This window comes from Elgaria multicarinata, chromosome 1 (assembly GCF_023053635.1).
Source record: "Elgaria multicarinata webbii isolate HBS135686 ecotype San Diego chromosome 1, rElgMul1.1.pri, whole genome shotgun sequence".
NCBI lineage: Eukaryota > Metazoa > Chordata > Lepidosauria > Squamata > Anguidae > Elgaria > Elgaria multicarinata.
Window position 1 is genome coordinate 178,767,289 of NC_086171.1, and position 143,776 is coordinate 178,911,064.

The following is a 143,776-nucleotide window of genomic DNA, read 5'->3' on the forward strand; positions in this document are numbered from 1 at the left end:
AAAATAGTCATTTTTAAAGATAAAGAGATGAAACTTTGCACCATGATAGGATTTAGGTAGAGCTTTAGCCACACCAAATTTGAAACACATCTGTTCATCCATTGATTTTTTAGGAATTTTTTAAAAATTGAGGTTTTAAAATTATTATTTTTAAACCGTCATTTTTAAAGATAAAGAGCTGAAAGTTGGCACCATGATAGCTTTTAGGTAGAGCTTTAGCCATACAAAATTTGAAACAGATCTGTTCATCCATTGATTTTTAGGATTTTTTTTAAAAAAATCATTTTTTTTAAATGTTATTTTTAAAGATAAAGAGATGAAACTTGGCACCTTGATTGCTCTTAACAAGGACTTTAGCTATGCCAAGTTTGAAACAGATCTGCCCATCCATTGAGTTTTAGGTTTTTTAAAAAAAGTTTGAGGTTTTAAAATTATTTTTTTTAAATGACATTTTTAAAGATAAAGGGCTGAAAGTTGGCACCATGATAGCTCTTAAGGAGAGATTTAGCCATGGCAAGTTTGAATCAGATCTGTTCATCCATTTTTTTTAGGATTTTTTTTAAAAGTTCAAAGTTTTAAAATTATTGTGTTTTAAAACTGCTGGAGCCATATCCTTCAAACTCAGGTTGTCAAACCTCGTCTTTGGGGTATTGCATATTGAGCAGTTTCAGCCCTTGGCATTAAGGGAATCTCCAGTCTTTAGGTAAGAAGTCCTGGGCAAGCAGGGCACCTTTCCTGTTGCAGATTTGGTGTGCAGTCGGGTACCTGGAGCTCAGCAGAGGCAAGGCATCCACAAATTAAAATGTGGGAAAGGAAAGGTCAGTCAAAACCACCCACAGGGCAAAACAGAATGGGCCAGAGGCCTTTTTCTCAAATTTCCACATTATGGGCGATGAAGGGTCATCTTTAGAGAAAAATTCTCACGACCAACAGTAGGGTGCCAGTCGAGAGAGAGGCTCTCTTCTTTGTGGATGCCCTGTTGCTGCAAATGTTGGAATCTGGCATATCATTGCTTTGCTTTGCTACCACTTCCCTTCCACTTCACTTTGTACACTTGTGAGCTAGGCTCTGACTGCACTGCTGGGATGCAATGCAGAACATTTGAAATGCATACCAGAGAAAAATAGATAGATTTGTGGCTTTGGCTGGCTGGCATACCTCTTAGAGAGTTAGACTGAAGCCACAACTCAGAGATGGCTGTAGCTGAGCCCTGAGAGGCAGCTGTACCACACAGAGCCTTTTTAAGAGTGTCTCAGAGTCTAGTTTTGGTGCAGGCAGAGGTGGCTGGCGGTGGAGTTTTTTTTTAAAAAAAACAAGTGTCACCGGATGCAACCAAGCCATAAGCTGTTGCCCTACCCCCAGCCACAGGGTACAAGTGCACAGCCTGGCTGGACTGTTGGGAGGCTTTGGCAGAGAGAGGGGTGGGTGGGGGATTATTTGAGGCTGGAAATGTTGGCAGGCTGGCATAAGGCAGAGAGAGGCTGAAGGCAACCCAGATGCACCTGTAGCTTGGCCCTGAGGCTGGCTTGCCACGCAGAGTGTTTTAAGAGTGCATCAAAGTTGTGCAGGAGGAGAGGAGGTGGAGGCGGCTGGTGGCAGAGGTTTTTAAAGTATTGGGCAAAAGGCGGGAAATAATAATAATAATTAATAATAATAATGTAAGAGTCACCAGACATGACCAAGCAATAACCTGCAATAAGCAATATCCCAAGCCACAAGTGTGCAGCCTAGCTGGACCATTGGGAGACTTTTGTGGGGTGGGGAGAGAGAGAGAGGGGTGGGGAGAGATTGTTCGAGGCTGGAGGCTTTGGTTTGTCTGCAATGACTTAGAGTGAGAGACAACAGAGGCTGCACAGACAACCCAGAGACATCTATTGTAACTTAGCCCCATGGTGCTGGCATGAAACGCAGGGCATTAGAAAGAGGGTCTCAGAGTCACGTTTGTGCAGGAAGTAGACAGGAGTTCAAAGTCTGGAGGAGCGAAGTGGTGCTAACACACAACCCTTGAGAATGTAATATATATAAGTGAGAAGTGTGAATGGGCAAAGTAGTGTTCACTGCCACAACACCCACCCTAATGTTAGAGTAGAGAAACTTGTGACAATTATACACAGGCATTTTTTAAAAAATTGGAATTAACAAAAGCCAGCCATCAGGACAGCCAGTAGCAAACCCTGTTAACAACAACAGCAGCTTGCAATGAGTGAAGATACAGTCAGAAAAGATATTTGAGGGAAGGGGAGAATGTATCACACAGAGTATAGCAAAAGCTTCAAAGTACAGTAAAACCTACAAAAGTAGGAGTGAGTGAAGTTAATTTCAGATACATTGAATCTCTCACTTGTTCTTTATTTCAGTGATTTTAACATTAAGATGTTATGTAGAACAGATTTGTCTTAAATGTGTGCTGTAAAATCAGACATGTGACCAAGGCTATGTTCGGGTGGGCACGCCGCCTTGGTGCTGGGGCGTGCCCCTTGGGGGCCAACCATGTTGTCCTTTTTGGTTTCCAAAATATGTTCACCCTAGTTTTAAATGTATGTGTATATTGTATGTTTTTGTGGTTTTTAATTTTTTGTATATTGTTTATAAGTGTCTTAATCTTATGTAAAATGCCCAGAGAGCTTCGGCTATGGGGCGGTATACAAATGCAAATAATAATAATAATAATAATAATAATAATAATAATAATAATTGCAGTCAGTAGGCAAGCCTGCCTGGGAAAAAGAAATCCATAAGCAGGGTGCCACAACTAAGAAGGCCCGCTCTTCAGTTGTCTCCCACTACACATCAGATGGTGTTCAAAGATTAATACATTATTCAGGGACCTAGGCTTATGCCTACAACTCCCAGCACACCTTGGGTGGGAGGGAAGACAAGCAGGCCTCGGCAGCCATCATCTGGAAGTGACTCTCCATCCTGGGCCTGAAAAGAGAGCCTGGGCTGGCTGCCTTGGTTGCTAAGTACCATTGGGAGTGGGAGGGAAGGAGGCTGCAGCTCTGGGCCCATCGTCGACTGCAAAGACCGAGCTAACTATCAGTCAGTCAGTTGGCTGGCTCCCTCACAGCCTATCTACGGGCACCACTTGCACAGTGCAATGTGGACTGGCTTGGCCAGAGTACACTTCCCATTAGACTCAGTGACAGGACTCCCATTGGGCAAGTCGGGCACCACAGCGAAAGGCATGCTAGGAGTTGTGGTTTTCATTTTCTGTGGGGACAAGGAAAATCATGGCAGCGGCTTCATCTTCAGGCCTGAATAGGCCTGATGAAGGGGGCAAGTATAGCCTCCTGGTGGAGCACTTGGTGAGCAAGAAACGCAGTCTGAGATAGGCACAGCCAGCCTTCAACCCAGCTGCTCTTGGAGGCTTCCCTTCTCCCGCCAAGAGCCCCAAGCAGAAGATGGTCATGGAGAGCTGCAGCCCTGGCCTGCGTCGGAGGAGAGGGAGAGAGAGAGAGAGAGAGAGAGAGAGAGTAATTTGTTTAAAAGTTAACTCACATGCCTAGCACTGGACTATTACTTTAAGATGATTACCTCACAGACATATTTTAGCAATGCCGGGTATATCAGCTAGTCTACAATAAAATGACAATTACATTGGGTGTCCTATCTCCATGAAAGAACACAGTCAAATGTAACATATTAACTCATCTAAATTATTAACTTACTTAAATTTCTTAAATTACTAATACTTGAACTACTAGCTAACACAATAAAACATAAAGGAATCCTATCTGTAAATACAACACATAGCAAAACTATGATGAACCTAACAATAACCTCTATAGTCCACTCTGTCCCAAGTGTGTTTTGAAATGAAAAGGAGCAACTGGCAATTCAGATGGAATTCAGAGCATTGTTGTGTAGGCACCATTGTGACCTCAGAGAGTTATACATGTCTTTATTTTAAGAGGATATACCATTTTCCCACTACAACAGCCTGCAATCCAGTTTACCAACATGAAATAAAAATTACAACAGTAGAAGATATCTGATTTTGGCTAGCTTGTTGCTAAGCTCTTGGTTGCCACCAACGCCAAAGCAAGAGCAGCCAGGGGTCTGGGTCTGGAGTGGGTGGGAAGTGTTTGCTCACCAACAGAACTGAGCCGTAGTAGGAAAACATAGGGAGTTTGCACCACACAGGTGCAACCCTACATAGGTATCACTTATTAGTAGGCTTTTCTGCTAACCAATTCATTATGGTCTATTCAAATACATAACATTTGTAAATATTTCAGAAATAATGTCTGTAAGCCACTATGCTCTTCAGCTGCACCATTGGCTGAATTATAAATAAGTATGTGATGTTCACTGTTCCCTTCAAATTTTGTTCTGAATATATATACATGAAATATAACCCAAATCTTACCTGTAAATACGATTTGTAATGAATTAAAGGTAAACACACCTAATTCAAAATCTATCAGCATCCTAAAGGAACAGAATAGGTAAATGTTTGAAAACCAACCAACTTTATAAACCACAATTTTCTCCTATGTCATGAAGAGCAGCACATCTAAACAGCAGCCCCTTGATGACATCAGCTACATCTCAGACAATAGTTGGGCAAGTGCCATTGTGGCTTTATATTGTTATTATGTGTTTATTATGTGTTTATTTTCAGAACATATCTTGTTTTACCATCACAACAGTTCTCTTGGTTTGCACCTGAAAAGTGTAGTTGCTGCCTAGAAAAGTAAGGAATTCTAATGACTATTAAGCAATAACCAAGTTGATTGCTTTTCGAATCCTTTGTTGAATAACTAAGAGTGCAATCCCATGTTTACCAATGAAAAAGAGAGATAGGTTCTAGTGTTGAAAAGTAGAAAAGTTTTAATCTCTTTGTACAGGTGTATTGAATATTTTAAAAATGTTGTTAAAAAAACTTTTTGAATAAATGCGCGATGTTTCGGATATGCCGATCCTTCTTCAGGAGCTGATCAAACAGAATAACATAAAGAATCAAAAAGTCAAAATGGAACAGTCAAAGGACTTCTTTACGTTCACATAGTGTTTTTTTACATAGTGTTTCACATAGTGTTTTTTTCCCTCCTCATTTTGACGTTCAATCCCATGCTTTGACAGAAAAAGTTCTACAATGCCCAGCATGACCCAACTATGGCTAGGAAATGCTGGGGGCCATAGGACTTTTTCTGTCTAAGCATGCATAGGATTGCACTCTAAATGAAATAGAGTAACTATATACTCACAATTATAATATAGCCATGGCTACCACAATAAAATTGATCTTTTCTGATTAGGATTCTCCACGTGCTTTCTGAGCATTTCTTTGGTTTAATATAAAACGAAAATAATATGGTAACAAGAAAGGAAGAGATCTCCTCCCCCACAAAACACTTAGGGATACCATACATTAAAGGAGCCAAAAGAACACAGGAAACTGTATCATGTCAGTTTCTTTTAACCTTTTAAAATGGCGGGTAGTTGATCAGTTCTGTACCCAATAAGACACAGTACAAATGAAATGGCCAGGAAAAGAATTTTTTTTTATTAATGACCAGAATTTTATATACACAGAAGGACTTTCCCTGTATTTTTGCAATGGTATCTCAGATATGGGTTACCACCTCCACCCGTTGAAAGAAAAAGAGTGTCATCACACGGTTACTGTTGCTTCTCCGCCCATGTTTGTCCCTCATTACTTCCTCCTTTGACAGAGGAAGTAAACAACATGCACATGGTTCATTCAGTGGGCCGTTTTGATCGTGCTGCAACTCTTGCACACAGAAGATAGTGGCAATTTCTGTCTTAAAAAATAAGTCGGACTTACTGGGGTGTTGTTTTTGTTGTTGCTGTGTGAAGAAGGCTAGAAGAGGCGGGAGGTGCTCAGGAGGCAGATGACGTTGTGAGAGGGACCCATGAAAATCTGTGAATGCCCAGTAGCGAGCATGCAATAAAACACTCATCTGATGGAGCTCAAAGGCATTGCTTATTAGCCTAGTATACATAAATGCATGCAACAGCCCATCCTCTAATATTGATCCTGATATAAAACATGGCATGTTTGGAAAGCTAACTAGGAGTACTACTGCTTCAATGGATTTGAGCAAATACTTCTTATAAAAATGAGTTACTGGTATAATTAAGATGAATTTCACTTGTGAGTGGATAAGTATATGAACTCTTTTTTATGAATGGTATATCTGATTAATTTTATTATTATTATTGCATTTATATCCCACCTTTTTTCCTCCAAGGAACCCAAGGCGGTATACATAATCCTCCTCCTCCTCTCCCATTTTATCCTCACAACAACCTTGTGAGGTAGGTTGGGCTGAGAGTCTGTGCCTGGCCCAAAGACACCCAGTGGGTTTTCATGGCCGAGTGGGAACTAGAACCCGGATCTCCCGACTCCAGTCCAACACCTTAGCCACTACACCACACTGGCTCTCAGTGATGACATTCCTATATATGTAGTTCATTTTTTTCTTTTTCACAATTAATTTTTTGTTCTGTTTTGTTAAATTCACAATAAAGGGGGGGAAATAAAAAAATAAGATGAATTTTGAAATGCCGCAAATCAGCACTCACTGTTTCAAATTGAATGATGATGTGGGGAAAACAGTAACAATATAAGAAGTGCCCTGATGCTGGATCAGACCAAGAGTCCATTTAGTCCAGCACTCTGTTCACACAGTGACCGACCAGGGACCAACAAAGTGGAACATGATGCAACAGCACCCTCCCACCCATGTTCCCCAGCAACTGGTGCACACAGGCTTATGGCCTCAGATACTGGAGGGAGCTTCACTATCATAATTCCCCCACTTCTTTCTATCTGCTGGGTTAGCTATGGTTCAAATGAAATCTGGGAAAGTTCAGGGATTACTAGGGTCTCTAGTTAATGGGTATTAAGAGTGACCAAGTGAAATAGAAGATATATCTTCTTCACCTTTAATAGTTATTTAGAGGAGGAAATTTCAGCAGGTGTAACTTGCATGCCAAGCTACACCAACTGAAATCCCCTTATTCAAAATTATTAAAGATCAGGTGCCCTATCCTCTTTCTCAGCTGGCCATGTTTTTTGTAACATTGAAATATGAATACAGAACTTGGTATATTTTCCATTGAAAAATTCAGAACTCATTGTTTTTATGCCAAAACTTGGATTATTATTTTTTTAAAAAAATCAAAGCCTTCAAGATTTCCATGCAGTAGGTTCCTCAGCCTCAATTGAACCTGAAAACAAAGACACTAAGAGAAAGTGAGCATGGCGATTTATGAAAATACAGCCGAACTAAAGTTACTATTAATTATTCTTCCCTAAACAGGAAGTGCGAGCAACACCCCGGAAGTTGTTCTCTCGAGTTCCCGGAAGCGCTAACTGACACGCTTGTACAGATAGCAGAAGAGCGCCCTCTTCCCTGAAAGAAAAAGCTGGAAAGACGTTTCCTATTGGAGCCCGGGAATAAACGCGACGGAGAGGTAGCCAATAGCTTTGCCAAAAGCTCCCGAGCCCGGAAGTACGTCAAAAGCTTGGATTTGAGCGTAATCTATGAGGTGTGTGTTGGGGGCTGGGGTTTTTCTATCCTCTCGGAGCTGAGGCGCTCGGAGGTTCCCTTCCCCGCTCCTGAGCTTCCTATGTCGGAAATGGCGCAGGGGGCAGGTCGGAGCGCGGACGGACGGGGCGCAGGGGAGGGGGCGTCTGGAAGTGCCGTCTCGCCCTGGTGAGTAGCGGGGCTCGCTTCGCTCCCGAGGGAGAGACAGCCCAGAGAGTGTCGTGGCCTATCGCAAAGTGGGGGGGGGGGGGTCGGCCGGCCCCTCGCTGTCACCGCCTCGCTCTGGCAGCGGAGGGAAGAAGCGCCTGAGCGCCGGGACACCACAGCGCCCCATAGCGTTGGTTCCTCCCGCGTCGGATCCCTCCAAGGCCCCCTGGCGGCCTCTGGCTCTTCCCGAGGAAAACCACCCTCGGGGTCCCGGTTTTCTGCGCCTCTTATCTCGCTCAGAAAGGTGGCCAAAGGTGTCCTGTGGATCCCATATAAGGTTCAGATCCATGATTTTGTGTCGTGGCTATGCCCATGAGTGGTGGACCCATTGTTTTTCTGGTTCAGTCTGTGCACTGAGTGGTGGAACTGTGTTTTGTGGTTCATTCTGTTGAGAGACAGACAAATCATGTGTTCTTTTCTTAGGTTGTGGTTTGGGAGATTTTCCTTATAAAAATCATGGGGATCCCTGCCTCAAATCCACATTTTTGTGCTTTGGCAGGACCCACAAATGGTGGATCCATGATTTTTCTTATCCAGTCTTTTCCCTATTCTAAAAGGTTGAAATGCCTCTCCTAGTAAGAATTAGGCTCATAAAATGCAGAACACATTGGGCTCATAAAATAATCACAATATATGAAATGATTGTTATTTACATGACATTTTTCTTTTTAAGTATTACAGGTTGTATATACCAAATAGTTCAAACAACAGGGTTGGATGGAAAAAACCTTCTCAAATTGCTTCCGGTTTCTAAACCTTTAGGAAATTTTATGCCCTTTGTTCAACCTCCAGTCATACCTGATCACACAAAAGCAAATGTCTCAATGTCTGCTCATGATAATTTGAAGGATGTCTTCGTTAAAACTCCTGAATTTAAAAGTGCTATTCCTGGAAAATTAATTCTGCCAAAGCAAGTGGAAAAGGTGAATACAACTTCTATGGAAGAAGCAAACCGAACTACATCAAAAGTATCTAGCATTCAGAGTAACTTTCATTCAGGTGATAGATCATTCTTGAAAAAGGATGCTATCTCTGTTTGTTCAGACAAAAGCAATGCAGAATATGTACTTGTGAAAACAAAGAATCTTCCTGTTACTGTGAAGCCTCCAGTACTGCCTTCTGGACATCACCTCCAAATACCAGCTGATGCAGAAGTCAAATCTGTTCCTGCTTCTTTCTTGCCACCAACAATTCAACAGAAGATACTGGCAGCTGCGGCCTCAAGTGCTTCTGGGACATGTGAAGTTACAAACACACCAACTGTTATTTATGTGTCACCAGTAAAAACAGTGAAAACGGCTAGTTCTAGAACATTGCAAAATATATGTCCAGAAGTAGTTGCAGAAGTTTCAAAATCTTCAATACTGACAATGCCAGAAACAGCAGCTGATAGTTCTGCCCAAGATATGGCAACATCTCAAAGTGAGGAGAAGCAGGCAGCTCCTATGAAATGGGTTGTCCAGGAAAACCTACAGCCATCAGCACCTTGCCTTGTTCCGGTAAAGTCATCAAATCATGTGGCATCAAAGATCTTGAAAACCTTGGTTGACATGAAGGATGTAAAAAGCAACCCTGCCAGTATTCTTCCTGCCTGTTCTAACAGTGTGGGTGAAAGCCAAGCAAAAATTACTTCTATAAAAGATAATGCCCTGGTGATGTACAATGGGAAAGTGTATTTACTGACTAAAAAAGAGTCCAGTGTTGTGTCAGCAAACAAGTATGGCAAACAAGCATCACCCAGTGCTGAAACGCACTTCAGAAAACAAACATCACAGTTAATTAGTTCAGCTGCAGATAGTACAATAACCAACCAAGTTGTCAGTTTAGTGTTGTCAAAAAGTAAAGGGTTTGCATCTATTGGAAAAGACACGAAATCCAGTGAGAATATGGGACCTTGCCCACAGTCAGAAGGGAACCTGGGTATAAAAGCTGCAACCACTTTTTTTTCATCCCCACATGGGAATCTGCAAGTGAGCAGTACCAGCCAGCATGAGTCAGTGTCCCGATCAGGAAACATTCCTGTTGGAATGAATGTTGCTCAAAAACCAATTTCAAGAGGAAATGAATACCATAACATACAGAAAAAAATTTCTCCTAAAGCAGCTGCTGCTTTATTACCAGCTATAGTGGATGATGCTTCTAAAGAGGAAGAGCAAAAGGTAACTGGTACAATGTGCTCTAGTATGTGAGCCTTCAGTATGAATCTTTAAGTGTCTTAAATCAGTATTTAGCTAATAAGCACAGTTTTAAAAGCAAAAATAAATTAATAATTTTTGTAAACCGCCAAGAGAGCTTCAGCTATGGGACGGTATATAAATGCAATATATAAATAATTATGATTCCTAATTGGCAACCAAAAGAACTGGATTTATTAGGCCAACTGCCAGAGCAAATAAGGGTACTTAAAACAAAGATAAAACCTTTGTGAAACTGGCTTCATTGTCTCCTGTTTGCCACTGGATAAAACACACACACAAATTAAACTATTATCTGTTTACGTTCCATCATGGATCCCCAACAACAAGGTCACACTTGTTTTTATCCTTGACAGAAAAGGAAATACTTTGTAGGAAATTTTGTATTAATGTTTACAATTTCTGATTATTGCACAAATAGAACTACTGTTGCACCGCTCCCCACCTCCACAAGTGATTTTAATCCTTGTTCCCAGGAGTCAGAGGTCTAGCAGATTCACTAGTGGGCATGTGATATAGAATTGTTTATTATATTATAGTTCTGCTGAAGTAGCATGTTAAACCGAAAGGAGTTGGCGTTGGTTTGCTTTACCTTGCACTTTCATTAAGCTACATAACATTCACATGTATCAGTGGGTTTTAATGCTACTTTTATATTTCTAAAGTCATATTTTAGTATATTTTATTTTTTGCAAGTCACTTTGATTACTGGTTTTAAAAGCTGGATACTGCCTTTGTGTGGCTGGTTCAGGCTGAATACTAAGGCAGTCTATGAGGCAAATGCATCTCAAAGGCCAAAAGGCAGGCAGGGGTCAGAAGCGTAGGCAAAGAGTCTAATACAATCACAGTACAAGAAACAGGGTCATATAAGAAATCCAGGGGTCAGCAGCATAAGGGATCAGTCCAAAGAAGCAAGGTCAAGAAAGCTAGGGTGCAGAGTCCTGGGAGGTGTTGTTGTTCCAGCAATCCTCCCTGCCTAGGACTAAGGCATACACACTTCAATTTCCAGAGCCCCATTAAGGATTCAGCTGCAGCACATTAGACTTCTGGAAAAAGTTCTCCTTGTAAGGAAGGTCCTACTCATGAGGAGTCCTTTCTCACGCGGAGGCTTCCTTTGCAAACGAACACTACTTCATTCAGGGGTTGTTTTGGTTTCCCTCTTGATATGCTGCCACTCTTTGGGATTAGAGAGTAACTTGGCCTCAGTTTCACTAAAAACATTTTAATGTGTGTGAACTATATTATGTTCATATAGGTAATTTCATTCCCTTTAAAAATATTTTATGTTTTTGTTTACCAATTGTTAAAGTGGTAGTAAGCTGACTTGCTTATTTTGAAACAATACACATTAATTTTCACACTGCACTACCTTACAACTTTGTTTCTACTTTCACGCAGGGAGGGGGGTTTGATGACTTACTAGGGTACTAGCTGTAAACATTCTAGGGAATTATACAAATATCTAAAGCTTTGTGCACAGTCTAATTGTGATGTTCTGGCAAAGTTACATGCTGAATGTTTATTATTTCAGGTTGACAAGATCTCATCAGGAATGGCTATTCAGATCAAACATAGGAAAGAGCAAAATGGAAAACAGGATCTTGAGTTGAGAAAAAAATTTGGTCTCTCTAAAGAGGAGAGAGTATATCTGAGGAAAATTCCTTTACCAAATACTTTTGCAAGATCAGGAACAATTCTGTGTTCCAACAGTGTACAAATGACTGACTCTTGCAACTTGCTGCAGGAAGTACCTACTAAACCTGAACCCAGAGAAGAAGAAAGGGTATCTGAAATGTTTATACATATAATTATATATATATATATATATATATATATATATCATTTGTACATTTACATTTAGTTATGTGAATTCTATTGACAATCATCTATATTGTTAAGTGCTAAGAGTGATGGGGCCTCGCAGTGATTGGCTGACCTATTATGACGTCATGAAAAGATTTCCAATATTTTAACTGCAAAGCAAACAGAGGGAGCTGTGTGAACAGTTAACAAAGATGAAGACTACAAAATGAGTGGAAGAGGTTGCTGAAGGCAAGGGAGTGAGCAGAAAGCATATGCTGTGGTATAAAATAGGAACCTGAGAGAACAATAGGTGGAGTAACTAGGGCTAAGGAAAAAGTTTAAAGGAGAGGAAGAGTCAATGAGAAAGGGTATGGTGGGAAACCTTGACAGCACTGAGGACATTTGGGGCATGTCTACACGAAGGGTTTGTCCCAGGGTGGCTTCGCAGTAGCAGCAGGTCATCTACATGACACAGCCGCCCTTGCAAAGCCATCTGGGAACAAACCCTGGAAACTCCACTCCAAAAAAGTCAGGCACTTACCCCAACTTTTTTGGCAGCGGAGCCCATGGTGCCTCCTGATGGGTCGCCATGGGTGGCCATGTGCCTGTAATTGTAAAAAAAAGAAAAGAAAAACCAATGGGTATGGGGGGAAGAGAGAAACGGGGCCATTCCTCCCCCCTTTTAACACTTTTATTACCTTTATCACTGCAGCTGCGTAGATACAGATAATAAAAATAAATGGGGAAAGAACGGGCTGCCAGAGGAAGAAGAGGTGGTTTGCCCCGAGTCCCTGCCCCCTCTCCTCGTATCCTCCCTCTGGCTGCCCATTTTTGTCCCCCCTATTTATTTATTTTTACTTTTAAACACTGAGAAAGTTCGCACTTGTATTCCTTCCCGTGCAGATGTTGGGAAGGAGTGCAAGTGCGGGCACGAGGTGCCTTGAGGTGCCAAAGTGCCGCCGTAAAGACGGGGGCTTGGTGTTCTCCAAAATAGAACTTGAAAATACTGAGTTGGATCTAAGCTATTGGACCTAGGTCCCATTGAAATCAGTTGCCCAAGTTAGACATGGGTTTGAACTCATCTTTGAGTTGGCCTAATCAATGGGATTTGACTATATGAATTCTGGAATTTTCTTTACGTCTGCCTTTGTTTTTTTGAAAGGTTTTGGCCAGCTATAGAGGTTTAATGATCCTAAGGTGAGGACCACACTGGTGGAAAGTTTAGTAATTAGTTCAAAATATGAAATAATTTTCCTAAATAAATATAAATTCAGCTGCTTATAAAACCCTTTAAATAGTTGTATCATTTAATTTTTTTTTAACTATGTAAGTTATTTATAGTCTGCAGTACTGCCTAATGATTTTTTCTTCTTCAGACACAGATACTTGGAGAACAGAGAGAAGAAAATATAAAGAGTGAGACAAAAACACCACCAATGTTAGCAAATACAAAAAGGAGGAAAACTGAAGACAATATAAAACTGAACCCAAATTTGGAATGTACAAACTCTTATTCAGTAATGGATTACCAGAGTAGCCCTTGCAGACAAGTTGTATCACAGCAAGAAAATCCTGCAAGCTTTCTGCAATTCTCTCAGAAGGTGGATTGTGACCCTCGTTCTTGTGTTCAAAGTAATGAAGAGAACAACACTTTGACCCCCACTTCACCTTGCTGTGAAAATGAAACTTTCTTTAGTGAAGATTCTTTCAGAGAGGATATTTTTCCATTCAGCCCCCCGGACTTGGAGGAAACAATAAAAGACGAAAAAATTACAAGACTTAAATTCCTGCTAAGGGAACGAGAGGCAGAACTAGAGGAAATTCGTAAAAAAATGCAGCAGACTTAACATAATCTTTGCTCAGCCTACAATTCTTTTGCAACCCCTTTTGTAATTGTCTAAAAATGTTACCTCTCGATATTTATGTTTAAAACTAACACAAAAATATCTTCTTTTCTGATATTTACATGGTATTAATGGGTTCAAGTATAAAATATGTATCCCAGAAGTATGCAAGTCTGAAATAATATGCAGATGAATAGAGCTTGCAGGAAATGTTTTTTGGTTATTTCATTATGTCTTCTCACTTTTATAGTAATTTTAGTTAATATTTTTGGTGATAATTAAGTCTTCAGAGCCAGTTCCTTTGAATGAAAGGTAAATAGAATTTTTTGATTATAGATTTTCTGAGAAGCACATTGCTTGCTTGATATAGAAGGAAAAGAAATAGCCTAAACTTGATTTAGTAATACTTACTTGGTTAATATTTAACTGTAGTTTGAATTGGGTAACTTTATTTCGAAACTGAAATAAAAATAAATAAATGGTATAACAGTATAGAATTTCTCATAGTGATAATCAGTTTATTATCGGGTTTCCTCAAACCTGCTGAACAATTCATTATTGTTTTAAGTTCTTAATTCCTACTTTTTATCAGAATGTAACAGTAAGTGGAACCTAAAAAGTTGTGGATATTTCCAGGATGCTCCAGTCGTTCCTTGAACTCCACATTCCACCCCTATCCCAATATAGTCAGTAAACATTCTGTGGTCAGAGAGCAGTTCTCATGGGACTGTTTTTTAAAAAAAACACCTCACGGTTTTCCCCCTAAACATTTTTTGTAGTTCTGTAAACTCTGGGAATCTGTTTTGGCTACGTAAAGATCTTTCTACAGGATAGCCTTCTTATAGAAGTACCAAGCGTATTTCTCCTTTCCCTGTAATGAATATTATCAACTAGAAACACTTGTCTCTTCTGTAGAACTGAAAAGCTCCAGTCCTCCTTTTCTCCACCCACTGAATATAGTCAGAATGATCAGGAAATAGGGACTCACAGCAAGACTTAAAATGGAGTGAATCACAAGATAAAATAGTTGCAAACATAACATCCATGTTAAGTTATTTTTTGCAGTTCAGTCGTTTATTTTTAAACCTTCCATCCAGCCTTTTCACAAATAATGGATTCAAGGCAGCTTGGCCTCTGAATGAGGATCATAAAACACAATCGTACAGAAGAAGACTACTTTGGATAAATGGAACTCCACATGCTTCAAGACACTAGGGGGTGATAGAGAATGTCCTGTAGCTTGATAAGTTCTTATTTCCTGCTCCCTCCCTTTCCTCTGCAGCAAGTGCAATGTGGCCTCTCCCTGGAGGAAGCAAGTAACCATATCTCATTTGCTTACTTACACTCATGCACCCAGCTTTAAGGGATGCTTGTAGTTAAACAGTGTTAGAGAGTCTTCTCTGATGATGTATATAAAAACATGAATAAAATAAGTTGATTTGAAGTTCTTTTAAACTGGCTCTAGCCTGTGTTTTTTGCCTCCAATAGTAAATACTGTATTCCTATACTTTCTCTGTATAAGCAAACTCTGCTGTTATTATTATTATTATTATTATTTATTTATTTATATAGCACCATCAGTGTACATGGTGCTGTACAGAGTAAAACAGTAAATAGCAAGACCCTGCCGCATAGGCTTACAATCTAATAAAATCATAGTAAAACAATAAGGAGGGGAAGAGAATGCAAACAGGTACAGGGTAGGGTAAGCAGGCACAGGGTAGGGTAAAACTAACAGTAGAAAGTAACAGTAGAAGTCTGCACAACATCAAGTTTTAAAAGCTTTAGGAAAAAGAAAAGTTTTTAGTTGAGCTTTAAAAGCTGCGGTTGAACTTGTAGTTCTCAAATGTTCTGGAAGAGCGTTCCAGGCGTAAGGGGCAGCAGAAGAGAATGGACGAAGCCGAGCAAGGGATAAGGCAGCACTAGACTTTCCAACATGGATTATGGGCCTAGGAAGCAGTAGTTCCTTCTTTAAATAACTAGAGACTGGATGTGTGTACAGTTTAAAGACTGAAGCCACATACACAGCAAAATGAGATTCAATTTTAACTATGATTGAGAGGCTCTGAGAGGACAGACTAGTGGAAAAGCTGGGCTGACCTCACTCTGGCTGGAAATGTTGGGGTAAGTCCCTGATTTTTCAGCCAGCCATCTTTGCCCTGGGTTGGCTTTGAATCTGTGGCTGCATCATATAATTGGTGCTGTGTGGATTTGGAACCACCCCGGGGCAAAGATGACATCAGGGCAGCCCCCAAGAGGACCTAAGGCCAAAAAAGATTATAATCAGCATAAAAGTCAAGATCCCCGAAACTTTAATGGAACCCAAACAAGAAATCCCAAAGTTACATGGCTGATTGACAGTGGAACATCTTTGCACATGTCTTCTGATGCTAATTGGTTCCATGAACTAAACTGAGATGCAAATGGAAGCATGTGTTTATTTGATGGAAAACGTGTTGTCATAAAAGGTAAAGGAAAGAGCCCTAAGATTCAAGACTAAGAATGTGTGCAATGATATCACTGTAGAGGAAATACTGTTCATTCTGGAACTGAAGACAAATCTGCTGAGTGTATCCATACTGACAAGAAAAGAGTCTGATGCACACTTCAGTAGGAAAGTGTACAATTTCATTTGAAGGTCAATTATATGCCAGCAGCTGCAAGAATGATGGTGTCTTCAAATTACAATGCCAAGAAGAAGAGGCTAATGCCGCCAAGAAATGTACAACAGAGAGCTGCTCCACACTGTGGTACAGATGGCTTGCACATTGTGATGTGAGTGCCATTCTGGAGCTGAAGAGGAAGGACTTAGTAAGAGACACTGATATAAAAGAGTGCATTAATTGTCATCAGAAATGTGTGACATACATAAAAGGGAAGGCGACGAGGCAACCAATTCCCAAGCAAAGTCAGAGACACTCAAACAAGCCTCTTGAGCTGATTCATACAGCCAGCCTTAGCTGGAGGGAACAGATAATTCCTTCCCTTTATAAAGAAGTCTAAACAGTGCATATGCTGAAAGAATATGTTCCAAAATGACTAACAAGTTCAATAGGAAGCCTCAAGCTACCCAAAGCAATAATGGTGGTGGATATAGCCCAACACACACAGGCATATGTGAGAGAGCAGATAATTGAGCATAGACTCACAGTTGCAAACACTCCAGAACAAAAAGAAAGAAACGCTCACTAATGGTGTATACTGCTAGATGCAGAACTTCCTGTCAAACATTGGAAAGAAGTTGCAATGACAGCCATGTACTTATAAAATAGACTGCCAACCACGGCCACTGACAAAACACCTTATCAGTTGTGGTATAAGTGGAAGCCAAGCATAGAGCACCACTGTGTGTTTGAAGCCAGGGCTATACATACATCCCAAAGGAAAAGAGACAGACAGACAGACATCCCAAACAACTCCAGAGCTGAAGAATGCATCATGGTTGGCTATGCTCTAGGAAACAAGGGATACAGAATACTAAACCCAAAGACAGACAAGACAATTGTATGCAGAGTAGTGTACTTCAATGAGCAAGAAAGAAGTTACAAGACCCATGCTGATGACAACCACAAAGGGTTGAAGATGAAGAGTACAGAAGAGTATACCCAGGGATGTAACCATCACCCACTCACATTCAGATTAGGGTATAGGCGGACGTTCTCAAAGAGCCAGCAGATGAATCAGAGGAGCCAGAAGTTGCTGTGGAAGCAAACAATACCCTAAAATGCTTATTGCAATCCAACAAAAGAGTTCCAGCTGAATGCAAGGTTGCCGTCACCTCATGAACCAACATCATAGTAAGAAGTAGAGATGTCCACAGCGGAAGCAAGCAAATGGAAAAGGGTGGCACTAGAAGCACCCAACAAAAACAAAATGTGGACTTGGGGAGATACAGCAATAGAAGGCCAAAAGCTACTCCCAAAAATATGGTGAAGGCTATGATGAGACTTTTGTCCCAGTTGTGAAACATCCTAAAACAAGAGTGCTCCTGGCAGTTTCAAGGAACATGCACATAGAGTACCTTAATGTAAAGACTGCACTTTTGCATGAAAAAATAGTTGAACATGGAACAGTCCCTAGGATTCACAAGTGATAAAAACAAGCATCTCATGTGCAAGCTACAGAGGCTCCTTCACATTGCCTGCTCCCTTATCCTTTTTAATTGAAGATTGAACTGCAAAGCATGTGCTTTATAGCTAAGCTGTGGTCCTTCACCAAAGGGAAAGCATCTCTTTTGTCACAAAACACTTAGGGACACCATACATGGAAGGAGCTGTAAGAAATCAGGAAACTGTATCATGTCAGTTTCTTTTAACCTTTTAAAATGGCAGGTAGTTGATCAGTTCTATACCTAATAAGACACAGTACAAATGAAATGGCTGGGGAGAAAAAAATGAATATATTAATGACCAGAATTTTATATACACAGAAGGAGCATCCTCATATTTTTGCAATGATACATGAGAGTATCTTAGATTACGGCTACCACCTCCACCCTTGGAAAGAAAAAGGCATTGCTTATTAGCTTAGAAAACACAAATGCATTCTACTGCCCATTTTCTAATATTGATCCTGAGATCCAGTTATTGACATAGCAAGAATATACGACCAAGGAAGCAACATTTGGTGATGCCTTTCATCTGGAAGTTATGTGATATGTGGCTTATCAAGCAGTTATATGAAAAATGCTAGATACTCTGATCTGCACTTGGTTTAAGTGGATTCTTTAATGTCAATATAGTAAAAATTATAAATTATAGTGTTAGATTCATGAGTGTATTAGTGGTAAGTTAGAAAACAAATGTATTAGCTACGTTAAAAGCTGAGTTTGTTGCATTTTTTTGTCAGGGACTTTCGCGTTCAAGTGTAGTTACTATATGCAGAAAGTAATTTTAATAAACAACCCCCCCCCCCCAAAAAAAATCTTGACTTGCTTTTCACAAGGCACAGATGTGACGTTATATACCCATCTATTTTATGGTAATACAAGAAAACGCTCATCTGGAAGTAAACATGTTCAGCATCAGGGCTGCAGATGTAAATTTCATTTTATTTCTATAGCTGTACAGTATGGATTGTTGGGACAGGGGTGGGAACTTGTTCCTGTATTCCAAAGCCTGCTTTTTGTTGTGGCTTTCAGACTATTACAACTTATTTTAATTATTATCATTATTTTGGCTGTGTGGATTCTTTGCTCCCACTCATCATCTCAAAGTCACTTTATTCTTTGTGGAATGGGAGAATGCAGGACCAAAGGAGTAGTTTTGTGTGGCTTTTATTCCTGTGTGCCCTTTATTACATACTGACCCTGTTCAGATGGCATGCTAAACCACAGTGGTTAAGCATTTTGAGCTATACATTATGGCTTAGAGTGTCATGTGAACCATGAAAATTGATGGAATGAGCCCCTTACTCATTAATCCAGTGGTGGTGTCTTCTTCCTCCATTGTAGTTGGTGGAATGACTTTTCTTTTTTTTAAAAAAAATCCCTTTGGTTGATTTTTTTTTTAAAAAAATTGCTCTAGAGCCTCAACGTTGTTATGTTTATTGAATATAATATATAGGGTTGCCATCTTGATTTGTTAGCATGCTCAGTAGTGCCTCCTCCCTCTCCCTCCTGCCTCAGCTATATTGGAACATTGAGAGAAAATGGCTGCCTCCTCTAGCAAATACTTACTGTCAGTGTTTTCTCAGAAGTTCATTCCACTGAATGCAATGGTCTTACTCCCTGATAAGTGTGTAGGGGATTGTAGCTTTTTCCACACTCCGTACAAGAAATGGTTTTTCACCTCTGTGAATTCTTTGATGTAAAGTAAGGGTGAACGTACGACAAGCTTTTCCACACTCCACACATTTGTATAGTTTCTCCCCTGTGTGGATTCTTTGATGTCTACTCAAGGTCCCACTATGGCTGAAGGTTTCCCCACATCCCATACATTTATATGGCTTCTTTCCTGCGTGGTCATCCATTACACAAAGCCATGAAATTCAATAAACAAAAAACCTACGGTTTACAAAACAACGTTAAGGCTCTACAGTTTTCAACCAAACTCCCAAAAGCAGGGAAATTGGGAGTTAAGGCTCACAAGGAGGCAGAAAGTGCCAGTGAAATTCTCATTCTCCCAAAGCAAATATAAACCATGAGGACAGGGTGGAGAATAGGATATATAGACGTGACTATGGGGTTGTGGAAAACTGATGACGAACAACTTAGGGCCATCTACTTCTCTTTTTTTGTTTAGAGCAGCCCTTCCCCAACCTGGTGCCCTCCAAAGGTGTTGGACTACAACTCCCATCATTGCAAGTCAGTATGTCCCATGGTCAGGAATGCTGCGACTTGTACTCTCAAACATCTGGAAGGCAGCAGGCTATGATATGTAGAGGTGACTGGGGTTGTGGGAGACTGATTGGGGAATGCTGTTCTAGAGCAAGGGCAGGCAGAATGTAGATCTCCAGATGTTTTGGAGTTCAAATCATAAAAGTCCCTGTCAGCATAGACAGTGATCAGGAATGCTGCAAATGCTGTGACTGCAGAGGATTTTTCTTACGTGTTCAGTAGTGTGAGATCAAAGGCAGAGCTAGCACCTAATAGATTCATGTGTAAGGATTATTTTACTATTGATGAAAATGTTTTTTGTCCTCACCATAACATAGGAGTTGCAGTGCAACTCATCTGGAGAGCACCAGGCTGGAGAAGGTTGGTTTACATTTGGATCCTATACATGTCTTCTCAGAAGTTAATGCCGCTGAGTTTACCAGGGCTTCCTCCTAAATGGTATAGGATTGCAAACTAATCTCCTCTGAAAGGAGTTCAAGACACCCAAACTAATCCTTTTCTGTTCCTCTTTCACTCTGATGAGATGATGTATTGTGGAAAGATTGTGGGGAGTGAACAGTATATTTTGTAAAAACACATTTGGGGGGGGGGGGGGGCACATTGGTTCTTTGAAGGGCAGGGTATTGACCAAAAGCTGAAAGTGCCAGCACTTGCTCTGGTTCTACGTCTGCAACAAATAGTGCCCCTTTTGTTATCAGTCGTGATACTATATGCGAGATCTGTGTGAGAGAAAAATATTGCGCAGCCCCTGTATTTGGTAAGGATATAGAACAGCGTTCCCCATCTTGCTGTCCTTGAATTCCTGACCATGGGACATACTGACTTGCAATGATGGGAGTTGTAGTCCACCTTTGGAGGGCATCAGGTTGGGGAAGGGCTGCTCTAAACAAAAAAAGAGAAGTAGGTGGCCCTAAGTTGTTCGTCATTAGTTTTCCATAACCCCACAGTCACGTCTGCATATCCTATTCTCCATCCTGTCCTCATAGTTTATACCTGCTTTGGGAGAATGAGAATTTCACTGGCACTTTCTGCCTCCTTAAGGAGGATGTGGCGTTAAAGGCTTGTGAGCCTTAACTCCCAATTTCCCTGCTTTTTGGAGTTTGGTTGAAAACTGTAGTGCCTTAACATTGTTTTGTAAACCGTAGGTTTTTTGTTCATTGAATATATGATTAGGCACCTTAAAAAAATCCTTTTCCAAAGCCCTCAAGATTTCCATGCAGTAGGTTCCTCTGGAACCAAAGACACTAAGAGAAAGTGCATTGTAATTTGTCTTAACTAAAATTAGTAATCATTTCGCCCAAACAGGACGTACTAGCGACAACCCGGAAGTTATTCTCTCGAGTTCCAGGAAGTGACAATATACAGGAAGCACAAGAGCGCCCCCTTCACTGAAAGAAGCGAGAAAGCTCTTGTCGGAAGTGGACGGGCGAAGATGCTTCCTATTGGAGCCCAGGGATAAACGCGACGGAGAGGTAGCCAGTAGCTTTACCAAAAGCTCCCTGAGCCCGGAAGTACGTCAAAAGCTTGGATCTGAGCATAATCTATGAGGTGTGTGTTGGGGGCTGGGGTTTTTCTATCCTCTCGGAGCTGAGGCGCTCGGAGGTTCCCTTCCCCGCTCCTGAGCTTCCTATGTCGGAAATGGCGCAGGGGGCAAATCGGAGCGCTGACGGACGGGGCGCAGGGGAGGGGGGGTCTGGAAGTGCCGTCTCGCCCTGGTGAGTAGCGGGGCTCGCTTCCCCCCCGAGGGAGCGACAGCCTAGAGCGTGTCGTGGCCTGACGCAAATGGGGAGGGTCGGCCGGCCCCTCGCTGTCGCCGCCTCGCTCTGGCAGCGGAGGGAGGAAGCGCCTGAGCGCCGGGACCACCACAGCGCCCCATAGCGTTGGTTCCTCCCGCGTCGGATCCCTCGAAGGCCCCCTGGCGGCCTCTGGCTCTTCCCGAGGAAAACCACCCGGGGGGGCCCGGTTTTCTGCGCCTATTTCCCCCTGAGAAAGGTGGCCAACGGGACTGCGAAGTTCCCCGGAGGAACGGAGCAGGAGAGAAAGGCGAGGCCACCATGGATAACGCCTAGGTGGGCGAAGGCTGGTCAGCACGGCGTGGCGAGGGGAGCCCCTTTGAGAGGTGTCTGAGGCAGAAAATCCCAGTAGACCCTAACCCATTCCCCACCTCGTAGTTATAGAAACAGTAATACGTGAAGAGTCATCCATTGTTTGGCTGTTGGTGGTGTCATAAAATCTGACACGTAGCCACCTCGCCCTGACGAAGGGCTAGGCTGGACCTGGGTTGGTCTCTTGCTGGAGTGCCTTGAAGACAATGGGGACCAAAACGGAGCACCTTTTTTTTTTTTTTTAAGTGAGCCCCAAGTACATTTGGAATTCAGTTCTTCCTTAGGGTCACTTTGGAAAATAATTTCAACCTGAAATCTGCACAGTTGCAGCCTTTGAGGAAGAACTTGTTTGGAATGCTTTGAGCTCATAAAATTCCTTTTTCTTGAGCACCTGAGGTATCCTGCCTTCCTACTTCGCTTTTCTGCCTTGAAGATAAACAACAGGCTGAGTGGGGCTCTTCCTTTTGCAGCTTAGAAGAACACACCTTAGCAGGGGTGTGGAATTTGGCCTTCCAGGATCCCCAGATGTGTATCTCCCCCTTTCCCTAGCCTTGCCCACTTTCCTGCAAACTCCAATGATTGATGTTTTCTCGAATTTTGTACAGTTTTCCCTGTTCTAAAAGGTTGAAATGGCTCTCCTAAGGCTTAGTTATTAGCATTAAGAGGTTAGCCCTGTTGAGTGCGGAATGCTGAGAGTCGTAGGATATTTTTCTGTCTAAACAAGCATACGATTGCTCCCTTAAGCTACAGAATGCTGGTAAACTACATTATGCGTGGCCTCCTTTGCCTTCAGCTCCAACCCACCACTGGAATGCAGCCACAGAGAGCTTCTCCAAAATTAAATTTGGCCTTCTGGCTAAAAGAGCTTCCAGTCTCCTGCTTTAGAGCACGTCGTCTTGTGACTTACTTCTGAGTGGGGAGGTGAGAGACACCGCAGTCTTGCTCAACAACAGTATCTAGAAGAGCTGAGCCCCAATCTCAAAGATTTCTGCTCATTCACCTTGAGGATTTGAGGTGATTCTGGAGTCTGACAGGTGGCATCAGAACTACACAAAAAAAGTCTGAAAAGAATAAAAAAACCCAAAGAAAGGCTGTAAACTTTCACAGCATTACCTCAGGGAATAGAGTGGTGATGTTTAATCCTGTCAGCTAATGGGGTGCCTCTTTGGGATTGCAGTTTTCATCTAACTTTAAAGCTAGTGGTGACAAAAGGTGAAGTTCTCAACCTTATTGACAAATTGAAAGCAAATAAATCACCAGGCCCAGATGGTATCCATCCTAGAGTTCTCGAACTCAAATATGAAATTGTGGACCTCCTCACAAAAATATGCAACGTGTCCCTAAACTCAGCCTCTGTACCAGAGGACTAGAAGATGGCCATTGTAACACCAATTTTCAAAAAGGGATCCAGAAGGGGATCCAAGAAATTACAGGCCGGTTAGCTTGACATCTGTTCCAGGTAAATTGGTTGAAAGCATTATTAAAGATAAAATTAGTAGGCATATGGAACAGCATGTCCTGCTGAAGAAGAATCAACACGGCTTCCGCAAAGGCAAGTCTTGTCTCACTAATCTAGAATTCTTTGGGAATGTCAACAGACATGTAGAAAGGGGTGATCTGGTGGACATTGTTCCAAAAGACTTCCAAAAGGCTTTTGATAAAGTCCCCCACCAAAGACTGCTGAACAAACTTAGCAGTCATGGAGTAAGAGCAGAGGTCCTCTTATGGCTAGAGAACAGAAAGCAGAAAGTAGTAATAAATTGTCCTGATGGAGGGAAGTAGTGGGATCCCACAGGGATCGGTATTGGGACCAATTGTTTCCAACTTGTTCATTTATTTTATTTATTTATTTATTTAAGGATTTTTATGCCGCCATTCAGCCAAAAAAGGCTCTCATGGCGGCTTAATTCATAAATATTTGTTTATTTTAATTTTTTTCAATCAACTTTATTTTTTTCTTTGTACATTATACATATTTATATATTTATTTATTTATTTATTTAAGGATTTTTATGCCGCCATTCAGCCAAAAAAGGCTCTCACGGCGGCTTACAAAAGTATTTCTTGACAGTCCCTGCCCACAGGCTTACAATCTAAAAGACATGACACAAAAGGAAAGGGGATTGAGAGGGAGGAGGAGGAGGGGGAAAAGGAAAGCAAATTCAGGCACTACAATCTTAGTTGGAAAGTTCAGCAGTTACAGTTGACAGCAGGAGGGAGGGGGCTCTCAGCTGGAGCTGGACCCAGGCACAGTGGAGAGGTGCCTGGCTGCTGCTTCCTCCCTCACTGGTGGCCTCTGCAGAGACAGTTGGTAGCTGGAGGGAGGGGGCTCTCAGCTGGAGCTGGACCCAGGCACAGTGGTGAGGTGCCTGGCTGCTGCTTCCTCCCTCACTGGTGGCCTCTGCAGAGACAGTTGGTAGCAGGAGGGAGGGGGCTCTCAGCTGGAGCTGGACCCAGGCACAGTGGAGAGGTGCCTGGCTGCTGCTTCCTCCCTCACTGGTGGCCTCTGCAGAGACAGTTGGTAGCAGGAGGGAGGGGGCTCTCAGCTGGAGCTGGTCCCAGGCACGGTGGAGAGGTGCCTGGCTGCTGCTTCCTCCCTCACTGGTGGCCTCTGCAGAGACAGTTGGTAGCAGGAGGGAGGGGGCTCTCAGCTGGAGCTGGTCCCAGGCACGGTGGAGAGGTGCCTGGCTGCTGCTTCCTCCCTCACTGGTGGCCTCTGCAGAGACAGTTGGTAGCAGGAGGGAGGGGGCTCTCAGCTGGAGCTGGTCCCAGGCACGGTGGAGAGGTGCCTGGCTGCTGTTTCCTCCCTCACTGGTGGCCTCTTCATATAACAGTTGGTTTGATATTAATTGTTAGGGGATTGTTCGTATTCATTCCTTTTTTGTATCACTAAGTAAAATAAGTAAAATTATTGAAGGTTGTTAAAACAAAAAGGGATTGTGAAGAGCTCCAAAGGGATCTCTCCAAATTGGGAGAGTGGGCATCCAAATGGTAGATGTGGTTCAATGTAAACAAGTGTAAGGTGATGCATGTTGGGGCAAAAAAAACCAACTTCAAGTATAACCTAATGGGATCTGAGCTGGCGGTGACCGAAGAAGAAAGAGATCTTGGGATTGTGCTCAATGAAAATGCCCACGCAGCGTGCAGCTGCTGTAAAGGAGGCAAACTCCATATTAGGCATTATAAGAAAAGGAATTGAGAATAAAACTGCTAGTATCATACTGCCTTTATACAAATCTATGGTACGACCACACTTAGAATACTGTGTACAGTTCTGATCACCACACCACAAAAGGATATAGAGCTGGAAAAAGGCAGCTAAAATGATTAAAGGGCTGAAGCATCTCCCCCATGAGGGAAGGTTACAACAACTGGAATTGTTTTGCCTGGAAAAAAGGAGGCTAAGGGGAGACATAGAAGTGTACAAAATTATGCATGATATGGAGAATGTGGATAGGGAGACATTTCCCCCCTCTCTTAACATACTAGAACCAGAGGTCATCCCATGAAGCTGATTGGTGGGAGATCCAGGACAAATAAAAGGAAGTACTTCTTCACACAGTGCATAGTTAAATTATGGTACTCACTACCACAACAGGTAGTGATGCCACCAATTTGGATGGCTTTAGAAGGGGGTTGGATAAATTCCTGGAGGCAAAGGCTGTCAATGGTTCCTAGCCCTAATGGTTGTGTGCTATCTCCAGTATTTGAGGCAGTAAGCCTATGTACACCAGTTGCTGGAGAACATGGGTGGGAGGATGCTGTTGCACCATGTCCTGCTTTGTTGTTCCCTGGCCAACAGCTGGTCGGCCACGGTGTGAACAGAGTGCTGGACTAGATGCACCCCTGGTCTGATCCAGCCTGGCACTTCTTATGTTCTTACATTTTTATGAAAAATGTAACAGCTGGAGGGTTAATTGTTCCCTCCCCACCCCTTATAGGTATTGACTGAAACATAGGAGAAACACCACCACCACCCACCTGTAAAGCAAAATAACACAAGTGTTGCCCTTAAAATCAAGATAATTTTTCAGTTGTTAGCTTGGCTATGCTAAGACTCACATATGTTAAATGTATATGAGCCATTCACTTTGCACAGCTGATAATAATAATGTAAAATAATAATATATGAGTGAGAAATTATTTATGAGGCTTTTTTCTTTTTTAAGTGTTACAGGTTATATATACTACATAGTTCAAACAACTGGCCTGGATAGAAGAAACAGTCTGAAATCGCTTCCGGTTTCTAAACCTTTAGAAAATTTTGTACCTTTCGTTCAACCTCCAGTCATCCTTCATCATACCAAAGGAAATGTCTCAATATGTGGTCATGGTAATTTGAAGGATGTCTTCGTTAAAACCCCTGAATTTAAAACTGCTACTCCTGGAAAATTAATTCTGCCAAAGCCATTGGTTCAAGTGGAAAAGGTGAATACAACCCCTATTGTAGAAGCAAACCGAACTACACCAAAAGTATCTAGCATTCAGAGTAATTTTCATACAGGTGATAGACTAACCTTGAAAAAGTATACTACCCCAGAAAAGAGAAATGCAGAAAATGTACTCATGAATACAAAAAGTCTTCCTGTTACTGTGAAGCCTCCAGTACTGCCTTCTGGACATCACCTCCAAATACCAGCTGATGCTGAAGTTAAATCTGTTCCTGCTTCTTTCTTGCCACCAACAATTCAACAGAAGATATTGGCAGCAGTGGCCTCTAGGGCATGTGAAATCACAAACACACCAGCTGTTATTTATGTGTCACCAGTAAAAACGGCTGGTTCTAAAACATTGCAAAATATATGTCCAAAACCAGTTGCAGAAGTTTCAAAATCTTCAGTACTGACAATGCCAGAAACAGCAGCCGATAGTTCTGCCTTAGATGTGGCAAAATCTCAAAGTAAGAAGAAGCAGGCAACTCCTATGAAGTGGGTTGTCCAGAAAAACCCAGAGTCCTCAGCACCTTGCCTTGTTCCGGTAAAGTCATCAAATCATGAGGCATCAAAGATCTTGAAAACCTTGGTTGACATGAAGGATGTAAAATGCAACCCTTCCAGCATTCTTCCTGCCTGTTCTAACAGTCTGGGTGAAAGCCAAGCAAAAATTACTTCTATAAAAGATAATGCCCTGGTGATGTACAATGGGAAAGTGCATTTACTGACTAAAAAAGAGTCCAGTGTTGTGTCAGCAAACAAGTATGGCAAACAAGCATCACCCAGTGCTGAAACGCACTTCAGAAAACAAACATCACAGTTAATTAGTTCAGCTGCAGATAGTACAATAACCAACCAAGTTGTCAGTTTAGTGTTGTCAAAAAGTAAAGGGATTGCATCTATTGGAAAAGACACGAAATCCAGTGAGAATATGGGACCTTGCCCACAGTCAGAAGGGAACGTGGGTATAAAAGCTGCATCCACTTTTTTTTCATCCCCATATGGGAATCTGCAAGTGAGCAGCACCAGCCAGCATGAGTCAGTGTCCCGATCAGGAAACATTCCTGTTGGAATGAATGTTGCTCAAAAATCAATTTCAAGAGAAAATGAATACCATAACATACCAAAAAAAAATTATCCTAAAGCAGCTGCTGCTTTATTATCAGCTATAGTGGATGATGCTTCTAAAGAGGAAGAGCAAAAGGTAACTCGTACTAGAGCGAATTGTACCAATGTGCCTTCAGTATGAAGTTTCAAGTGTTTTAAATCAGTATTTAGCTAATAAGCACAGTGTTAAAAGCAAAAATGAATTAATATTTTTGATTCCTAACGGTCAACCAAAGGAACTAGACCAACAGGCAGAGCAAATAAGGGTTCTTAAAACAAAGCAAAAAAACTTTGTGAAACTGGCTTCATTGTCTCTTGTCTGATGTTTGCCACTGAAGAAAAAATGCACACAAAAATTAAACTATTATTTGTTTATGTTCCATCATATGGTGGATCCCCAACAACAAGGTCTCCAATGTTTATATGTTTGACAGAAAAGGAAATACTTTGTGGAAAATATTTTATTAATATTTACAGTTTCTGATACAGAGGCACTCCACAAATAGAACTTCAGCTTCCAGGGCCTCATCCAGGACTCAGCTGCAGCACATCAGAGGCTCCTGGAAGAAGTCTTCCTACTCATGAGGAATGCTTTATTGGCAGTCCTCCTATGGGTTGTTCTGGCTTGCCTCTTGAGATGCTGTTATTCTCAGTGCTACTTGGTTGCTCACCCTCTGCCTCAGACGCAGAGTTCTCCTCCTCTTGTTTATTTGTATTGTATTTCTTTATTTACAGTCAACAGACCAATATAAAACAAGAAGATACACCATTATATAAAACAGTACAAAGTAGGGATAAAGAAAGAAGAGGGAGTGTTACAAAACCACTAAAGATACTAGATTGTTATTTGTTGGTTTCTGAAAAGGGAACAGAATTGGGTTATTGAGGCCTAGCATAGTGAAAGAGGGATATATATAGATAATAAAATTGCTAATCTGTGAATTTAAGCACAATCAACATCCATAAGAGATCTGGTGCGGATGGCCAAATTCAGGAATTTGGCCACCTGCTCAGTGGTAGATTTACTGGAGCCCTGAAGTAGACTAATCAGGAGTGACTCAGGGGAGCGTCCAGGGAAACGTTGCATAATAGGACATAATAGGTCTTTCCTTGACTGTTGGTAAAAATTGCAATGGAAGAGCACATGCAGAATGGATTCCACCTCGATGTTATTACATGGGCAGTATCTGTTTTTGGATGGGATTTTCTTATATCTGCCTTCCAGCAACTTGGAGGGGAGGATGTTAAATCTCCTCTTGTGGAGATGAGCCCATGGCCATTTCCCCCAAGGGCCTCAAGCTCCCCTTTGTCTTGTGGACTGCTCCTCAGTTCTCTTTGTTCTATGAGCTCTAGCTGCTGCTCTGAAAAGAATTATAAGTAATTTAAATAAATTAACAATATTTAAAACCAATAATGTATTAAAATGTTTATATATCACTTGTCCACAATGTCCAAATTAGTTTAAACTAAAAACGTACGTGTGTATGTGTGTGTGTGTATCTTATCCATCTAGATGTGTGTCTAAATTACATTGTTCGTATAGGCTATTTCATTTCCTTTAAAACCGTATGTCTTGTTTTCCATGATTAAAGTAGTAGTAAACTGACTTGCTTATTTTGAAACTATGCACACTTATTCTGACATTGCACTACCTTACAACTTTTTTTCTACTTTCATGGAGGGAGAGGGGAGTTGGTGATTTACTAGGGTACTAGCTGTAAACATCCTAGGGAATTATACAAATATCTAAAACTTTATACACAGTAGTCTAATCATAATGTTCTGGCAAATTTACATGCTGAATGTTTATTATTTCAGATTAAGAAGATCTCATCAGGAATGGCTATTCAGATCAAACATAGGAAAGAGCAAAACAGAAAACAGGATCTTGAGTTGAGAAAGAAATTTGGTCTCTCTAAAGAGGAGAGAGTATATCTGAGGAGAATTCCTTTACCAATTTCTCTTACAAGATCAGAAGCAACTATGTGTTCCAACAGTGTACAAATGAGTGACTCTTTCAACTTGCTGCAGGAAGTACCTACTAAACCTGAACCCAGAAAAGAAGAAAGGGTATCTGAAATGTTTATATATCTATATATTACATTTATACTATATAGTTATTTGAATTCTATTATTGAGCTGTGTAGACAGATAACAAAGATGAAGACTACAAAATGAGTAGAACAGGTTGCTGAAGGCAAGGGATCAAGGAGAAAGAATATGTTATGGTATAAAATAGGAACCTGAGAGAACAATAGGTGGAGAAACAGGCTAAGAAAAAAGTATAAAGGAGAGGAAGAGTCAATGAGAAAGGGTATGGTGGGAAACCTTGAAGGGCTGAATGTGTTCTCTAAAATGGCACTTGAAAATACTGAGTTGGATCTAAACTTGAATTTAGTTCCCATTGAAATCAGTGGGCCAAAATTAGACATGGCTTAGAGACTTAAATTCATTTAAGACCAGAAGTGCATGTGTAATGTTGGATTTAACATTTTGCCTGGATAAAGCCTATTACCTTAAGAAGCAGGTAATAGGCTTTATCCAGATTTATAGGAAAAGTAGCAGGAAATTGTTAGATGTTCATTGTATTCTAGGAACATAGGACTACTTGCCTAAATGTCTGCTGCAAATGCTAGCCATTGAAACTGGATGATTTTGGTCAGCTATAAGCAAGGAACACACTAGTGGCAAGTGAAGTAATTAGAGTTGTTAAAAAACATGAAATAATTTTCTATTAATAATGTTCTTAAATTAAAAAATTCAGTTGCTTATAAAACCATTTAGCAGTTGTGAGTTTTCATTTGGTTTTAACCATGTAATCAATGTATACTGCTGCAATAATACAATACTACCTAATGAGGTTTTCCTTCTTGACACACAGATAATTGGAAAACAGAGAGAAGAAAATATAAAGAGACAGACAAAAACACCACCAATATTAGCAAATTCAAAGAGGAGGAAGCCTGAAGTTAAAATTGCACTGAACTCAAATTTGGAATGTACGAACTCTTATTCAGTAATGGATAACCAGAGTAGCCCTTGCAGACAAGTTGCATCACAGCAAGAAAATCCTGCAAGCTTTCTGCAGTTCTCTCAGAGAGTGGATTGTGAACCTCATTCTTGTGTTCAAAGTAATGAAGAGAACAACATTTTGACCCCCACTTCACCCTGCTGTGAAAATGAAACTTTCCATAGTGAAGGTTTTTTCAGAGAGGATATTTTTCCATTCAGCCCCCCAGACTTGGGGGAAACAATAAGAGATGAAAAAATAACAAGACTTAAACTCCTGCTGAGAGAACGAGAGGCAGAACTAGAGGAAATTCGTAAAAAAATGCAGCAGACTTAACAAACATAGTGTTTACCCAGCCCAAAATACTGCTGCAGCCCCTTTGCTTCTGTGATTTGCTAAAATGTTACCTGTTGATATTTATGGTTAAAACTAACACAAAAAATAATCAAATTTTCTGATGCTTACATGGTATTAATTGGTGCAATTAATTCAGAAATTATTTCACTGTCTTCACAATTTTATAGTATAGTTAATATTTTTGCTGTCATTTAAGTCTCAGCCAGTTTCTTAGAATGAAATGTAAATGGAATTTTTCACTTGTAGATTTTCTTAAAAGCACACTGCTTTTGTTTGATATAGAAGGAAATGGAATAGCCTAAACTTAAGAAACACTTATTGGTAAATATTCAGTTGTTTGAATTGGGTAACTTTGTTTCAAAACTAAAATAAAAATAAAGTTAATCAATGGTATGACAATATAGAATTTCTCAAAGAGATTTGGTAATAATTAGTTTAGTATTGGGTTTCCTCAAACCTGCTGAAAAAGTATACTCTACTGTTTTAAGTTCTTAATTTCTACTTTTCATCAGAATGTAAAAGTTATTAGAACAAGTGGGACCTAAAACGTTGTGGGTTTTTTCCAGGGTGCTCCAGTCCTCCTTCTCCTTTTGTCCCACACCTCCCCAGGCAATATGGTCAGTTGACCTTAACCAGTGACCATGATGTTGCATAGAACTATGTATGCAATTCATAATTTAATGTATTCCTCTGTTTTTTTTTTTTGTATTGACAGGTTAGCATTTCAGTGGAATGTTCAGGTCTTTTCTTAAATCATAATTCCTGATAATCAGTCAATAACTACCTTGGCTTATATATAAATGGATCTGATTTAAATTGATTTGTGTGTCTTACAAATGTATACAAGCAAGTTTATCTGATTTTTGTTTCATTTAGTTGCCTAACATTTGGTTCCTGTTATCTGTTTGAACTTGTATAGTGTAAGGAACTATTAATGCCTACCAGTGTTCCACATTCCTCCGTATCTTGAATTCTGTGTATGAATATTTCAGAAAGATAGACTTGCAGTGCAGGATGATCTGCAGTGATTGTATGATTGAATACCTTATGTCTATGGTAATTTCTAGCCTGTGGTAGAAGCAGTGCCAAAGCTTTGGGCAGAGACTTAAAAAGCAGGTAGTGCTTCATATGTGTGGAGAAGGAAAACATCTGTTCTTCTGCAAGAAGTCTTCAGCTGAACAAATCAATTTGGGATCATGAAAAAGAGGCAGTCCCTTAAGCTCTGCAATGAATCAATTTGACACTAGCAATAACATATCTATATTTATGAAAAGCATATTTTTTAAGCTTCTGTCTTGGTTGATAACAGCATGGTGTTTGTTCATTTTCAATCTCTCTGAGATATGGAAGCTGGTGGCTCTCCAAAAAGACTCACAAGAGTCTGACTAAAAGGTCTAATAAAAAGGTTGGATCATTCATACCCCAATCTTTTTTCACATGATGAAGCTAAGGGCTGATTGGCATGCACCCTGGATTCCAACTCTCATTAGGGGACAGACAATCCAGGATTCCAGATTCAGATGTGATGTTTAGCCAGTCCAGCTGGCAGGTGGAGCCAAGTAGAAGCAATCAAGCCGCAGAGAGGAGCACAACAACCCAGGGTTTTTAAAAATAATAATCCTGAGTTGCTGTTGTATGAGAACTATGCCAACATGTTTGTTTTTTCCTTGACAGTAGATGTCAGGCTGAAGGGAGAGAGAACATCAGCCGTGCTGTAAGGAAATTGTCAAGTGTTAATTAGCAAAGAAATCCAAAGAGAAAATCCATGTTTGTCACAGAGAGAACAGCATCAGATAGTCTGAGAAAGTGGAAGAAGCTTCCAGGAAAGAATCATTCCATTTACTCTTAAAGAAGGTAATAAATAGACAGTTCTTTTACATTCAGCTCATTGATTGGTTTTGTAACTTAGTAAAGCTTCGAGTCAGAACTCATTTATGTCATTCCACAAATTCCACATAAGATAAAATGTAATGGGTAGGAATCCTTTAATTTGCGTTTGCATTTTCTAGATAAAAAAAAGAGGTAGGTCTATTTTTTTCTGTACTACTGGGCAGTCCAAAGCAGGATAATGTCTTATCATTGCACTTGCTGGCCAAAACATCTTTACACACAAATATACTGTGTTGGGTTGGGGGTGCTGTTGTATAATGTGTAGCTCTGCCTAGAGGCGGCAACCAAATGATTTATTTCTTACATTTGTACCCAAATTAATTTGAAAAAAATAGTATAATTTTGTGGGTTTTGCTCCTCAGAAGAATATAACAAGCTCCATTTCAAAATACCCGAAAAACATGGTAATAATGATGAGGTTTCTTTTGGGTAAACTCATATGCCAATTCCTTTACAGGCAAAATTACCTTTAAAGCTCTACATGGTCTAGGTCCAAGGTACCTTAGGGAGCACCTCCTCCCCTGTGTTCCAACCCGCCACTTACAGTCCTCAGAGGGTCATGTGCTGCAATTGCTGAATGTGAGATTGGCAGTCATGCCAGAACACCTTTTCCTTTGTTGCCCCTCAGTTGTGGAATGACATGCCAGGTGAAATGTGCCTGCTGACTTCTCTGAATGTGTTTAAGCTGGTATTAAAGACTATTATTCCAGCAAGCCTTCTCTTTTTAGCATGTTATTGCTAGCCGTTATATATTTTTATGCTGTATGATTTTATTGATTGCTTTATCTTTTAAATTTTCTATGCTACCTATGGTATTTTATTGATCATTTTTATCTTATTTTAATTGTTTTAACTTTGTATGCTGCCTAGAGTATTTTGTAGATAGGCGGGGTATAAATTGAATAAATCATCATCATCTCTTTGGACTAGAATTATTAAAAGAGATGCGTAAGATAAGTAGATCTGACTAATTTGTTGTTGTTGTTGTTTTCCAGAACCATTTTTAAAATTTAGATATCCAGTTCTCAAGATTATTCTAGTAAGAATTATTTAAGCCTGATCCCAAAATCCTTATAAACCAGTAAGTAGCCTAGTCTAGCTATTCAATTGACAGGCATGAATAAGTGAATAAAAATGGCATAACTCTTCTGCAACAAGTTGTATAATACATTGGGCATTCGGTTTGTGTGACCACTGCACAACTGGTTTGTACCCATTGTACAATCTGTTGTGCAATGGGTTGTGCAAGCATAATGTGAAACTATTTGCACAATGGAAAAATTCAGTGGCTCTCCACTAGCACCATTTCAGTTTGTGGAGTGTTACTATTGGATGCTGCCCACAATATATTTCAAATGAAAAGTTTCAGTTTTATAGTACTCCACTGATCTAGTTGTACTTTTATATAATGTGCTGTTCTGAGTTTCTGATCAGAATTTATAGCTGAGATCTCTCACATTAACCAACTAGCTAAGTAACTAGGTAGTGAAATTCTGGTGGCTAAATGTTTCCAGTGCATACTGTAGGCAGAATATACAAGAATTCTATTATATATATTTAATTTCTAAGGAAACACAATCAAATCCACTAATACTTTTAAAAACTATTTTAAAAAGTTGAACCCCCTTACCTTTTACGGTGGCTCCCATAGCTACTGTTTTTAGAAGCTACAGCGGGCAATGATTTGACTAAAATTGGAAGGAGCTGTGCTTATGGATTTAATTAAGTGTCCTCTATCTCTTTCCCCATAATTGGAGTACCTTGATGCTGTCAGGCAGGTAAGTCTTCATTTTACTCATCTTATGTGACATGCATATCTACTTGCAGCTGCTGAGTTGCCTTAACATTGCTCATGATTTTTCTCTTGTGGCTTTGCTTGTTTTTATGTATCTGGCTATATTCTGGAAAGAGTATCAAGAGTGCCTAGTCTTGACAGGGTTGTTCCACCATTGGTATACAAACAGCAGGTTTTCAAGTTCTTAAGTTTCAGTCCAGTCAGATTTTTGTACTCATCCCAGCCTTTTTTCAGCACAAACTGAAGAGTTTTCACTATAATTCAAAGTTGGGAGTTTATTGGGTAACAGTGTCACCAAATTCCAGCTTACTCACAACATGCCACTTGGAGAGTGAATCTGAATTTGCTGCCTACCTTCTGACTGTTGGTAATGGTGCCGCCGAAGAGTTCGCAGCTGTTGGAGAAGACATGATCAAGATCCCAGGTTCATGCATTGTTAATGACGTTGTCACTGCTGTCTGTGAGACTGACTTTTGCGAGGCAGCTGTCTGTGCTAATGCAGGCAAGGTAATTCTGTGTTCCAAGTGTGAGCACTTTACCATCAATCAGGTGGTATTGGGGAGAATAGAAGGTGAGGGAAAGACCTGAGTGCAGACAAAGACCCTGGTGACAATGCCAGGCTCAATGTGAATATACCCTTTGGAGTTCCTAAACACTCCCAACTCAAGTGGTTTGCTGTCAAACAAGTTGATTCTGAAGGATGGTGGTGTCATCCTGCTACAGAACCTGGATGTTGACTAAGGGTCTTATCAGTGGACAAGATTTATCATACTTGCCATGTACAGCAAATAACTACATCAAGAAACCCTCACTGGAGAGGCTAAGACAAGCAGATTGTCTTGCCAAGCATCAGCCTTGCACCTTTTGACTCATATCTCTCCTTCTGATTCAAGTGTCGCCATTTCCCTATTTGTCTGGCCCTTGTTATTAGCATCAACAAGAGCCAGAGGCAGACTGGGAACCAAGTAGACGTCTATCCCCATACCCCAGTCTTCTGTTATGGACAACTATGTTGCCATGTGTCGTGTGCGCTCATTGGCAAACTTCAAGATTCAAGTAGTTGAGGGACCAGAATAAGGCTTTTACAGTGGTCACCCTGGAGTTTACAAGAATATTGTATTTAAAGATGTTTTGTAAGCATAAAAGATGTAACACTTTGAACGTTTCAAAAAAACTTTTGTTAGTTTTGATTTTTCTCTGTGAACTGTGTAATTTTTTTTTTTAAAGTATGTCAAAACATTCTTAAAATTCATCATTTTTTTAAGTAGCAGTCAAGTTGCTGTAGTAGTAGTTCACCACTGGTCAAGACCTATCACCTCAATCACGAAGTACCACTCTTCATTCTTGCTGGTCACTTCAAAACAAATGGAAATGTCAACATGAAGTACCCAGAAGGCAGGCCTTCTCTGTAGCGGCACCCAACATTTGGAAAACTCTCCCTCATGTAGTTCCGCAGGCAGAAACCATGTCATCTTTTAAACGCCTCCTGAAGTCACACTTCATGCACCCAGGCTTTCCTGGGCCGCAAATAAAATATGCCACTCCATTTTACTCCTCCTTTATTGTATTTGGAAGTATTTTTATGCTGTGTTTTAATATTGTGTTTTTAATTAATTTTAATGTGTACAACAGAGATTGTACACATTATATATAAATGTTACAATTTTTTTTTTTAAAAAAATCCACTTAAAATAAGAGTGCTGATTGCACAGAGTTAACACTGCCTGTTTCCTTCCAATGTATGAGGCACATAGAATAGCAGAGTTGGAAGAGGCCTACAAGGCCATCGAGTCCAACACCCTGCTCAATGCAGGAATCCACCCTAAAGCATCCCTGACAGATGGTTGTCCAGCTGCCTCTTGAAGGCCTCTAGTGTGGGAGAGCCCACAACCTCCCTAGGTAACTGATTCCATTTGTCGTACTGCTCTAACAGGAAGTTTTTCCTGATGTCCAGCCGGAATCATGCTTTTTGTCTACAGAAATCAATGGGATATTTAACTCTTGTTTTTTCTGGGTGCTGGTATGGTAACCTACACATGGGAATGTTTTAGGCTCTTTTCCTAGCTTTCGTGTATATGCAGAATTCAAGGAACTCAGTCAACAAACTTTAATTAGTACATTTATTATTCAATCTATAAAAATGTGTAAAGAAATGTTGCGGGGTGCTATTGCCAATGTTATTTTACATTCAGAATTGCAGTCCTTTGTGAGTTAATTGAAAGCACTTACATAAATAACAGAGGTCAGTCACATTCCTTCATTAATAATGGAGACGTCAGTCACATTCCTTAATTAATAAAAAGTATTTTCATATAAAAAGACACCTTTTTACTGCTTGCATTGAAGGTGCTGATCCTAAAATATTTCTAGATCTGTAGATCTGGTTGATGACAATGGGACTAGCAGGCAATCCCTAGTTAGTTGCATATTAGTTGTCAGATTTCCTGAGTTATCAGAAATGAGAACAGTGTTTGAGCCAAAGGACACTTTTTCTCTGTTTCGTTCTCATATGTTTTCTACTGTCGGCATTCTTTGGTCATCTGCAAGAAGCTGCTGGTGTGCATAATAAAGAGTGTGCCCATGAAGGAGTGCTTCTGTACGCAAGGTGATTTTCTGCAATATGAAGAAATGGTGAAAAGGAAAGAATGAGGGTTGTCAGTTCTCTTTCCACAGAGCTGCAGCTAAGGCATAAGCAAACCCACAGATCCTGTTTCACAGAAAAAGGGAAAAAATTGAGGAGATAGGTATAAATCCTGGAGGTTCCTGTTTAGTCTTATAGAGGGATTTTGTTGAAACATTTAAATAGATGCGAAAATAGAGGTAAGAAAGTATTACATAAGGAGAGGGAGGGAGGCAGCCAGCCAAATACCACCAGCTCCAGACAGACTATCCCACTCCCCTCACAGGACTAACTACCATCTGCTCTGTGGTATCCCAGAGAGAAAGAGGCAGGTAGGTGGGTGAAAACCACCTCAGAGCTTGCTCCACCCACTGCACCACTCCCTGCACAGGGCCATCTATCACCCTCTGCCCTGCAGGAAGGATCCTGATCACTAATTTTGTTTGTTGCGATTTTATTCATGGTTGTTTGACACTACTTGTAAGCTGCCTTGGGAGGATTTGAATCCTGAAAAGCAAGATATAATGTAATAGATAATAAATACAATTTTAAATCCAAAAACTAGGGTAAAATAACTAAGGAATTCTGCAGTGCTCAGAAGAAAGGTTTTTTATTTTTCCCCATTGCTAAAATCAGCAATTTAGGGGACCCAGTAAAGCAGGGGTGGGGAGTCTCAGGCCCACAGGTCAAACCCAGCCTACCTGAGATTTCCATCCGGCTCTCCGGGGTTCTCCAGATGGACCCACCCCCTTTCCTCTGACCCCTGATCATTGGGTGGTTTTCCAGTTTTTGCACGTTCCCACCCCCTCCCCCATTCTAAGAGGTTGAAATGCCTTTCCTAAGGACTTCTCAACACCAATGTCTTATGCTGCAGCTTTACAGGGGCTTCTGTTTCCAGCTTCTTTACGGGATGAAGATTGGCTCCTTTATACAGGCTAACATAGGCTGCTTTGGGTGGGGGCGTTCTTTCTTTGCAAGTTCTATATGTTTAGGGCTCTAGAGGTTGACTACATCATGTAAAGGACCCGCAAACCTCCGTGAGAGAAATAATCACAAACTCATGGTAAAAGCCGTGTGAGGAGAAGCCTTAAGGCTTGGTTATTGTCAGCAAGACCTTTAAGCAAAATATTCTGGTATTTTGGCCCCACCCTTTTAGAGGTTCACTAAAGTCCCTGCTGTACAAAATAATTCAGCAAAGAAACACTGGTTTACCTGAAAGTCACGGATGTAAGTTAAGAAAAAGCCAAGGAAAGAGAAAGCCAAAGACCATTCAGAGACTGTGCTCACGATGTGGAAGGCATAACCCTGTAAAGACAGACAAACAATGTAACTACTACTGTGGCAGAATATCATTGCTCCTTCTAATACTGAACTCAGGTGGTAAATGTTGTCAAGAGGCCTCACCTTGGGTTTTACAGATATAAAATGGGCTGGTAGCCATCCCCAAACCTGAGCTCTCTAGTATCAAATAGCATAGTAGAGGAAGGACTCGGCATGGGGGAGGGGAGGAAAGTTAAAATGTGTCCTTTCCCTCTTCCTGCCTTCAGAAACTCCTCCAAAAAGCTTAGACTGCAGTAGAAGACCCCTGGTCCTGGTCATCTGAAGTCCTGAACAGAAGTATTTATCTAAGGGCAGAGATGGGCAAATTCTGCAGGTTGGGGGGCACATTCTTCACACATACACATGCACCCGGGCCCCACCTCACTACTGCGCTCCCAACTTTGCTGCTGAAATTTGGCATGGTGGGGGAAAAGTGGTGGTTTTGCTTTAGAACCGGACACTCCTAGGGGGCTTGGGTGGTGGGGATGCATTGTGGTGTTTTGTTAAGAATCCTACTTGTTTGCTTCTGACAACCCAAATATCTGCATAAAATATGCTCATTTTCAGCAGCTTTACAGCAACATGGTAAATGACTACAAATTTTTTCAATAAATGTCTATGACCAAAACAAAGTTCTTTAGAAAATGTCTATGACCAAAATACTCTATTTTAAGACCAGACTTTTTAGAGCTTAACTATTTCAGTTTGCTCTTAAGAACGAGCAAGTGCGGTGGTTTAAATATCTGGGCATTATGTTTCATTATAATCAGGCATGGTCCTGCCACCGCCGTGCAGTGGAGAGTATGGCTAAACTTTCAGCATCGGCAATTTCAAGGCTTTATTACTCCCAGGGTAACCGCTATGTACCAGCAGCCATTATGGTCTATAAAGCTAAGGTGGTTAACTCAAGCCCTGTATGATATTCCAGTATGGGCCAAGACATTGGGCCCAGCCTTGGAACGTGTTCATTTGGTCTTTCTACGGAAGATCCTAGGCACACCGTGCTGTGTTCCGTATGCTGCTCTGTGCCTTGAATACTCAGGCGTGGTTGAGGATTGCAAAATATTGGATTGGCATCCTCTATAAAGCGGATAGTGGTAGCCTGATTTTTCACCTCCTCTCCGATTCAGTTATGTGTTCAGGGATGTTAGACTTCTATGCCAAATTAAACTTGCTTGGTCTAAACCTTTTAAATTTGGGTATGTTAAACCAAACTGAAGCGTTCAGGGTCATCAGAGAAAGAACTTCAGATGTCAAGTATCAGGAACTCAACAGTGTAGCAAATACCTCGTGCTCCCCACTATATTTCCAACTGCCTGTTAAGCCTGGTAAAATGGCACCATACTTACAGCTGCTGTACAATCCGCAATTGAGAAGAGCGTTTATGTTAGCTAGGTGCGATGCCCTTTCCTCTGCATTACTAACAGGGAGGTTCAGAGGTATACCATATTCAGCCAGGTTATGTGTATGTAGTGGGGGTTGCGTTGAGACTCATGAACATATATTTTTACACTGCTCTCTCCACGTATCCCAACGGCAGAGATATCTGGAAAAGATCTTATTAAATTATCAAGTTAAATTGTCAAGGATCCGCGGGGTCTGACACTCTACGGACCCTATTATCTGCGGAGGAGGGGAGGAAATGCTTAACAATGTTGCATTATTTGCCCATTATGTAATGACATATCAAAGACTGGGAGCTACATCCAGAGGCATAGTGGAATAGTCAGCAGGGAGATTAGTACTATTATACTAGCAGGCTGAATTGCACAATGTAAGAGTACTAGTTTGTCTGGAGGATGTCATGATGTTTTTGTATGGTTTGTGGTTGTTTTATGCCAATAAAGGTACATTGATTGATTGAGTTTGCTCTGATTCTAGCTTTGTAATTAAGAGAAAACTGTTCTGAACCAATGAGCTACTGCAAGTGTGTGCAGTCCTTATTGGCCTGTCTGGTATTAAACTGAACTGGCTGCTATGCTAATTCCCAATTGCAGGTGTGCAGGATCTTTGCCAGTGAGATACAGCTGTCTCCTTTCATAGAGAACTAATCGTAAGTTAGGACTGTGTGTCACTCTATATTTTCTTATTTCCGTGAATACTCAGCCTAGAACACAAAGAATAAGTGAATGGCCCAGTTCAGAAGACACCTTAAACCACGGCTTTAACCATGGTGAATAAGGCAAAAAGCCTTATTCACTGTGGTTTAACTTGTCTTTTGAATGGGGTCAATAAGTCACTTGCTTTATGTGTAGGAGACTACTACCAATGTAGTACTATGTAATCCTGAGGTAGCTAATACTAATATACTACTGGGTGCTTCTCTGGTGTTAACAACTACCTTCGGGTTAGATATGGATACATTTTTCACAGGATGGGGAATATTTGCTTGTTTATCGAAAGTGGGTTTAGCACAGATCTTGCCATAGCTGGAATATATATAGTAGGTTTCCTCAATTTGTTGTCCTCCAAATGGGTTGGACGACAGCTTCCAACATGCCCAGGTAGCCTGGCCAAGCTTACTGGTGATGACAGACATTGCAGTTCAACACACCTGGTGGGCATAAGTCCAACAGTGCATGCGAATGGCGGAAGATCAGTTCTGCTGGAAGAAAAAGCTTTACAAGAGGCCCTGGTCCAAAGCAGTAAGGAAGATAAAGGTCCAACTCCATAGCACGAGTCTACCTCTGGCTTCTAGCCTTGATGAACCTGGAAACGGCCAGGTCCAGAGGCAACATGTCACCTCATACCAACTGCTGGGAAGTAACAACAGGAGGGGGCTGTAGCCTTCATGTGGGCTTCCCAGAAGCCTACCTGAAAGGAAACAGGATGCTGAGTCTATATTAGCCTTCGGTCTAATCCAGGAGGGCACTTAGAGTCACACTTTTCCGGATGCAAACTGGAAAAGGGTGGCAGGAAGTGGGCCACACTTATGTGTGTTTATTTCTCTGTCACTTTATCTGGTGTGTGTGTGTGGGGGGGGGGGAGTCTATTCAGGATAGCAGAGACCAGGTACCCCACTTCTTTTTTTGGTTATAATATCAAGCCAACTGTGGGATTCAGCTGCATTACTGACTCCTTGCCTGCCTTGCATGTGTCCTGGTGAAATGTTGCTATGGCGTTTAGCTTTGAGGGAATTATTTATTTTATTTATTTCAAATATTTCTAGGCTGCCTTTCAGTGCAGAAGCAACCAAAACAAATATGAATGTGCATAGGCCGCTTGGAAAGTATTCTGCAAAGCAGTGGTCAGATTTCCTGCATGTCTTCTCTTAACACATCTTTTCTCTGAACAAAAATCAAACTTACTTTCTCCTGCGGGTCCCAGTGCAGCTTCTGTATGAAACCAGTTCCATACAGGCCACTGTATAAAACGGTGGAAGAAATAAACACTTTGCAACAAGCTAAGGAATATCTGAGAGACAAATGGCGAGTGCTTTCACATAACATTCATCCTTGTTTGTGCCTCCCCCCACCGCACCACTTTGGTTGGGGAGGCTTCACTGTGAACTCGGCCGGCACTTCGAGGAGACGGCTGAGTCCCGAGGTAAGGGCTCAAGTGGCTCCTGCAAGAGCTGGCTGAATGTGGTTTGCTCCTGCTTCTCCTTCCCCACTGAGGAAGGGGAAGCTGGCTGAGCCTCTCACCTGAGGAATGTGAAGCATGTGGAGAAGGAGAAGCAGGAGCTCCTGCAAGCACTTGCCAATTGCAGTCCCTGGACTGAGTAGGGGACGCAAAGGATGCAGAAGTGCCAAATGGAAGAGCTCCAGCTGGCACTTTGGCTGAGGACCCGATGATGCCAGGTCAGGATGTTTTCTGACCTAGGGGACAATCTGGCCCCTGGACAGAATCTAGATCCCCACCCATTTTAAAGTGTGATAACCAACCACAGACCAAATGACCTGCCCGAGGTCTAACCAATGCTGAACAGATTCATTTTGTTACCTCTTGTGCCTCTGTTTTGTGCCCTGGAGAGAGAGGAACGAATGGAGTTACACTTGTGCAATTGGACTTTCCCCCGCCCCCCCTGCAAACAGATGTAGCCCAAGGGGATTCAGCTGGGGGAGGGAATCAGCAGAATCAGAGACTCCACCTTGCACTAATTAAAGTGGTTCCTCCTGCTCACACCTGGAGCTCTCTGGATCCTGCTCATAGAACAGGCTTCCAATCATCCCCTGCCAGGTGCTGAGGAACAGAAGTGGGAGACAGATAATTATTGCCTTCAAGCTTTACTTGCGGCCTTCTTAGGGCTCCATCACACCAGCGATTTATCGCACACTCACCATGCCTGGTATGCAGTTTTGCAGCCCAGTACTCACATGATGTCATCCATGTCCTGCACCCATTTTGCCTCTTTCCCCTCCATATTTCATTTCTTCTTGGAGCGGGGAAAGTCTGGATTATTTTCCTTACATTCGAAATAAATGCGCTCCTCCCTCCTGTGTATTGGTGTCGTTGCATTCCATCTGACCATCCAGTTCTTTGTTGGGGGCGTGTGTGTCTAAGGGTGATCTTGTTAACAAAAGAGGGCAGGGCGGTTCTCCACTCAACTGTGAAGGGGGAGGGAGGGAGGTCTCATTTAACTCTATGTTTTTATTCTTGAGTAGGCATGACCAGGGGTACATTTTCACCTTAAAAGAAATGTGAAAAATGCACCCTCCTTGCCTGTAGCTCCCTAATTTTTAAAGATAAAGAGATCAAACTTGCCACAGTGATAGCTCTTCGGTAGAGCTTTCAGCATGCCAAGTTTGAATCAGATTGGGTCATCCCTTGATTTTTTAGGATTTTTTTTTCATTTCCCCCCTTAAATGCTTTTCTGGATAGTTCACCAGCGTGAAGGATCGATTTTCCTTCCCTTTGGTCAAAAAGAGATGAACTGATCTGATTCAAATTTGACATGGCTAAAGCCTTCCTTAAGTGCTATTGTAATGTCTCAGGTTCTATAACCAGGATGCGGAGAGGCAGATTACAATCATCAGATGTATTTTATAGAATTTACTTTAAGAAGATTTAAGAAATAGTAACATGAACAAAACAATTAACATCACTATGAATCAACTATATTCAAGTCTTTTCTTCAATCCAGTTCTCTTTCAGGTGCCAGTGTCAGGTTTACTGGACCAGCAACAGATGTGTATCCCTATTCACTTGTCTCTCTTGTGTAGGTGCATTCTTCAGTAAACTACAGCCTTCTTCTTCTCCCAATGTTGTTAATTTCTACTTTTCTCCCCGTTCTCCCTCTTCCTCCTCCTCTCTCACAACTCAAACACTGTTTTTCAATAGACGTTTTTGCTCTTCCCTCACTCCATTCTTTGCCTCTCCCACTTAATTCAGCCAACATTCCAAGGCCCTTGAACAAAGGCATTACACTATCACTGTGGCAAGTTTGTTCTCTTTATCTTTAAAAATTATGTAGATATAAGAATTTTTGTTAATTTCCATTTAAAACATTCCTTAAAATCAAGGGATAAACTGATCTGATTCAAACTTGGGATGGCTAAAGCCCTCCTTAAGAGCTATCACCGTGCCAAGTTTGATCTCTTTATCTTTAAAACATATGTAGATATAAGCATTTTGGTTACCTTGGAGCAAAGGAGGGGTCCTGACCAACTTTACAAAAGAAATTAGTTAAAATTATTCTTCATATGTCCACTCTTTGAAATGAGCAAAACAAACCTTTATTCCTCCTCCCCTGTAAACCTTTCCCAAGAGGTGGGGTGGGAGATTTCACTGGCATAGTAGCACTCCAGGTGAAAAGATACATTTTCTGAAAGAGCGCAATGACACACAGACGTGAAAATGCCCAGCACTGGACTCGCTAAGGAAACAGAAGGGAACTGCGGATGAAAGCTGGATAAAAAAGTAGGTGTGATGGAGCTCTTAGAGACATCTGGTTGTCCACTATGGGAAGCAGGGTGCTGGAATAGAGAGGCCTTTGGTCTGATCCTCAGGCTCTTCTTATGTTCTTACACTTGCTCAGCAGTAAGCACTGTTAAAATCAAAGCAACTTCTGAATAAACATGGATAGGAATGACTTGCAGTCCTATGCATGCGTTCTGCTAAATGGATCCCACTGAACTCAGTGAAATTTAGTACAAATTCAGTTTCTTTTTTATGGCAAATGTGTATAATATGCATGATGTATACTTAATAGCTACTGAAGTTCATACTTTCTGGGATATTTTTCAGCACTGCCATAACAATTGCTCCTTTTTAGCCATTATTTCTTTGAATCAAAAGTGTGCTTCAATTAAGGGTACGCTTTTTTGGAATAGCTCACAATCACCGTTTGCATTATGTTTCACCACAAAGGATACTACTTGCGATGCTTGATGCACACCACAGCAGAACTGTCAATCTGATCCAAAAAATGCCCTTCCCGTGAATCTCTGGTTGCATCTTATAGGAAAGAATGGTCTGAACCAATATATAAACAGCTCCGATTCCAAATGTGAGGACAGCTCCAATTACGTGCATGGAAAACCAAGTGCTTCTCTAGAGGAATAGAATGTAGTTCAGATAAATTCATAGATAGTTATATCTGAAAGTTTAGGGTTTAAACAGCGTGATAACCAGTTACAAAATTGAACCATTGGCTAGGAGACTCCCAACAAAAACTCTAAATAAATAAATAAATGCAACATTTGTTAGAACATTCAGAGTCCATTATTGGAAGTACTTATTTTAGCTGATCACTTATATCGCACCACAATCCACGTTTATAAATATTTTTTATTGATAGATACGTTATATAGGGTCTTAGGCAGGAATAGAATAGGGAACTGGACTGTTCCATTTTGCCTAATAGATGGATCGCTGCTTGAGCATCTCTATCTGATACATCTATGGATCTCAGGTTACATCTTCAGCAAAACCTCTTGTTCCACAGCATTTGAATGCCACAACATCTCTTTAATAATGGGGTTGTCTAAGAGCTAATTCCTGGAGGAGTAACACAGCTAATGCTTCTTTTAGTCATATGCTTTGACAATGACCAATAGTTGTGTCTTTTTGGGAGGAGTTTATTATACAGATTAACATGATCCGCATCCTTTCGTAGATAAAAAACTGATTTTACAACATTGGAAGAATAAACTAATGATGCTTTCGATATGTGAATAGGCGGTATGTAGATGCCACTTGCGAATGGATACAAATATGGATATTTGGTCTGCCTTTGTTGAAGTTTATGTATACTTCTTAGAAAGCTGGATTAGAAAATTAGTATGAAATAATCTTCATCCTAACTTTACTCTCAGGCAAATTTTCCAATTAACTCCTCCTTTTTTGGCCTCTTTTTTTTTTGCCAGCTTAGGTGAAAATAATATTCTACCCAACTATTGATATAGCAAGATCAGCTTCCTATTTATTTTTTACATTCGATCCCATCATTCCTTCAAATTTGTACTATATTATTCATTTATTTATAGCATTTTTATCCCACTCTTCAGCCAAAAAGGGTCTGTAATTTATATCCTGCCTTTCCTCCAGGGAGCTCCAGATGGCGTATGTGCAGTTTCCAGGTTAGCCTTTCACCAGTTACCAACTGCACAGGGTAGGCAAACTGGTGTCCCCCAGATATTTTGAACTACAACTCCCGTAATCCTTGATCATTGGCTGTGCTCACTGGGGTTGATGGGAGTTGTAGTTCAAAACATCTGGGGGACTTCAGGCTCACTACCCCTGCTTAGCTTCAAGAAGGTTGCTGCATTATGTGCCTTCAGACAAGAACTTGGATGGCATTTTAGCCTTACAATGACCCTGTGAGAAAGGCTAGGCTGAGAGATTGTGACCAGCCTAAGGTCATACAATAAGCTTCATGCCCAAGCAAGGATGGGAAGACAAATCCAACACTCTAGCCATGACGCCACACAGATTTGCAACCCTTAAAAATAATAAAGAGAAGCCAATATCTTCAATTATCACAGATTTAGAAACAATTATGCAAAAAGCCACTTAGGAGTAGGGGTCCATTTCAAAAAGAAGCTCCTGAGATTAAAAGGCAAACTGAACGTAACTGATAACTGAGAACCCTAGAATGATGCATTTGGAATTAACTCTGATGTCTTGTAGTGATAAACTGTACACATCATATGAAAAGAGAGGAAATCACCAATCTACAAAATGGGCATTGGTATTTTAATTTTTACGAACCGCCCAGGCAGCTTCGGCTATTGGGCAGTATAGAAATGTAATAATAAAGAGACATAGGTGACATTTGAGATACAACAAAAATAACTTTTCTCAAAATAAACATTATTAGTTTGTTCTCAAGAAGCTAGGAAAAGTTTAGAAAGCCAGATGGCACATCCAGCTACAGTCAAAATATTTATTTCGTTCAGTGTGAGCAGGTGGTATACAAGAACTACATTTTCTCCCCTTGTGTAGGTGAGACTTTTAACTCCTAAGTGCTACACTGCCACCCAGTGCTTCTGATGCAAAACTATACCTACTGCTACATTGTCAGGTTCTGACTGACAGCTTCTTCAGATGGGAGGGAAATTGCATTTTCTTCCCATCGCTTTGCCCCATGCTACTGTCCCACAAAAGGATGAGCAGCTTCCTCTTTCTTCACACACTGAAGAAAGAGGAAGTAAATTGCCATTCAGTGGGCAATCTTATCGTGTTGCTTTTCCTGCACACCACAGGAAATGGTGGCACTCTTCACTGTAAGAAAAAAAATCCGATTTTCCAGGATCTTTTTTTTAAAAAAACAGGAAAGTGACCATAAGGAGTGGGAGGCATGCAGATGGACAGTGTCGTGAAAAGGACCCGTGAAAATCTGTGAGTGCCTAGTAACAAGCATGCTATAAAATGCTTGTCTGATGATCCTCTGAGAATTCCAGAGTGCTAAATAAGAAAACCAAGACACTACCAGCAAGTTGACTCATTAGCATAATTGATCATAACTGAGTGACTCAAAAAATACTAACTTTTGCTCCAGCATTGGCCAATGTGTGTCACATTTTCTTGTTCTATGTCACACTGTTTGGTGCATAGATTCATTTATTCTGCTGAACTGTTATTTTGGGGGGTGATATCAACTTAATTTTGTATTTAATGACCAGTTTCCTTTGTTCCCATTGTAAATTAATGTGCTTGTAACTATATTTTCAATCTGGTTTTTATTTCATATCGTTTTAATATTTTGCTTGCCCATGTATCCATTTTTGATATGCAATATGGAACAAACAAATAAATAAAACTGTACGAATTGCAACTAAGTAAATTGACCTAGGGAGACTGCTGGTGAATGGCAATTTTACAACTGCTTTGGATGGCAAGCAAAGTCCAACAGAGAAGAGAAACACATTGAGAGATGAGAGAGTACTTTTCAGATGCAAATTCCAGAGGGATAGTCATGTTAAATCCATTGCAGCAAAAACACTGAAGGGTGTTGTGGCTCCTTCAAGTCTCACTAATGTATTCTGGCTTAGGTTTTTATGGAAGATAGCCCATTTCATCATGAAAGCTTATGCCAGAAGAAACATGTTAATCTTTAAAGTGCCACAAGACACTTTATTGTCTTTTCAGATGCATTCACTACCCACATTTATGACAGAAGGCAATCAGTAATCAACTTCTCTCTAAGAAAGATCTATCACATGCTTATGATTAGTATATGTTCCTCTGTAATTCCCCAAAAAATTAAAGGTGAAGCACAAACCTGGAAGTTTGCAATGATGCACAGCCCAAAGCAACTAACCATTCCTAACACAAAGCCAACCTTATTTAACCGGAGGATCTTGGCATCTTCAGGATTCAAAGCAATGACTTGCTTGTATCGGACAAACATGGTAGCAATGCCTGTGAAGGAACAATCCAAATACAGTGAGGATGGGGTATGGGAATCTGTGATTCAACTGCAAAATAACAGAAGCCAAGGGTGTTGTAACGGCCATGTAAAAATAGTTGTCAAATACTCAAAACACAATGAAAGAAATGTAGAAATAAAGGCTGTGTGTTGTGTCCAACTGATATCCCTCTAAAATGCATCGAGGGCTTCCGCCAGGGATGGAGGCATTGTTGTTGATTTGCCCTCCCTCCTGCATTCTACAATACCCCACTAATGTGTGGGAGAACCTTCAGAACAGTATGGGAGGTGGTATAGGAAGCTCCAGGCAAGAGGGAGAAATGGGCAAAAATCACCTCCCACACTGTTTTACTGATGGAAGCCTCGGTTGGATCACAGAGTATCCCATCAGAGAGCTTTGGCTATTGGACTGTATAAAAATGCAATCAATCAATCAGTGGAATGCTGATCAGTATCAGTGTATGCTGATCTGATAATTGATTTACATGATATATAATATTGCTCTTCTATTTTACCACAATACGGGCAGATTTAGCAAGATTATTCATGAAATAACTAATATACAGTTATCATGCTGCCACTTCTTTCCCATACAGTCATTAAGATCCACCGATGGTATCCTTGCCCCCGTTCCATCAGAGCACCAGTTCCGCATCAAAAAAGCATCTCAGTAACTATTCTGTTCTGAGAGCTATAGAATTCCTTCTTTCTGAAGCCACACCAAAGGCATAGGTGTGTGAAAGGGGTGTGCCAGGTGTGCCCAGGCACACCCTAATGTCTCAAGCAATAAGCGCTGAATTGAGGGGACCATTGAGTAGGAGTCCAGAAGGGGATCAAGACACAGTGAGAACAGTCTTGTGGCTGCTTTGCTGCCGCTACCCCCAACAGCACACCGTTGCTCCCAGCAGCAAGACTGGAAAGGAATTGCTCTGCTGGGAACCTCTCTGACGGGAGCCACGCTTCAAAGAGGCCAGGAGGACAGACCCCAAAGGCTAATATCACCTCATAAGACCCTCCTCTGGCTGGTGTTCCCACAAAGGCCCAATGCTGGGACCTCCCATGGTCAGACAAGCTGAACGTGATGTAGGGCATCAGTGTCTACAGTGTTTCAAAAATAAATGAATAAAAATAATGTCCTTTATGATTGAGTATTCAACAAATGTTTGACTTTAAAAAAAAACCCTGGGTGTACACCCTAAGGAAATGTGTTGCACACACCTGTGACCAAAGGCCTAAATCTATATATCTCCCAGAAGTCCAGTATCCTTTTTTCTGTACTTACCCAAAAGAGTGGCAATATTTAACATTATCCCAAACAAACATCTTTCAGGAGGTGTTGTCCCTGTATCACTGAAAGAAAAGCAACGTATGATGCTGTGATGCAAATCAGGGTGGATTTGATTTAAATCATGATTTAAATCACGACTTAAATCACAATTCAGAAAGACTCGATTTAATCATGTGACCCCCCCAAAGTGCACTCTATTCATTGATTTTTTTGAAACTTAGCACTTAGCAATTGTGATCTCTGCAGACACAAATTCACAGTTTTGAGAACTGTAAAACCAAGCATCTGTGATATCTTCTAGTTAGAGAAAATGCCCAATAATCTTACAGAAACCTTACATGACACTGTGAATGGATTAATGGAATTCGTTTACCAAAAAATTTAAACAATGCATGAATATACAGCCTCATGCTACATAATTAAAAACAAATCCTTATTTCATGATGAATAACCTTTGGACTATAATGTACCTTAAATAGAAAACTATCTTTAGATAGATTTTTCCTCAAAAAGAATTTTATTTAAAAAAATCCGACTTAAATTTAAAAAATCCGATTTTTTAATTTTTTAAAAAAAATCATTGATTTTTATCCACCCTGATGCAAGTAAATTTCTAAAACTCACCAAATGCACAACTAAAATTGGAAGATAACAATATTTATACATACCTATTTGTTGATATCAAGAATATGCTGGCTGGCTGGGGAAAGTATGGCTATTAAAAGAGAAGCAGTGAAGACAGGAAGCATGCCCACATAGAAAAGGAATACTTCAACTGCTACTATTTCAGTATGTATTGAAGACTTGTTATAAAGTAATCTACATTAAGTCTGACATTCCACTTTATAAAAAATCTTAAACAGTAAGATGCCACAACTTTTAATGTGCATTCATATGGCTTAAAAAAGGGTTTGCCCAAAAAGGGTTTGGGGGATTGGGGAAGGCATTCCTAGGGAGTGACATTATGGTACACATAACAGTATAATAGTAGACGATTTGCTCACCTGATGTATGGCACCAAAGGGTCAACATGCCGCAAGAGGACTGCAGCAATGTACGAAAACAAAAAGGAAGCAGATGACCAAATAACGAGGGCTGAAGGCAAGCTACTCAGACCTTGCTGAAACCACCACATCTCCAAAGTATCTCCCAGACCCAAATGCTGTGAAAAACAAACCGATGTAATTAGTAGTATCCCTTCTTTCCCCTCTCCCTTGCCTCAAAAGCAAGCAATTCTTTTAGTGTGTGTTCTTCTTGCTTTATGCTGAGAAACACAGTCAGGCACACCCTTTCACTGGATTAGGACTGTGTCTGGAAAGTTTTGATTTAGTTTCACTTTTTGCACTGTGTTGCAATTCTAGCTCAAATGAGGAAACTAAAAGTTATCGCAGTACAGAAGCTCTGATACACTGGAAAATAGAAAGATATTTTAGGCATTGTGTGTCCATGTGAGGAACCTAGCCAGCAATATTCTTGCTTTTCTCAGAATTTTCATCTCTCAGAAGGCACAACAACAAAATGATCTCTCTGTGTATAATAACTTGTAGGACTAAATGGCACTGCAGACACAATGGCTGGAGATCTCTTTTATTAATTTAAAGCATTTTTATCTTGCTATACCCCAGTAATCTCCCTCATTGTTTATTTTTTCATTTATTTATTTAAAGCTTGCTACCTAATTTTTCTTGTCATTTCGTTTAGTTGTTGTTTGTTTAAAGACAGATAATACAGTGCAAAAATTAAAAAAATAAAATATTTACAGAAGAAAAAAGTAAATATCTATCACAATTAATTGCTTTAACACCCAGCTGTTACCCAAAAGAAGAGTAGCACTGTAAGTTTGATTTGTATTATTCCAGGGGGAAAATGAATAGAGCCCGGGACTGTACCAAAAGGATTCCTAATTTGACATTCCTTTTTATGTGTTCACTCCAATGAGATTAACACATCCCTCTGAGAAAGCAGGGCCACAAGCCTCAATATACTTGCTCTGTATGTAGTTGCAAGTGAACTGCATGATGGGACTGGAATGATGTAAGTGCCTGAATGTGCTGTGTGGTGGAACCCGAAACCACGGGTTCCTGTGGTTCGCTGAGTGGTGGTCAAAGAATCTCAAGACACAATTTCTCTCTCCTTAGAAGGTTTATTACGAGCAGCGCTGCAAGGTGGCAGTCTGAGGAAACTGCCCAATAATTTCAGGAAATGTCAACATATTTATAGGGTCAGTTCTCCTTAGATACCATGGCAGAACTTTCCCACCAATCATAATACAGTTCTGAAAATGCAACAACCAATGAGAAGCAAAGCATTTAGGCATGTACAGAGTTTGAGTGCTTCTCTGGCTAGAAGATACCACAGTTACAGAAAAACAGCAAAATATCTCTATCTGTTATTTTCTCGGTTATCTTTCCTTGCAGACATCCTCCACCCTCTGACTGCCGGCGTGGACTATGCCTATTTTGTCACATAGTTTCAGCATCAACTTAATTCTAAAAGCAATTGCAGCATTAAAAACAAGGTTTAAAGGAACAGGAAGCCATGAACTTTATGAACTATAGCTAAGGATGATAGGCCATTTTCCTATACCTAGGGGCATAGTAAAAGAACCAGCTAAATTTCCACGACAGCTGTAATGCTGAAACTGCTTAATTAGAAGTCAATGCTTAATTGGAATTTCTAACTGTCAAGATCATTTGATATAGTACGCAACAAATAAGCTAACTTGATAAGGACTGAACATCTAGGTCAATCTGACATTGCTAGAACGGTTATGGGCCATCTGTTGATAAAGTATTTTCTTTGATCTGTCTTTGTTGTACTTCAGAATTTTACCAACTGCTAATTGGTTAAGATGCTATTTTGCCAAGTGCTAATTACTAGTTAAGATGCTATTTTGTATAAATATACCTGCTTTTCACACTGCCAAGAGATATGTTCTTTGTCTGTAGGACCCTCTCCATGCAGCTGCATTAAGCTCAATAAAACAGAGTCGACTTACAACCAAAGTGGATTTTTATCCTTGACACCTTAATCATCCACTAAGAAATATTTCATTCCAGTATTTAGTTAGAATTAAACCTAACTGAGACAGTATTTAATATGAGATATATATTTCCCATAGGAATTAATAATTCTTTAGTTACATCCAATAGAAATAATTTTAGACAAAAGGAAGTTAGTATTTAATTTTTTTGATATTACCCTACTGACACCCTTTACCATTTCTGAGTCACTGCCTAGGGCAGAGATGGGCATTTATTTATTTTTGGCTATGAAGGGCTGTTAACCCTCAGGAGGAGCTAATCAGAGTTAGAAGCCATCAGACCAGAGCTGATAATGGGCTGAATCACACACAACCTCTCTCTCTCTCTCTCTCTCTCTGCCACCACCTCTTGCTGGGCTCGCTGCTCCCCACTTCCCCCATTGCAAGGCGGCAGCTCCAAGAATCCTGAAAAGAGAGTAAAACTCTGGTGTTCGATGAAGTAAATGAATGGTTTTAATAGTTTTCTTTCAAGAATAATCAAACGATTAAAACAATAGTAAAAATCATGTACTGAAGGCTGATAAAAGACAGCTGTAATCTACTGAGCAGCGTGTATGACTTTCTACGGATAACAAAGGTGTTGACACTACGGCACAACAGAGAAGACTTAAAGAACTTTTATCTTGCCTTTCACTTGAAAATAGATGGAAGTAATCACCACACACAGCTCCTGAGGAAGGACCACTTCGGGCCCGAAATGTTGAGCTCCCAATACACGATTTTTACTATTGTTTTAGTCGTTGGATTATTTTTGAAAGAAAACTATTAAAACCATTCATTTACTTCATCGAACACCAGAGTTTTACTTTCTTTTCAGTACCAGTGTTTTGATGTTTTCCCCCCTTTCTACTCCAGGCAGCTCGAAGAGGCCATTTCAATCCTTTCTCTCCCACTCTGTACACCCATGATGCTAGCCTGTTAACCAGCCATCCAGCCTGGAGCCCCCCTCCCACTGAGCATGGTGGCAGGGACGGCTTTTGACGCTCGCTGTAAAAAGGGTTACATGAGAATCCTTTCCGTTTTCTCCCCCTCGTCCTACTCCATCATCCCAAAACTCTTCGCAAGCACCTCCTTGTTCCAGGATGGCTGCGTTCTTTATTCAAAGTACTCTAATGCCTATCTGCCCCTGGTGCTACCCCCACTTTCCTATCAAGATGCTGATCCAGAACCTATTCATTCACTCGCACAAACAAAACAAGACATAAATCACAAAGAAAATAGATTAATACATCAATGGTAAATGCTTTCTTTCCAATAAAGGTGTTTATTAGGATTGGAAGCTTCCAGATGAGGCTTTTATCATGCCACCCTGTGTCAATCACAAAATTTGACCAGCCCTCCAGACAATGATATTGTCCACTTGCAACCGTCCCATATTTCCCCACCACTTCTTCTGGCTTTTTTCTTACAGCAGAAAATCCATTAAAGAAGAAAAAGAAAGAAGAGCAGCACTATGCGTCTTAATTGCTAGTGCTAGAACCTTCTCCATCTGGAGGCACCTAAAGTCAGCTTCAAGTTGAGACAGGACTGCAGATTGGAGCACGGAGCTACTGCAGTAGCCAGTAAGTAGAGAATGGACATGGATTTTTCCATAGCACAGTCATTTGATCACAAACCAGAGGCTAAAAATTAGGAGCATTCATACTGCCGAATAAATACAAAGGCATATTGAGAATGGAAACTTTCCCTATCCAAAATTCAGAGAATAGGCGGGAGATTTCTCGAATTGCACAGAGCCCAGATTTTACATTTTTTTAAAAAAGCCACCAGGAAGTTACAGTGCCTGATTCTAGGACAAAAGACTCTTATGGAACAGGAGCAGCAATAGTTGCCACCTTCCGCCAGCAACCTAGCAGGGCTCCTTGTGCCGTTTTAACAGCTGCACAACAGTCAGAAATTCAACAGGGAAATACCGCCCTGTATGGAGCTCCGCTGATGGGGAAACCATACCCACTGAATTTCCGCCTGCCAGGCACAGGGTCTCTGCGTAGTTCCTGGCACTGGCGACTTCCAGCGCTAAGTGAGCGCTTTGCATATGCGCTCCCTTTTGCCACACAGCGAGAAAGGAACGGAGGCTGGCTGGCTCCCTCCCTCCCTCTCCCAGCTGGTGGGCACCTCGTATGACCCCGTCCCCTCCTACCACCAAAGTACACACTGATATTCGATCCTACCGGGCAAGGTTGAAGGGAGGCGTTATTTACCGTCTCACTCTCTCCCGCAGCCGCCTCATCTCCTCGCAGCCGCTCCGGCCACGGTCACCTCCCCCTCTGCGGGCGAGAGAGATAACAAGCGGGCTGGCGCGTGCGTACAGGCACGCGCGCTACTCCCGCCTCTCCCTCACACAGCCAATCCCCACCTGCCCTCCACCTTCCTTCTCTTCACTACCCGCCCCCTCCCGCAGGCGCGCCTTCGCCTCCGTTAGCTGCCTTCCACGGTCGCGCGCCTTTCCTAAGCAACCAAAGCCCGGCCTTGTTTACGGCAGCCGCAAAAGCGACGTGAAAGCGCCGCCTGGGCGAAGAGGCTGGTTGAGGTAAAAGCCGGGTGTTCTCAGTGCGCTTCAGGGTGATGGGCTCTGTCGGGGGGCGGGCGCCGGCGCCGGGTCTTCTCCAGATTCCGCGGGGGGGCTGGCTAATGTAAGTTTTCGCCTCACACGCCCCCAGGGTCCTTGGCAAGGAGGGACGGGGGACCCTCTCTCCTCCCCCTGCGGTCTCCTGCGCATGAGGTGGGCTGGGTGGGTGGCTTTGGCTTGCGCTGCGTGGACCCCGGAGAGGGATCTTGGCCTTGGCTTCTCCCCACCCCCCTCCGCCGGGGACGGTGCGTGGCGCCAGGCAGAGGGCTGCCGCAGTTCGTGTCCTGTCAGTCAGTCGGTGGGGCAGTCCTTGAAGCGATGTAATCGGAGCGGGTGAGCCTCGAGTGCCAGGACGAGGCGAAATACCCCCCCCCCGGCCCCACTCCGACACACGCACCCCCCCACACACACATGTCAAGGTTGGTGTCAGGTACAGGTGTGTCAGGCTCGGGATAAGGGATGCTTGCGCTGGGATTTGAGCTGTAGAAGGAACTGCCTTGAATGGAGTCAGACCTTTGAGCCCTGTTCTAGTCCGGCGCTGGCTACTCTGAATGGCAGCGGCGGCCTCTTCAGAGGTCTCAGGCATGGGTTTGTTACCTCCTTACTACCTGCTTTCCTTTCACCAGAGACGGAACCTGGGACTTTGTACATTGTTGTTTTTATCATGAATAATGATGATGATGATGCAATGCATGTCCTCTTTATAAGAGGACACTTCCCTGCACAGAGGACTTATAATACTTGCTTGAAAAGTATGTGCGGTGCCACTAGGCTATGACCTCACTCTCCAATTTGCTGCCCTGTGTTCCTTTGCCACTCCGGTAAAGAGCAAGCTCCGAGTTACCTCATTGGCCTTCTGTGGCGTGTTTTCTATATCCTGATCACCTGGGGGAGTGTCATAAAGATTGCTACTGACTGGATTAGGTCTCCACATTGTGCTTCTCCATTATTACCTTGGGTTTGAGGGTGGTGCTTCAGATTTGCCTACTTAATTGTAGAAATTTAGTTAGCCAGTATGTGGCAACCTTCTGTTTACATTTTCTGCTATAAGGGCTGCCTGGGAAATGCTACAAAACTGCAACGTTTTTAAATTGGGGAGTTCAAGGAAAGCATTTGGAATATGTATCAAAATACTAATAACTGCATCCATTCAGGAGGCTTGAATAAAATTCCTTTGTTTTATCTATTCATTTTCTGTTCTTGTTTTAGTGAATCCTGTATGAAAGTTTTACTTCCCTTTTTTGTGTCTTTGTAAATTCAAATGCATTAGTTGGGTGTCTTCTTCTCATACTAACAGCAAGAAACTAATAAAATGCTTTTTTTCATACTGTAGAGCACAGGTTCATTTCCTAATGGAGAGACTGGCTCCTCCAAATATCCCTGATTGAATAAAGGTTCTTTATTAAAACTGTCCCCATGTTTTGTTATTCATCCTTGGGTAGTTCCTGATTTTTGCCCTAACACTACTGAATTGACTTATAGTTATAACTAGTAGATGCCAAGACTAGTTTGGTGACCACCAAACTAATAAACCAAAACTTTACTTAGCTGCTTTCATTATCCAGAGCCAGTATGAGGAACAGGATAACCTGGTACAGATCCTTTGAGAGATTCTGTACTTTAGTCTTCCTTATGGAGGAATTAGCATCACTGCTGTATTCAAGAGGAGGAGTTCCAACTGCCCCCAGCCAAAAAGTATAAACTCCAAGTGTGGCACTGTATGGTCACTGTTGCAACTTTCCTGATCTATGAACCAGTCCTGTAGTCTTTGCTTTTAGAGCGTTGTTGTGAGAGCAGTGGGTATCTCATAAAAAGATTCCTTCTGGATCAGACCATATTGTCTTGTATCTTATTTCCCACTCTGGCAACCAGATGTCTATAAGAAGCCCAAATGCAAGCTATGCAGGCAATTGCCCCCTCATTCCCCTGGAGCATGTATCTGATTCTGGGAATAGTATATAGCCATCATGAGTAGTATCAATAGCTTTATTTTCTATGGATTTGTCTAATCCCCTCTTGGAAGTATTATTATTATTATTATTATTAAAAATAATAATAACATGGACCGTATTATCATTATTATTGTGTCATCAATGGTGCTTTCCAGTGCAAGGTAAGCAAAAGAGAATGGTTTCAGTGCCAAGGAGTGTACAGTCTAAGTTTGACTGTGGAGGAATCAACACAGAGAAGGTGAAAGGGGATGAGAAGGATTACATGCTTGAATAAGAGCAAATGCAGCTACATTTACTTAGCCTTTGTTCCAGTTGGAAAGATAATTAAAAAATTAATTGAAGTGCACCTTCAGTTGATGTAATATACCAATATCTACTGCAGGCTCCTGCTGGAGAAAGATGGGGAGGCAGTTTTTACCAGTTTCCCCTCACTCTTGCATGCCTACCTTCTATGCTGTTCCCACTCTTCAGAACAGCTTTTCAGGGGTCTATAGGAAAAAGGGGAATTGGTAAAGATCACCTTTCCCTGCTTCCTCCAGCAGGAGAGTCCTGTGGATGGAACTCTACCCTCTGGATCCAAGCTAATGCTTTCTGGGAAACGTCTTTGTACTATAGATTTTTAACATTTATGAAATAGTTTTATTTGAATGACCCAGTATTCACTCAGGTCTTAAACTTAGTTTTGGCCATGACAAGAGTGGTGTAAATGAACCGCCCAGAGAGCTTCGGCTATTGGGTGGTATAAAAATGTAATAAATAAATACATGTTAATTAATGAACTATAAGAAAATATGCAGTGAGCGTCTTCATAAAATGAATTAAAGGCACAATCCTGTGCATGTTTAGACAGAAAAAGTTCTGTAACTCCCAGCATTCCCCACCATGCACATGCATAGGATTTTGCCTTTAATAACTTAAATAAAGTATAGCCAGCATGTCCTTTTGGATGTTTAATTTTTAAATTTATCAGTAGCAAGTACAATGATTGGCATGTGTACAAAAGATTGCCATATGGATCTATTTTTCATTAAAAATCTGTAATACAGCTTTTCCTAGAAATGGATGAAGAATTTTTGTAGCACATATTTCCAATGCTACTAGAAATTAATTTCTTATTCTTGGTCCATTTATTGAAACAGAAGGAAGAATTTCAACAGCTCCTACAGTAGTTTATGGTTACCTGCTTATTATTATTATTATTATTTATTTATATAGCACCATCGATGTACATGGTGCTGTACAGATAACACAGTAAATAGCAAGACCCTGCCGCATAGGCTTACAATCTAATAAAGTTGTAGTAAACAATAAGGAGGGAAAGAGAATGCAAACAGGCACAGGGAAGTGTAAACAGGCACCGGGAAGGGTGAAGCTAACAGTATAGAGTCAGAACAAACTCAAAGTTTAAAAGCTATAGGGAAAAGAAAAGTTTTTAGCTGTGTTTTAAAAGCTGTGATTGAGTTGGTAATCTGTCCTTGAAATCTCTGAACAGTTTTTGATGTATAAGTAGGTTGATCTTTCAGATATCACACTTTTGACTCACTTTTTTGGACCTGTGGGCACAGTTGGGAATTTGGGAAAGTGCTATGGACACCACCTCAAAATGCTGAATCAGTAGATTGCCACTTTGGCATGTACCTCTCTTGTCTGTGGATCTTAGGCTGCATTTTATTTATTTATTTATTTATTTACAATATATACTGCTTCCCATTCAAAATTTCAGAGTGGTATACAAGATAAACTAAACTAAAAACAGAATAAAACACTTTAAAATAGATTTTAAAAGAAGCAAAATGTACAGTGAACCGTGGCTGGTCATTAAGGAAAGGCTTCCTGGAATAATGATGTTTTTTAGGAGGCGTCGAAAGGAATACAAAGTTGGCTCCTGCCTGACCTCTAGAGGCAGGGAATTCCATAGGAGGGGGGCTACCACGCTGAAGGCTCTTCTCCAGGTGGACTCCAGTCTTAGTCAGCAAAAACTTTTGTTTCATGTCTGTTGAACACGGCAACATTTCTTTAATAGGAATGTCTAATTCAACTAATTGCTGGCAGTTGAGTACAGCTAATGCTTCTTTTAATCATATATTTTGGCAGTAGTTGCTTCTTTCGGGGATGAAGTTATTGCACAGACACATTTTGTACTGGAATAGTCTTTAATATATACTGATGTACATTCCCTTTTAAATTATTTACCTGCTTCCTGGAAATTAACAAATGATCAGCATAAATTGATTCTCTGTGCCCTTTGGCCAGCTGAAAGGCTGATATTAGAACATTGGAAGGATAAAAATTAACCTCCTATAATGCAGTAGATTTAGACGTTCCAGTGCTTTCATTATTTGAATGGGTGGCATATAGATGCCACCTTCAAATGGATACATTTGACTATTTGGTCCACTTTTGTTGAAGCCTTAATATAATTGCTAGAAAATTGTATATATTTCATACGTATTCATTTCTGTGGATATATACAAATCCATGTACAAATCTATAGGTTTATAAAAAATCTACCCTTTGTGGATGATTTTGTATAGAGGGACCCCTGTTTTTTGACTATTAAACACTTTTTAGCTTTAAGATAACTTTCTGCCTCTTACATTAATCTAAATACTTTATGTTCCAGATAGACCAGAATCTTATGATACTTTACGACTGTTAAGATCTGTGAGAAATAAACTTCAAGGCGAACAAATCCATGAGTGGGAATCGATCCCTGAAGAAACGATGTGGGGAATTGCAATTGGAATCCCCTGTGCGCTATGGTCATATTCCATCATCAGGATGTTCATTAAACAAGTTGATTCAGTTGCCTACACCACCTTTGTCAAAACACCAGCTAAAACGGTTAGAGGAACACAAATATCAAAGTGCTGGACGGTCCCTGCTTGAGCCACTAATGCAAGGTTATTGGGAATGGTTAGTCAGAAGAGTACCATCTTGGATTGCCCCTAATCTGATTACAATAGTTGGACTGATAATAAACATCTGTACAACCATAATATTAGTATTTTATTGTCCAACAGCTACAGAGCAGGTAAGCTAAAGTTCTTTAACACTCTCTTGGGAAAGGGATTGTACTCTTATTAAATGGTTCAATATTCCATTTTACTTGCTTTTTGGCATTGTCTGAACAGAAATATGGAGTTTTATTTATGTTTTTTTTTCTTATGGTATCTGAATTACTCAGTATTTTAGAAACATGATTTAAATAATATCTTTACAAAATTCTCAATTTCTAAATAAAATATGGCATTGTTTAATTTCACTAATGTTTTCATAATATCACTAGCACCATGGAATATCTTCTGACTGTGTGAGAATGAGGGAAATCTTAGCATTGGAGCTCGTAATAAGGGTAGAGTTTCGGCTATGGGGCGTTATATAAATTAAATAAATAAATGTATTAAACATACAAATTGAAGATATCATATTAATATCACAAATGCCTTTTCCTGAGTCAGTGCTATCTTACTTTTTTCATCCTCTGAAATCTGAAGATATACAATATTTTATAGTTAGTGGGTGGGAAATAAAAGCTGAGTTACTCTCTATACAAATAGAAAGCAGCTCTGAAATATTGGGAATGGGGGTGGGTTGTTGCCAAAGGGTCTGCAGTTAGAATATTATTGCAAGAGACTCCTGTTATTTAATCTTAGAAGCTTTCAGTGTTGGATGTTCTCACCTCAACTTCCATCTGTACTGCTATGAGATTTGCACATAATAAGCCCTAAGTGACTCAGCACCCTATGAGTGAAACTTGTTCATGCTGAGATACCTGTTTTACTGCCTTGACTCATGTAGTGCTTAATGTCTGCTAAGTGGGATTCCTAATTGCAAATATACATGTGTAAATAGGATGTTGGATTTGCAAATGATTGTGATTAGCCAAGCTAGCATTTTAAAAATAGAAACATAACACTTAATGGTTTCGCTCCACCCAGCTCTTAATCTAGTTCATTTCCCTTGTCCTGATAATGAACTCCTTAAATTTTTCTGACAGCTGCTTGTCCAGAATGGGGATTTTACAACTTCTCAAGAGGATGTAGTTTGATGGCTGATAAGAAGTTATTCCAATTATTTAACCAGATCACGTCTTCCTATACTTCGTATCTTATCAATGGATAAGATAAATAATTGTTCTGCTTGCTTTTTTGTGAATCCTATTTTCCCCACCCTTCTGACAATTGAACACTTCTATAGCCCTCCCCTAGAGCTTGTCTAATTTGCCCACATCCTTCATCAATTTGGTGTCCAGAATTAAACATGCTATTATAAATGGACCATTATGTGCTAATAATATAGTTACTTAGTGAGTATTGGAGAGGGTGTTCCCATTAATGATGGTGCTATATAAATAAATAAATAAATAAATAATAATAATAATAATAATAATAATAATAAATGCTTCATTGACTCTGTTACTATCAAGTCAAATTGTTAACTCATGTTAATTTTGTTATTTACAAACAAATCCTTGGCAATGTTGCTACCTAGTAGGGCCAGTGCTAAGGGCAGGCAAGGTCAAGGACCTTTCAAGGGCCCAGTCCCAGCAAATTACAAGAACTTCCTGGACTTGCTTCTCCTCTTCACCATTGCAACCTGCTTGTTCACCTGCCTCTTATTATTTATTTATTAAGACATATATATCCTGAGCTATATCACAAGGATCTCAGGGTGGCCCAGACAGTGTTGGTGGTGAGAAGGAGGAGCAGTAGATGCCACTGCCTGCTTGCTCACTGGCTGTTTACCTGTCAAGCAAGCGATAGATGAGAAAGAGGATGAGAAGCAATAGCAGATGGTGATAATGGTGGTTAGAGGGTAGAATCATTGGAGGAGGGGGGCATTGAGGGTGTCTTGCCCAAGGACCCTCAAAAACCTGTCAAGCAGGCAGTGGCAAACATGAGAAAGAGACAGTGATGGGTTCAAGAGCAGTTGTATTTTCTTTACAACTGCAATCTAGAATACACTTCCCTAATTTGGTGCCCTCCAGATATTTTGGACTTCAATATCCATCAGCCCTAACCAACATGGCCAGTGGTCAGTAATCCTGGGAGTTGTCCAAAACATCTGGGGGTCTGATCTAGGATGAATGACGTACTTTGCATCAGACTCGACGAATGCAACTGAGAAAGCCAGAAGGCTTTAAGATAAAATACTTTATCTTGCACTTCTTGTAGACCTGCATATTTAAGATACTTCTTGGCTATCCATCTATGCCACAGTTGTTCAGGAAAGTACTGGATTTATTTATTTATTTATTACAAATGTTTTGCTTCTCCATACTTATTTTACAAAATTCAGTGCCACTTTCTAAATGAAACATTTACTTTTATAAATGGGAACACCCTCTCCAACACTCACTAAGTAACAATATTGTTAGCACCTAATGGTCCATTTATAATATCAGGTATTGGTTGCAGACTAAGGTCTTGTCTATATGGCTTGTTTACCCCGACCTAAATGCGCATATTCGCGTTTTAGGTTACATGATACAGCTGTCCATTCGCCACAGTACCGGGTTTTAACCACGATAATGCGCATCTTCGCATTCATGATTTACCACAACTTTTAGATCACGTCTGAGTTTGCACCACGTTATGGCTATGTGTCTTTGGGGGAGTTAAATCGGATTTTGACATGTGGGCAGAGCTTTGAGGGTAGGACAACATGATTGGCCGATTTCGCACCAATTGGCTCCCTCGTTTGTTCGTGCCGATTTTAGTCTCTCTGTGGAGCTCATCAAAGAAAGCTTCTTAAAACAAATTTATGTATTTATATATTTATTGCATTTCTGTACCGCCCAATATGCGAAGCTCTCTAGGTGGTTCACAAAAACAAAGAGGGGGAAATGGGCAGCCAGACGAAAGAGACATGTTTTGCTGCCTCGTTCCTTTCCCTCTGTAGCCTCGTTCCTTTCCCTGTGCTGCAGCTTTCCTCCCCCCCCCGCCCGCCCGCCCGCCCGCTCCTGGTTTGTCTGTTCTATTAATCTGCGGAGCTCCATATATAAAATTTATAGCTTCGCTCCTCTCTCTTCCGTAGCTTCCTATATGCGATAATGTGCATGTGCGTATTTATAACTCACTATAAAAATAAATTCAGGAAATAAATCGCTGCTGCTGTGTGACGCTGTTTACCTACATTCGAATCAACAAAAATTTGGGTTTATATTTAATGAGGAGCAATCCTGTTGTCGTATAGATGGGGGCTAAGACTTCATTGTTTATACAGGCAACGAAAGATAAAGTAGATCAGCATTTATTAATATATGTTTTAATGTAGACCAATGATCTCTCTGAGTAGGTGAATTATAAGTCTTTTTTTTAATGTTATGGCCCCCACATGAGAGTTTCTGAAGTAAAATTTGTATTGCATCTCAGTGAAGCCATGCTATGCTCTAACCAAACAAATGAACATGCAAATAAGAGAAAGGAGAAGCACTGCTGTGCTAGTGGTATGACTGTGCTGTGTTATCTTATACTATTATAAATACCGCAAGATGATTTTGTAAGTTAACTATTAAGATATCAAAATAAGTTTTTAGCTTCAAGTTTCTTTTCCTATTTCATAATATTTTTCTTGGAATTTTATCCTAAACCACTTAAGTTTTATAATCACCTGTTAGAGCAGGCAGCCCCCTACCATATAAGAAAAAAATATTTTAATGTAAAACAAAAATGGTATATATCTGTGTTTTCATCCTAAATGGCAAGAACAGAGCCAATTTATCTGTAAAACTTCAAATTGACGTTGTCTTCTAGCTTAAATGCATATTAATAGTTAAACATTAGCTATTTAAAGAATGGATGGCAGTTTATTTATTTATTTACATTTCTATACCGCCCAATAGCTGGAGCTCTCTGGGCGGTTCACAAAAATTAAGTTTGACTGTCACATTGAATGCTCTACTGTGCAGTAATAAAATCTAGGAATCAAACATTGCCATGACCCTTGAAATTTACTTTGCATTCTTGGAAATGTTGTAAAATATTGATTTAGATTGATTGAGGTTTGTCTAAATTCTAGCTCTGAAACTCCCCAGGCTGCTCATTACTTTTTGTTTTTTTAATCTTTAATTTGGCCACATATGATTTGTTTCACCTTCCTCAACCCAGTGCTGTCCAGGGCAGGATCTACACTACTGCTTTAAAACGGTTTATAACAGTAGTGACGACTGTTGGGTCCAGGACACACTCCATATACAGTTTTTAAAACATTTTCAAAGTGTCATATCCTGCTTATTGTAGATCTGGCCCAGATGTTAATGGACTTCAACAACCATCAGACCCAGTCAGCATGGTCAATGATCAGTAATTGAGGAAGTTGTAGTCCAAACCATCTGGGGGGCACCACGTTGGGAAGACTGGTCATTTTACATGCTCCATTTCTGCCATAGTTTACAGCATGAAGGAACATCCCCTCCCTATCCCTGTTTCTAATACTAGTAGGAATCCAACATGGCACAGAACAGCTACTATAGGAGAACTGCTGCAATGTGGATATACAGTTATGTGTACAACCTACTTAATGGGGAGTTTATATATTGATAATCTTTTTAAAATCTTAGGAATTCAGAAGTTAGCCTAATTCTGGCCATCATAAAAGCTTGAAAAAAAACTTGTGGCAAAGAATCTGTGCTAAGGAAAGATTTCCAAAGAATACATGCTCTCAAAACTATTTGAAACTAAGAATTCATGCCTGACTTTTACTCTTTCTCCCTTCTTCTTCCTCGCAATTCTTTTTCCTTTTGTGTCATGTCTTTTAGATTGTAAGCCAGAGGGCAGGGACTGACTCATTAATCTCTTTAAGCCCCTCTTGGAGCCTTTTTTGGCTGAAGTGTGGGACAAAAATATCATGAATAAATCTATTACATGAACTGTAACACCGGGACATTAATGGTGCAAGCCTATGCATATTTACTCAGAAGTATGTCCAATGAGTTCATTGGGACTTACTTGCAGGTAAATGCACTTCGGATTGCAGCCCGTACATTGTTACTGGGAGTAAACTCCATTGATTAGAGAGAGCTTAATATAATATATGGGAGTGCATTGTAAAGGTACTTAGGACAAGCCATTTCATCATAGCCAGCAAAATACCATCCCAGTAAAAAATGAGATATCATTTAGTTTATAGTATGTCACAGTCAGAAAACAGAGAAATGAAGGTAAGTGTATCTCTGATTCGCCTAGAGATATTAAAATTAATATTAAGAAAACAAACAAATCATTGGCATTTGGTCTCATTGGTGTGCATACTTTTAAACAATGTTTATGAACGTACTAAACTACAAAGCTTTTGCAGGCTTTTATTTTTAATATTAATGTGATTTTATATAATTTTCCTTATTCATGCAGAAAGGCACCCCAATATTAGATGGCAATAACTGTGAGGATATTACTTGTAACCTTTTTAAGTAAAAATAGAAACGGTTCATTTGAGGACCGTGTGAGATTTAAAACCCTAAGCATACTTATTCACATTTCACTGCTGTTCACATTCCTTCTCTTTTAGGCACCTCCTTGGGCATATATTGCATGTGCTTGTGGCCTTTTCATATACCAGTCTTTGGATGCTATAGATGGGAAGCAAGCAAGAAGAACCAATAGTAGTAGCCCTTTGGGAGAACTCTTTGACCATGGCTGTGATTCACTGTCCACAGGTATCATGTCATATTATTAAACGGTAATGGTTTGTTAGTGCAATACTATGTATGTATGCTCAAAAGTAAGTCCCCTTGAGTTCAATGGAGTTTACTCCTAGGCAAGTGGATGTAGGATTGTGATGTATTGAGAATTCTGAAATGGAAATAAATAGAAAAGCCTTTGATAGTCTGTCAGAATGGGAATAATGCACTCTGATTTTATAATCATGTTGTCACATCTCAAAGTTTTGGCACTATGTTCAACACAGAATCTAAATTTGATGAGGTAATGTTAGATTAAGTACTTTAAATCTTTATTTAACATGTCATATAAGTAACTTATTAAAATATTTGAAATACCTGTCTGGGTATTTAAATTTTTAATCTACCCCTTTCCCAGAAACTTTGGGCAGAGAAATAGTAGAGCTGAGCCAAAACAGAGTCTGTTTAGTTTCATTTTCATTTCATTGTTGTTGAAAAGCATCTCTGTTCTCCAGCATGCTTTCACCTGCCCTGTTGAAATGTCATATATTTTCCATCCAGGTCCTGGACATTAACAAGAAGTATGTAAGCACTCCAAAAGGCTGTTTTGTAAGACTTCAAGAAACTGCAGTCCTTGAGTTAGCCTAGTATCTGTGCAATCCTTGAACTTGTCCAACCAAGCATGAGGCTAACTAAAGCTTATGCAGAGTACCTCCATATGCTCTCTCTAACCAGAGGTAGGCAACATTCGTCCCACATGCTGCATGTGGACCTTGCCTCCCCCCCCCCACATTTTCTTTTTTAAAAGGGCATCTACTACAGAGCACCAAGCTAAATTTAACTTCTGTATTGCTATGGAGTGGTTTGCTGCCAAGATTTGGCAACAAACTGACAATTTTGGTTTGCTTGTGTTTTAGGTACCCCCCATGCCAGGCTCCAGGAGGTGAAAATGGCCCCCGGAACTTAAGAAGTTGCCCACACCTGCTATAAACTATTCCCCTTCTCCATAGATAGGAGGGGTCATCTGCTATAGAGTCTTACTCTTGTCCAGGGCCCCGGAAGGGGTTTAGTGGTTGCTGGGGAACATGAGTGGGAATGTGCTATTGCATTCATGTCTTACTAGTGAGTTTCCCACAAGCAGCTGGTTGACCATTGTATGAACAGAATACTGGACTAGATGGACTTTTTTTCTGGATCCTGCATGGCTCTTCTTATATTCTTATGGTAGAGGACATGCTTTGCATGCAGCAGGTCCCTGGTTCAGTCTCTGGAATCTCCTGGTAGGGCTGTAAAAGTCCTGCCTGAAACCCTGGAAAGCCACTATCAGTCAGTATTGGTAATACTGGGCTAAATGGACCAAAGCTCTGACTCAGTATAAGGCAGCTTCCTATGTTCCTATGCCTTAACCCCAGCTTCCCTAAAGTCACATGGGCTGACCAGGGGAGGTATTGCATTGACCCTGCCTTTGCTTTAGCTCAGTCCAGTCCTGCTCAGACAAACTCAGGGATTGCACAGCTCCCAAGGCTTGCAGGCTAGCTCAGGAAATGCTCAGTTCCTTGTATCCCCAAAAGCAGCCTTTAAGAACTTTTTTTACTTACTATGTGTGTAATTGGCTTTGTTGTTGGGACCTTTAAAACATTACAAAGTATCTCAACTAACATATTCTAAAATCATCCAGCTGGAAGCATTATATGCTTAAAATTGCATATGTGGTTGAATTCCTGTCCAGCAACCTAATTAAATGCATTGCTGCACTGTGGCAGCAGAGCAAAGAAGATGACAAAGAGCTCTAAGTGCTTTCCTCACAAAGAATGCTTCGGTAGCAGTTGCAACACAGATCTCTGGCTGTAAGCAAATAACATACAACTTTCATTGTCTGTCACATTCATTTTTCCCCGTTTTGCCATGGTCCCTGTTCAGACTGGCTTTGTAGTTTTTATAGTGCTACCAATAGAAACTACCTTAAAGTGGCACAGCCACCAAACTGCTACAAGACATACACCTGTTATGAACAGTGCTGTCCAACTTGGATTCAAGCTGCTTGAAAAAAGTGCTGGCTCTCAGTAATCAGCTTATATACCTTGCATAGATAGGCCATGCATAATGAAATAAAATGTGTGCATACCATCTAATCAGCATGAGATTCCTGTAGCCTTTCTAAAAATAATGTATTGCTAAGCACATCCCCATCCAACCACTGCCTCACTGTTTCAAAGAGGGGTCCCCAACATGGCAGCCATGGTTGCCATGGTGACTTATGATACCTCCAGTGGTGCCCGTGAAGGGATCCCCAATAGCCGAGAGCTTCGGTTATTGGGTGGTATAGAAATGCAATAAATAAATAAATAAGTGGTGCCTGTTGGTACACGGGGACGACGAGCCTTTTTTAAAATATATGTACATGGATTTGTACACAATGCATGGAACTTTCTAGCTATTATGCATAAGCTTCAACAAAAGTGGACCAAATATCCAAATAAATATCCATTTGAAGATGGCATCTATATGCCACCCATTCAGATATTGAAAGCATTGTAATCCATTCAATCCATTGCACTTTTAAGAGGTGAGTGTTTATGTTGTAATAAGCTGCCAATATTGTAATATGCTGTCTTTTAATAAGCTGTCAATGTTGTAATAAGCTGTCAAAAGTGCACGGAGAATCCATTTATAATGTCCATTTGTTAATTTCCATGAAGCAGATAAATAATTTTAAAGAGCATGTACATCAGTGAATATTAAAGACTGTTCCAGTACAAAAAAATTCTCGGTAATAACCTCCTCCCAAAAAGAAGCAACTACTGGACAATGCCAAAACATACACTTTAAAGAAGCATTGACTGTACTCCACTCCCAGCAATTATCTGAATTAGACAATCCCTTATTAAAGAGTTATTGCGGTATGGAATATATGCAAAAATGAAAGTTTTTGCTGACTAAAATGCAGCCTAAGATCCGTAGATGTTACAGGCAGATGCCAAAGCAGTGATCCACTGATTAGGCATTTTGTAGTGGTGCCCATAGCAGTTTCTCAAATTCCCAAATTTTCCCACAAGTCCAAAATGGTTGTGGGCCACTGGTTTAAAAAGTATTTTTCTATTTTAAAAAATCCCCTTTAGAAATATTAACTTACTATTCCCTTAAGAGAGTAATTGCTTAGACTAGAAGGTATTTGAAATCTGATCTAATCAACTTCAACACTTCTTTGACTTGATTAGAGGAAGCAATTGCAGTTAGATAATAATAGTTGCTTTCTCTTCATAGCCGGACTTTCTCCCCTTCCTCATTGTTTGTACACTTATCAACATTCAGTGCGAGATCTCAGGTAGTACCACAGTAGCATAGATAGGACAAAGGATAGGATTGAGCTGCCCATTAATTATGAAATGTTATTAACAGTGCAATTGTATGCTTGGAAGTAAATACCCCTGAGTTCAATGAGATTCACTTCCAGTTAAGTGTGCTTAAGACTGCAGTCTAAATTGTACAGTTGTTCAAACCCAATGTAAACTAGGTATCCATCTTTAAAAATACATAACCATGTTAGTTATGATGGAACTGAAATCCCACCAGTCTTCTTTAGGTCCATTATTTTGGGTATTGAAGTTTGTTTATGATGCATAAATCTTACAGCGCACATTGATCTTGAATCTTAACATATTTACCAACATGCATCCAAAAATCAGAACAGTGAGAGAGTGTACGAAATACATATTAGAGGCTGTTGAATAGCCATAATGATGAACTAGTAAGTGAACACATTTATTTGTGTACGTTTTGATTTTGTAACTTGTAATGTATGCTCATTTTAATTTATTTTGTTTTCAGTCTTTGTGGTTTTGGGAACGTGTATTGCTGTACAGCTGGGGACAAACCCTGACTGGATGTTCTTCTGCTGTTTTGCTGGGACGTTCATGTTCTACTGTGCACACTGGCAGACATATGTCTCTGGAACATTACGCTTTGGAATGTAAGTAAGCCAACTAAGACAGAAACCTAATATTGTCACATGTCACACTGCTAATTCTCGAAGTATGTATTTGTGTATCTGTCATCTGTGCCATAGAGTGCATGTTGAAACAATGTCGTAGCCTAAAAAGTGTTACTAATTAACTTGATCTATCATTCGAACAGAAATAATAAAACTGAGCACACTTTCGTCAAGAGGAGTAATCATACGGTTTGTAAACAGCATGGGGTGGTTAAAACCAGAGAGAATTAGAAGAGTTATTTAGTGCCTGTTGTATTCAGTTTTATTCATTATCTCAACAGAAAAGAATTGTCCTGGAGCAATCCTGTACACTTCGATAGGACTTGTGGATAAAAAAATTGCTGATAATAATCCAACATTTTATAAATTATTGCTAAATGGAAATTAGTGCAAAGAGGGAAGTATAAATATGGTCTAAAAATAGGAATTGGTATGTTAATACTCTTAGTACTACAATTGTACTATCCATAAGTTTCGAAAAGCAACTCCCAATACAGGATGCTGGGAGAACAGAATTGTGCTGAGACAGCAGTTGTTATGTCCTCTCCAAAGCATTTATTTCCTGTTGCAGCAGGTCTTGAAATCAGCCGCCTTAGAGTGAGTTATACAGTGATAATTGTACAAACTCTGTTTTGAAAACACTAAATAAAAAAATGGTTTCATACTAAAACTATAATAATAAAACTTTGGCTATTGGGCGGTATAGAAATGCAATAAATAAATAAATAATCATAAAGGAGCATTTTCCAGACACTATAGGATACTTTGTGTAGAATTCAAAATTATTTATCATATCACTCATTTGGCAAAGCTAAATATAGTAATGGCATCTAATCCTTTGTGATCTGCCTGCTCTTTGTTGTACATGTAACACAACTTCAGAACTACTGCTACAGATCATGTATAGGATTTGCATGTTTAAGGTAACATTATTACTGAAAATGTAAATATGTATTTGATTTGTAACCCTTATATGAATTATGTATTGCTTTTAGAACATTTTCAAACCCCCTTTTACTATATTGTTTTGATTGCAATCCAGAGTCAATAAACTCAAATGGGAGTTTTGCAGTTGACTTCAGTGGGATGTGAATATACATCCTTTGCTACTACTTTTCACTCCTTCCTACAATTGTAATTATAACTGTTTATAATATTTTAAAGTTTTCCTTTTGATTTCAAGCCCATGGTCTTAACGCTGAGAGAAAATGTGTTCTCATGAAACGGTTAAGCTGAAGGTCTTGAAGTAAATTGTTTTAAAATGTTTCTTTCCCTCACACATAGATTTGATGTTACAGAGTCTGAACTCTGTATTATAATAACTCACCTTCTCACAGGAACTCTAGGACCCGGGTTCTGGAATGTTACGGTAACTGATGCAAATCAGTGTTACCTAGCTTAATGGCATGAATTCTGTAGTGACAGCACCTTTTCGTCATGCACACTGTAATTAATAAATGACCATTGTTTTTGTAATGATATTTCCTGGACAATGCCTAAAAGGCAGATTGTGAAGTCCCTACCCCTATCTAGACTAAAACACAAATAGCTTTGTTTTGAAACTCTGGTGTTTTCTTCCCCATTGGCTATTGTAAAACATGCAGAACTGACTTCACCTCTTTGAAGAGACGAATACTAGAGTGGTGGAAGCATCTCTTTACATAAGGTCTGGATTAATTTTGTTGGAACCACCTTTGGAATATTTCCTTCCTCTTTTGCTAGAAACCTTTCCACCAGAAAAAAGAATTGTGTAGATAGCTAGTTATCTTGAAAAATGTTGATATTAGACAAATATTCTTAGTTATTATTTAGAATTCCTTGCCCTTAAGCTTAGGAAAGATCCTATAGGGCTCTTTCCTAAGAAACTGTGTAACGGTGATGTAATTTCCTAATAAGCCAAAATTTAATCGTCCAATTTTCCTTTAGTTATATACAGTTTTGATCTTTCTGCTGCTTTGTGGAATAAATATCTGTTTTCTTCAAGATATTGATGGGGGTGTTTCCTGATTTAAGCTTATTTTTATGAAAGTGAGTCATTGTGGATATTCCAAATCTCTCAAGATCTTATATAACTTTACCATCTTTTATTTGATGTAGATATTTGTACCTATTGCCATGTAACACAGTTTTAAGTACTTCCTGAACATAGGGATTGAAGTCTGCTTCAACTATGCAGTAGTATTTGTAGCAGTTACATGGGGTTTCGTGAAGCATACAATATGAATAAGAGGGTACATGTGTTGGGGAGAAACAAGCCAACTTGGGCTCTCAGGCACATGCACTTGAGAGTTTAAAGACATTTTTCTGTTCATATTACATACGTGCTTCAGGAAACACCAACATATTTTCAGCAAGCATAACTAATGTATCATATGAAGCAATGTAAGAGATTTTGAATTCCGGGTCAGAAGAATGTGGGCTACAAAGTAAGATGTAGAACAAATTGCCAGAGCTGACAAATAAAAAACTAGAGGCAGCTGTGTCAGCAGGTAATGGAAATAATAATTAGCATTTATACAGTGCTTTTGACTATTGCATACATAAGCTTCATAATCCCAACAAAAACCTGTCAGTACATGGTATTGGCATCCTCACAGTGCAGGTGGGGGTGAGGTGGGGTGGGCAGAAAGACAGCAGCTTGCCTAAGACCATTTTTGAGTTAATGGCGGAGGTGAGATTTGAACTGTGGGACTTCCTAGCTTGAGGGAAGCAAGTAACATAACAGAAGCTATGGCAAAGCAACAAGACCCTGAATGTTTGTTTGTTCTTTTACAAATATGGCCCCACTCTATAATGCAGTTGTAATTTTTTAAATCAATATTTCATGTATGTTTTGTCACATTTTTAAATACTAGGCAAAATAAATATTAGCCAAAACAATGACTAGGAAAGATTGGGTAAGATAGGTGCCTGGTGATGCATTTGAAACTAAATGTATATAATTCTGGCACTGTATTAAATAGTGTGATCTTAAACTCGAGAGTCTACAGAATAGTAACTCTAAAACAGGGATGGAAATCTAGCACTTCTTTGTTGAGTTCAGAAGGATAGCGTATGTACTAACTAGGGGATTTTTCTCTTTTATGTCTTGTCTTGTCACAGTCCAGACATCCAGGATTCTCCTGCATCTTTCCCCCAACTGTCAATAATTGGTGGTTTTCTGGCTTTAGCGCAGTCCCCCCTTCTAAAATATTGAAATGATTCTCCTAAGATACCAGGTGGTGGTGGTGGTGTGTGTGTGTGTGTGTGTGTGTGTATGTATGTATGTATGTATGTACGTATGTATTTCTGACCCATCTTTTTAGCCTTTGGTGCTGCCCCCTTTGCCTTTAGTCCCCTCACCACTAATATGCGCCCATTAAGAGCTTCTCCAAAATTGAATTCAGCCCACCCCTGCTCTGTAAGGGTAAGGGAAAGAAGGCACCAAAGTGGAGGTCAAGTGGCATTCTTACATCTAGACTGGAGAGAAAAAAGAGTTTCTGAACAACCCACCCACCCACCCTGGTATCTGTGTTAAATCAGATTCCAAACGTACTTCATATATTACAGATTTAGTATACAGCATCACATTTAAAATAGCACATGCATCTGTAGTATTTCACTGTGAGTACATTATTGCTTACATCGGATAGATGCAGCCAGGTGAAGACCCCTCCCTATTGCATTTACATGCAATGATATAACATCCGTAGCTGCTTCAGATGAGATAGTGTACTTCTTCTAAAGCAGTGTCTAAGTCACTGTGCGAGGGTTTGGAAGTACTGTGGATACTATCTCTTTGTCAAGAGACAAAAATATGGAAGACATCATACATTAGGTGTATGAATTGTTTGGAAACACAGTTATATTAAACCAGACTAGGATTTCTGCCATTACTACTCTGTTTATTTCCTTAGCCAGCAGCATGCTCTGATTTAAACTTCTACAATGAGTTCAGAAGAACAGAGTTTGTACTAGCTAAGGTTTTTTTTTCTCTTTTATGGTTTGTCTTGTTTTGATTCAGTGATGATGTGAATTCACCCAGAGTTAGTTTGCCACCAAGACTGCTGTGCCAGGCTTCTAAAAACATCACTATTTGGCAATTTTTAAGGATTGAAGAATTGGGAATGGAAAGAAACCAAATTTTTAAAGTTATATTTTTATTGAATTGTCAAAGTATTTTTAAATGGACATGGATAGGGTAAACATAAAGCATTGTCAGCATTTTTTCTTATCTCTAAGGAAGGAGCTCTTAGAAAATTATCATGATTGACCAGAAGGTAGCAGTGAGAAAACATTTGGAAGAAGATGGGTGAGGCAGTTGTGCCTTGCATCAGATCGCTCAGAAATAAGTTATCCATTTCACACACACACACACACACTCATCTATCTATCTATCTATCTATCTGTCTATCTGTCAATCAGGAAATGGATTGGATCATATCTGAACAAATCTGAATTTGACTGTCTCCATTTAATAGTCAGGAATTGTTTGCAAGCCTCCCGTCAAATGACTGTTTCACATGCATAGGAGAGAGCTCTCATGTGCAAACATTGCACCTGCAAATGTACTTGATAAATGCTGATCATAGAACTTTTTCTGTGTGACATGTAATGGATTTAACACAACTTAATGCAAGGTTGCTTAATCCAGTTTTTCTCTGCTTTTGTTAAATATTTTTCTGCCATCATGGACATTGCTACTTAAACTTCTTGAACCAGTAATTGAACATTAAATTAATGGATAGCTCACACACAACCCAAGTTATTTGCCACAGCAGAGTACTAAATGATTGTTCACAATTCATTTCTAATATATTTATTAGAAGTGATTAGCTCTACATTTAAGCAGTTGTTTTCTGGTATATGAAATGATGAAATATGGGTGTGAAAATATTTTCCTATGTGAATGAACTTTTGATCAAGGCAAATGTCCCCATTTAGCTTTGGGATTGAACCTTTATAGAAAGTACAAGATATGTAGTATGTTTGTGTGCTCGCACACACTGTAGTATTCTAGTGCTTAAGTCTGCTTAATGAACTATCTTGTTTCTGTTGTGAAGCATATGAAAATATGGGTGTGGACTGGTACTTGCAATGCCTCTAGACAAGGAAATGTGTAGAAAGTTGATTATGAAACTATGGTATTCTTCTGTCTAATAAATATAAATAGTTATATACGGAATATAGTGAATCATTATACTTATAGAATGTGAATACAGAGATTTTTTCCCCATACATTTTCTTTTGTAGTATTATTAATCTCTTCATACCTATCAACACTTTCAACTTTGGTGACATTGATCACCTTTTGAGGCAGTGAAGGGAAGGGGGTCCTGGAATCAGTGGCTCCACTTTCCTGCATGGTCACAAGCTTGACAGGAGCTCTGTACTCCATAGCCAATCATGGTCTTCTGGCACATGAAACTGCATGATACATGTAACGGTGAATACATGTTTGTTGCATGCAGATATTACATTGTTACATTTTGTAAACTGTCTAGAGAGCTTTGGCTTTCGGGCAGTATAAAAATGCATTAAATAAATAAATAAAAGTATATGTTAAAAACAAAGTATAATTTGGCCTTTAGGCAAGACATGACCTGCAAACTTAAGAAATATATCCAAATGTTCTTCAAAAAACAGCCATACCTAAGACTTAGCAGAAAACTTTGGTGCTTATGGTTTAGTGCAGGTATAATACTGCCAATTTCTTAACCATGCTTAAGAAATTGGGAGCAGGTTGCAGACTTGTGTACTCCTTCCTCTCACTGTGGTGCAAATACACCTTCCTTTCCCATAGTTTTTAGTGTTACGTCTGCACTTCTGCTAATCAGGAATCCTCTTAATTAGGCTTTGCAAACACACTTCAACCGTGATTCCAAATTCTGGTTAAGATTAACCATGGTTAATGCCTGCAACATGGTTAAAGTAAACTAAGTGAAGGGAATATGCAAGAGACTAGTAGTAGTATGTCATCACCAGGGCCATGTGAATTGCAACACAAAATTAAAGGAGAGGGACTGCTATGAGGGCAAACGTTTTTTCTTGGAAATATCACTCTAAATTCTTTTTGTTGGTGGGCAAGGTTTACTGTTTACATTTCTGCAGCTAATAAAGGTTAGTTCAAAGAAGTAAACAAATTCCAACTACTACACTTAGCTGCACTCCTAGACAGCCACAGTTGGTGGGAAAGAAGCACACGTGCAGCCAGAGAAGTTTTGAGCGCTTCCCCTGCAGCAAATCTTGGGCAAGACATTTTTACATTTAAAACCAACTTGCCCGTACAGCCCAAGTGACTGACTGCAGTAGAAACTTAAAACAGTTCTGACTACATACATGCTTGTCCCCAACCTGCTCTGTGGCTATTCTGGTTTGTGGCCTCGAGCGTTAGCTCTATTTTCTGTGCTGTGAGCATAATGAGCTACACAGTACAGCATGTCAAGGAACTTCTTTTCCCCTGAATTTTTCATTTTTCCTCCATTATTTGTTTGTTTTTACTTTGTGCATGATACAGGAGAGCTGCTGTGCTTGCAAACTGATTAAAATTGCATTGTGTAATTCTGCTTTTTTGGCTTTTTTGTACCTAATCAGAATTGATGTGACTGAAGTGCAAGTCTTCATAATAATCATGCATTTACTGGCAGTGATCGGAGGACCAACATTTTGGGAAACTATGGTAATTCTGTTCATCTTGTATATCCCATGTAATGTATGTATCTATATTCAGCATATGTTTTTTTTAAAAAAATACATGTTTATACATTTAAAACAATACCATTTTTGTTTTTGTTGGAAAGCTTTTCCAATGGAGTAAATACCTGTGCATTGTATTAAATTTATATTTTAACCTCAGAGCACTGATTCATTCCCCAAAATATTTAAAGCCAGTCTCTCTTCTGCGTAATATACTGTCATTTAGTCGGAGGAGCCCCAAAGTCTGTTCCGTAAGAAACAATTTTGTCTGCCAGTTAAAGAAAACGTTAACATCTTGGTGGACTGTTCCCTAGCACAAATCTGCTTAAGTTGGAAAAGGAGGACAGTTGTACCTAGTTGTAAGTCTTGAGCTGTAAACCACATTCAAATTGTGGTGTTAAAATTTTATGACACAATTTGTCATGAGTAGTTATCAAAGATGATTTGGCTGCCATACATGCTTGAGCATGCTATGCATGTCTACTAAAACATAACATTTTGGTCCATAACACAGCAGCTGTGTGTCTTGTTTTGTAAGTTACTGTTAAAAGGAAAAGCTACTTTTCTGCAACTACTTTGCTACAATTTAATTATTAGTAATGTGTGGTGCTTGCAATATATTACCATAAAGCAAATATTGTACTGGCAAAGGGTTATTTTGTAGATTTAAGAGTAAACCTACACTTTCTTTGAAGTATAAAACACATTGAAGTATTTTAACGTAAATTGAATATGTGCCCGCTTTTTTACACAATATGTAAAACACTTTTTCTTTTTTTAGTTTGGACAGCTATTGCTTCTTCTGGTTGTTTCTTTTGCTGGGGGAAAAAATCACACCTCACCTTGTATAGAGAAAAATATGTAATAACATATGTACTCAAACATTCCACTTTTCTATCTAAGGACCTTTCACATGAGAGCTTCATAAGCTGCTTTATGGTGACAGTGGTGCAACATTTTGGGCACCAGATGGCCTGGGGAATGGATGATGGCTGTGCTGCTATTGCCTCCTGTGCCTTTGGTTAACCTTGTGCACTTCAGCGCAGGAGATGGAAAGTGCAGAGTCTCTGAAGAATAAATGAACAAATGCATACATGTTTACAACATGATAAGGGAGACATAGCCCTGTTGGTTCTTACCACTCTTTTAAAAACAGATTAATGAGTGCATACATGTGGTGTATGTTGCCTTTATTGAAGTAAAAGTTAAGAGATCACAAAATGATGGGAGGAAGGTCACTTGTTACCGTGGGGAAAAACATGTGAAATGCTTGTAACAAAGTTCTACCGTTAAAGGTGGCCCAAAAAACCATTTTAAGCGAACAAATAGTCAATGAGCAAATATTTATTGTGAAATTATTAGAAAAAGGGACAATATATTAACAGCACAATTCTAGAAATACCTACACAAAAGTAAATAGTGCTGACTTTAATGGGGCTTCCTCCCACATATATGGGTGTAGGATTGCAGTCTAAATTTTGGTGGTCTGAATACTGACTGAATTTAATGGGTTGCTTGACTACAGTTCCCAGCCATGCTGGCTGGGGTTGATGGGAGTTAAAGTCCAAAACATCTGGACGGCATCAGGTTGGGAAAGGCTGGTCTAGAGTACTGGGATTGGGCCACATTTTTATCCAGCATTACAGCCCTATATTTTCATTGATTCTCCCATTTGCTTTTCTTCATTTCCCAGCTTTTTAGCTTGGAATTTTTGGGTAGATCCAAACATTTCTTTTTTCTTATTCCTTTTATTTCTTTCATTTTTCAATTAGTTCTCCTCCCTGGACATGTCTAATCCTGTCTTTTCATCATGTCAACTAACTTCTCATGGATCCTAGTTTCTGACTACCCCAAAACGGGAATTCAAATATTGGGCCTTCTTCTTCCATGTCTGTTTCCTCAGGAAGTTCTCACATACTGGGATTGGATCCAGATTTAGCCATACTTAGAGTCATTTCCATTGAATGGGCCTTAGTCATGATTGACTAATTACTTATTACATCGGGTCTACTCTTAAGTGTGGCTAAATCTGAAATCAATCCCTGGCGTTTTTTCTTTACATCACCAAGGATACAGGTCTTTAGTTTTCAGAAAGGTAATATTTGATGAGATTAATCCCCCGTCGTCTCCAGGTAGTTCCCAAATATAGATTTAGAAAAGTTGAATGTTTGAGTTTACTTGAAATCTAGAAAAAAAAAGTATTTAAGTAAATTTAAAATTTTAAAATACTTTTCTCCCTCTCCTGTTAAGATTCCGGTGATAAACATCCAAGTGAAAATACTTCCAGCTCTTTGTACTGTAGCAGGAACCATATTCTCATGCACAAACTACTTTGGTGTGATCTTCACAGGTGGTGTTGGCAAAAATGGATCAACTATAGCAGTAAGTGATTCTTTGTTCTACTATGTCTGTTTTTTCTTCTCCTTTGGTTATTCAACCTTTTTTCCCCTGCCAGGCTTGTTGCCATAACTTTAGGTGGGCCCATTTTAGTGGTAGGGTCTACTACTTTGTTTCTGATGTAAAGAAATAATACAGCTTTTCTAAATAAACTTTCAAAATAATGTAGTGGCATTGGGAGCAAGCAAAGGTGGTTGTTGTTGTTCTGTTGTTGTTGTTGTTGTTTTAAAAAACAAAAACACAATCTGATTCAGACCACCATTTTCTGACATCAGTGTTGTGTCATTTTTGCTTTCTGGTCATTTTAGGTTAAGTTCATGTTACACACAGACAATTGTACTCCATTACTCAAAGACAAGAAAGCAACCTTCAATTTGATCTTCCACATGTATATGTGTATTTGAGCACAAATGTTCAAGATCTTCCAGAAATAAGGCAAAGGCAGTTCTTTTGGGATGTATTTAGTGGTTTGTATTAAGGCAGTTGACTTTTTAATATTTAGTAATTATTTTGCTTTTTATTCAGCAATGCAGTATTGTTCTGGGATACAAATGAAAAGATTTGGACCACCTGTGCTTTGAAAACTGCATTTCTTTATACCTTTTATACAAGGGCCAAACTACACATTCTACTAATTGTGTAGGAGTAGCTGAACCTGATCTTATTCTTTATTGCAGTGTAACTATGCACTGTCCTAGGACCAACATACTTGCGGAAGAAAGGATTAAACATTGCCTTCACCCAGTTCCCCCTGAATTCCACTGTGCCCCAATTGGGGGGAGGGGGTGTAAAAAGAAAGAAAGAAAAAGTCTCTATTGGAATGGACTTTTTCCTTTTTTAACCCTTGTTAAAAGAGTGTGAGAGTGTGTTTGTATGTAATTCTGGCGGGGAAACAGGGCGGAGGAAGTTTTACCCTCCCCTCCCCAAGTGCACTGGTACTGATCCAAATTGGGACTGCCCACCCTAAAGTAAAGACAAATATCAGCTTCACCTTCACCTACCTGATTAGCAGAACATGGAGTATAGTCCCAAGTCTCATTCAGTTGTAGACAGCAGAAACCTTCAAAATGTTTTGTGGCTGAAATTGCATGTAGGATGTGCATGCAGCATTGAGTTCACAATGCCTCCTTTTCACTTAGAGACTCCCAGCCACACCGTCAGGTGGCATCCTCCCTCTACACTTCCCTGCTGCCAGTTGAATGAATTCAGTTACTGTGGAACAAAGGGATTGTCAGCCTGCCACATGTTCTGGACACGCCATGTTGACACTTACACTTCTGTTATATGCCTTGCTTGGCATAGTAATATGAAACTCCTTCTCTCTATAGGGGACTAGCGTCCTTTCACCATTTCTTCATATTGGATCAGTCATCACATTAGCTGCCATGATCTGCAAAAAATCTGCCGTGAAACTCTTTGAAAAGCACCCATGCCTCTACATACTGACCTTTGGTTTTGTTTCTGCTAAGATAACTAACAAATTGGTGGTAAGTGTTCCACTGTTCTTACCTTGTAGGATATGCTTTGCCATTAAAGGTTTACTGCTTTTCTTCCACTGCAGACACTGATTTATCCACACTTTCCCCAACTATTACATTTCTGAAAGCTGTTCAGTGGGATACATAATAGTACTTTTCACTTCTCCCCAACAAAGGTTGCTCTAGAGTATTGGCCATAGCCCAATCTTTGAAGAGAAACATTTATCAAAATTAAGGGAGCAATCCTATGGCCCCTGGACAGCATCTGAGGGGTGGTGGCATAGGATATTTCAGATTCCTGGACCTGAGGACAGAGTGAGCACTCCAAACTCCAATCCAGGAATCTGCACTCCCCGTCCCTCCCCCTCTCAGCTGGCATGGAGAAAACCACACGGGCTGCCTCTCTAAGGTCCCAAAAGAGAACTTGAGGACGGAGGTAAAGGGGGTGTTTCCATGGGTAGGGAGGGGACTGGAGAAGTCAATTTAAGAAGCATCCGCAGGCTTCTCCAGCCTCCTTCCTTCCCATTTTGCTGTGCCCCAGCTGGATGGGTGAAAAATCCCATTTAGTGAAAATGCAAAACAGGATTAGAGCAGAGGCGAAGATTGCCTCCGTTGCTCCTCCTGCTCAGCATTGGATGCCCATAAGCCTCTGGGCTCAGATCATTGTGATAAGATTGTTCCCTAAGTTACTTACCCCATAAAACAATTGTCTATTAACTTATTCATTACAAATTCTGAAACAGAATATCATCTGGATTTTCATTTTTCTCCACAGGTTGCACATATGACCAAAAGTGAGATGCATCTGCATGACACAGCATTCATAGGCCCAGCACTCTTATTCCTGGACCAATATTTTAATAGCTTTATTGATGAGTATATTGTACTTTGGATTGCCCTGGTAGGTATTTATTTCTCTGGGCATGAATAATACTTTTATGCATTCTTTCAGATACATATCTGCACCCTTCGTTTTACATCAAAACCAAAGAAAGCGGCAAAGAAAAATGTGGTTGGTATCTACACATTGGGTAGCATTCCAGGGCATATGCATGTGTGTGTGCATGTGCGTGCACACGCACACACCCCTCAGCAGAAGTCATCTGCTATATTCTGTGAGTTGCATAATGCTTAGCATGCGCAAACCTACAGGGGCATGTGGGTGCCCCTATGGATTTACAGAGATCAGTTCTGACAATTAAGTTTAATAATGTTTTAAGTTGCATTTGAATAGTTTTCCAGTTCATATCAGAGTCATATCATCCAGAGAATGTAATCTGAGAACATTTCTTGTAAGAAAGATGCAGTTTCATGCCTTGGGCGCCCCACAGCTAGAGCTTGTTTAGTTCTTTTTTTCATTCAAGAACCTTACACAATCTGAGAAATTCCTACACATTTCATATTGTGAAAGTACCCCTGGCCTTGACTAGTAGCAATTTTAACCTTTAGTGATGTGCACTGTAAGCATGACAGACCCATTAATATTCATTTTTAATAAGTCACTGGCCATAGCTAGACGGGGTGATATCCCAGGGATTGTCCCTGTGCGTCCACATGACACACAGGGGATCCCAGGAGCAGGGAGAGATGATCCCTCCCTTGCCCCTGGGATATCACCCTACCCTTTAGTCGTGTTTTTTCCGTGGCATAGGGATGATCCTGAGACTGCGGAAAATGTGGCCCACTGTCGCGGTTTGTCCCAGCTCATCGTGAGTAACCGCAAGGAGCTGGGCACAGAGCTCCTCAGGAATTCTTTGCCCTTCAGGGGTGGGGTGGGGGGAACAGGGAAAGTAATTTTATTTAAAAAATACTTACAATTTTGCCGCTTGTGTGCTCCGTCTCTTTTTTAAAAAAAATGGCGGGCGCAAAGTCCTCTTTCTTCCTGGATGTCGCGCGCCATGTGTAAACAGAGGGGGACGATCTTGCGATCATAACATCGCGAGATCCTCACCCCTCTGTCGTGCTAGACCCGTAGGTCTAGCTGAGGCCACTGTAACCGTAATAGCTGTAATATTAATGCAGGCAGTGTAAAAGACCATGTACTGACTTATGGTTACATCACTTCATGACTTGAAGGATATGGTAGGCATTTAGGAAAAGGTGCGATCCACATTAACTACTCAGTGAATGTTGGATGATTAGATAGTAAAACACCCTGATTCACCACTGCATTTTTAAAAGGGGAATTGCTATCAGAATTTTGCTATTGAAATAAGAATTTAAATTAATGGAACATCTCACACTCGGATGGTTGTTGCTATTTTTTGAATCGCATATATACAGTGTATTGCATGTTTATCCTACTCTTTTCCCAAGGAGCTAAGGGCAGCATAGTTTCCTCCCGTGTTATCATCAAAACAAACTCGTGAGGTAGGGAAGGCCGAGAGAGGTTAGCTGAAGAATACTCAGTGAGCTTTGTGGATGAGCAGGAGTTTGAACTTAGGTTTCTCATCATCTAAATCCAATACCCTATCACATTACACTGATTTTCATATATGCTAGCAATTGAGGAAAGCTGGTGCCTTTAGACTTTAGAAAAAACAGTTTGTTGCAAGAAGAGAAAGACAATGCTACGTTTAAAGGGCGAGAGAGATCCTAATGCACAGATAACAGATTCAAAATCTGCAGAACAAATGGTTTCTGTGCATTTATGACTAGATCTCACGTGTGGCTATGTTCTCCTTTCAGATCTTTTCTCTCTTCGATTTGCTCCGATACTGTGTCAGTGTGTGCAATCAGATTGCTTCCCACCTTCACATCCATGTCTTCAGGATCAAGAGCTATTCCATATATTCTAATCATCATTAACTTGGTCATTGTCACAATAAAAAACAACTGACAACTGTTTTCTACAGGAGAGGATACAAGCATATTGAGGAGACTATGGAAACTGGAACAGATAGGAACAAATCTAATTTATAATAATGTTGTATAACTTCTACTCTGTTATTGATGACACTCCTTAGCTACCCTCCTCTAAAGAAAGGGGAATTCCAAGCACTCTCCAGTCTGGAAAGCATGCAGAGAGTAAAGCATTGTCTTTGGAATTACCTTGACCACAGAATAACCACTTGGATTAAAGGATTCCTAACAGGAACTTCTAATACAGTATAATTGCAAGCTGTAAGACAACTTGCTTTCTAATTTTAATAAATGATCTCTTAGGAAAATACTCATTTAGTAAGTACCCACTCAAAAATAATTACTAAAGACGAGCTTATGATACACAGATATCCCACTAGCTTTTGTGGCTTGAACGTCTTGGACTTTTGATTCTAGACTTTGATCTCATTATTCACCTGTTGCTGATAACTGAGGTAGATTTTTAAGAATCCAGAATGACACTTCACATTACTCCCATTGTCTCTTTGGAAGCTGCGGGTGTTTAAAAGTGCCATCTTTGGAAGGAATCCACTGTGGCTGGGCAGTCTGTTCATTTCAATTGGGTGCTGTGGGTCTGCTGAATGCAAGTTGCTCAGCCACTGTACTTGATGAATTGCACCTTTTGTCTTTAAAGTTTTACCCCCAGAACCCTGTGACGGGGAGCGGGGTGATCGTCAGCATGCAGTATAGTGTGGTACCTGTCAGTTTATTTTATTTTTAAAAAATAAACATTTAAAGAATTTATTTCTCAGTGTTCTTCGGTGGAAAGTCTATACAAAATTTACAGGTTTTTTTGTATAAAATTTATGCAAAAAATTATTTCTGCTCTTTAATAAATAAGAAAATTCTCATACCTATGACCATCTTTGTGTTCATATGCTATTTTGAGCTAATCTGCAAAATATTTGAACTGATAAAATGTATTGTTGCTATCAAAATGCCTCTGTGCATCTTGTACTTTCTAATAAATACAGTGCAGTCTAGCTTCTCACAGGGTAGACTTGTTAAGAACCAGTTAGAACTAGACCTGTGTGATTGATACAAGGGAAGACACTAACTAGCTTTTACTCATTAAGAGACAGGGCACTACTGGCTTAACCAGTAGTAAAGTAATGAAGAAACTCTTCAGAGAACATCAGCAGGGATACCATCTGGAGTGAGGAGATGGATCAAGATTGTATGTTCTTGTGACTCAACCTAGGCAATGGCAGCTAAATGCTGAAGTTATTATATGAGAGAACTAGAAACCAAGAGGACTTTTGACAGAGCTGCTTCTCAGCTCAGTGATAAAGGATGGGACTATGAAAAGAAAAGCTGTCACTGGAAGTGCAACACTTCCAAGGTACAGATGCTGGTCGACAGGTCCCATGTCCTACAAATGAGAGTAGCACCACCAAATGTGTGAACTACCGTATGTTTTGTCTTGGTAAATGTAGTAGACTAGCTCAACCTGGCGTCCTCTAGATGTATTGCATTGCAACTCCCATCATTTCTAGCCAGCATGGCTAATGGCTTGAAATGATGGGAGATGCAGTCCAGCACATCTAGAGGACACCAGGTTGGGGATGGCTGTGGTAGACTGTCACTTTTTCTCATACATACACAAGAATTTAGATAACAATCTTTATACAACCCAAGAACTTTAGAGTGAGAACATTACCCATCTGAGATGATTTAGCTTCTAGTGGCATGGTGAATAGTGCATTGCGCTCCATAGCAATGGTGAAATAGTTCCAAAGGCAATTCAAGAGACTGAACACAGCAGAGGTTGAATAAAAGAAACAGCAACAGAACATCCAATTGCTCCTTATAGTCAGATAAGCTGAATGTTGCTTCTTTAAATCATCATATCCATACCATGCACATGCGAGGTACATTCAGAACTTACAAGTCAATTAAGGATTTGGATTTTTAAAAACGGTGTATCTAAAATTTGTCACCACATTGGGTTGGAGCCAGATTAGGTTAACTGAATTTCAGGCAGAGCAATTCTACTGGGCTGGTGTTCTAGGGAGAAGCCGTGACATGAACCACCAAATCTGCTGGCAGAGAAAAAGTGGGAACAGGTGACATCCCCCATTTTCTTTTTAGTTGCTTGTTAATTTTCTCTCACTCCCCCTTTTTAAAAAGGATATTCCCTCCCATTGGGAAAATAAGTACGCCAAGCCCAAGGCCAGAGAGCTCCCTCCCCCTAATCTACTCCAGGGACATGTCATGGGAAACAGGAGGGCTTTGTGTCCTGTGAATGCGAAGCCCACTTCAGGATGCCTCCTATTTTTGCCATTGGAGCACCAACAGCACACCTTTTAAGAGGGAGATTCACAAAATCCTATGGCTCCCTATAACGGACCATAGGATTGCACGCTTAGTCTGGTTCCAACACACTGTTTGTTCCTACATGTGTCACTAAAAGAACAAAATAGACATCAAAATGATCGTACAAAGGCAGATCTAGGAGTAAACGCTGAAAGTTGTAAGAAATTTCTGTAGATAATGTTCTTGGGATTAGACTTTACATTCCCTTTCACAGGGGTGATATAGGGTGGTGTTAATGCTGTTTTGCTCCCTTCCCCCATTTCTATTCTTCCTGTTTCCTTCAAACAGAAACTTCCATTCCTTTGCATGCTATTGTTTCCCACCCTCCCCCCTTTTTTGACAGCTCAATAATAGCATTTCCTTGAGAGATGTCCTCATGAAGCAAGTGGAGCCATTGTTTCTTGGAAAACCATCTTTACAAAACAGAAATAATCTCATCCCAACAATAGAATCTCATCAGAAACAAACATTCAATATGAGGCCTTTGAACTGGAAACCATTTTAATGAGAATAAAAATGTTTCCAATGAACATAATTTGTCTCAGTCATTACTCTACATACTTTTTCATCATTAATCACTCCACAGCTCTCATTTGACTGTGTTTCTAGAGAAACCTAGAGTCCTGTTTTGACCAAGATGATAACTCAGTTTGTTACAGTTTTATGTTGTCATTTTCTTTACAACTGAAGGTTTGTCCAACTGTCAGGCTATAAAACTACAGCCAAACTATATCAAAGAAACATCTTGTAGTGCCAGTCATGGGAAAGGCAGGAAATAGAGTCTGAAACCTCCATGCCCTCCCATGGTTCACAGATGAAGGCAAGACACTATCATGACAGCCAGCAAAGCCAAGGGCGTTCTTCCTCTTACGAAGTTATTTCAGTCCAAGTATATGATAGGCTTGCCTATCTGCTGGTGAGCAATCCTCTCTAGAACACAGGTTCAGGAGAGTCTCCTTTGCTTTTGTTCTTGATATTCATTTAATTTCTGCTGAAAGTATCCTGTGGATGAAGGGAGAAAAATACACCAGTCAGTACATCCTGCGTTTGAATTTTTTCTCTCTCTACAAAACACTGCTGGCTATTTCCACATTACAGCAAAGTGTTCTGTCTGGGTGGAGAGGTAGTGACTCTACAGTGCTGACAACCCAATTGAAATGCTAGCACAGAATTGAGGGGATTGGGACTAGAAGGGCCCAGCAGTCTGAAAGGTCAGAGAAATAAAGGGTTAAACCCAACATTGTAAGAGCAGACTTCTGCTTGTCCTATGGGACTTCCCCTTACTTCCTGCACTGCCCTACAGCCTTCAAGGGTCCCCCACCCTTCCAGAGCAGATTTGGAGGATGGAAATGGATTCTGCCCATGGTTTCTGTTCCCCTTGTGGATGGCCAGCATTGGATCCAACCCAAAGGGATTTATTTATTTATTGCATTTCTTTACTGCCCAATACCCAGAGCTCTCTGGGTGGTTCACAAAAATGATGGCTCTACCAAATGTTGAGGTTTTTTGCACAATTAGTGCATAGTAGTTATTCATTTGTTGAAGGAGATCCAGATGACAAAGTATAACTCCTGCAGGGATATTGCATTTTTCCAACATTAGAAGTGTAATGACCCTTCTGTGGGAAATGCAAATCTCTCTGCTCTCTACTAGACTACAATTGACAGTGCGGAACGGATTGTGGTTGTGTGAGAGAGGCACCCGTCCCAACTGAATACAGTCTAAGAAGCAACTCCACACACCCCAAATGTTTATTTTATTTACATTGCTTTTACCCCTGCTGGCAAAATCATACAGCAGAGGTGCAGAACCTCAGGCCCAGGGGGCAAATCTAGCCCCCCTGGGTCCCAATCCAGCCCCCTGTGGTTTTCCATATAACCCTATGCCTCCTTCCTCTGGCCCCACCTCTTTCCTCCAACACCAATTGTTGGGAGGTTTTCTAGTGTTTTTATATCTTCCTCTACCCTTCCTCAATCTAAAAAGGTGAAAATGCCTCTCCTAAAGCTTAGTCACTGGCAGTAAGAGCTTTAAGCTAAAATATACTTGTATTTTTATTTTATTTTTTGTATTTTGCCCCATCCCTGTTAACTTTGCCCCCCACCACCACCACTGGAATGCAGCCCCCAAAAGCTCCAAGATGGAATTTGGCCCTTGTGCTGAAAGACTCTGCTGCCCAGTTCTACAGGTATCCATATCTTTTTCCTTGCAAGAAAATCAGTGCAAAGGGAAAGGGTCGATACCGTACATGGTGGTAGCGGAACCCATCCCCATGCATAGAAAGTGAGGATATTCCCCAGGGCCAAGAGAAACATACCATGGGGCATGGCCTAGCAGGTGGAGTGGGGGGGGACTCCTGCAACAATGGGAGAAGCCCAGACAGGGCTGGTGCTCTGCGTATCTTATTCCCCCAAGGGCAGAGTGATGGAGCTTAACCACAAGGCCAAATCAATAATGTTCCGTGGGAATCTTCTGTTGTGTGAACCATCCCTGCTGCAGCGGGAAGGCGCAAGGGCACATGACCATGATGGGCCAGGAATTTACCTTCTACACACTTCCTGCTCTTTTCTGCTTCTTGAATAAATAACGAGAACATCTGAGTCTTCACAAATTTTTTTAGAAACCTGCGATTGGTCTTTGACGTGAGGGCCTTGCAGAAAGGCCGCTCCTGAAAGGAGCCCTGGCCATTTTTGCTCCATTTGATGTGTGCCGGATAGTGGCCTATAATCTTCACAAAGAACTGCACAAAGGCATCCGAAACGCAGGCATTGAGTTCCTCAGATGCTTGAAAGACAAAGGGAGAGAGTATAAAGTTCAGGTTTCATGAAAACATACCCCTTTCCCAAGCCTGAAAGTTTGGATTGTTTCTTTGTCTCACTGACGGAAAATTCTGAAGGCCAAATTTACCCAAATCGCAATGTAAATGTTAGAGCTGCCCTGTGGAGGCTGATTTAGAATCACCACACATGGTAACAGATGGGTAACAGTTTATATGTCTCACAGTGAAGATTGACGGTGCTTCCAGAACCTTCTACAGCTTTCTGCACTCCACCAGAAGAATTTTCTGGGGCTGGAGGCGGGGAGACTTAGTTGAATGGCAAAAGCCAGCCAATACATTCAATGAACCGTTGCATTCCAATGGCTCAATAAGTGGTAAAAGCCACCAGGCCCATGGAGTGATTTCATGTGGCTTCTAAGTGTTGCCCATTTACATATATTCAACCCTAGGGTTGATCATTGCTGGGCTTTTCACAGTTCTCAGACACTAATCTCTAACGGAGATTATGAAGAGTTCATGTGAACAAGAACATCTTTCCACTGCACAGCCCCTTCAATCACAAGCTCCGATGCTCTGCATATCCATTCATTAACAAAGGAATGTCTACTGCTTGTAAGCAGTGGAAGCAGCATGGTGTATAAAGTCTTAAAGTAACTGGTGTCCTTGAGACATTAAATCCACTTTCCTGGGATTAAATTGCTAAGAAGCTATTACTATCTGCAAGTATGGCTCCAAAAGGGAGACTTTGCCTGCTTTGCTAGCTTCCATATAACCTGCAATAGCAGAAATATCTAGACATGTTAAAAAGAAAAGAACACCTAATGACTTTCTACTTCATTAACCTCAAAAAAGTCAGAGATTTGAGAAGCTATCAATGGTGCTACATCCATCACTCCCTTTCCCCACTCCGCAAGGTCTTAGGGAGCTATCACTTATCCTGCAAGGCATGTCAAACATTTCTGCATTTACAACCTTACCCCAAAGAGAAGATACTTTTTTTATATGCAGAGCTTGATCCAAGCTAGAGATCAAACCCTCATCCTATCCTTAAGGGCAGGCCTTATGCCTGAAACACATGCATAATGAAGAATAATGGATTTAGTTTCTCTGAACATTTGCAGAGGGCACGCCTATCACATCCTTTCTGGATCAGACCAAGGCTCTGTTCAGTCCAGCATCCCATTTTCAACAGGAAGCCTACAAGCAACAGCTCTTCCCCTTTATATATCCCAAGCACCTGATATTCAGAGGTAAACTCTCTCTGAATATAGGCCTATCACAGCTAGTAGTAGTTACACATAGACAGAGATAACCTCATGAATTTGTCTCTATGTAGAGTAGGCCTCTTTTTAAAGGGCAGGGGAAATCCTTCGTAACATGAACTGGAGACAACCTCACCATCCCACTTTGCCTTGGTACCTTTGAGAAAAAGGTGTTCCATAAAGCAAAATGAGTTCCAGTCCATGCTCCAGGCCAAAATAGTTCTATATTGGATTGGACAAGACCTAAAAGGAATAAGGGGTCCAAACCCAAATGTTTCTTAATGGATCTGGACTGGGCTCCAAAAACCCAGTATTCAAAAGACACACACCTCTCTCCATTTTTTGAGTTCTCTTCATCACTAAATGCAATATTTACAATCCCCTGTTGCACAACTGTTGCTGAGGTCTAAAACAGAAGATCAGGGGAAAGGCACACTCATTTGCATTTCACACCAACCCTCTTCCCCAGTGTGAGCAGAGCTCATTCACCAGTGTTCCTCCAACAGGCATACAACACAAACCTCTTCCAAGTTAACTCCTTGGCTCGAGCTCCTCTACTCCAGGGTACCACGCTGACATGTGTCTTTACCCTATGGCTGGTGTGCAGCTTAAGGCCACATCTGCTTGCCAACTCCTTGCATCCCTGATTTGCCACTTGAGTGCTACAGAGGCCACGCAGGCACAAATCCCTGAAAAAGCAGGAGTGATGTAGTAGATGGAGAGCTTTGCACGAAGCACCACTTCTGCAGTCAAATGAACTGTGTGCCTGTATACAGGATCCACAGTTTCCCCATCCTTGGAATCAAGGGCCTCCATTCTTAACTCATCTAGCCCAGGACCGTCACTCTGGACTCCTGTGCTCATCACATGTGCAAATTCCTCAATTTCTCATATTTTATGAGTACAGATTGGGGGAAGACAGGCCCTGGCTTACTCTGTATGTTGTTGTTCATCGCGGGAAGAGAGGACAGCATCTCATTCTGTAGCTTGGCAGGCAAGATCTCTTCTTCATCACCAACCTGCAGAATTATTCAACAGGGAGGTTATTAGGGAAAGGGGCAATATAGTTCAAAAGAACCCTTTTCTGACAGCACCTTCCAGTCTGCAGGGGAGTCAACCCGTCTCACCACTAGCTCCAGGACATCTGCTGCCACCTGGGTAGGTGGTCTCTCTGGAGAGATCAGAGGTGGGGTGGGGGATTAGAGAAGGGCAGCAGAGTGACCCAAGGGATACTGGGGGAGGAAAAGACAGAGGAGGAGTATAGGGAAAAGAGACAGGGAGAGTGTAGAGAGATTGCCATAGATAACTTCCTCAGGATCTCTGAAGGAAGAGGGGAGGTCCCAGACAGAAAGTGAGGATGGGTGTAGGGGCAGCCCTTAATAAAGCATCACTGCCTAGAAATGCCCATCATCAAAGTCCTGCAGCTGGGGATAATGTAGGATTCGGGATGCACTTACCACTTTTAAGAACTTTCCTTCACACAGGTCAACAAGCAGCACCTACAAAGGCACAACAATATCCACCTTTACTCATCCAGCACCGTTCTAAGTATTAGTAAACGAACCAGACAATGTTCGGGGCTGAAAGGTGGCAGGGAATTCTGCAAGCCACTCAATTCCAACCAAGCTGAGTCAAAAGCTGAGTCTACATTATGTTCAGCAGTTGTGGATTTACTTGTTTTGGATTAAAAAAACAATTATTTATTTATTTATTTTATTGCATTTGTATACCGCTCCATAGCCAAAGCTCTCTGGGCGGTTCAAAAAACAAAACAAAGATGTTCAATTTTAAGAAAGTGACGTGCTGTAAAAGCTCCTTTGGGAGTTGGACTCAGCCCAAAGGCCACGTAATTAAATAAATAATCAACTACCCACTGTTCTGCAATGTTTACTGGGGAGGTGGGGGAGGAAATCTGGGCTTGGTTTCAATGCAGATGTCACTAAAGTTGTGATTGGGGGAGGGGGGCACAGCTTACATTGATTTCATGAGAGCCAAATGTTTGCGGCAAACCTTTAAGATGACCTGAAGCTGGCTATGAAGTTGACAGTGATGACTAGCACTTTTGTCCCGGGGAAGGACATAGGGTAGGGGTCTTGCAAGTCAGGCCCGTGAGCCAAATCCAGCCTGCCTGGGATCCCAATCCGACCTTCCAAGGCTCCACATATGGTCAGGCTCTGTTCCCTGGCCCCCAACTACCCCAAACCACCAATTGTTGGGTAGTTTCCTCATTTCTGCATGTTCTTTTCCCTATTCAAAAAGGTTGAAATGTCTCTCCTAAGGCTTAGTTAATGGCAGTCAGAGCCGTTATGCTAAAATAGGCTGGTACTGGTGGTTATTTTTGGAATTTGCTCCCACCCCCTGTAGCCTTTGGCTCCATCTACCACTGGAATGCAGCCCTTGAGAGCTTCTCTCGAATATGGCCCTTGGACTGAAAGAGGGCTGACACCCCTGACATGGGGAGTCCCCACCAGTGCTAATCCTGGGTGCTGCCCAGCCTCCCAAAGATGGAGCAACATCTCACTCTCCTGCCCGTTCAATGACCTTCCTTGAGACTTGCAAGGCACTCGTACCTCTTCCATTGGTTGATCCAGAACTTCATCCAGATGGCGCCTTTGGATCCCCACCATGAAGGGTGTGGGGCAGCAGACAGTGCTGAGAAGCTGCTCTGGAACCACTGGGATGTACGTATGGGCCCAGGTGAAGGGGTAAAGAAGAGCTGCAGCGGCATGAATGCACTTGGAGAGGGAACTGAAAGGGAGTCACATTGCCAATTAGAATACGGAGAGAGGCTCACAAGGCAAAGCCAGTATCCAAAAAACAATCAACGGGGTGAGCAGATACCCATTCTATCATTCTTTAAATGTATTGTCTATGAGCATCATCAGAAAAGCGTTTTATTGCACACTCATTACTGGGCACTCGCAGATTTTTGTGGGTCCTATTCATGATGTCGTCTGCCTCCCGCACCTTCTAGCCTTCTTCCAGTGACAAAAAAAGACCCTGGTAAGTCCGATTTATTTTTAGAGACTGAACTTGCCGCTATCTCCTGCTGTGTGCAGAAGCGGCGCAATAATAACAGCCCACTGAATGGGCCACGTGAACGTTGTTTACTTCTTCTTTCTTCTCCATGAGAAAGAGGAAGTATTGAGCAATAAAAGTAGGGGCAGAGAAGCGATGGTAGGGAACCGTGATTTCTCCCCATCTGATGGAGCTCTATCTCAGCCTTGAAGGACTGGGAGAGGTTACAATATCATTGATTTTAAAAACGTCAAACTGACATTTGCTTCAGTAGCAAAATACGCAGGAGCTCTACTAATAGCCGGATCCTGGTTCCTAAAAACTAGCCCCAAAGACACTCAGCTCCAGCTTTGCAGTGAATCTTAGTGGGGAGTAGGATTGCCAGCTCAGAATCCAGAGAAGCCTCCTCTCTCCAGGAGCTCCACAGCTGCAGATGCGATGCAGCCGTGGCTTCGCTCACCAGGTCTCCCTTGGTGCCATCACACACTCTCCCTTCCCATCTGCTTTGGAGCAGAGCATGAATCCTGATTGGTTTGATCCAGCCAGCAGACAGAAACAGCTGCAGCAGCCCTGTGCGTTGGGATGGCGCAGGAATCTGTCTGGGGAGTCAAGTCTGCCGAGCTTTTGGGGACTTGCCTCCGCACCCCCCCCCCTCCCGGACTCCGGCTCGCTCGTCTGCGAGCTGGCCCAATTTGACCTGTGGGAGTCGGGCCAGCTTGTGGATTTCTGCTGCCGGCACCGCTGTGTTCAACCCCTTTGCACTCCCCTTGCTTCTGCTGACACTGCCAAGAGAGCGCAAAGGGCTTGTGCATGGTGGTGGCAGGAGTCCCTGCTGCTGCTGCCTTCCACTGCCGGCACCGCCACTCACTGCGTGCAAGTCTTTTCTTCTCCCTCCTGGGCTCCAGGAGGGAGAAGGAAAGACTCGTGCACAGCGACCCTGTGCGCAAATGGCTCCTTCTCCCTCTCAAGACCATGGAAGGAGAAGGAGATAATTGCACAGAGTGGGGGCGCTGTCTGCGAGTTCCGGTGGGGAGTCGATGCCTCAGCTCCTAACGCAACCTGAGCCAGAGGCTTGGGGAAAACCTGTCAAGCTGGATTTCCCCACGCTGGACATCCGTAGTTGTGACATGGCAATCGAAAAGCAGTGGGGTGGGCAGGGAGCAGGTGGGGAGTTCTATAAATGTAAAAGAACCACAGAGAATTGCCTCTATGCCAGCCTTCCTCAACCTGGGGCCCTCCAGTTGGGTTGGACTACAACTCCCATCATCCTGGGGGATGATGGGAGCTGTAGTCCAACCTACCTGGAGGGCCCCAGGTTGGGAAAGGCTGCTCTATGAAGTCACAACTTTACTATCTGAACGTATTATCAAACGGCTTTAAAATGTCGACAGCACCAACGGGGGCACCGCAATATTGATTTTGTAGATACACCGTGAGAGCTCCTGCTGGTTGGACTTGCCGCCTGCAGGCGGAGTGCGAGCTGCAATTGGAACCCACCCCCCAGATGACAGGGAGTTAGGAGATGGGAGGCCTGATCCAGCGAAAGTCATCTTAATGCCTCCGACATTAAGTCCCATTCGTCAATGGAAGGAAAGCCATTCACACCACCAACCATTTCAGTGGGGCCCAAGTGCAATTCATTTCCTGCAGACTGAGGCCGGGGTGTTTACCTGAGCTCCTCAGCCAGGAACACGATCCGTCGTTCAAGAGCTGCAGAGGCAAATATGTGGAGGATCTTCTCGGGACTGAGGCACTGCAAGAGAGCCTGAAACTCCACATGTTCCAGGTGAGAGTCCAGGGGACGTGTTAGCTCAATTTGCTGTGGGGAAGCAACCAAGACATGGCAAGATGATCAGGTTGGCATAGGTAGACCCGAGTGGACATCTTTTGCTTCAGAGGCTCAGCAAAGATGCTTTTTCTCCCAGCTCTTCATGGCCATCAGAATTCATTGTATTCTAATATAATGTCCATGCACTTTTAAATTGCATCCCTGTGAAGTGGGAATTAACAGATGGACAGCAAAAATGGATGTGGAGCACCTTAGATAGCTCCTTGTGGGTTCTGGCTGGTTCTGACTGAAACCTGGAGCGGATTCACCACTCCACTGACATCGGAGCCACCAGCTGTGGCTGAAAGGAAGCGCATCCCTCCCTTGAGAAGAATGGAAGAAGCAGGTAGGTTCACCTGACCTCTTCTTGGCCCTGCCCTCACGCTATTCAGCAACAGTAGCCCATCCCTAGGGGTAGGCCTCACTATCTGCTGATATCCTTGATCAGCAAGCAAGTAGAAGGACAGAAAGTAGGGAGACTATGCTGACTCCAGCTGCCATCTTAAGCACTCTTACTTTATTTTATTTATTTATTTATTTATTTATTTATTTATTTATATCCCGCCTTTTTTCCTCCAAGGAACCCAAGGCAGCGTACATAATCCTCTTCCTCCTCTCCATTTTATCCTCACAACAACAACCCTGTGAGGTAGGTTGGGCTGAGAGTCTGTGACTGGCCCAAAGTCACCCAGTGGGTTTCCATGGCCAAGTGGGGACTAGAACCCGGATCTTCCTACTCCCAGTCCAACACTTTAGCCACTACACCACACTGACTTACTTGAGAGTAAGTCCCAAGAAGTTCAGTGAGATGTACTTCCATGAAAGTCTGGAAAGGATGGGAACTACTCATCTACTTCCTCCTCTCCAACCTCTCACTTGCCCCTCCTTTTTTGCACAAGCAAAGCCTCTGTGCCTCGGCCTCCGTGGGAGCAGGATCACACCACAAGTCTTTCTTTCAAATGGCCACACAGGCACCTTGCCACAATTAACGCAGAAATTTCACTGGTTGATCATGTGAAGCCCAGTTCCAGCTGCCCAACATGACATCAGGAATCAAGTCCTGGCTAACACTGCCTAAATCCATTTTGAGGCCAGAAAGTGGCCACGTGGACTCAGAATAGCTTTCTGCCATGTTGCAAAAGCCCAGTCTCTTTGGTATGCACCAGCCCTCCAGGTATCTTGGCCTACAACTCCCATCAGCCATAGCCAAAGGTGAAGGATCAGGGGAGTTGTAGGCCAAAACACATGGAGGGCCACAAATTTCCTACCATGGTCTAAACCATGATATATACCAATTAGGGCTTGTTACAGAGCTTTCACATACCCTTCTTGCAACCTCTGGGTCTCACGCCCCTCCGCCCCATTTCACAATACAGCAGGCAGACATACTGTGTTTGGTTTGCTCTGGCTAGTACATCTTTCCCTACTACTCATTCTTTGGACTACCTGATTTTTTATTTTCAAAGCACCAGAGGTACATTTGTTCAATTAAAAGTACATTCATTCCCTGTTATTTATTTATTTTCAAAGCAAATTCAGTTTTAAAAAAGATTTCAAAACTATTCCTCGGGGGGCGGGGACACACAGGGAGGTGGGTTGGTGACATCACACCACCATTCCAGCCAGTCAGTGTTGAGCACAGCCGTCTTCCCCTGTGAGAAACTGGTTCCCCTGAGCTTGATCCTGCAGGGAAGTTTTAGACATCTGCACAAAAGGCAGCGAGTGCATTTCCACAGCAGATTTGTCTACAGAACTAGCTACAGGCATAAGCTGCTTTCTGGGAACAGTTTCTGCATTCCCTCAGAAAGCCAAGTAAAAAAACAAAAAAAACTGCTAGAAAGAGAAACTGCGATGCCCATTTAAGGGTAACAAAAAGACGCCGATGCTTTTGAGGAAAATGCACTCAGCACCCACTATCTAACTCCTCCAGCTGCCTGAAGCATTGAGCAAGCCAGGAAATCATACCAAGACTTCATTCTCTGGCAGCCGAAAGAGAGAGAAACTTTGGACATCAGCACAGGAAGTCAAATGTCGCGAGTGAGACAGCCCAGAAGAAAGAGCAGCAGAGCGTTTCTATGTTTCTAAGCCACGGGACGTCTCCCCAGGGGAGAAACACAGCGGAGGATAAAGAGCAGCTGGGGGCAATGAGGGCAGGGCTCCTGCACCTTCCTGGGCTGTGCAGATGGTCACGTCACAGTACTGCAGAAGCAAGAACAGTGGTCTCTGCCCAAGTTCCCTCCTCTATGCAACCATTACATGCACATGAGCCTGTATCGTACCTGGTCAATTTACATTGGGGGTGAGCAACCTCTACTGGTCCAGGGGCCAGATGCCTTCCCCAGACCAAGGGGGTGGGGCAGAGGAGGTCAAGGGAGTGGGCCTCCCATTTCAAAGCCCCACCCCTACCATCATATAATCTCGCCCTGCCCTGCCCACTTGTTCGTTTTCTCTGTGCAAAAAAAAGGCATGGAGAAAAGAACTTGGTGGGTGCTTGCAGGAGCCAGCGGTGTAGGAAGGGACCCATCTGGGACTCCTGCAAAGGCTGGCTAAGTCAAGTGCCTCTTTCCCATGCTGCCAACATCCCAATGGGCACATGGGGCGCAGGACAAGATTTGGCCAGGGCTTGCAGGAGTCGATCCTCTAAGCTCCGGACAAGTTTGGGGGAATCCCCATGTCTTCTCCCACCACAGATCAAAGGAAACACAGGGACTCCATTTCCCTGCCTCCTCCGGAAGCCTCCAGCCCAGGGAGCATGGCTTAGGAGGCCTGTGGAGGGTGCCCAATCCAGCCTGTCAGGCCACATCCTACGCTTCCACCTGTGGGCATTTGCATCACTCAAAGCACATGCTGGATAATTCACGTGTCCAGGTACTTTTCATCTTCTTTTTCTCCCATCTGCACCGTACTCATGACCAACAGGTCATTCAATTCAATTGTCACACGGACAAATTCTAAGTTTGCGAGCTGCTTTCCAACATGCAATATCATGCTTTGTGCCTATGACAAACAATCCACACTGTCTGTCTACTGAGAGGATGGTGAAATCCAGACAGACTTTAGAAAGCAAAAAGCAAGCCATGCTCAGGTTCAGTTCACTTGCAACACAAAACCATGGTTTGTGATGATCACTATAGTTAAGAACCCATCAACAGTTTGAGTATCTAGATGTTCAGCAGGCAAACCATGGTGGACAACTTATTGTTCTCCAGATATTTTGCCTACAACTCCCATTGACTATGCTGGCTAGGGCAGATGGAAGATGTAGGCCAAGACTTCTGGAGAGCCACCCCTGGTTTTGAGCTTATCTGTTCCTCCAACGCACTCAATCAGCACTCAGTTTCACAAGTTCACTGCTGTATGTTGTAGGTGGAGCAATGACCCTCACTATGGTTTGCCAATGGTTTGCAAATTCAGATGTAATGGGAAACCACAGTTAGCGTGAATGACAGTTTGCAAACCAGCTTCAAACTCTGGTTTCAGCTTCTGTTTTTGTTGACCTGACACAAAGTGCAGTTTGTGGGCAGGTTTGTGTGCAGATGGAACATGACACCATGTTTTGCAATACCTCAGAGTATTGTGAGCATCAGCTCCTGGCCAGTTGCACTACAACCATCACTGACTTATTTACCAGCTGTGATAGGTCCAGCCAAGTTGATTAGAAATGGATACAAACCTCTGTCCCCGAGTCAGGGATGAAGCTTTTAATGGTGACAGTTTTTCCTGGCGCTGGAAAAGGGGATTCGCGTAGACCCTGCATAAAGGGGTAGATGACCGCTGTAGAGATCTGCCGCCTTTTCTCCACCTCGTCCAAAATCTAAAGGAAGAAAAGGGATGTCAGCCACCCGACTGCCACTCAGAATTTGCTTTCACCCCTCTGGGGACCATTCCAAACAAAGAAAGAATTCTAAGCAAGGCCCTTCCTAAACCATCCGTTTTTTGAGGGATCATCCCTTTGTGTCCAAATGATGCATAGAGGATCCGAGGAGCAGGGAGGGATGATCCCTCCATTTCCCTGTGATTAATGAGACCTCAGTTATCCCATTTTTACCTGTGGTCCTGGGACGATCCCAAGGACTGTGGGCAGTGTGAGCACCAGTCCCAGCTTTTCCCCTCTTCCCCGTGAGTAGCGGGGGTCATCAGAGGGAAGGAGCCGGGACGGGGGGAGTCCAGGGCCCTTGGGGGTGGGGTGGGGAGCGGGGTCGGGGCTTGGTTTTTTTACCTTAATTTTTGCTGGAGCGCAAGTGCACTCCAGCTCTCTTTTTTAAAAAATGGAGTCAGCAACAGGCGTGATGCCTGTGACATCATGCACCCCATGTGAACTAAGGGCAATGATCCCGGAAGCAGTAAGTCCAGGATCACGCTCTCTACACCCGTAGGTGTAGAAAGCACCCAAGATAACCACGTCATGATGTCTAAGGGGCTTTCTATATGCCCGCGGGGGCTGCAAATCTGCGCTGCATCAGTTATACCAAGTAGTCCCTCGCAGCCACCGCAGGGCTTTCCCATGAAGCTGTACATTGAAAAAGCCAGGGACTTTACCCCGACTTTTTAATTGGGAGCGAGGCTAGTGCGGCTCTTCCGCCATCTGACCTCACTCTAGGGCCAATCCAAGGGGCCGTCCTGGTGGAAAGCAACTAGCAGTTGGTTTTCTTCCACCAGGAAGAGATTACGGGGTGGCTCTGGTACCTGCATGACCACCAGAAACACGGCGCTCCCTCCTTGGTGTTGGGATTACCCAATGCCATTGTGGGTGAGTAAAATCGCAGGGTTTTGGAGGGAGGTAGAGCCATCTCAATGCCCAGGTCTTTTCTCTGTTTCTCCCCCCTAAATAAATTTGTGCCAATTGCTCAAGGTCTACTACATCTTGGTTTATTGAGCAGAGATTGTAACCAGGCCTCTCTTTCCCATACCCAAGTTACTGTACTAACACATTGGTTCTTTGTTCTAGTAATAATGGTGCATCTCTGTACCGGTGCAGCGTACATTTCCATTCACCACTAAGCAACCAGCTAGCTCCCAGGCATTTGGGATCAGAGGTTTGGCTCCCCCCTTTCTTTCTTTCTTTCTTTCTTTCTTTCTTTCTCATACAAACGATCAGCAGAAAGAAACAAATCCCCCAAACTGACAGATTTAATCATGGAACAACAAGTTATGTAACTCCAAACCAAATTTATTACTGTATATGCTGGAGAGCAAAGGGATGACTATTTGTGGAGGTGGGGGTGGGTGGGAGAAAGAGATAGTCCAGAGCTCCTACCTTTGAAAACAAGCCAAAGCAGCCCAGGCAGCTTACAATACAGTAAACCTCAGGCAGACGAGCACCTCGTCCAGAAGGCTGAAAAATAATTTTGCACATAAAAATTTAACCTTCAAGGAAACCTCATTTTCGAGGTATATATCTATACTATGCAAAAAAAAAATCCATTCCCATAAAGTGGCAAGAAGAGTTGGCTTAAGTAAAAAAAAGAGGCAGGGCTATTTGGAATGATCTCTTCTTCTTTTTTACAGCAGCTGGATCTCTGTAGGTACACATGTGGTCATCCAGGGGCCGTCTATACATCTTCTAAGCCTCACGTTGGAAATGAATTGGCGCTGTGTGGTTATATGATGCAGTCGCTGATTTACAGCCACCGCAGGGCTTTCCCCCGACCACTGACTGGGGGTGGGCCTGACGGAAAGCCTGCCCTGCCTCTGCAATCAGGATCACCTACCACCACTCCGGGACTTCCCCTTGACTTTCCCCAAAGAAGCGAGATCAGCACAGCCCTTCCGCCGCGTGACCTCACTTCGGCATCAAGGTCGGGGTTGTTCCGGTGGGGAAGATGGCGACCACTGACTGGGAGTGGGCCTGACGGAAAGCCTGCCCTGCCTCTGCAATCAGGGTCACCTACCACCACTCCGGGACTTCCCCTTGACTTTCCCCAAAGAAGCGAGATCAGCACAGCCCTTCCGCCGCGTGACCTCACTTCGGCATCAAGGTCGGGGCTGTTCCGGTGGGGAAGATGGTGACCACTGACTGGGGGTGGGCCTGACGGAAAGCCTGCCCTGCCTCTGCAATCAGGATCGCCCACCACCACTCCGCTGCAGCAGAAAAACCATGGGGATTCAAGGCAAACCGGAGGCCATGTGGCGCCGTGAAGGCAGGGCCCAGGATGCTAAGGTGAGACAGAAATGTAGCCCAGATCCCCAAATTGGTGCCCTGGCTACTGAAATACCCTGGCTCACTCTTTCTCAGATCCACGGAGACTTAGCCTATCGAACACCCAACCTAAGGAAGGCAAATTCTGAATAGCCCAATTCTGTGGAAACCTCCTATGGAACATGCAAATTGGATTTAACAGCAGGGAGAATGCACTCAGTACACCTACAGTGAACAAAACAGAACAAATAAAACAAAACCTTCCTGTTTTCATAAGCCAGCCAAACCCAGTATACTTCATTTCTAAATATAGCAGAGTCTCTCCCTGGCAGGTTGCAGTGATCACCTCCTCCAAGCAAACATTCTCATGACACACAATGAGTTTACCATGACCCCCATCTGCCACCAAGACAGGGATATTGAGTAGACATGGAATGTGCCAGAAGATGGACAAGTGGTTAAGCTCTCTGTCCCCACCCAAAGGAACTTAAGCTGAGCCCAATAAGCATTTTTGCACAGGCGGGTGCTGCGAGGAAGCGTGCCTTGGAGCTCATGACTGTGGGGTTTTCCTTTCGCAGCTCTGATACAATCGTTAACCCACTTACTAGTAAGTTCTATTAACTTTAGTTGGACTTACTTCTGAGTAAACATGCAAAATGAGAGCATCCCCTCATTGCACTCAACATGGCCCCAATGCACAATACAGGGTGGTTCCATCGAAGTCCACATGACAGAACAGGGGATATAAGCATGAGAAGCCCAGTACATTGATGCGGTAGCTTCCTTTGCGGTATGGGGGAAGCACAGCTTCCTGCACTTCCAGTTCCACCCTAAAGCAGCCTTTTACAAGTTGATGCTCTCCAGATGTATGAGACCAAACTCTCAGCATCCCCAGGCAAGTTGGGGAAGGTTTCTCTAATGCACTGCAGGGCCTATTGTCACGGGAAAGCTCCCAATGCAACAGGCACTGGTTCTGAGTCTGGATCTCTATAAAGTGTGTGAGTGTGTGTGTGTGTGTGTGTGTGTAGATTTTAAGCACAGAATGCTCAGGTAGGAGCAAACCCCTTGCCTTACCTCCACAGCCCCACATAAACCACATTTGGAGCATCATCGCATGAGGGGAGATCACATTTCCTTACCGTCACTTCTCTGCCTCTGCTTTTGTCCTTCATTACTTCCTTCATCTTCCCAGAGAGGAAAGAAGAAGTAAACAAAGACTACATGGCCCATTCAGGGGGCATTTTTATTGCGCTGCTTTTCCTGCACACCGCAGGAGATCGAAGCACACTCCGTTGTTGTTGTTTTTAAAGTCGGATTAAAAGGGGTCTATTTTGCGATGGAAAAATGAGCGGAAGGAATGGGAGGCGGCGGGAGGCAGACCTTGTCATCTAAAGGACGCGCAAACATCCATAAGTGGGCAGTAGTGAGCGTGCGATAAAATGTTTGTCTGATGCGTTTTGAAGCCACTATTCGCATGATCACTGGGAGAAGGAAAGGGCTTTGACCTTACTTTCATCATCATGGGAAAAACAGGCGCTGCTTCAGAGGGAGAGATGCTATACCAACCAAGTTATTTTTTCTTATCTGCTCTGTCCTGTTGTAAATTTATTATTATTATTATTATTTATTTATTTATTTACATAGCACCATCAATGTACATGGTGCTGTACAGAGTAAAACAGTAAATAGCAAGACCCTGCCGCATAGGCTTACATTCTAATTTATATTTAGTATATTGCTGTGATAGTGTTCTGATACTGTTGTTTAGTGTATACAGTTGAATACTGTTGGGATGTTTCTGCTGTAAACTTGCATTGAGCATAGTTGAATATTGTATGTGTGCAAGATACACACACAAACATATTTGTGAGCCGCTTTGGGGACCTTTTGGCTGAAAGGCAGCATAGAAATAAAGAATAACATAACACAAGGAAACGGCTGCTGCGACAAGCAACTCCTCCCTGAGCTCAACTCTTTTTCCTTCAAGTCACTAACCAAGCTGGTCTCGCATGACTGAAGTCAAAGAGACAGGGCACAGCACGCGACACAAATATCCGGCTAGAAAGGCTGTCGTTAGGGACTAACACGACATTCTCTGCAAACTCATATTTGCAGCAGCCCAATGCTGGCTTTTGAAAAAGAAACGCTGCTGTGAGGCGAGGGCGGGATGTTGAGCAGAAACGCAGCAGAAGATAAGAAAGGCTTCTCTCCGCCCCGCCTGTCATTTTTCCACTCCAAATCACACAGCCCAGCAGCTTCTCCCCCCCCCCCCCCGCCCTCTGCAAAGTTCATCACAAGAATTTTAAATCCCACAGGGAGGAAGGCAATGGGGGGCCCGAGCGAATTTGGAGTGGAGAAATCCACCCTCCCCTTCTGCACTCAAAATCCCATACCCAGTTTCTTCTCTGAAATGATGATGACGACTAGATATCAAGGTTTTGTGACACACATTTGTACATAATGTGTAAGTAGTGCCTTACACCCAAGACAGACAGATAGACCTTGAAAGGTAAGCCTGCTGTGGTTCTCCAGTCATTCAATTTGGGACAGAGGCATGTATTTCAGAAGTGAACAGAGCTCAGAAGCAATTGGTTCCTCCCACCCACCCCCTCACCCCAGGGAAGAAGGCAGCTGGGCGGAGCGCTGATTGTTTGGCCATTATGACAATAACAACACCACTTCCCTTCCACTTCTCTAGATTGTCCCAAGACATTTTGCTACCTGAAGCAGCGCAGCAAATGTCAAGATGCACAGAATCAAGGGGCTTTGAGAAGGTTCCAGCTTTGAAGGCAGCCTAAAAACAATTTCAACTAAATAAATAAATAAAATATCCAAAGCCAGCAAAGTTATTTTGGTACATGAGGCAGAAAATCCCATAAGCACCTTTCCCCATCCCTAGCAGCAGAAATACAACAACAACAAGTAAATAACCAACAACGTGCTGCCCTTTTATGACACCCAATATCTGCTTTTTGACTTGGTTTCTCCATCTGCCGCCTCACACTGCCTCTCCATCCAGCTGTGCTGATTGGCTGGCCCAGGACAGTTAGGAAGCCAATTCCATCCCCTAAGTATAGAAAATCCCCACACACACACACACATCACATTGGCTTTTTTAAAAAATGCTGTGGAATAAGCATTTAAATGGTAAAAAAAATACCAGGTGCCTGAGGGAAAAAAATAAAACCAAAAGCGTGCCTGAGGCTCTGTGTGTGTGTGTGTGTGTGTGTGTGTGTGAGAGAGAGAGAGAGAGAGAGAGAGAGAGAGAGAGAGAGAGAGAGAGAGAGAAATCCTAGTTTGAATTAAGCCATTATGTGTGTCAGTAGAGGTATAAAGGGAGATACCTCTGTTGCAGGCCTTAATTTCATTGTACAGATACAGGGAATGAGAGTTAGCAGCTTCCCCAAGAGTTCATCTTTCCTATTGAGATCTTCTTAGGAAAAGTTATGAAGCAGATCACCAAAACATCATCTACTAGGACAATAGAGGGCTCTTGAAACGTAGCAACTAGTTCTTTAAGAAAAGGAACTGTACATTCCTCCATGACTTTATTATTGTTTGACATAGTATACTGATTGGTTGTTTCTGTTTTAGCAAGCTTTCTCATGTGGGTTTGTACCCTGATGGGTGAGTTATAAAATTCATTCATTCATTCATTCATTCAGTAAATCATTGCCTAAGAATGAATATGGATGTTGGGGTGGAAGTCTACACAATTCATCACATCCTGATTCCTAATCTATGGCCATTTTCCATATTGCTAATCACACCAAAAATCAGATGGCTCTAATCTAGCTAGTGCGTCTGTATTCTGCATGCACAAGAAAATGCATTATCAACAAATAACTGGAGTGGTATTGCTTGACATGCAGAAAATAAAGTATAAACTGCCCCCACCTTAACCAGAACATCTCTTCAGCTAAAAAAAGAAGTTTAGAATGATAATAAAATCCAGGACAAACTGTGCCTATATTACAAGGTACAGATTGTTGCTCCTTGATCAAAGAAGCAAACAAGCCAAACAAAATATGTTTAGTTTGTTGAATGAGCAAACAGAAAACTAATATGCAAACCTCTGAGAAGAGTCAACAGAAAGACCTCTGAGCTAGACAGTCAGTTCAGAGGGATCTTGCATTAGCATACTGTCTGACTACTCTCAGTAAACTGTGTGTGTAGGGGAGCAAACACAGACAAAATTCCTACCATCTACAGTAGCCTTTCTTGAGCCTGGTGTCTTCCAGATGTGTTAGACTACCACTCCTATCAGTCAACATGGCCAGGGGTTGGCTGGGGTGATGGGAGTTGTAGTCCAACACATTTGGAGGGCACTAGGTTGGGAAGGCTGGTCTACAGAATAACCCTCTCCAAAGTAGAGGGGGATATTGAGAATATTTGAAATACTTTCAATGAGCATGGAAGAGAGGAAGTGCAAGTGTGTCTAATGAGAAAAATTAAGAAACAGATATTCTGGTTCAGCACCTCAAATTTAAGGAAGTACACAAAATATACTTCCTCAAATAAGAGGTCACAAAGTTGGCATGGAAGTACGATGAGAATAAAACTCTTCCTGTCCAGAGCAGACTAGAAAGAGACAACAGACATTGCCTTGTGCTAAAAAGGAACCTACCACAATGACTGTTAGGCCTGAACAATGAAGGTAGTTTGTAGTTTGTGGCCATAGAGGTACTAAACTTAAAATCGCGGCCTGGTTCTTCTCAGATGCGTCGTCGTCATCGTCAATGATGGCAGCCAGCAGGAGTGAGCACAATGGCAGCAGGTAAGCAACCCAGCGCCGCTCTGAAGCGGCCTGAGGCGCTCCGAAGCTTTGGAGCCAATCAGCTTCGGCGCACCTTGGGCTGAACCAGAACCGCCTCGGCTCGGATTCAGACATTCATCCGAGGTGCTGCACAGCCCTATTACAAATGAGTGTGTGCTCACAAACCAAGCTAGATGTGAAGCCATAAGCTCTTTCCTTTGAAACCATTTTAAAGGTATTTTTTCATCTTTTCCCATTTTAAAATGTCTATAAAAGCCAGATCTCCATAGTAAATTTACTTTTCATTTTTTTATATCAGAGAATGTGGCGAGCTTCCAGGTGAGTGTCTTTCACTTGAATCCTTGTGTTTTCCATCCACTTCTTCCATTTTTTTCTTACTATAATCCATTAAATGAGGGAAAGACCAAGAGTGTGAGGAGCTGTCCATCTGGAAGCACCTTGTATCAAGGGTGACACCAACCTTTCAGCTCCACCACTTGGCTTATCCTGCTCAGGTTCTGGAAATATTCCCTAGCTGCAGAACATTCCTTTCTCATTGTATGCAGGCAGCTAACAACTACAGATTCCAATTGGGGTTGGTGTCAGATGTGCTCCCCTCCCCCAGAGGTTCACTTAAGTGTCATATGACTTACTCTGTCCCTCCATAAGATCTTGCCACTCAGTGTTCATTCACAAAAGCTGGAGCAGCAGAGAGACCACATTTGTCCAGCAACTTCTCCAAAATTAGTACGCACGGACAGCAAACCAACCAGTGCAAACAGCCCGCCCGCCCAAAAAGTCTTCGGTTTTGCTGTGGAGGCCATTTTAAGGTGTGCTTTCTGTAAATATCCAAAGATTCAGCAAGCCTGACGAGGGAATAAAATAAACAGCTGAGGAAGCAAGTCCTCTTTATGACAGAGTGGTTCAAAGACTGGACATGAAAGGTAAGAAATAAGGAGAGGAAACAAGCAAAGCTGAAGACAGGCTGGAGCGAATTACCTGACAGGAGAGAGAGGAGAGAGGTCAGTGAAGGGAAGAGATGCACAGCGAGGCTGAAATAGAGCAGAGATCCGCTCTGCGGACGTGCACACACAGAGAGACCCACAACGAGCCACAGTACAGGTTGAGTGTGGGTTGTCATTAGCTGTGGGTTATTGTTGAATTGTCGGTTGTTGTCCTGTGTGAACACAGTCACACTAATAAACCAGGTTTTGTTAATCACAAACAAACCACAGTTCACAACCCAATAAAACATAGCTTATCTTCATGGCTTGTTAGCATGGTTGGCTTCACTCAACACAACACCCCTTAATTCAACGACAACACAACACTCAGCCCATACTGTGGCCTGTCATGTTGCATGAACCCTGCCAGAGTGTTTTTATGATGTATTTCACTACTGAACTCCATCATATTACTACATGTTCTTGCTTCACTTCATATTCACAGCAAACACACACCCTACAAGGAGCCACAAATTGTTTTAGCTTCCTGAAGTGTGATTTTATGATGAATATATGATAAAATAAACATGTGTGGCAGCCTCCCGTGTTACTGGGCTTGCTAGAAAACCATATAGTAATGTGTGAGGCAGCTCTACAAGGAAGGTATGGGATAATATGAGATTAAACAGTTTGTAATGCAAAGAGTGAAGTGAAGAGTCAGGCTACATAATGTAACAACACACATCCTGCTGCCACTCCTCCAGCAGAGCTATGCACACTTATCCCAGGTTCAGGAACCAGGAAATAGCTATTTTATTCTCCAACAGACAAACTGTTGTTCCCATGTTCCTAAATTAGCTAAGGGAGCACAGGGGAGGCCTTGCCCCATGGTAAGTTCCTTTACTCACTTCCTTTGTAGAAATGAGGGTGTGTTTTATGCTTTTCTTCTCTTGATTCCTATTCCGTATATACTCAGGTGGGGGAAATATATACATTTCTGAAATCTGGGATTATAATTTTTAAAATAAAGCCATAAATTTAACTCCTAGGTTTGTTTGTTTTCACTTGTTGTTCAAAATATTTGTGCAAGAATGACTACTTTAGAAAAAATCACCACAACCCTACGGGTGAGGATAGAATTAGCTACCATTACTCAAGAAGGAATCCCTGCAGATAACTAAAGTAATAAAATGAGCAGCCACCCTTAAGCCACCCTAGTCAACACCCACCAGTGTCAGAGGCCTCAGCTCAGTGTGATGGAACACATGCTTTACTTGCAGAAAGTCCCTGGTAACTCCAAGTAGGGCTGGGAAAGAATCCCTCTTGAAACCTCGGAGAGCCATTGCCATAGGATGACCCCGGGTTCTAGTATTATGAGAGAGGGAGAAAAATGTCTCCCCATCCACTTTCTCCACACCATACATAATTTTGTACATCTCTATCACTCACCTCTTTTTTCAAAGCTAAACAATCATAGCTGTTCTTGATATGGGGAGTTATTCCAGCCCCTTAATCATTTAAAATTAAAATTAATTTCCCTTTCTTGCACTTTTCCCAACTCCATAATAGCCTTTTTAAGTTGCAGTGAACAGAACTATACATAGTATTCCAAGCATGGTTGCATCATAGCTTTGTATAGGAGGAATATGATTGGTATGAGGGGAATCTTCAATTGGGCCTTTCTAACTTGAGGCATGAAAACCTATCACTGCCTCTTAAGAGCCGCCTGCAAAAGTCCTCTCCCTACTTCTTCGCTTTTCTGAAACGGGCCAGAAATGGCATCAGATGCCTTGGAATGTAGGCCCATCATCCAAGTGCCCTTTGAACACACAACCAACCCAGAGCTCTGGCTGATCGCTTTCGACTTCTGCAGAACTTTAGTGAATCCAAGCGGCTCACCCAGAAAGAAAGCCCCGGTCTTGTAACCTTCAGGCCCTCCTCTTCCTCAGTCCCAAAACTCCCTTCCAATTATGTATTTTATGTAAGTGCCCAATAGGGCTGTTGATCTAGTGAGCCCCTTAATTATTATTTATGCCATTAAAACAATGAAACTTTTATACATATGGAAGGATTTGCTTGCATGCAGAGGGGATCTCAATGCTGCTCCACTGCCAAGAACAGCTTCCTCAAGTTTGCTGTAATACAAGGGCAGTGACCAGGCTTGGCCCTTTTCAGTCACTGCCCAGCAGCAGACAACCCTTATCCTGAGATGCAATGAGATGTATAAAGTACACTATGTTTGAATAGCAAAGGCATGTTTTGCAACGGCTTGCTCATCTGAAGAGTTTCAGTGATGTAGAACCTACCTAATTCTTTGGCAGCCTGATCCACTCTCCTTCTGTCATCATTATTATTGAGCGTCATCACACGGGAAAAATCGCATTTCCTTACCGTCACTTCTCCGCTCGCGCATGTGTCCCTCATTACTTCCTCTTTCAAAAGAGGAAGTGAACAACATGCACGTGGCCCATTCAGTGGGCCATTTTGATCATGCTGCTTCTCCTGCACACAGCAGGACATAGCAGCAAGTTCCATCTCAAAAAAAATTGTTGCATGAAGAGGCGGAGGTGCACGGGACGCAGACTACGTCATGAGAAGGACCCATGAAAATCCTTGAGTGTCCAGCAATGAGTGTGCAATAAAACACTCATTTGATGATGCCCACTATTTCTAATTTGATTCGGCCGGGCTTTTATTCCTAGCACTTAACTTCCATTCTGCCTTTGTCTTCTAAAGTGAAGTTTTTAATTTAGTACTTATTTTTTGCAATAGACTAAGCTCTTTAATTAAAGGACTTGTACATTTTGGAGGCAGAATCTGGTCATTTCCATGGAATGTCTGCAAAATCCTGCTAGTAGTCCAATGCAATAGGACCCAACAGTTCTCATGACCTGGAGAGGCCCTAGATCTTTCCCCCTTGAGTGTTTCATCCTTCCTCCCGCAACACTGCTGCAGTGTCAGGAATTTCCGCCACACTCTTTGCCCTTACTGGCACTGCTGGCCTTTGGAAACATTCCGTTACAGATAAGCCAATACATTTACCCATTAGATTCTATTTGTAGAACTGTACAGTCCCGCTTGATGAATTTGTATATATATTTATTGAATTTAGGACTAAATTAAATTTACAGACCTAAATTAAATCTCTGGAAAGCAGTCCAAAATAGAACATCATTCATAATACGATCACGGATGAAAAGGCTGACCTGGTATGTATTACCAAGCCCGGGCTCAATGAGACAGCGAAATTGGTTTGGTCCCAACTACTTTTACCTGGGTACTTTGTACAGGAGCCATTTCTGCCGGGGGTGGGGTGGGGGAGAGAGAGGCTTACTGCAGTCCAAGGTCACCATCTCCCTTGTTTGATAGCCTATCTGTATGGTCCATTCTGAGCATGTGTACTTGGTGCTGGGAAACTTGGAAAGGGTAGGGATTTTGTTGATGTACCAATCACTCTGCTGCCAGACCATCTCCTTGACTCAGCAGACAGAAGTGGCCGCAGATATGGTGGTGGGGACACCCAGGCCTATTGTTCTGGGGTACTTTAACACAAGACCTTCTTAACAGGTGCAGCCCAGGATTTTATGGCCACTGTCGGCCTGTCCTAGGCTGTATTAGCCTCAATGCATGTGCCGGGACAACACTGGATGAGGTTTCCTGAGCTAATGAAGATGTGTGTGTGTGTGTGTGCGCGCGCGCATGCATGTATTGGGGTTTGATTGGCTTTTTTACTTTCTTCTCCTCTGTCAGGGGCTGCCAGGTTAAGGTCATTCAGTACATTCCTTTTCCTTCTGCATCCCTTTTTCCTTTTGTATTTTGTTTTTTTAAGAGTGTACGCCTAAATGCAGAGATTGTCTTCTTTTTATTAATCTGTCAGCCCCTCTGGGCTTTCCAGCTGCAGGGCAGAGTATAAATACTTTAAACAAACAAACAAGCAAACATTAAGCTCCACAAGGGGTGCATGGCTAGTTAGCACGGTCTGCCCCTGAATGTTAACGGATCTGGATGTTTCCCAGATGCTCCCGAGGGAACACCTTGCAAGCTCCACCAGCTGTTCCGCTGAACCCCTGTGGCTTCCTAGAATAGAGAACCAGCTCAGGCAGTTGAGACAATGGCCTCTGCTATCTAGCCAGATATAAAGTTCATTCTATGTTTTCTAAAGAGGTATGAACAACAAGGGAACAGGGGTGATGGCAAGAGTGCAACTGGAAGAAACCTTGGGATGAATCAGACTGCAAGCAGCTTAGAGGCCATTTTAAGGTTTATTCTGTGCCAGTAATGGCAACTACAAGATCCCACTGTACACTCTCCATGATCACTGACTGTGGCGTGAACATAGGCCCCATAGCAGAGAAAGCGCCCCCCCCCCCCAATTATGGAATGATCTCCCTGATGGGGCTCACCTGGCTCCATGTTTTAAATGGATATTGTTGTTTTTATGCTTTTGATGGATTTAAATTTTTGTATATTTGTTTTTAATGTTCACTGTTTTAAACTTTTGTAAACTTCCCAGAGAGGTTTGGCTATGGGGTGGTATATAAATGAAATAAATAAATAAATAAATGTGTATGAACTTGGTAAAAGTGAAGAAGAGAGATGTGCCTGCATACCCAAGTAGCATGCTCCCATTAGTCAGAGAGCTTCTTCAGACGGGGTGGAAATCGTGTTTCCCTCCCGTCGCTTTGAATTGTGCTTCTGTGATGAGCAGCTTTCTCTTTCTTCAGACCCTGAAGAAAGAGGAAGTAAACAAAGACCACGTGGCCCATTCAGCGACTTTTTTTTTCATGCTGCTTATCCTGCACACAGCAGGAAATAGCAGCACGTTTCACTTCCCACCCACCCCAAAGTCAGATTTACCCGGGTCTATTTTGTGAAGGAAAGAAGACCAGAAGGAGCGGGAGACGCATGGGAGGTGGACGGCATCATCAAAAGGACCTGCAAAAAACCATGAGTGGCCAATAAAGAGAGTGCGATAGAATGCTCGTCTGATGATGCTCAGAGTGCCTGGAAAAAGCTCCATTGCCCCCTCTCCTAAGGGGCTCCAGGAAACAACATATGTAACTTCCACTATGTAATTCTGGTAGTCTGCTTGCCAAAATACACTTGTGTGTTTTTTCCTTCTCCCTGCCAAGATGGCTTTCTATAACCAAGGAACTTTTTTAAAAAAAAGACAGAACAGCATTTAATTATGCAAGCCACACCTGCAGTCACAAGCGGTACCACGTTGACATGGGTTTGCTACTTCAGTGAGAATTAAACCTGGCACTTTGGTGAGAACTAGGACTAGCACTTTCATTCAAACATGCATTAGCAACTTTCTTCTTTTGCAACATTGAACTGGTATGAAAGCAACTCCTGTCCTGACCTATTAAGGAACCTTTGCAGGGTTGAGTTTGACTGCAGGAAGTTCACTGACTCAACTGATTAACCCTTGGGGCCTAATGAACTATCTAGACATAACAAAGGGTTGCTGGATAGGGCATGCTGGGAGTTGGAGGACTTGGTTCAGTCTAACCGCCCAGAGAGCTCCGGCTATTGGGCGGTATAGAAATGTAATAAATAAATAATAAATAAATAAAAATAAATAAACATGCATAGGATTGCCCCCAAAGTGTTGTTTTTTTGAAAAGAAGAAAAATATTCACCAACAGCCGCCTGCAGTAGCCAATCTTTCTACTCCCATCAACGTTGGTGAGGACAAAGGAAAATGTTTCACTGTAAAGAAGAATAAAAGATATGGAGTTTTAGCAGTTCCCTGAATATCACATGAAAAAAGCAGACGAAATTAGCCCAGGGCTACTGAAATGCTGTTTGGGACACCCAGTCTCTAACGTTTCAGGTCACATCAGGTGTAGTCTCTAGGTGAAGACGTAACAACCCTAACCGCTTCACATGTCAGAAAAAATCCTATGCCTGACTCAAATATCTGTGAATAGAAATGAGGAAAAACAATATCTTTGGAGGAAGTAATCTCACTAGTAGTGGAACAGTAGAGTGCATTTTTTCCTGCATTGTGTTTTGGGCAAATGGATAATCTAAACCATATCTCATGAGCATAAGCTGCAATTTTTCACACTGGCCTAACTGTTCCAAATCCAAGTTGTACAGTGGTGCGCAAAACTCAGATTTGTCCTTGTGACAAGTGATTCAGATGATCCCATTGACTACAAACATGAAGCCACCAAAATGTCATCTGAAGATCTTTAAGCAGGTTATAATTAATAACTCAAACTGAGTACAGATAAAATGTTTTCTGGCCACAGAACCCTACACCAGTCTTCCCCAACCGGTGTCCTTCAGATGTGTTGGATTACAGCTCCCATCATCCACAGGCAGCTGGGGCACTGTAGTCTAATAATCTGGAGGGCCACAAGCTGCCCACCCCTAAACACTAGTACAGCCTTCCCCAACCTGGTGCCCTCCATATGTGTTGGAGTATGATTCCCAGTTTTAGTCCAAGACATCTGGAGGGCACCAGGTTGGGGAAAGTTTCACTAGAACAAGAACCAGAATCATGAGCTGATGGCTTTTGCAGAATTCCAAAAGGAAGGTTCTGCCTGAAAAGATGCCAGTGGAGGGCTCTGTCTAGGCCTCAAAACATGGGGTGTATATGTGTGTCTGTTTTTGCTTTCTTAGTATTTCAGATGAGGGCGTGGCAGCCATCTCTATGGCACTAGCTCCCTGAGAGCCCGTGGTCGCAGAGCAGTTACCTCTTGTACTCCATGAGTGGTGCCCATTCATTGCCATCTGGAAAGCAGAAGAGGGGAATGGCTTGCAGCAACCTCTCCTCTTCTTCACGCTGCCCCCTCATCAAGTTCTCACGCTGGAACAAAAAAGCAAACAAGAAGGTGAAAGTAGCTGTTTCCCCACAACTTAACTCAGCCCACATGAAACACATGCCTGGGTTTGCAGAGATACAAAAGTGATCATTCACACATGAGGCCTGCTTTGGAGGTCGTGCATCTTGTATAGGGCATGCATCTTCTATGGGATACCTGCAAATTTATACAGCTACCCCTGTAACATTTATTTATTTATTTATTTATTTGCAGCATTTCTAGACCGCTCCACATCTAAACAGATTCCAGAGCAGTGAACAGTAAAAAATAAAATGATACAGAGAAAACACCATCTTAAAAAATAGTATTTTTAAAAAACAGTATCAATTAAAACTATGGCTGGTCAGTCAAGGAAGGCTTCATGGAATAAAGACGTTTTCAGGAGGTGTCGGAAACAGCACAGTGTTGGTGCCTGCCTGACCACTGGAGGAAGGGAGTTCCATAGAAAGGGGGCCACCACACTGAAGGCACGTCTGCAGGTGAACTGCAATCAAGCCATAGGTCCTTGCGGAACCACCAGAAACATGCCCTCTGATGACCTCAGGGACGGGGCAAGTTGATAAGGGAGAAGGTTCTCTTTCAGGCATTTATTTATCTATTATTTATTTATTTATTATTGCATTTCTATCCTGCCTTTTTTCCTGCAAGGAACCCAAGGCAGGGTACATAATCCTCCTCTCGACCTTATCCTCACAACAACCCTGTGAGGTGGGTTAGGCTGAGAGTCTGTGACTGGCTCAAAATCACCCAGTGGGTTTCCATGGCCGAGTGGGGACTAGAACCCGGATTTCCCAACTCCCAGTCCGACACTCTAGCCACTACACTGCACTGGTATCCTGGTCCCAAGTTCTTTAAAGCTTTGTACACTGGTACCAAAACCTTAAACCTGTCCTGGTAGTGAATAGGCAGCCAATGCAGCTCCCTCAGCAACGGAGTTACATGCTGGAAAGGGGCAGCTCCTCACAACAGCCTGCTGCTGCATTCTGAGCTAGCTCCAGCTTCTGGAGCAGCCTTAAGGGCAGCCCCACATAGAGGGCATTGCAGTAATCCAGTCTTGAGGTTACTGTCCAGGAGGGAAATAACTTGGCCACAATAACTAGGATTATGGTTATAAGGATTAATGAAATACTGTGAAGCACTTTTAATAATTTTAAGTACTGTATAAATGCTTGATTATGGATTGTGTGTGGCCAATCCGCTTGCAGGATTTCCCGCCTCCTGGCCAAATGCAGTTTCTGCAGGGAAACGGACGTGTTGGTCCCCATTAGGATGCAGGCAGGCCTGTCTTGAGAAACGTGGGCTGAAGGAAAAACTATCATATATTTGGGGCAGGCTCAGTGGTCCAGCACATACATTGCATGCAGAAATCCCCATGCTCAAGCACCAGCATCTCCTGTTAAATGATCAAGTTGCAGCTGCTGGGAAACACCACTGCCCAAGACCTGTGAAGAGCTACTGCCAGTCAGACTAAATAATACTGGCTCAAAGGTCTGGGTCTTATGTACTGAAGTCATGCGTACGACTGGGAGAGCAAGGGCTTTAGTGATAGTCAGTACTTTACAGAACCAAAGAAGAAAACGGATGTAGGCTTACAAGAGCACAATGTTGGCTATCTGGCAAGGCTCCTGCATATCTTTCCTCTTATCCTCCATAAAGTAGGAGAAAGGGAGAATGAACTTATCCTGGCCCCAGACACTGGACACCCCCTCTCCTCCTCCATAGAGATCTAGTTGGCTTATTTGGGTGAGTGAGCAGGGCCTGAGGCAAAGAACAAGATGGCGCCCTGTCCTATTCCATGTCCAAAAGTTGACCGGACTGGCAAATGAGTAATTCTTCAACGCTGGCCTTGGAACAGCATCCTTCACCACACCTGAAGGCAGCATGCAAACTTAGGGGGCAAGAGGCAGGCCGCTTAGGGGGCAAGAGGCACATCACTGCCACATCCCTGTATCTGCTGCTGCCTGAGGTGACTCTATCACTCTACCTAGTGGCAGGGCTGACCCTGAGAGTGAGGCAGGAATAAACACACGGCCGGGCGGGACGGGGGGGGGGAGGGATTCTGCATGAAAACAGAGGTGGAAAGCTTAATTCCCCCCTCCTGAATACCATGGTTCTGAATTGGGGGAGGATGGGTGCTCTCACCCACAGGTAAGTCAATTGCACATACATATATAGCTGTGCTAACTTGGCTCACAAGGGAATAAAGCCAGTCACTGTCAAATGAAGTGCTGGACTGGAGGGGGGTGGGGGTGGAGGGCACTGTGAAAAGAGCCAGTTTTTTCTGAGGTTGCTGAGCACCTCTGCAGCCCTTTAAATAAACCATGCAGAACCCACTCTTCTGGGTTCAGTCATCACAACAAGCCACTCTGCAACCCAACAACAAGCCATGGATTCTGAGGGAGGCATGTTTGTGAAAAATAAACTGCCCTGCATAATCTGCACCGAGTCTGGACAGCACGACAAGCTACCATGGTGGGTTGTTGTGTCATGTGAACCAGTTCGATGTCTTTTGAGCAAGTCTGTACCTGGTTGTGGGTTTTACGGGCACCTGCATAGCTCTCCACATAAATGTCAACCACCAGCTAGCAGGCTGCACACATTAAGTGTATCTTATCTATATCCTGTACTGAACGGCGGTTAGTATCTCTACATAGCCTGCAGGGCAGATGAAAGACAAGCCTGCCTCTCTCTAGTGTGAGGCAATTCTCACAGCACAGATTGGGTGATGAAAAGTTAGACCCAGATAAAATGAAACAAAGCCTTGCAAAGCAAATCCACAATGAAACGGTGTGGTTTTATTTTGCTTTTCAAAACAATGCTGAGACTGACTTTCACAATGAGGGTTAACAAAACCTATCTATAGGCTCTCTTTGCAAAGACCAGCTGTCCTGCAGTGGCACAGACCATAGCATCCCCCAAAACGTTTAAAAACCAAACAGTATGACTTGGATAAAATGCAACCCTAGACCAGGGGTACTTCCAGAGAAGGCATTGTGCAGCTCTCCTTAACAGATTTTCCGTGGCAAGGGGGGAAAAGGCAGAAGAAGCGGTGAAAAGATACAGGAAGGTTGAGAGTAGAAGACAACAATGTCTGGACACCTCCATAAAATTCCATCAACAAGTCAGGGCTATTGCCTTGACTGGAGCAACCCAGGGCAACATGAAATTCAGGGTTGGATCCCTGCATCTATCTAGCAGTAATCATAGGAAGCTGCCTTATACTGAGTGACATATTGAGTGCACATAATCCTAGGAGGGGTTTAATGAGAACACAATTACATTAGCAACAATCGAATTACGCCATAAAAGCCATACAAGTCTCCCGTCATTCAACAACAGGGGTGGGCAGCATATGGCCCTCCAGATATTTTGGCCTACAACTCCCATCATTCCTCACTATTGTGTATGCTAGCATCACTGGGCGACTTTGGGCCAGTCACTGACTCTCAGCCTGACCTACCTCTCAGGGTTGTTGTGAGGATAAAATGGAGAGGAGAAGGATCATGGACACCACCATGGCCAGTGAGATATAAATCTAACAAATAAAGAAATAAATAGTGCTGATGGGGATGGCAGGTCAAAACATCTGGAGAGCCACAAGTGGCCCTCCCCAGACCAACAACTTCATCCACTATCTGGTACCAATGGATAGAGCAGGGAGGAGACAGGCACAGACCACAATAAGGATGGTGTGCTGTGCTGATGGCTGGGAATCGCAACCACAGCAGCAGGGATCAATGTAGGCTGGTCTTATTACTCGTCCCTGCTTGATGTTCTGAACCTGATGTTCCTTCATTGATTCCTTGCCTCATCAGCTGTCTCTCTCTCTCTCTCCTGCTTCCATCATTACTGAGAGAGCCCCTTTCTCCAACATAGCATTAACAGACACAAGGGAAGATATATATGAATGAGACAGTGTCAAAGGAGAAAGATGCTGCAGATATTGGCTTTCAAATGCAGGATTTTCTGCATTTCTAAACAGATTCCACTGAAGTTTCAAAGACTGCATCTTAATGCTGGGGGAAACTCTGTGGAATTGGAGAGGAAGGAAGACAAAGGTCATTGAAGAGACATAGGCTCCACATAGGCAATTTTCAGGGTTATCCCCACACATATACACACAGACTTCCTGGGAAGGGTTGGGCCTACCAGAGTGAACTGCAACAGCAAAAGTGGTTCAAGAGTCATCCAGACCACACACTGCCCTGTCTCCAAGTCATTCCAGCCATTTCCAGATGTCATTTCCCCTGCCAACCTATGTGCAACCATACATGTACATTTGTATAGAGTGGGCCAGTGGAGGCTGGTGGCTCTAATTTCAGTAGGGTGGAGATTTGTTCCAGGTTTTCGTCAGAACCAGTCAGAACTCCAAAGGGGCTGTCCGAGGGGCTTCCACACCAGTGCATGCTCATTTCAGATGCTGAAACGAACAGTTTGGAGCAAAGTTGAAGCTAAATGTGGGAGCAGAGGCTGCTGCCACAGTGATCCCCATGGCAGGGTGGGCCACTTAAATGAGTACAAAAGTGGGCAGCCGTTTGCATAACATTTGCACATATATAGATGCAAATTTAGAATTTATTCTAGTTTAAAGAGAAACGCAGTACATCACACCATAGCCTGGAAGATGGTGACCTGCGTAGCTGCCTGTTCAGTCTGATATTCAGGTATTCACTTGTGATGGGCAAGAGTTCTTGGGATTTGTTATCATTAAACTGGAATTGGACCAAACAATCCTTCAAATAGAGGATGCTTGTAAAGACAGGATGGTTCTCTGGAAGCCTTTCAAATAGAGGATGTTCCTCTCTAAAAAAGGTCATATGGCCACCCTACGGGCCAGCCCTACCGTTAGGCAGAGTGAGGCAGCAGCTGTGGCGAGGTGTTAGGAGGACAAAGCTGGTGCACTGTGCAACCTGCCCTGCATCCCCTAAGCTAGCCTCTACCTGGTATGGTGGAGGATGCTGTTGCAGACCAGATCCAGCAGAACAGCTTACTTGAAAATGAGGACTTTCTTTTCCTCTTATTTGGTGTCAAATTTAAGCAAAACAAATGAACAGCACAAATTTCTAATGAATACAACTGAGGGAGAAGGCCTAACTACTACGACCAAAAACTTCACGTGACTTTCAGTTCACATTTCTTTAGCATTCTCTGTTTCTATGATCTGCCTAGCAACTAATTGCATTCACAGCCCAACCCCACCCTAACCCTTCCCACGATGCGCTCTGCAACCTCCCCAAATGTTAAACACCGTCTTGGTTGGGTGGCGGCAGCTGCGTAGGATGGTCATTTTGCCTTGTGCGCATCCTTGTCAGGGGATTCTGTGTATGACGTTTTGTCCAGCTCCTGCAAACGTTCATGCAGTGTTATAGCTGCCACCCCTTTTAGACTAAAAAGCGCTTTTGCAGCTTTGTCAGTGCGCAGGGTTTCCAATGGGTCTCGTGTGCATCCCTGCTTGGTGAGCTGTTTATGAAGATTGATCCCAATCCTGCAAACTTCCAAAGGTTAATTTGCACCTTCCCCTTTTTGGTGCACCTGGGGTTTTTTCTCTTTTGTGTGCAATCATGCAGGGTTAAGCTTTAGAGTTTCAACAAAGGCCAGGCCATTGCCAGTGTTGAAGTAAGAGTCAAACACTAGTATGATCAGCTTCTGTACATAGAATGGGATGGCACCACCATGTCCTCTGATTCAGGGAACAACCTTTCTTGGGCCAGGCCCTGCCTAGGAAGGTTGTGGGCTCTCCCACACTAGAGTCATTCAAGAGGCAAGCGGACAGCCATCTGTCAGGGATGCTTTAAGGTGGATTCCTGCACTGAGCAGGGGGTTGGACTCAATGGCCTTATAGGCCCCTTCCAACTCTACTATTCTATGATTCTATACACACAGCTTGGACACATTCATTTCTCTGAGGAATAACATCTGAAAAGAGCTTCCAATGAATATGGTCCTGTCTCTTCATCTGACCTGACAATTGTGCTTCGATTTCTTACCTTTGGGAACTGATAGGTAATCTTCGGCTCATAATCTCCGTTCGTGTTCTTCTTAATTGAGACCACAACCAAATACTCAAAGAACAGGTGACCGGCAGAAGGCGGGAAGCTGCTTCGCTCTCTCGGCCTCCCACTAACAGCAGATTTGCTTTCTGTAGTAGAGGCCTCCGGGCATTCAGCTGTAACACAAAATGACATTGGGCCTGTTCAGACAACATGCTAAGCCACGGTTAGGCCACTAACCCTTTTGCAGCAAATGGTTAGTGAGTGTGTTTAAACTGTGGCTATGTAGACACCATGGTTAGGAATGGTTCACACAACATGCTAAGCTATAATGTTTAGCTCAAAATGCTTAACTACTGTAGTTTAGCATGTCATCTGAACAGGGTCATTGACACATGTCTTCCAAGTAGGCCTTCCAGCAGGTCTGGAGGAATGCAGAAACATGACTAAAACCAGACAAGACATTCTAAGTCAGCTTCCCTCAACCTAGTGACCTTGTTGGACACAAGAGTTTTGAAAGTGGATCGAATACCTCCTCACTGGGAATGCTGTGTATGAGGTTTGGTCCCGATCCAGCAAACTTCCAAGGGTTTATTAGTGCCACCCTCTTTTTGATACATGCAGGATATTCCCTTCTCCAGCTGTAATTGTGAAGGGTTTCATGGTTGGATCAGGTGCCTCATGATGAGGAGAGGCTGGGTGTGAAGCGTTGTCCTGACCCTGCAAAGCTCCACAGTTTTAGAGCCACCTCCGCCTTTTTGGTGCACTCGGGGGTTTTACTCCTTGGTGAGTAGTCACATGGGTTTTTTTGATGTTGGATTGGGTGCCTCCTTACTGTAAACCTCCAGCGGGTTAGAGGTGAAACAGCACCACTGCTCAGGAGGGAGGACTGCAGCGGGGGGGGGGGGGGGGGAGTTGAATTACACTCAGTAGTTTAATAAGCTTCTCACAGTAGCTTCTTAGCCCATTTGTGTGACAGGGTATCATGGACTATTTAAAAAATAAGCTACTATACGTAGCTTACTAACTCATCACGGGCTATCGGGACGTTCGAACATGACCTTTCTCTGTATTATTCACGCCGTGCGGTTACCTGAATCTTCTTTATTTGCTTAGAACAATGCTTCTTGAACATTCAATAGAAGAAGCACAGGTATTTTTTATTTTTTTAAAAAAATGGATGCATACTTCACTTTTACATCCAAAAAAGTATACTACTACTGGAGTGTACAAGAGGAGCTGCGTTTCCGCATTAGTCACTAATTTGGGTGTGCCTTCTGCCTGGAAGCAGCAACTCATGCAGAACACAACAGGGAGCATCCTCTAAGAGTGGGAAATTTTGTGTGATGCAGAGAAGACCCACCTACCAAGGAGGCTGATTAGAAGAAGCCAAGTCCAGAGCAGTCAATCATACAGAGACACAGCAGGCAGACTCTCCGTGGATTGGTATTTTAGACTAACACTAGCAGTTCTTTCATGGCGCATAGAATCATAGAATAGTAGAGTTGGAAGGGGCCTATAAGGCCATTGAATCCAACCCCCTGCTCAATGCAGGAATCCACCTTAAAGCATATCTGTCAGATGGCTGTCCAGCTGCCTCTTGAATGCCTCTAGCATGTGAGAGCCCACCACCTCCCTAGGTTCCATTGTTATACTGCTCTAACAGTCAGGAAGTTTTTCCTGATGTCCAGCTGGAATCTGGCTTCCTGTAACTTGAGCCCATTATTTCGTGTCCTGCACTCTGGGAGGATCAAGAAGAGAGCAGATGATCTCCAGACTGTTCCAACCAAGATACATTAAGTTACATTTACATGATCTAAGCACCCATTAGCCCACGCTTTTCAAATTGCAATGGTGTGTTACAAGCAAAAAAGAAAGGTGTGCCCATGCCAGAGCTGCCTGGAGGGCAAGAAATATGATGAACAGATCCCAGGCCACTACTGTTATTGGGAGCCAAATTCAATGGAATGAGAAGTTATGCAAGCAGCCACGTGGAACGCCCACAAACAAATGGATGGATATCATCCTGATCCAGTAAAATATATACAATGAACCATAAATGCTTCCATGTTCTCTCTTTTGCGGTCCATCTGAAATCATGTTTCTGTTTCTTTGGGCCCTGATAGAGCCCAAACATGAGCTTAAGGCTGCTATTTTAAACATACTGACTAGGCTGTAAAGTTCCATATTGCTTCATGAGACATTTTTTGAGTAAACACGTTTGGGGCTGGGCTGTCAATCCTGCCAAAGCTTTGTTTTGCTTGATCATTCACCCAGTGAACTGGTTGATTAACGAGTCAAACCATGTTCACTGCCTTATCAAACAAGAGCCCATATTTTAAACACACCCACTGGGAGACCCTCTCTGTACCTTGAAGAGCCCCCCTTGGTAAATTGATGCAAGCTTTAGCTTGGAGAAAAGTTGCCTCTGACTTGCACAATCGTACAGTAAGGATGATTGCTTCCCTTCTTCGCAACCCCCACTTCAAGAAGCAGTCACGAGATGTGGAATGCCCCAAGGTTAACACAGAGCACTCATAAGTCAGGTGAGCATGGGTTATGCATGCCTCTGCCACCAACTTTTTAAGGGTTATAGCTTTCTCCGCAGGTGTTGGTTGCTTAGCAGAAGCAGGTGTGTGTGTTTTTTTATACGTTACAACAGGGAAAGCTGTTCAGGTTCATATCCAAGCCCTGCCACAACAATAAAGAATTAACCACAGTTGCGTCAGACGGGTTGGGTGCAGGAGTGAAGAATTAACAACATCCAGAAAGTAAATTCACTTCAGTGCACCCAGAAAGGAAACGGAGGGTGGCATTTGGTTTATAGTTCTAGCAACAACACTGCTGTCAGAGACGGGCTTTATTTTTCAGAATCTGATTTCTGCGGGGGCTGTAGCAGCTTTTTCCATCTGCTGAAAAGGAAACCTCAACCGCAGTAGAGTTCAAGGAGCATACAGGTAGCAGAAAGGAGGGGTGTAATCAGGCAGGCCTCTGGTTCCATGTTAGCAATGTGTACTTGCTATAATTACTCCTTGAGTCCACAAACACTTGGTATTAGGTTGATAACAGAGGATTGTTATTGTATGAGAACCAGTAAAATGTTCAGAGTTTAAACCAGTAGTAGGGTGGCCAGATGGAAAGAGAGGGCAGGGCCCCTCTCTTTCCATCTAGAAGTGAGGATTTTAGAAGTGAGGATCTTAGCAGGTGCAACTTGCCACCTGAGCTGCACTTGCTGAAATGTCTACTTAAAGTTACAGGACCCCTGCCTTTTTTCTGGTCATGCTGCCCAATGCTCTTTAACAAATATGACAGCAATTTAAAAATCTTCAGATTATAGCCATAGATACTCCAGATGTATACCTCTGGTGAGCTTTTAAGAGAACAGTAGAACCTACATCTCCCATTTCTTTAGAATTCACTTTTTACACTTTGCTTTAGATGGCCATAATTAACAGAAATCTGACATATCGCAACTTCCAGAAAACAGTTTGCAAGTGCTGAAATACATTTCCCAATATTTCAAAATGGAAGTAAGCTTCTTTTTGACCAAATCCAACCTTACTCCTAGGTGAGCATAGAAAGGACTGCAGTAGTGAGTTTTTAAATATTATGTTAATATTATCAGGCATTAAATTTCCTGCTCCCCTTAGTTCATGCCAAGACAAATGATTTGTACTTTCCAGCTAATCAGCATTGATTGGCATTTATGGGAGATTGTAATGCAACAGTGATAGTTTGGAAGTTGTGCAGTGAACACAAGATATTAATTTCCACCAGCCCTGCTGAAAAGGTACTTAATTTTTTTCCTCTTCCTTTCCCATTCCTTTTTCCTTGTGTGTGTATCCTTTTATACTGTAAGCCTACAAAGGGGATGAGAGAATATCTTGTTTCACCAGTTGGATATAAGCCAGTCCGGGAATCTTTTTGGCTGAAAAGCAGGATAAAAATAAATAAATTTACTTCCTTTAAAATGAGTACTGAATATTTAAAGTGTTTATCACTGCTTAAAACTTTGTATTTCTTTTGGCGCCTCCTGAAAACATCATTATTCCAGGAAGCTTTTCCTTAATGACCAGCCATGGTTCACTTTACATTTTGTTTCTTTTAAAATCTATTTTAAAGTGTTTTACTCTGTTTTTATTTTATTTTATCTTTTACACCACTCCGACATTTTGAATGGGGATTGGTATATAAATATTGTAAATTAATTAATTAATTAATAAGACCTATCTGAGATGTGACTTTACTGTACATTTATTGTAAATTCATTTGAACAACTGCAACCAGATAGAAAGATAAAGCCCGTCCCCTACACTGACTTTGGTATTTGTACCAAACTTCTCAAAATCAGCCACATCTCCAAGTTATCTCAGTTCTACCCAGTACAGTCAAATAGCTGGATGTGGTTCAAAAACTCTGTTCAAAACCCCCAATATACCAGCAAAAAGAGCCCAATTTCAGCGAACCCACGATGCACCTATTTGTTTCAAATGTGCTTTATTAATAAGGAAACTGCAAGTAAGGGACTGGAAACAGCAAACACTATCTCACCATCTTCCCTTAATAACATGGGAAGTTTGCTTCTGCAAACTCCTTAGGCAAAACTTGTTCTAACACTGACTTATGGAGGTCTTCCGAGCACAATGCAAAACTGCAAAAGTCCATGGCTCTCTCGCTTTTTTGTTTTTAGCTTTCCCGTAGAATTTGTAATGGTTTGATGCACATGGAGGCCTGCTGGTTGCTGTTGTTTCACCAGCCCTGTCAGCGTCCTGGCTGGCTTAGGGCCAAACCACGCATAATATTAAACATGGCACTTGGAGTGCGTCAAACTTTTTAAAAGTGTAAACAACAGCCACTACTTAAACAATGGCCAATGGCTCACGAAGCATTTGCAATCCGGCCTCAGAAATGACTTATTTAGGAATATGGGGACAATGTAGGAAGCTGCGTATGAGACCATTTGGTTCATCTAGTCCAGTACTGTCATCAAGGCCTGGCAGTGGCTCTCTGGGGTTTCAGGCACAGCCCCTCCTCCCCAGTGCTGTTCCTGGAAGGTGGATCTGCACGCACGGGCTAAGGGAAAGCAGAACCTGAAAGCATATGGGAACCTACCCATGTTTCGTTATGCAGAGGCCCTTCTGAGTAGAGTTGGATTAATGATTAATTCTCATTTATGATAGCACGAGGCAGGAGAAATGCAAAGTAGCTTGCACCAAACAGGTGCATTCAGCAGTCTGTGGAGGGAAAGTGTAGGTCTCTATGCATAAGGTGTGTAGGGGAGATCCCTTTAGGCAGGTGGCTGCAGATAATGAGCTGATGGACGCCTATTCCAGAGCATGGAGTGGGCCTGGACATCCACATGGGAATGTAGAACAACCTTCCCCAACCTGGTATCCTCCAGGTGGTTTGTACTACAACTCCCAGTATTCCTGACAAATACCATGTACTGCTCCACCTCCTCACCACCACCACCGCCACTGCCACCGCCACCAGGTGAACGAGCAAGTTACAATGGTGAAGAGCAGGAGCAACTCTTGGTGCTATTGTCAGTGGGGCCCTACTAAGGTCTGGGCTTGGCAAGGACCCAACCATGCCTAACCTTGAATTGCAGCCTTGTTGTTGCCATCTTTATTTATTAATTGCGTTTCTATACTGCCCAAAAGCTGAAGCTCTCTGGGCGGTTCACAATCTTTCTCCTTCATTCTATACTTGAATGTCTCTGTGTGTGTGTGTGTGTGCCTTATGTCTCACCAGACAAACAATCTCACCAGAACAACTAATTCTCTCTTTCTGCATAATCACTAAGCTGAGTTAGAAATAACACTTCACCCAAGAGCACATACTGCCTTTTAAAGGAAGAAACACTCCCCTTTAAAACCCTTTGCAGAGTTAACCTGCAGGCACACCCATGTCCTCGGCATTAATTCATCCAGAACAGACACCACCTACTTTGAGACTTAAAATGATTCAAACGGATTCGTTACTAGCCTCCAAAAGCATGCATTGAAGTGGTGTAAAACAAAACACGGGCCTCCTCTTTTGCTACGTAGTTTGGGGCCGTCGAGGGAATAAGAGGCAACCAGTTAATCCATACTCGGACTACAACCTTGTACACACTTACCCGGGAGTAAATCCCATTGAACACAGGGAGGCTTACTTCTGAGCAGGCCTGTCTAGGGTTGGACTGCAACTGGTGATCGTGATTATGTACCGCGACTGCGAAGGAATGGCCGAAGTGTCCCGGGGAAACTAATCTACGCTAAACGACCATCGATTCTGCCCCCTCCCCCTCTTTTAAAAACACGCTCAGCTGTTGTCATTTATGCCTGCTCTTTCTGTGGTTATTCCGTTGCGCAATTCCCCCGGTTTCCCCACAGCACACGTTTAAGCGTTGGCTTTTCCTTCTCCGGAATCCATCCCTAAGCGCGGCAGGGGGACTTTCCGAACTGGCCGGAGGGGGCGGGGGGAAAGTGACAGCCGCGCGGAGGGGGGTCGCGGGGGAGCGTCCAGCCCGCCGGCCGGGAACTGGACTGGCTGCTCCGCTCCCGGGGCGGGCCTCGCTGGGCCACTGACGGGAAGGCGTTTGCCCCCGGTTCACGCTTGCAGCAAGCAGGGGCCCGATCCGGCATGCTCCCCCTTTCCTCCCTCCCTCCCACCGCCACCACTAGCCCAGGCGCACACGCAGCGGCAGAGACGCGCGTGTCTTCCGCGCGGAGAGGCGGAGAGGACCTGTTGCAAACGAAAAGCTCGTGGGGAAGCGGGAGACGAGAAGGTGTTGGGGCGGAGAGAGAGACTGGCGCCGGACTGCCGGACGTGTGCGTGGGTGGCTGGCCTCTGCTCACCTCTCCGGGACGATCTCCGGCGCAGGCTGTTTCGGAAGAAGCGGACGATCCCTTCGCCGGCCATGCCGCCCGCACCCCCGGCTGGCTGGCTGGCGCTGTGGTTCGGCTGGCACCGGGCTTCCGGGCACTCGCGGCGTCTTCCCTGCCGGCCGTCACGCTTTCGCTTTCGGCGCGACTGGCGGAGAAGCGCGCACCTGGCAGCGGCAGCAGGGAGGCGGTGGCGGCGCCTGCTCGACGCGGCGGGGCGTGCGAGGGACCTTCACCTGGGGCCGGCGGGCAGGAGCTGCGCGTCCGGCCCGGCAGAGGGGAGGAGACGAGAGGGGCGGAGAACAGCAGCCCCTGCAGGAAGGAGGAAGAACACCTGCAGGAGGCTCCGCGCCAGGAAGAGCCGCCCCCGCCGCCGCCGCCGCCGCCTGCCTCGCTGGACGGGTTGGGGCATCGCCGTCCGGGCCTTCCGTGTAGGCAACGGCGCCATTCGAAGCCACATGACGTAGACACGTGTATACTGCTGCGTGTGTGCCTGCATTTGCCTCTTTATTGATTTACACTGTTTCTAGGCGGCTTTACAAATCAAAACATTCCGCCAGGTGTCTTGTTTGTTGTTGCATGCACGCATAATATAAATCCGATATAAAGAGTATGAAACGAGGAATGAAAACCATACAAACGATATATACATGATTGGGGCGGCAATTACAACTATGTAATTACAATTATCTAGGGGGCTGTCTATATGCAGTGCCTTGTCATTTATTTATTTATTTATTATTGCATTTATATTCCGCCTTTTTTTCCTCCAAGAAACCCAAGGTGGCGTACATAATCCTCTCCATTTCATCCTCACAACAAGGAGAGTCTGTGACTGGTCCAAAGACACCCAGTGGGTTTCCATGGCTGAGTGGGGACTAGAACCCAGATCTTCCAACTCCCAGTTCAAAACTTTAGCCACTACACCATACTCGCTCTGAATTATGTGATGCAGCCCAACTTTTTCAATGGGAGCGACATCAGTATGGCTTTTCTGCCATCTGATGTCACTCCAGGGACAATCCAGGGGGAATAGGGTCCTAGTGGAAGGAGACTGGCAATTGGTCACCTTCCACCATGAAGAGGGTGGTGGCGGCTCTGGTACCTGGGTGGCTGCCAGAAACCCTGTGCTCCCTTCCTGGGGTCAGGATTTACCAACACCACCCTGGTAAATAAAACTGAGGGGTTCTGGAGGCAGGCAGCTCCTTATACTGAGTCAGATTGTTGGGTCCATGTAGTTCAGTATTGCTGACACCAACTGGCAGCAGCTCTCCAGGGTTTCAGGCAGGAGTTTTTCCACCCCTACCTGGAGACACCAGGGATTGAACCTGGGACCTTCTGCGTGCAAATCATGTGCTCCACTGATGAGCTATGACCCTTCTCCATACACACGGCTACTTGGTTTCTGGCCTCTAATTGTGGTAGGATCAAACGTCCAAATCTTCCCTACAATATGGATCTACAAATTATCCTAAAAAAAATTCAATTGGATTTACTTTTGAGTAGCCTTATATAGGTGGGTGCTGCGAAATGCACAATTGTATGAGGATATTACATTTGTAATAAGCATATTACATGGCTCTGGATATTTACAATAGCCTTGTAATTTTCCACTGAGATATGAAAAACAGTCCCCAAGTCCTTAACATTAGGAGTAGCTCCCCAGAGAGAAAACTGTTAAAGGATTTCAGCCTCTTTCAAGTAGGGATAGGATTAGTCTGCAAATCCTCTTGTCTGCTCAAGGCTTTATGTCTGCAGTGGGCAGACTTCGGACTTGCTTTTTCACTAGAACCTTGATGTCGACCGGAAGGAGCTAGGGGCAGAACAGTGGCTCAGGCAGGAGGACATAAGTTAAGAACTACAGAACAGGGAACGTCTGAGCCCAGAAATGTATCACCAGTACCGGAATAAAATACCAGAATCATGTCCTTTCAGACCAACAGAAATCCGGTCTTTGTTTCCTCCCAAACATTCTTTTTCAGCAACTTAGGGCAAATTTAGACAGAAGAAAGTCCTTCAACTCCCAACATTCTCAGAATTGTAGGACATTTTCTGGGAACTGGAGGACTTTGCTGACAATTTAGGACATTTTTCTGTCTAAACATGCATAGGATTGAGCTCTTTCTCATTACTTTTGGGGGGAGGGGGGAGATTTTTAGTTGTTACGATTGTTAGACAATTGGTAGTCAGAAATCCTTGCCTATCCACTGCAAATCACCTAGAGGTCTACCTGTAGATCCCAAACTACCTTCTGCTCACCCCTGACTTATTTACATATCCTCAATTACACACTGATAATCAAGGTGAAATATTGGGTGTGTGTGTGTGTGGAGGTTATGAATTGTTGACTCAGGACCTAATGAAAGAAGTTGCAGAGAAGCTGAATGAATTCTTTGCGTCGGTGTTCACTGCAGAGGATACAGGACAGATGCCTGTGCCTGAACTGATGATTTCAGGAAAGGAGACTGAGGAAGTGAAGCAAATAGTGGTGCCTAAAGATGAAGTTCTCGACCTTATTGACAAATTGAAAGCAAATAAATCACCAGGCCCAGATGGTATCCACTCTAGAGTTCTCAAAGAACTCAAATATGAAATTGCAGACCTCCTCACAAAAATATGCAAGATGTCCCTAAGCTTAGCCTCTGTACCAGAGGACTGGAAGATGGCCAATGTAACACGAATTTTCAAAAAGGGATCCGGGGGGGGGGGGAGACCTGGGAAATTACAGGCCAGTTAGCTAGATCCAGGTAAATTGGTTGAAAGCATTATTAAAGACAAAATTAGTAAGTATATAGAAGGGCAGGTCCTGCTGAAGAATCAACATGGCTTCCGCAAAGGCAAGTCCTGTCTCACTAATCTACTAGAAGTCTTTGAGAGTGTCAACAAACATGTAGACGGGTGATCCAGTGGACATTGTTTACTTGGACTTCCAAAAGGCTTTTGATAAAGTCTCCCACCAAAAACTCCTGAACAAACTTAGCAGTCATGGAATAAGAGGAGAGGTCCTCTTATGGATCAGTAACTGGTTAGAGAACAGAAAGCAGAGAGTAGGAATAAATTGTCAATTCTCTCGATGGAGGGAAGTAAATAGTGGGATCCCAATTGGTATTGGGACCAATTCTTAAACTTATTCATCAATGATCTGGAATTAGGAGTGAGCAGTGAAGTGGCCAAGTTTGCCGACAACACCAAATTATTTAAGGTTGTTAAAACACAAAGGGATTGTGAAGAGCTCCAAAGGGATCTCTCCAATCTGGGAGAGTGGGCATCCAAATGCCAGATGTGGTTTAATGTAAACAAGTGTAAGGTGATGCGTGTTGGGGCAAAAAACCCCAACTGGTCATCACACCTAAAAAAGGCTATTATAGAGCTGGAAAAAGGGCAGAAAAGGGCAACTAAAATGATTAAGGGGCTGGTGCATTTCCCCTGTGAGGGAAGGTTACATCAACTGGGATTGTTTACCTTGGAAAAAAGGAGGCGAAGGGGAGACATGATAGAGGTGTTCAAAATTATGCATGGTGTGGAGAATGTGGATAAGGAGACATTTCCCCCCCACCTCTCAAAATACTAGAGCCAGGGGACATCACATGAATCTGACTGGTACTTCTTACGTTCTTATGTTTTTAAGTCCTTTTTTACGAGAACATTTAATGTTATTTGACGATAATGTTGTTGGGTTTTTTTAATGTTGTTTTGATGGTACTGTAGTTTTCAAATGAACTCCTTCAATTTGGATGTTGTAATTATTTGGTTCTTGAATGTTATTATATCTTCTTTTGTTTTTGTTTTTCTTGTAAGCCAGTTTGGTGTCATACATGTGGCTGAAAAGTGGCGTATAAATACAACTATGAATGAATGATAATGCTTTCCCAAACTTTACCATGCTAGATTTAGCCACTAATGGTGCAATCCTGTGCATGCTTAGAAAGAAAGAAAAAAGTCCTGTAATTCCCAGCATTCCCCAGCCAGGAGAATGCTGTGAATTGTAGGACTTTTTCTTCATCTAAACATGCATAGGATTGCGCCTTATAGGTTTTTAGAAGGGCAAATGCTCTTATAGGTTTGATCCAGCCAATGCAGCTTTTGAGTTATTGGCCCCATTCAGACAACAGGCTAAACCATGCTGCTTAACCACCAAATGGTTAATGGAATGCATTAACCTTAATGCATTCCATTAACCATTTTGTCGTTAAGCAGCATTGTTTAGTGTGTTGTCTGAATGGGCCCACTGATTGAATCATAGAATCATAGAATCATAGAATAGTAGAGTTGGAAGGGGCCTACAAGGCCATCGAGTCCAACCCCCTGCTCAATGCAGGAATCCACCCTAAAGCATCCCTGACAGATGGTTGTCCAGCTGCCTCTTGAATGCCTCTAGTGTGGGAGAGCCCACAACCTCCCTAGGTAGCTGATTCCACTGTCGCACTGCTCTAACAGTCAGGAAGTTTTTCCTGATGTCCAGCCGGAATCTGGCTTCCTTTAACTTGAGCCCGTTATTCCGTGTCCTGCACTCTGGGAGAATCGAGAAGAGATCCTGGCCCTCCTCTGTGTGACAACCTTTTAAGTATTTGAAGAGTGCTATCATGTCTCCCCTCAATCTTCTCTTCTCCAGGCTAAACATGCCCAGTTCTTTCAGTCTCTCTTCATAGGGCTTTGTTTCTAGACCTCTGATCATCCTCGTTGCCCTCTTCTGAACACGCTCCAGCTTGTCTGCGTCCCTCTTGAATTGTGGAGCCCAGAACTGGACGCAATACTCTAGATGAGGCCTAACCAGGGCCGAATAGAGAGGAACCAGTACCTCACGTGATTTGGAAGCTATACTTCTATTAATGCAGCCCAAAATAGCATTTGCCTTTCTTGCAGCCATATCGCACTGTTGGCTCATATTCAGCTTGTGATCTGCAACAATTCCAAGATCTTTCTCATTTGTAGTATTGCTGAGCCAAGTGTCCCCCATCTTGTAACTGTGCATTTGGTTTCTATTCCCTAAATGTAGAACTTGGCATTTATCCCTATTAAATTTCATTCTGTTGTTTTCAGCCCAGCACTCCAGCCTATCAAGATCACTTTGAAGTTTGTTTCTGTCTTCCAGGGTATTAGCTATCCCACCCAATTTGGTGTCATCTGCAAATCTGATCAGCGTTCCCTGCACCTCCTCGTCCAAATCATTAATAAAAATGTTGAAGAGCACTGGGCCCAGGACTGAGCCCTGCGGCACCCCACTCGTTGCCTCTCCCCAGTTTGAGAAGGTTCCATTGATAAGTACTCTTTGAGTCCGATTCTGTAGCCAACTGTGGATCCACCTAATAGTTGTTCCATCTAGCCCACTTTTAGCTAGTTTGTTAATCAGAATGTCATGTGGTACTTTGTCAAAAGCTTTGCTGAAGTCAAGATATATGACATCCACAGCATTCCCACAGTCCACAAGGGAGGTTATCCTATCAAAAAATGAGATCAAATTAGTCTGACAGGATTTGTTCCTGACAAATCCATGTTGGCTTCTAGTAATCATTGCATTGATTTCAAGGTGTTTACAGATTGACTTCTTTATAATCTGCTCCAGAATTTTCCCAGGGATGGATGTCAGGCTGACTGGTCTGTAGAAACAAAAACTGATAGAAACAAAAACTGAACTTCATGCATTGTGTGAAGACACCCTGTTTCCCCTTCCCCTTTCCACTTGAGCGTTGACTTTTAAGGCTGCCTCTGGCTTTATCTGGATAAATAGCACAGCGCACTAGATTAATCGGGGGAACAATTAAAAAGGACAGGCTCATGGAAACATTGCTTCCCTTTAAAACTTTTGTTTATACAGGCTCCACAGCCCTGCATCCACAAGGTATTTAGTCATGTTTCTGGAAGCCGCTAATAGCTACGAAGTCTGGAAATTGAAACAGGAATGAGACCAGGACCAACAGAAAACATTAAAGGTTAAACTGCCCTTATACGGCATCAAACCATTGGTCCATCTAGCCCGGTATCATCTTCACAGACTGGCAGTGGCTCTCCAGAGTTTCAGGCAGGGGTCATTCCCAGTCTTACCTGGAGATGCTGGGAACTGGAACTGGGATTTTCTGCACACGTATCTGGGCGATGGCCTTGCCAGTTATAGACCTGTGTGATTGCTAAGATCATTGAGGAATGTCTTGCTTGTTATGTCACGACCTGCAGATCGCCATCTTGTGGCAACCTGGAAGTGAGCCTTCTCCGTAGTGGCACCCTCCTTATGGAATGCCCCTTGTTATTTGGGAGGTGCCAAGTTTGGTGTGTTTTAGGTGCCAGTTAAAGGCACGTCTTTTTACCCAAGACTTCTCTTATTAATTATGCTGCCCAGTTCGTTTGTTCATTGTGGTGTTTTCAATATTTAGTTTTAATGTGTGTGTGTGTGTGTGTGTGTGCTGGGTATTTATGATGATGTATTTTAATGAATCTTAATCTTTTTTTGTAAGAGACATATAGTTTTTTAAAAATAAATCTATTGTAAGATAGATAGATAGATAGATAGATAGATAGATCAAACCACTAAGATGCAACCCTATCATTCCAAGATGATATGTTAAAAAATAATTCCATATAAAATTACTTTAGATTTTAAAAAATGTTACGTGACTTAGAACAAAAATGACATAAAACATAAGAGCAATGTTCCTTAGGCCCTGCTACAGTAGGAAAAGGCTACCCTTTGTGTTAAGCACTACAGCTGAGCAAAATTCAAAGGAATAAAGAAGCTGAAGTTTTCAGTTTCAGGAACTGTTCTGAAAGCCCTTTCTGGGGAGACCACAATGACCGCCCACAGTGTGAAAGAAGAACGGACCCCGCTCACAGAAAATGGCTTGTGTCTATTGGGCTGGCAGCCAAAGCAGCAACGGAATGTACAACAAGGTCACTTTCCCCATTTATGTTCACAAGAAACCATTAGAAGGGAGCTATTGCTCTGGAACCAATCAGCAGAAACTGGGCAATTATTTTCTGTAAACATTGTACTCTCCCGGAGAAACTGGCTTGCTCTGCGAGTATGTAAATTGGCAGATGCTTGTGACGGCTTTCGGACCCCTCAGAAACCTTGAAATGAGGCATGCTTCTAGGTGAGGCTTTTAACATGCCATCACCCTGCCTCATTCACAGATTTTTATGGGGCGTTGGGTGGGGGGACAACAGTGTCCCCCCACCCAATTGTAATTGTGCTTTTAACATGTTGGTTGTTTTATTATGGTTTTAACTTTTGTGAACTGCCCAGAGAGCTTTGGCTATTGGGCGGTATAAAAATGTAATAAATAAATAAAATAAAATAAAATAAATAAATAAATAAATGTCTTTCTCACATAACCCTCCTGTGGTTTTTCCATTCCTTCTTCCATCTTTTTTCTTACTGCAGAAAATTCATCAAGGAAAAAAAAAAAGATGGAATTGCTACACAATGCTTTCCGAATGGTAGTGCAAGAGGTTCGTCAGATGAGCATTTTATCGCTCGCTCGCTACTGCCCACTTACAGATGTGCATGCGGCCTTTAGGTGTCATCTGCCTTCCGCACACCTCCCACTCCTTCCACTTGTTTTTCTGTAGCAAAATAGACCATTTTAATCTGACTTTTTAAAAATGGAATGTGCTGCAATCTCCTGCTGTGTGCAGGAAAAGTGGTGTGATAAAAACAGCCTCCAAATAGGCCACGTGGCCTTTGTTTACTTCCTCTTTCCTCTCTGCGAAGAATAAGGAAGTGCGGAGAAGCCACAGTAAGGAAACACAATTTTCCACCTGTGATGATGCTCTTAGTCCTTCATTGTATCAGATATCAAAGCACTGAAAGTCTAAAACCGTAGTAAAAACATACAATTTAATGAAACTTTAAGAACACTGTAAAATAAACATCACAATGGAGATATGACACATAACAAATAGCAGCAGTTAATTAAACTAACTCAGTTTGCTAGTCCAACATCTTTCTAAAACAGCCAGGTCTTAAGGCTACTAAACCACATGTGAGTGTAATATGGGAGGTCTGTATTTAGATCTCCAAACCTCATACCTTAAAGTAGTGATGTGAGGCATCAGGTTTGGAACAGCAGTTTGAGGGACAGGGTACTAAACATCCCCAAACTACTATTAGCACTACTGCAGAAAAACATACTTGCACCAATACACACACACACACACACACACACACACACACACACATCTTTCCTCTGATGGGACTAGCAGCAAGTACAGGCTGGGAATTTAGATACGGAAATTGACATTGGGAAAAGGGTTAAACACACTTTCCATCTTAGTGCTTTAATCAAATTCAGACAACTCTCTATCCATCAATAACAGTTTTTAAAGAACTGGGGTGACCCAGTCAGAGATTGCCTGCATCACGTGTAGATTGTTCCTTAATCAGTCTCTTAGAGTCCAAAAGAGAGCAGGCTCTGTTCATTACATCTATTTCTCACCATTCCTCTAAGGAGCTCAAGGGGTTAGGCCAAGTGGACATTTGAAGGTAAGTCTCCCCAGTCCATTACACCACCCTGGTTCCTTCCATGGAAGACAACAAGGCTGCCACCACCAACTAGGCCATGTTAGATGACTTCATTACTCTACCACCATTCCAATTGGAAATGAAGGTTTCATAATCAAATATATTGTCCCCTGGCACAGAGTAGCCCAGGACCAATGCAGCTTCCAAAGTCAGGTAGATCCTATGACAGCAGCTGCAGTATAAATCCCACAGCTCAGTGATGCAACCATAAATTAAACCTGCAGTCTGATGCAGGTCACATATTTTATTTTTTATTTATTTAAAGCATTTTTATAGCACCACCTCACCATTTCTGGTATCGTGGTGCTTTACAATCACATATAAAACAATTCCATTAAAAACCCTCATCCTCAATCCATTAAAAGCACCATTTAGCTTCTCATGTGCTATCAGTGAACAGTGTGCAATGTTCTGAAACTTTGGCTGGTTAAGAATGCTAAAGCTAGAGTTTTGAGCAGGGCAGGATCTACACTACTGCTTTAAAGCGCTTTAAAGCGCTTTATAACAGTTTTGACAACTGTTGGGGCCCAGGACACACTCCATATACAGTTTTCCAAAACGTTTTCAAAGTGCTTTAAAGCGCTTTAAAGCAGTAGTGTCAAATCACATTTCTCCATTATTGTATTATCTTCATTGGCTTCTGCTTTCTTTCAAAGTCCAACTCAGCCCTTATTCGGATATTCAGTACTTGCATGAAAAGCATAAAAAGGCTCTCCAGAACACCCGGACTAACAGTGCCCCCTAGATGCCAGTGCATGCATTGGTCATGCCCCTGACATACGCAAGCAGATTCTCTTCGGATTGACACCAATGACATATCACCCAGGGGTGTGGCCAACACACGCATTGGCATCTATAGGGTGGAGCTAATCTGCATTTTCTAGAACAGAAATGGGCAACCTGGTGCTCTTCAGATGTTTGAACTACAACTTCCATAAGCCCTAGCTAGCATGGCCAAGGGTCAGGGATTATGGGAGTTGTAGTTCAAGGCGTCGGGTTGCCTTTTCCTGTTCTAGAGAGGGGTGTTTTTTTTCCACATGCTTAGCACCCATGAGTACCAAAAGTGTGACAAGGGATTTAAATTGCTGGTTATGACCTTTAAAGGTCTTAATGTTTGGGACCAGGAGGATTTCTAATGCTCTGCTCATGCAAATGATTAACTATTTTGAGTATGGACTGTGGAATAAAGTAAGGCGGAACTAAGGATTTGTGATACTAAGGACTCGGCTAAAATGTAAAAAAGCAAAATCCTAGTGAATTTATTTAATGGACTTTTTTTCACCACTAGGTGTCAGGGCAGCAACGAAGAAAGGACATCACATTGATCTGGGCAAAGGCGTTTTGTTGCGCTGATAGCGTTGGGGCTGCGTAGCTATAAAATTGAGATCGTAAAAAGAAAGTTCCACAATCCTCCTGACAGGAATATAACAGAAATTGATTATTTGCTGTGCTAGCAGCTTGAAACTTAAAATATTGCTTTTGGAGGCTGGCGCAAGTGTCATGTCCTGCGTACGTCTGCTCTCATGCAACAGAGGCGTTGCTGATTGAAGAGAGCTAAGGAGACTTTATTTACAAGAGGATGGAGGGGAATGGAGGGGAATGGGCAGGACTGACTGGCTGGCTGGCTGGGATCTTTGCATGCCAGCCTAGCCTCCATAATGCTATGGCTTCCATTAGAGACTGGTGGCTCTGATGTCTGTGGGGAGGTGAATCTGCTCTGGGTTTCATGTCAGACTCCTAAAGGAGCTATCAAAGGTGTGGAATTTTTGTATGCTATCTAATGTGCATATTTCTGCAAGCAATTTTACTAATATCATGTATTTTAAACATTATTTTCATGAATACATGCATTTTTGTATGCATGTTTTATTGGAGATCTCTATTGTGAAATTAGTAGAAATGTGAATTTTGATGGATAACCGCGTTCTGGTTCTTGTATTGGTTTGAAAGTGCAAAATTAGGGAAGCTGGTATTAAAATGTGAACTGAATGATTTTTTCCTCATCCTTACTCCAAACAGATGGCTCCTAGCTCTTCCAGTCAAAAAGTATTGTGAAGCTATCCCATCTTTTCTTCTTTAACATTTTTTTCTTATAAGAAAAAGATGGAAAAAATGGTGGGACAACATGGAAAGGTTACAAATTGAAGACATTTACAGGCCCCATGTGAAATTTTGTGAATGAGACAGGTCGATTGCACAATAAAAGCCTTGTCTGGCTTGGAAGCGCCATTGGTTGCTTGTTTCCTCACCCCGTCTCTTTTCCAACTTGGAGATTGTTCCAGGTTTCTCTGGGTCCTTGGGCAAGACACCCTCAATGGGCCTCCTCCCTCAGTTGAGTCTACCATCTCACCACATTGTCACCAGCTGCTACTGTTCCTCATTCTCTTTGTCATCTCAAGTGCTACCACTTGCTTGCTTGACAGGCAGAGAGGCAGAGAGCCAGTTGGCAGTGGCATCTGCTACTCCACCTTCTCACCACCACCACCACCACCACCATCACCACTGCCATTGTCTAGGCCAGAGAGAGAAGCAGGTTGCAATGGTGAAGAGGAGGAGCAAGTCCAGGGGGCTGTTGTATGTGGGCCCCTGCTGGGGGGTGGGGCCTCAGTAAGTGTCCAATCATGCCTACCCTTGATGCTGGCCTTGGAGTGAGGTATCAACCAGCTGTGCATTGGGTTGGCTGCACTTGTTAATCACATCCAAAGCCACCCTGAACAGCATCTCCCTATCCCATGTGAAGGACGGTACAGAAAGAGATTAGTGTAACAATAGCAAGAACTGCCAACGCTTAGTAAAGGAAAACTATTATGCTTAGGCTATGCAAACAAGGGGTAGTGAGTAAGTCAAATGACCAGACCACTTTTAGTGGACTTCAAACTATACATTCCACATCTCATGGAAGATGGAATTATTGTTACACAAGATGTCACTCCCCGAAAAATCTCCCCACACTTATGTGGTTATTCCAGATGCAAAACAATAGCACCTATTCTGTTTCTAAGCACCAAGTTAGTAATTGTGCACACTTTTTTTTGTTATGTAAATAGCAGACCAGGGGAAACCTGGGGAAACGAGAAAGAGAAGTTTCCTGACACTGCTCAGGTTTCCTCCCAGCTGCTATTTACGTAACCAAAAAAATGTGCACATTAATTACATTCAAGCAATTAACAGAATGACTAGTTTAGCTGAAATGCCAGCTGCCTTTGTTCACTTGGTAGATGAGCTAGCACAAAGTAGAAATTCATTAAATGCCAGCAATTAAAACAAGGCGGTGTAGTGGTAAATTTTGAAGTACAGGCCCTCATCATGACAGTCCCCGCAGCCACGCTACTGGCGCCCATAATTACAGACAGCAGTGTTGATCCATATCAACAAACCAGTTCCAACAATTCTCATCTCCATCAGGAGCATGTCTTTTGAAAAGCTAGTGGGTCTGAATTGCCCATTCAAGACCAAGCCACCCCGAAACACTTTGCATTACAACAGGGATGGTGCACCAACAAGATATTGCTGCTGGGAAAACCCATTTCCCCCCTTGCTACTGTGAAGATGGCAGCTAATCACAGAAGGAACAGGGACATCTGAGGTGGGAGATGGCAGATGATGTCTTCATCCCTGCTAATCAAAAAGTCCTGGTGCTTCTACCCTGTGGGCCCTGGCTCCACTGCACCACCGGTTGTACCTGTTGGAGAGCTTGTTATGAATGGTTGCTGATCTGGCCCAGTGGTGGGAGGCAGGTGATGACGGATCCTAGTATCCCTCAACGCCTTGCAATGTTCACAGTGAATTCTGCAGCCCTCCCATTCATGTACTTCTCTCTGAGCTGGAAGAAACAGCAGCAGCAGCTACAAGAAATTATTTCTGCTTCCAAGGGTCCCTAATGGAACGGCAGGGCTTAGGCGGCCGTGCAGGACTCCCGCCTAGCTTTGGCAGGAGATAATTACTTAGGTTGAAAGCCGCCTTGGCCAATCAGTTTGGGACTCTTGTTTGAGCCATTTAATAAGTTCTGATAATCCCTAAGTATTTGTTGGCATTTGGAGCAGTAATTTACTGTGCGCCTCACCACATGGAGTACTTTCCAAAAGGCCATGCTAAGTTTACTCTGGAGCTTGTGGGATCAGGTGTCATGGGGGGGGGAGGCGGGGGGGTTGTGGTGCTTTTTTTTTTTTTTTTAATACTTTCTGTTTTCATGCTCTGGCTTTGCAGATCTTAACTAATTTGTGCACTTCACCAGTAGCCTCTTAAACAACACACTAGCCTACAAATGAACACATCTCTGAATCTTAGCACTGCTGGAGAAGATGATACTGAAAGTGTCCCTTGAGGACGGAGCATTACAGATGTGGGAATTCAAAATGCAGAACAAGTGCCTTGCTCTCCCCGCCTACAGAGCAGAGGCTGATGGAGATGTAACACCAGAGACGATTATTAAACGAAACTCCCATTTTGCAAATGTAACTGTCTCCAAAAACGCTTTATACCAAGTCAGACTGTTGGTACATCCAGCTCAGTACTCTCTATATCTATATCAGCGAAGAGCAGAATTCAGACTTGCAGGATCTCATTTGTTTTGTTTGTTTGTTTATTACTAGAACCCTAAGATCTATTTACCAGATCCAGGAGCAAAAGACCTACTTCTATAATTAAAAAATGATAAGTTCAGAAAGTTGCTTTGAGTACTAGAACTGAATGTAGCACATAGTATACATTTTCCATACGAAAATCCACTTCTGGTTACCCCAAGCTTTCTTCAGTGCAGTAGTATAATTTAGAGCAGCGCTGTGAAGCAATTTTTTCTCTGCATTGCTAATAATTGGTAATCAGAAATCCATGCCAGTCTGCTACATACTGTATTTTGTATTTGTATTTCTTTATTTACAGTCAACAGACCAATATAAAACAAGAAGATACACCATTATATAAAACAGTACAAAGTAGGGATAAAGAAAGAAGAGGGAGTGTTACAAAACCACTAAAGATACTAGATTGTTATTTGTTGGTTTCTGAAAAGGGAACAGAATTGGGTTATTGGGGCCTAGCATAGTGAAAAAGGGAGGGATATATAGATAATAAAATTACTAATCTGTGGATTTAAGGAACTGTCAAGGAAATTCCCTGATCCAGTAGGGAGGGGACAGGAATCCAGGCATGTCCAGGTTCAAAGACTTTATTCAGGACTCTGCACGTAGGAGAAAGCTCACCTCCGGCAAGCCAAAGGCTGAACTCTCTACCCATCATCCACATACAACATACTTTTATAACATTCCATGTCCCTCCAATGAAATAATAATAACCCCTCCCCATCCCTTATTGATTATAAGTCTTATACATGTTCCATAAACAAAGCTATTCTACTTAAAACAATGCCCTATATTGTAACAACTATGACCAGTACATGTAACTCTTTGTTCTTTGATAACCCCCCTCCCAAGGGCAATGGAAAGTTTATCGAGCCAGCTGCGAGCCACATCCAATGCCCAGTTAGGGAGGTCTAGGTGATGAACAAATATGTGATGCGCCTCCAAGTCTGCATGATACACAGTCTGGTTCCAGGCCTCAAGGCTTTTCAAATGTGTTTTAGGAAAAGTAACATTTCTGTGTCAGATTAGAAAGGCAGTGAGTGGGCGAAGAGTTCAGGACAGCCTTCAGCAGCCGGCCAGGAGGCTTTTCTGTGGCTCTTTGTTAAGAGGCACGAGGGGGTGGGGGAGAAGTATCAGAGGTGTGTTTTAGATGCTTGTGCACTTTTCCACATCAGATAGAGGGGTTTGGGGGGTACTTTCAGATTTCCCTGTCAATACCACCAGAGTAGATCCAGATCTAACTCAATGGATGCTGGTGGTTCTGATATCAGCGGTGCAGTGAATCTGTTCTGAGTTTCAGTCAGAGCCAGTCAGAACTCAAAAGGAGCTATCCAAGGTGCTGCTTTATAAGTTTACTATAAAGACTTGAGGCATCTTTATAATATTTGCTTTTATTTACAGATATAGAAACAGCATAAATGGAGGCAATAAAGCATTTCTTCAAGGCAGCAGACATGCTGCCCCAAATGAGATCCTCAGAAATCGGATCAGACACCTTAGGAAATAGTAATAGAACTTCTAGCCAATAACCATTTGTTTATTACATACTCAGTTGCCCAATTTGCCTTAGCAGTCAAGAAGCTGCAGTCTCGTGACATCAAGAATTAAGATGCATTATAAACCTCATATTTTTAGCTTTGAGTGTTCAACCCCCTTGGTTGTTGGTTAATACCATCTGTTCTTAACAGTCTTGCTTATTTTATATATTTTTTTATTCAAATCAAAGTTTGTACTGGGAAAGGAAGGTCCCTTCCCTTTTATGCATTGTAGAGGCGTATTGCTATATGCAACAGCGTTTATATACGTACTGTATATTTTGTTTCATTTTAGATAGCATTGATGTATTATATTATTTGCTTAGTGCTAATGAATATAAAAACTATTGTTAGTAGAAAGAGACTTCCCTTCTATCAGGATACCCATCTCCTGCCTTAGCTCCCATTGTAGCTGTCATCTTTGGCAATTAGCCTATGATCAGTAGTGTAGTGGTAAATTTTGAAGTGGAGCTGGTCTGTTATAAAGCTGGTGGCTCTGAACTGTCCATTCAAAGCCAGACCACTCAAAAATACCTTGCTTTGCAATAGAGATAGCTATCCAGAGCAGTTCCAGCCAAAGTGTTCCTTCTTAGGGAGTCTTTCCACAGGCTAGCGCTGTCAGGGTAGGCTGGAAAGATTCTCGCAGAACTAACTCTGCTATTCCACCCACCCCAAACTGTTTTCAATAAAATGGGCTGGTGGGATTCTTTGCATGTGTGGTACATGTGAAGTCTATTGTGCCCAACAGAAATTAGCATGCATCATGAGAAAACAAGTGGAGGCCATGCGTATTCTATGTACCAAGGAGAAATCACCACCTGAGCAGTGAACACGTGGACAAATGACGACTGCTGTGAAAACATGAAGTAAAAGAATTAGCTTTAAGTTTCACTGTGAGATACACAGTCTGGCTGGGACACCAAGCAGCCTTTCACAAGATCCTTCAAAGCCTCCCCAGCTGTAAAAATTAAAGATAAACCTCCTACTGCCAGGTGCTTCCTGCCCCTCACCTACAGATAACTCAAAAAAGGCTTTTGATGCCAACCTTTCAAGCTATATAGAACCCCTCATTCTCCTTGGGTTCCCAGAGATTTACAGGCTGGGTAATAACCTGAATCCCTTGCGTTCCTGCAGTTCTCACGCCACAGGATCCGAAAGGCCTTTACAGGCTGTGAAGTGAAATTCATCCATCACATTCCGGTTTGGACGCTCCTTGGCCGAGGCCTGGGGCATTTATAGACTCTGTAATAACTGCCTCCAACTAGCGACCTCTCCTCCTTAGCAGGATAGTAAGTGAGCAAAAGCAACTGTATCTTTCCTTCAATATCCACCCCATCCCCTTCCCTGTCTCTCTGGAGGTTTCAAAATTACTCCAGGCCCAAACTATTCAGCGTGCCTGAGGTGGAAAATCGAAATGGCCCCCAGCACAACCACCACCAATTAAGACACAAGCACTTTTGCACAATTGTTCGTTTTCAGCAGAGTTTGTATAGGAGAACTTGTTGGTGAATTATGCCCAATGGCCCATGAGTTTCAAGTGCATGCTTGTCTTCCTGATGCAGCCATCTCTGGATCAGAGCTAGAGGTGTCAGCCTGGCAGCCCTGAGCAGGAGATGGGGAGACGGTTACATTGATCATAATTTACAGTTGCAATAAATGCAAGCTGCTTCAGCGTCCAAGTTCCCGTTTGCATAAAGCAGCGGACGTGTGAGTCACTCACACTTTCTCTTTCATTGTTTTGTGCAACAAGAGAAAGAGCCCTGCGAATTATCGAATCGCATAGCTGGAAGGGACTCAACGGATCGCCTACTCAGCCTTCTGCAACCTGGGTCCCTCCAGATGTTTTCGATTATCACTCCCATCAACCCCAACCAGTACGGCCAATGGTCAGGTATGATGGGAATAGTAGTCCAAAACATCCAGTGGGACTCAGTGTGGGGAAGACTGAACTGCTCTGTGCCAATCGTGGGGGATTCTACACGTTGCCCCCCCCAAAGCGATCGTGTAGCTTGCCTGGAGCAGAGACAAGGAAGAGGCGTCCTTGCCACCGCCACCGCCACCCACCTAGAAATAGTCAAGGATGGATTCTCTCAGGCTATCAGAGGGGGCAATAAAGAGCACTACACATGGTGGTAAAGGAATTATTATTGTTGTTGTTGTTATTGTTGTTGTTATTGTTATTATTATTATTATTATCCCGCTTTTTCCCCAGTACTGGGACTCAAGGCAGTTTACAAGATTAAAACATGTACAATTAAAACATATAAATATAAGTTACAAAAGTTAAAATAGAATTAAACCTACAGAAAAATTAAAAACATGTTAATTTAAAAAAAAAAACTTCAGTACTGGAAGGCTGAATAAAAAAGGTTGTTGTTACAAAGACAAGATGGTGTCAGCCTGTTTATGAGCGGCCAGAGATAGAACATCCCCAACCCCACCCCAGAAACACACACACATACACACACCAGTGAAAGGAGGCATTAAGAGCTCTGAAGGAAGCTCATTTTGTTCCTCAGAAGCATTATTTGGAGACTTTTTTCCTTGTGGGTAAATAAATCTAGCTCACGAGAGAACAATTTATTTATTGAACTACCATTTCTTCTTCTTTTGTAACCCCCCCACTTCCTCAAAGGAGTTCAGTGTGCCATACATGGCTCCCCTGCCCTGCTTTTATCCTCACAACAACCATCTGAGGTACGTTCAGCTGAGCAGTTTTGGGTGCTCCCAGATAGAGGGCTCCTTGGCCTAGCACTACCACTCAGAAACAGTTGTGCAGCTCTTCCATCTTCTCTGTCTTCATGGATTTTCTGCAGTAAGAAAAAAGAAGATGGACAAAATGGTGGGGAGAAACAGGAGAATTACGAGTGGAAGACAACAGTATCTGGAGTGGACCCCCTATAAAACTCAAGGAATGAGGCAAAATAATGGCATAATAAAAAGCTTCACATGGAAGCACCCAGTGCTAGGCATAAAATTACCTAGGCTACATTGCTCAATGGGGACATGAACCTGGAACTACCCAGTCTACACCACCATTCTAGCCACTATACCACAGTGGCTTTTGTGGGGAATCCACCAAGCTACGCTTTCTCAATAGCTTTCAATATAGAGAATGTAGCTTCATTCAAATGATCTCTGGCTACAACTGACCCT

General features: G+C 42.3%; 5 protein-coding genes across 14 annotated transcripts; 3 read left to right on the top strand and 2 right to left on the bottom strand.

Moving 5' to 3' along the window:
* Nucleotides 1-7,603: 7,603 nt before the first annotated feature.
* On the top strand, nucleotides 7,604-13,804 carry LRIF1 (ligand dependent nuclear receptor interacting factor 1). The gene is made up of 4 exons (XM_063144255.1): nucleotides 7,604-7,688; nucleotides 8,401-9,886; nucleotides 11,454-11,705; nucleotides 13,108-13,804. Exons 1-4 carry the CDS (start codon nucleotides 7,612-7,614, stop codon nucleotides 13,570-13,572), a joined length of 2,280 nt encoding a protein of 759 aa, XP_063000325.1. The 5' UTR covers nucleotides 7,604-7,611; the 3' UTR covers nucleotides 13,573-13,804.
* A 7,528-nt stretch (nucleotides 13,805-21,332) lies between these two features.
* Nucleotides 21,333-31,115, top strand: LOC134394350 (ligand-dependent nuclear receptor-interacting factor 1-like). Its single transcript, XM_063119740.1, has 4 exons — nucleotides 21,333-21,454; nucleotides 26,181-27,648; nucleotides 29,370-29,621; nucleotides 30,433-31,115. Exons 1-4 carry the CDS (start codon nucleotides 21,450-21,452, stop codon nucleotides 30,895-30,897), a joined length of 2,190 nt encoding a protein of 729 aa, XP_062975810.1. The 5' UTR covers nucleotides 21,333-21,449; the 3' UTR covers nucleotides 30,898-31,115.
* Nucleotides 31,116-36,706: 5,591 nt separating this feature from the next.
* Nucleotides 36,707-54,963, bottom strand: DRAM2 (DNA damage regulated autophagy modulator 2). 5 transcript variants are annotated; one of them, XM_063144244.1, is made up of 8 exons: nucleotides 54,887-54,963; nucleotides 50,647-50,804; nucleotides 49,637-49,704; nucleotides 48,208-48,347; nucleotides 44,858-45,035; nucleotides 41,852-41,934; nucleotides 38,436-38,528; nucleotides 36,707-37,216 (listed from the first exon to the last, which is right to left on the bottom strand). In XM_063144244.1, exons 2-8 carry the CDS (start codon nucleotides 50,775-50,777, stop codon nucleotides 37,109-37,111), a joined length of 801 nt encoding a protein of 266 aa, XP_063000314.1. In that variant the 5' UTR covers nucleotides 50,778-50,804; nucleotides 54,887-54,963; the 3' UTR covers nucleotides 36,707-37,108. The 5 variants fall into 5 exon arrangements, with proteins under 5 accessions (XP_063000314.1, XP_063000295.1, XP_063000278.1 ...); XM_063144225.1 differs by lacking the exon at nucleotides 54,887-54,963 and adding an exon at nucleotides 54,640-54,748 and having other exon boundaries at nucleotides 48,268-48,347; XM_063144208.1 differs by lacking the exon at nucleotides 54,887-54,963 and adding an exon at nucleotides 54,640-54,748.
* A 145-nt stretch (nucleotides 54,964-55,108) lies between these two features.
* On the top strand, nucleotides 55,109-84,106 carry CEPT1 (choline/ethanolamine phosphotransferase 1). Of its 5 annotated transcripts, none has more exons than XM_063144322.1 (9): nucleotides 55,109-55,215; nucleotides 59,830-60,240; nucleotides 65,718-65,865; nucleotides 69,658-69,799; nucleotides 71,105-71,189; nucleotides 78,746-78,877; nucleotides 80,221-80,379; nucleotides 81,146-81,271; nucleotides 83,059-84,106. In XM_063144322.1, exons 2-9 carry the CDS (start codon nucleotides 59,902-59,904, stop codon nucleotides 83,176-83,178), a joined length of 1,251 nt encoding a protein of 416 aa, XP_063000392.1. In that variant the 5' UTR covers nucleotides 55,109-55,215; nucleotides 59,830-59,901; the 3' UTR covers nucleotides 83,179-84,106. The 5 variants fall into 5 exon arrangements, with proteins under 5 accessions (XP_063000392.1, XP_063000360.1, XP_063000377.1 ...); XM_063144290.1 differs by lacking the exon at nucleotides 71,105-71,189 and adding an exon at nucleotides 76,394-76,478 and having other exon boundaries at nucleotides 55,114-55,215; XM_063144307.1 differs by lacking the exon at nucleotides 71,105-71,189 and adding an exon at nucleotides 76,394-76,478 and having other exon boundaries at nucleotides 55,114-55,215; nucleotides 59,834-60,240.
* Nucleotides 84,107-86,052: 1,946 nt separating this feature from the next.
* DENND2D (DENN domain containing 2D) lies at nucleotides 86,053-126,056 on the bottom strand. 2 transcript variants are annotated; one of them, XM_063144277.1, is made up of 12 exons: nucleotides 125,964-126,056; nucleotides 119,119-119,300; nucleotides 113,003-113,115; nucleotides 111,938-112,007; nucleotides 99,711-99,788; nucleotides 98,127-98,267; nucleotides 94,296-94,444; nucleotides 92,178-92,355; nucleotides 91,065-91,106; nucleotides 90,542-90,626; nucleotides 88,111-88,350; nucleotides 86,053-86,571 (listed from the first exon to the last, which is right to left on the bottom strand). In XM_063144277.1, exons 1-12 carry the CDS (start codon nucleotides 126,025-126,027, stop codon nucleotides 86,513-86,515), a joined length of 1,401 nt encoding a protein of 466 aa, XP_063000347.1. In that variant the 5' UTR covers nucleotides 126,028-126,056; the 3' UTR covers nucleotides 86,053-86,512. The 2 variants fall into 2 exon arrangements, with proteins under 2 accessions (XP_063000347.1, XP_063000339.1); XM_063144269.1 differs by having other exon boundaries at nucleotides 119,119-119,297; nucleotides 125,964-126,051.
* Between the last annotated feature and the right edge of the window lie 17,720 nt (nucleotides 126,057-143,776).

Coding starts and splice junctions, on each gene's coding strand:
- DENND2D (XM_063144277.1), bottom strand. CDS start 126,027: ATGGCCGGCGAAGGGATCGTCCGCTTCTTCCGAAACAGCCTGCGCCGG. Junction 112,008..113,002: donor CCACTCATGGAGTACAAGAG/GTAACTGCTCTG, acceptor TCTTCTTTACAG/TGAAACATTTTCCTTTGTCC. Junction 90,627..91,064: donor AAGGAAAGTTCTTAAAAGTG/GTAAGTGCATCC, acceptor ATAATTCTGCAG/GTTGGTGATGAAGAAGAGAT.
- DRAM2 (XM_063144208.1), bottom strand. CDS start 54,720: ATGCAAAGCGCTCACTTAGCGCTGGAAGTCGCCAGTGCCAGGAACTAC. Junction 50,805..54,639: donor GCCTGGCAGGCGGAAATTCA/GTGGGTATGGTT, acceptor TGTTTTTCACAG/CATTTGGGTCTGGGAGATAC. Junction 38,529..41,851: donor ACTGGGACCCGCAGGAGAAA/GTAAGTTTGATT, acceptor CTGTCTTTACAG/GGTTATGCCTTCCACATCGT.
- CEPT1 (XM_063144322.1), top strand. CDS start 59,902: ATGAGTGGGAATCGATCCCTGAAGAAACGATGTGGGGAATTGCAATTG. Junction 65,866..69,657: donor CTGTGATTCACTGTCCACAG/GTATCATGTCAT, acceptor TTTTGTTTTCAG/TCTTTGTGGTTTTGGGAACG. Junction 81,272..83,058: donor TTGTACTTTGGATTGCCCTG/GTAGGTATTTAT, acceptor TTCTCCTTTCAG/ATCTTTTCTCTCTTCGATTT.
- LOC134394350 (XM_063119740.1), top strand. Junction 27,649..29,369: donor CTAAAGAGGAAGAGCAAAAG/GTAACTCGTACT, acceptor TTATTATTTCAG/ATTAAGAAGATCTCATCAGG. Junction 29,622..30,432: donor AACCCAGAAAAGAAGAAAGG/GTATCTGAAATG, acceptor CTTGACACACAG/ATAATTGGAAAACAGAGAGA.
- LRIF1 (XM_063144255.1), top strand. CDS start 7,612: ATGGCGCAGGGGGCAGGTCGGAGCGCGGACGGACGGGGCGCAGGGGAG. Junction 7,689..8,400: donor GGAAGTGCCGTCTCGCCCTG/GTGAGTAGCGGG, acceptor TTTCTTTTTAAG/TATTACAGGTTGTATATACC. Junction 11,706..13,107: donor AACCCAGAGAAGAAGAAAGG/GTATCTGAAATG, acceptor CTTCAGACACAG/ATACTTGGAGAACAGAGAGA.